We start from the raw sequence: 133,444 nt of genomic DNA, 5'->3' as shown, positions 1-133,444 counted from the left end.
TATGACATACACACGCGCTCAGTATGACATACACACACACTCAGTATGACATACACACACACTCATTATGACATACACACACACTCAGTATGACATACACACACACACAGTCATTATGACATACACACACTCAGTATGACATACACACACTCAGTATGACAGACACACACACACTCAGTATGACACACACACACTCAGTATGACAGACACACACACCCACAATGACACACACACACAGTCAGTATGACATACACACTCAGTATGACATACACACTCAGTATGACACACACACAAACACTCAGTATGACATACACACTCAGTATGACATACACACACACACAGTCAGTACGACATACACACACTCAGTATGACATACACACGCGCTCAGTATGACATACACACGCGCTCAGTATGACATACACACACGCTCAGTATGACATACACACACTCATTATGACAGACACACACACTCAGTATGACAGACACACACACTCAGTATGACATACACACTCAGTATGACATACACACTCAGTATGACATACACACACACAGTCAGTATGACATACACACTCAGTATGACATACACACTCAGTATGACACACACACAAACACTCAGTATGACATACACACTCAGTATGACATACACACACTCAGTATGACATACACACACTCAGTATGACAGACACACGCGCTCAGTATGACATACACACACACTCAGTATGACAGACACACACACTCAGTATGACATACACACGCGCTCAGTATGACATACACACACACTCAGTATGACATACACACACACTCATTATGACATACACACACACTCAGTATGACATACACACACACTCATTATGACATACACACACACTCAGTATGACAGACACACACACTCAGTATGACATACACACACTCAGTATGACAGACACACACACCCACAATGACACACACACACAGTCAGTATGACATACACACTCAGTATGACATACACACTCAGTATGACACACACACAAACACTCAGTATGACATACACACAAACACTCAGTATGACATACACACTCAGTATGACATACACACACACAGTCAGTACGACATACACACACTCAGTATGACATACACACGCGCTCAGTATGACATACACACGCGCTCAGTATGACATACACACACACTCAGTATGACATACACACACTCATTATGACAGACACACACACTCAGTATGACAGACACACACACTCAGTATGACATACACACTCAGTATGACATACACACCAGTATGACATACACACACACAGTCAGTATGACATACACACTCAGTATGACATACACACTCAGTATGACACACACACAAACACTCAGTATGACATACACACTCAGTATGACATACACACACACACACTCAGTATGACATACACACACTCAGTATGACATACACACGCGCTCAGTATGACATACACACACACTCAGTATGACAGACACACACACTCAGTATGACATACACACGCGCTCAGTATGACATACACACACACTCAGTATGACATACACACACACTCAGTATGACATACACACACACTCATTATGACATACACACAAACACTCAGTATGACATACACACACCACCTCATTATGACGATCACACACACTCAGTATGCACATTCACAACCACACTCCAGTATGACAGGACACACACACTCAGTATCGACATACACACACTCAGTATGGAACGACACACACACCCCACAATGACACACACACACAGTCAGTATGACATACACACTCAGTATGACATACACACTCAGTATGACACACACACAAACACTCATTATGACATACACACAAACACTCAGTATGACATACACACTCATTATGACATACACACACTCAGTATGACATACACACACTCAGTATGACAGACACACACACTCAGTATGACATACACACGCGCTCAGTATGACATACACACACACTCAGTTTGACAGACACACACACTCAGTATGACATACACACGCACTCAGTATGACATACACACACACTCAGTATGACAGACACACACACTCAGTATTACATACACACACGCTCAGTATGACATACACACGCGCTCAGTATGACATGCACACACACTCATTATGACATACACACACACTCAGTATGACATACACTCTCAGTATGACATTCACACTCAGTATGACATACACACACACTCAGTATGACACACTCAGTATGACATACACACACACTCAGTATGACATACACACATTCATTATGACAGACACACACACTCAGTATGACAGACACACACACTCAGTATGACATACACACTCAGTATGACATACACACTCAGTATGACATACACACTCAGTATGACATACACACACACACTCAGTATGACATACACACTCAGTATGACATACACACACACAGTCAGTATGACATACACACTCAGTATGACATACACACTCAGTATGACACACACACAAACACTCAGTATGACATACACACTCAGTATGACATACACACACTCAGTATGACATACACACACTCAGTATGACAGACACACGCGCTCAGTATGACATACACACACACTCAGTATGACAGACACACACACTCAGTATGACATACACACGCGCTCAGTATGACATACACACACACTCAGTATGACATACACACACACTCATTATGACATACACACACACTCAGTATGACATACACACACACTCATTATGACATACACACACACTCAGTATGACATACACACACACTCAGTATGACAGACACACACACTCAGTATGACATACACACACTCAGTATGACAGACACACACACCCACAATGACACACACACACAGTCAGTATGACATACACACTCAGTATGACATACACACTCAGTATGACACACACAAACACTCAGTATGACATACACACAAACACTCAGTATGACATACACACTCATTATGACATACACACACTCAGTATGACATACACACACTCAGTATGACAGACACACACACTCAGTATGACATACACACGCGCTCAGTATGACATACACACACACTCAGTTTGACAGACACACACACTCAGTATGACATACACACGCACTCAGTATGACATACACACACACTCAGTATGACAGACACACACACTCAGTATTACATACACACACGCTCAGTATGACATACACACGCGCTCAGTATGACATACACACACACTCAGTATGACATGCACACACACTCATTATGACATACACACACACTCAGTATGACATACACTCTCAGTATGACATTCACACTCAGTATGACATACACACACACTCAGTATGACACACTCAGTATGACATACACACACACACTGTGTGACATCCACTCACACACTCAGTATGACATACACTCAGTATGACACACACACACACACTCAGTATGACATACACACACACTCATTATGACATACACAATCAGTGTGACATACACACTCAGTATGACATACGCACACACACTCAGTATGACATACACACGCACACATACTCAGTATGACATACACACACACTCAGTATGACAGACACACACACTCAGTATGACAGACACACACACTCAGTATGACATACACACTCAGTATGACAGACACACACACTCAGTATGACATACACACTCAGTATGACATACACACTCAGTATGACATACACACTCAGTATGACATACACACACACAGTCAGTATGACATACACACTCAGTATGACATTCACACAAACACTCAGTATGACATACACACTCAGTATGACATACACACACACACTCAGTATGACATACACACTCAGTATGACATACACACTCAGTATGACATACACACACACAGTCAGTATGACATACACACAAACACTCAGTATGACATACACACACACCGACACAAACAGTAATTGAATATAGACTCAAAAACACGTCCTCATACATATCAGATTCTCATGAATATATATTATCTAGTATATCGTTCTTAAACACACACACAAACACACACACACAAACTAGACAAATCATTCTCATCTCTTTTGCTGGTTTTCCTTGAAGTCACAAACATAAACACACACACACACAGACAGACAGACAGACTCACACACACACACTCTCCCAAACACAGAAAATCGAAATCATAAATCGGCTTAACTCTCCCCGACACGTCTGTGAATTAAGCCCTTCCGTTACTCTCCGTTTCCCATTATAAAAGCATTGTCAGCCGCTGAATCGGTTACAGGTATCCTTAGCTCTGTCCTGTCTCTCCCTCAATCCATCTTCTTCACCTTTTTCTGTCTCCCAATATCCATCTAACTCCCCCACTCCTCTATCCCCCATCTCTCTCTCTCAGTTTATCCCTCTCCCTTATCTACCAATCTCTCTCTCTCCTGTCACCCGCTTTTCCATTACCCTCCTCCACCCTCCTCTCTCCAGCCCGCCTTCCCTTCTTTTTTGCTGAGATGAAACTCCGGGAGGGATTGGGCCTTGCATGCGTGCAGAGGGGGGAAGTGGAGAGATGGACGAGAGAGAGAAAGACAGGCAAGAGAGAGGCAGGAGAGAGAAAGATATATAGAGACAAATAGGAGAGAGAAAGAGAAAACAAAAGAGAAAGGGAAAACGAAAGGGAGAGAAAATGAAAGCGAGAGAAGAGAGAGAGAGTGATGGGAGAGAGCAAGACAGAGGAAGAGAGATAGGAGAGAGCGATAGGGGGAGAAAGAGAGCGGCCTGCCACACAGCAGCAGTGTTCTGAACGCCAGGGAGGAGACAGCCTCAGCGATTCTGACAGGCCATGTCTGCTCAGTTTGTTCTCCGATCGTCCCACACAGTCACCAGCAGGGTGTACACACACACACACACACACACACACACAGGAAGACAGACACAGTAGACAAATTAGCGAGGGAAAAGCGAGTAAAAGAGGAAAGAGTCGGTGCCAAGGAAAAGGCTTTGTTTCTGAATGCCTCACTCCAGAGGTTTGGCTGGTAGAGAGAAGCAACTCGCTTCGTGACAAGGCGATGAAAGAGCAGCCATGAATTCTTCACATTCCCTCTTGTTCCATCCGGAGCGGCTTTATGAAAAAGAACATGTTACCGCTACTGATCCGCCTGTTAGGACTACACGCGTCGCAATAGCATGAGGGGAAGAGATGTGTGCTGACTACAGACAATCAATGAATCAGCGGCGTACAGTACGTCGGCAACATCAACGGCGGGTATTGACTCTCTGATGCTCTGCTGCTCCGATGCTCAACAACCAACCCATTGATGTATAAAATGCTACTTTGTTCTTCGCCCACCGATTGGCACTATTGCCTTAACATGCTCTCTATTCCCCTCTCCCCCCTTTCCCCCTCTCCCCTCCCTCAGGGTGCAGTGATCACCCCAGCCATGGACCACACCATGTCCATGCAGCCTGCCAACATGATGGGCCCGCTCTCCCAGCAGATGAACCATCTGTCCCTGGGCACTACAGGAAGTGTGAGTACTGTACCACCCATGGACCCCTCCATACTGGATCTACTCGAGCTAAATCGTATCACTTTGAGAATGTACCGTTGTACACCCCATATATCCTATTCACGTCCAATTACATCACTCTGAGACGGCAGCTATCTTTAGTACCATGCCTCCTGTATCTAATATATAAACAGTAGATGCTTTCATCCAAAGCGTCTTACAGTCATGCGTACATAGATTTTCCGTATGGGTGGCCCCAACAGAAATCGAACCCACGACCCTTGGTGTTGTAAGAGTCACGCTCTACCGACCGAGTCACATAGGATCGTATCTACTAATATTCTCTGGAGAAATAGGAAAACGTCTCTTTAATTGCGGGTGAGCTTTCGATCAGTCGACCTTCCTCGGATCATTTCTCCACAAACAATAGTGGGAAAGATATTTGCATCTGACTGGCATTTTTTTGTTGTTGCATTTTTGTTGTTTCTCCAGTTTTGCCTTCTGCCTCCAGCACCTTCACCGATCAGTTCTGGGTGTGCGGTACATTATTTCTCTGAAAGTGTACGTCTCTACTCAAGGAAAATACTATCTTTCACGGACTGTATCAGGGGCATAGCTATATCTTTATATAGACTCAAAGCCACATACTGTAGTATCCCTGTCAACTCTGTACTGAACAGTATCAGCGTCAGATTTGGTTCACTGTAGTCAGTGTCCATGTCCTTATCTAATAGTACAGGATTCTATGGTCAATGCAGAGTCTACAGCAGCAATATCTATGTCTAAGGGTAGACATGGCACCGGTGAATGAAATTCGTTCGGCATTTATCTAAATGAAATGTGTGGATATATCTTTAAAAGTGTCTCCGTGTCCAACGTGGAAAATCTGTCACTTGTGTGTGAACAGCAAGATGTTTGAAAAGCGTATCTCCTTTATATCCTAAAGTTGAACAGATTTCCCATTGACTAGAACAACGAGCCTCACTGTGAACACCAGGCGATATTATGACTCCTCTAACCCACTAAATCACACATCAACCATATCACGCCAACCAGCTTCCTGCTTTCCCCCTTAAAAAGGAACCCCCCCCCTTGTGTCAGGAGATTTAGAGGTGTCATACACTATCCAGTCCACTTCCTGCTCTAACCCTATGTCTCCAGGGGCAGGAGGGGCCTTAGTTTGCTCCTTGAGTGTAACGTGTGATTGAAACAGTGCTGTATTGTACAGTTACCGCCGGCACCATGTGTTTCCAGGTGAGTTGTCAGCAACTGCGACACCATGTTGGCTCTGGGATGAAAGAATGACCCTAATCTCTCCCAGCTGTACTAACAGGCAGGATTGGAGCGGGTTAATCTACGTTGATGGGTTTTGATGTGTGATGAATAAAAATGAAAAGCTCCTTTCTACCCTACTACAGCCCTGAGGCACTGGACTGTATGTAGACTATTATGTGTTCTGCATATAGCATGCAATGCCCTGATAATCTATTGGAAAGAAGCCATGTGTCTTCTTATCATGTGTTCCAGAGACAGATGGGAAAGCCCCTTTATGGTTGCTTCATAGGAAAAACCTGTGGAAACAGGTCTATATGACTAGGTATATTTCTATGATTTAAAATGGAGTGTTTATATATGGTGAGCTGTTTTATGTCATGTCATTCATGCTGCTCTGGTCCTATGAAAGCCTCAGCGAGCACCTGTCTGTCCTCACAGTCAACAACCAAAATGGCCGCCACACCTCAGAATACTTTTGCCTGTTCTCAAAGTCCCTGTGGTTTACGTGGCTGTGGCTTTTTTTTCTCCCAAAGGAAATAACTAAGTGTTCCTATTCTTCCCCAGGAGTGGTGACCGTAGGTTTCCGAGAATACAGACGTGTTTTTACGGTAAAGAATGAGCATAGGAATGTCGGCACCCGCTAAACGGTGGTGAAAGTTCCTCGTTACGCAGAGCTGGTTTTGAAGGTCAACACAGTTCTACTCTGCTATCGAAATGTGGTGGTAACCTCAACTCACTTTGACAACGTTATTGTCTTGTTCTTGTTTTCAGTTGGCATTCCTAGATATTGTTTCAAATGCTTGATATTGCTACTTTTCATGTATATTATTCGGCCAATGGCCCTCACCCGTTTGTTAGATTCTGCCCTTCGTATTTAAACCTGACAGTGCCTTTAACACAGTGACACAGTTGGGACATGACAAGAGGTGACCTTCCTCCCCCTAAGCTATCATTCACATCCAGCTCTGGTCGTCATGGCGACAGTGGCTGATAGACAGGTTGCTGGTCAACTCAGTGGACTCAGTCCCCAGTAAGAGGGATTAGCGCGCCATGCTGTCCCTTTATCCTCCCTGGGAGCAGCGATGTCCGTCCGGGCGACGGGTTCTGAGGCTCACCCTCCCACAGGTTAACACTGGATCAGACTGGAGAACCAGACAGGCCGCTGCTAGAACCCAACCTCCACACAGCTGGGAGGTGCTTTTCTTATTTAGCACTGACTTTTCTAATATGACTGAGATGTGGCTCTGGGTAAATGGAAATAAGCATAGAAATGGATTCCCGGTCTAGTAATTCTATGTCTATGTTAATAACAGTGATGAACCAAGACTAGTCTGAGCCCTCATCCCTCATAGACGTTGCATGGATAGAGTGGGCATCCTGTTGTACAGTATGACTGTAATAGTAATGGTGTGGGTTTGTATATTTTTCACCTGGTCTCAAAGGGCCTTACATGGTGTGGTGGGAGTACTGTGTAAGGGCACAGCAAGACATTTCAATAGCATATGCCTTCTTTATTCTTCAATTAAACACCCATCTCTATATGGATGACCACAAGCGTCACTCTCTCTGCATACAAATGCTCATCTGTTGTATTAAAGCCCAGACTTATAAGTGAAGGGAAATAGAATGGTGAATGGAAAAAGCAGGCTGGTTCCACCAGGCTAGTAATGCCCTGCAGGGCTGATGAAAATCTGATGAATATCTCTAAAGTGGAACTCATCAGTATCCATTCTGATGCTGTGCCACCATTAATTGCCTACAGTGAGTTGCTGCCGGAACCCGGTATGTACTGTGGACAGACAGATAGAGAGGGAGTTGTCTTGCCTGCACCCCACTGGTGCTCTTGGCTGTGTGGATAGTACAGTGAGAGGGATGCTTACGAAGTCCACTCACGCCACCCTCGTTAAGAACACAGGCCGAGGCCGCCTCGCGCTCATCAAACACGCCATCTGCTCGAGGCTTGGTGTGTGTGTGTGTGTGTGTGCGCCTGTGTGTGTGTGTGTGCCTGTGTGCACGCTTGTGTGCACACATTCATGTTATCTAGTGTGTGTAGAATTCCACTATCTATACTACAATTAGAGGACCTTCATTTGGCCTAAACATGACCCCCGCAAGCGGTAATGCCAAAATGAACTGGCCAAAATGATCTTGCTCATTTAAGCCAATTATTCCACTAACTTTACACGCGCTGTCAGCTCTCCCTGTCAACTCCTGACATGCCAGGGCGCTGGGGACTGTAAAGTCAGGGTCATGTAAATGGGTTAACGGAAAGGTCAGAGAAGCTGAAGACGTTCCTTTATTAAGCCCCTTTTCAAGCTACAGAGAGATATAACATTTCAAAAGCCTGTCTCTGTTTGACACATCGGTTTTGATATGGCTAATTAAGTTCCGCTCCCCTCCATTTGCTTTCATGCCGTCTTCACAGGTGAGTTAGTAGAATAACTAATGGATTACGGGGAGGGACAAAAGGCCCTGAGGAATTGGTATGCAACGGGCGCCATTCACCAGAGCAGAGAAGGTCACACAGTGAATGTGATAGCCCTCTTCTAGCGGATTCTGGACTGAAAGAGAAAGACAGAGAGAATGAGGGAAAGAGTGAGAGGGAGGGAGAGAGAGGGGCGAACCAAGAGAGTCTTACAGAGTCAGGAAGTCAGACGTGCCACCTCACCCCATCCAAAGTGTGACAACTCCCCCACATCTCCCCGACCTTCCCCCTCCCTCCCCCTACCATCTCCCCCTCACCTTCCCCCTCCCTCCTCCTGCCATCTTCCCCTCCCTTCCCCTTCCATCTCCCCTTCACCTTCCCCATCCCTCCCCCTTCCTCCCCTTACCATCTCCCTCCCCCTACCGTCTTCCTCTCCCTCTGCACCCGTCCTCCCAGGGTGTCGGTGGCCCTCCGCAGCAGGGAGAGGAGAGGGGTAAGTTAATCACCCGTGTCCGTGGCCTTTAACTCCTCTCATTAGCGCTGCGCAGCGGAGCCGTACCCGATCCATTAGCGCCGCTGCCGGTAATGACACTCCACCGGCGCCGGGCCAAGAGAGGGGGACCACTGCCACGCTTTTCATCCCTGGGTGGGAGGCAAAGAAACGAGGGAAAGGAGGGAGAAAGAGAAAGGAATCGACCTTCCTTTTCCTGTTAAAAACAGGAAAAGAAACAGGAAGAGGCGAGGCAACCCGGCTGGGTTTTTATTATGAGGGATTTTCAGGCGTTATTGCTAAAAGCCTCTCTCTCACACAAACACACATGTACTGTACACTGTGTAGACATCCTACACACAAGCATGTGCTGATTTAAAAAGCATAGACTGTCAAATCAAACACACACACACACACACACACAAAGGCCTACTAGCCTCTTCATTTATTTTGCACGAGAAAGCCATGTGGCTGTCATCCAACCCGGCATGTAGCACGTCTGTAATATGGCCATCCTGCAGCTCTGTTAAAAGGCCTGGTATGGAATATAGGCCATGGGGTGCACACACATGCACATACACACACACACACACACTTGCACACATACACACTTGCGTACACACACACCAAAACACACGTGTAGCGCGCGCTCAGGGTGATCTGAGTGCTCTGTTTTGCTCTCCTCTGGTTTCTGCTCTCTCCCACTTAGGAGGGGGCATTTGCCTGCCTGTGAAGTCCAGGATCAGCAGGGTGCCTCTGCTTTCTCCTCTCTGTTCCTCTCTCACTAGCCTCCCATAGTCAGACAGTTCTGTTAAAAACACATATGTATGTCTCACAGCGCCCTCGTAAGGATGGAAAGGGAATTACAAGGACATATATATATATATATATATATATATATATATATATATATATATATATATATATATATATATATATATATATATATATATACACTGAGTACACCAAACATTAGGAATAGCTTCCTAATATTGAGTTGGACCCCCCCTTTGCCATCAGAACAGCCTCAATTCATGGACAAGGTGTCGAAAGCGTTCCACAGGGATGCTGGCCCATTTTGACTCCAATGGTTCCCACAGTTGTGTCAAGTTGGTTGGATGTTCTTTGGGTGGTGGACCATTCTTGATACACTCTGGAAACTGTTGAGTGTGGAAAACCCAGCAGCGTTGCAATTCTTGACACAAACCGGTGCGCCTGGCACCTACTTCCAGGCCGTATCACAACCGGCCGTGATTGGGAGTCACATAAGGCGGCGCAGAATTGGCTCAGCGACGTCTGGTTTAGAGTTTGCGCGGGGTAGGCCGTCATTGTAAATAAGAATTTGTTCTTAACCGACTTGCCTAGTTAAATAAAGGATAAATAAAATAAATAAATACCATACCCCATTCAAAGCCACTTAAATCTTTTGTCTTGCCCATTCACCCTCTGAGTGGCACACAATCCATTTCTCAATTGTCTCAAGGCTTCAAAATCCTTCTTTAACTTGTCTCCTCCCCTTCATCTACACTGATGTGGATTTAACAAGTGACATCAATAATGTACCACAGCGTTCACCTGGATTCACCTGGTCATTCTGCCATGGAAAGTGCAGGTGTTCTTAATGTTTTGTACACTAAGTGTATATAGCAGATTAGTAACTGGTGTATTTGACCTGCAGAGTGAATCCCATGTCAATTGAATATGTGGTGGGAACCCTTGGGAGGTTGTTTGATCCATAATGTTCAGTCACTTGGATCGCAACAGTTTGGCATGATTGTTAATAATGAGCTAGCATCGATTATTGTTTCTGCTTCCTGTGATCAAATGATTGTTGTTGAAGTTAGGAAAGGACAAGACATGACAGGTTGTTGATGTGCGTGTGTTCCAGTACATGACAGGTTGTTGATGTGTGTGTGTTCCAGTACATGACAGGTTGTTGATGTGTGTGTGTTCCAGTACATGACAGGTTGTTGATGTGTGTGTGTTCCAGTACATGACAGGTTGTTGATGTGTGTGTGTTCCAGTACATGACAGGTTGTTGATGTGTGTGTGTTCCAGTACATGACAGGTTGTTGATGTGTGTGTGTTCCAGTACATGACAGGTTGTTGATGTGTGTGTGTTCCAGTACATGACAGGTTGTTGATGTGTGTGTGTTCCAGTACATGACAGGTTGTTGATGTGTGTGTGTTCCAGTACATGACAGGTTGTTGATGTGTGTGTGTTCCAGTACATGACAGGTTGTTGATGTGTGTGTGTTCCAGTACATGACAGGTTGTTGATGTGTGTGTGTTCCAGTACATGACAGGTTGTTGATGTGTGTGTGTGTTCCAGTACATGACTGCTGCGGCTGCCGGGGCGCCTATGCAAGGGACCTACATTCCTCAGTACACTCCTGTGCCTCAGACAGCCGTCCCAGTTGAAGTAAGTGAGCCACAGTCTGTTTATATATCCTTGTGGGGACCAAACAATTGATTCCCATTCAAAATCCTGTTTTCCCTAACATTAAACCTAAACCCTAAGCCCAAAATGGCCTTTATCCTTGTGGGGACCGGCGAAATGTCCCCACTTGTCAGATTTGTCCTAGTTTTACTATCCTTGTGAAGACTGCTGGTACCCACAAGGATAATATAACCAACAAAAAAAACACAGACGCAGACACACACAGAGATACACGGATACACACACACACATACACACACACATACACACACACAGATACACACACAGATACACACACACAGATACACACACACATACACAGATGTACACATAGATTGCAGGCACATACTCACACTGGATGCACACACACATACACTCCTAAGGGCAGAAATGCATACACACTCTCACACACAGAGATAGACACGCACACGCAGCAAACACACACACTGACACTGCAACATCCGCTCGATTTAAAAACCGCCACGCCCACGTTGCCACGGCTACTGTTGAGTGTGCCGAGCGTGCAGTTCAGAGCGGGCGGGCACACTTTGAGAAATGATGAGTGTGTACGGCTGTCTGGAGGGCTGACGGCTCCGGCCCATTCAAATGGAGTATCAGTCGTGTATCAGATGGCAGGCGCTGAAGTGAGACACACTGCCGGCGGCGCTGTCCCTCTCCCGGATGGCCCGTGTGCTCAACACACACATTCCTCAGCCCCAGGCCTCTGGTTAGCGAGCGGCTGCCCAGCCGACAACGCCCTGACACCACCATCCATCTCCCCCCTGCTCCAGACAGGAGAAGATAATCAGGAGATAGCTGCCCTTCATAAAGTCACCGGCTGGAGAGAGAGAGAGAGAGAGAGAGAGAGAGAGAGAGAGAGAGACTCAGAGACACAGCGTTTGCCCAGGGGTTCTCTTGCTGCCTCTCGACCTATTCCATCCTCAATGCCACCATCATATATCTGTACTGTTGAGATGAGCTGTAGACAAGGAGTATCTCAGAGGGTGATGTATGAACAGGGTGTTGAGAGCGTCCTTGAAGTCTCGTTAACGTGATCGAGATGAGACCACGATGGCCGACGATCAGTAAGGTTAAAGTAAATACAGAGTTGAAACCCATATCCTTTCACATGTACCCTTGTGACTTTAAGAGAGTTGGGTTTTTTTTCTCTCAAGGTTACTGTAGTATTGCTCAAGAAATCGTTGATGAAGATCCATAGGTTTAGGTTTATTTAAACAGCTTTGGGGTCACTTAGAAATGTCCTTGTTTTTGAAACAAAAGCTATTTTTTTTGGTCCATTAAAATAACATCAAATTGATCAGAAATACAGTGTAGACATTGTTAATGTTGTAAATGACTATTGTAGCTGGAAACGGCAGATTTTTAATGGAATATCTACATAGGCGTACAGAGGCCCATTATCAGCAACCATCATTCCTGTGTTCCAATGGCACGTTGTGTTAGCTAATACAAGTTTATCATTTTAAAAGGCTAATTGATCATTAGAAAACCCTTTTGCAATTATGTTAGCACAGCTGAAAACTGTTGTTCTGATTAAAGAAGCAATAAAACTGGCCTTCTTTAGACTAGTTGAGTATCTGGAGCATCAGAATTTGTGGGTTCTATAACTTGATAAGGTAACACAATGTGCCATTGGAACACAGGAGTGATGGTTGCTGATAATGGGCCTCTGTACACCTATGTAGATATTCCATAAAAAATCTGCCATTTCCAGCTACAATAGTCATTTACAACATGAACAATGTCCACACTGTATTTCTGATCACTTTGATGTTTTTTTAAAGGACACAAAATGTGCTTTTCTTTCAAAAACAAGGACATTTCTCAGTGACCCCAAACTTTTGAACGGTAGTGTACACAAAATGCGATGTCATACAATATATTACAAAAAAGGTTACATTGAGTTACATGGAAGGTGTCACTTCCTGTTGTCTCACACCCACTTCTTGTCCCCATAGGGAGTGGTCACGGATGCTTCTCCTCAGTCAGTGGCCCCCTCATCGCAGGATGTGAGTGGTCAGCAGCAGCAGATCCAGGTGGATGGCTCCAGTGATCATGTTACTGCTTACTCATACCAGTCCAAGTGAGTACTGCTGACATTTTCTCACTGTACATATCAACAGCACATATTGCCCATAATGACTATGGAGTCTGGACTATTTGGTTACGATGACTAATACCTGTCATATATTATGCTGTCATTGTCTACTATTTTGCCATATTATAGCTAACTATTTGCTGCTTTGTTCTTTTACATTGAGTTTTTATAGCTGTTGACTAATTTAAAGGGATAGTTTCCCAAATTACAAATTATATATTAGTTTCCTTACTCTCTGAGCATTCTATGGACAGGGTACAATCCGTGCTTTGGTTTTGGTTTTGTTTACCTGGACACTGGTTCAAATGCTGTCATACTGTGTCCATAGGCTGTTTATTCTACAGGGTAATTAATTCAATATGTAATTTTGTAATTTGGGTGAATTGTCCCTTTATTCTCTCTCATTGTGGTTCTTCTCTTCCTCATTAGATAGTGACTGGCGCGGAGAATATTCCTGTGACAGCGTTGCCTTGAGACAGAGGGGTTGGCTGCACTGAGAATGCGGAGAGAAGAGAGATTGCTTCCAGATTGCCCAGGCACCAAAAAATAGACACTTTTTTCCATTTCATACCTGGAAGAGAGGAGGGGTGGGGGGGGGGGGGTGGGGGGGGTGGAGTCGCTGGGCACAGTGCAAAGTGGTGAAAATGTTTAGTCTGGGAACATGCCTGGTGGGCTGGGCTTGAGCTTGAGTTGTTTCTTCAAGAAATGTCTCAACTGGAAAAAAAGTACAAAAAATACAAAAACGAATTGAAATGTTGAATGCGTAGGTAGGTGATGAGGTTTATTTTGTAATTAGAAAAAGGGGAGTCAAAGTTTGAGATACACAGAGATTGTCTTCCTCAGATATTAAGCTACGATTTCTTTTCACTCTTTTTTTGATTTCTCGTGTAAAATTTTAGTTTTCTAGATATATTCAAAACAACTGTTTTTCTTTCTTGAATCTTCATGGCCTTAATTTTAAGGGTGTCAGAGGACTTTTTACAGAGAGTTAAGTCTGGCGTCTCGTTGAAAATAAAAAGCGAACTAAATCAGTCTCTTGGACCACTGTGATGGTACAAGATACTGCAGGAGTTGAGCTAGAGAGATAAAAAAAAGAAGATCTATCACATAAACTGTACAGATTTAATAGAGAAGAGTTTTTTTCTTTTCTTCATTAGAAGAAAACTTTGATAAATAATTATGTCAGAGGTAACTGAGTGTTAGAGAAAAAAACGAAATGTCTGCCGAGGAAAAGAGGGGGAAAAGATAAAGCTTTGAAGAGATTATTCAGAATTAGGAGAAAAAAAAGACACTGCATTGTAGAAAAGGCAGTCTGTTGCAAATGCTGAACTTGTTTTTTATTATCATAATTATATAATTTTATGGCAAGATTGCTGTTGATGACATTAGCGCTTTTTATCTGCAACATTTGACCTTTTTTATGAGCTTTAAGATGTTTTTAGCCCGCTTTGCTTGTCACACTGCAACAAACAAAAAAATATTAAGAAGAAAAAAAGTCGAAAACAAACAAAAAAACTGTGGAAAAAATGCTTGCAGTGATAAAACTTCGTAGATAGCCTACAGCAGGAGCTTACGGTTTAAACCAATCAGAGCAAAAGCAATAGAAGAAATTGTTGACAATTTCTGTAGTCTTTCCTAGTTGTGGATCAAATGCAGCCCAAGGATGGCCATTTTTATACCAAAGATGAAGAGACACTCTGATCCAGAGTTTTTTAGTTTTTCAGTTTGATTTTGTTGTTGATGTTGTTATTGTTGATGTTGCTGTTGTCATGGTTGTTTTTAATTTGACCTTGATGGCCGGACCAGTCCTTACTTTTCCTTCCGTTCCGTATTTGGATGTGTGATGCAACTAGTGGCAGTCCGACCTAATGTTCCTCTCCACCACTTCAATTGTCTTTCCGTCTCTCAACTGTCGTGTTCCACAACGCTTTCCCCAGCCATGCGGGCATTCCACTAGTCAACAATAGACAAAACACTATAGGAAAAATTGTGGAATGTTGCAGCCTGCTCCTACTTGGTCATTGATGCATCGCTTTTGGCTTTTTTTGGCTCACTGATTTCTGCCTCGACGCTGTCTCTTTATCTCATTGAATCAATGATAACTGAATGAAGCTGATACCTTTTTTATTCCCTCCCAGGGAGTCTCATCAATTTTTCCCTACATTTTTTCTCTTTCCGGTTATACAAACAACAAACACCAAAACTGTATGTGTTGACGTAAAACATGCCCTGCTCCCCTAGGCGCTATGTCCTTAGTAGTGCTGAGCAATTAACTGAAATGTAGGTGAATTTTTTGGTTTTTGAACAACTTATTGGTGAAATGATTTGAATTCCATTTTGTTCGTTTTTTTTTCCCTGTGAGCTCAATGCGCACAATTATCTCAGAGATAAATCGGATCTAGCCTGAACTGTGCAATGAAGTAGGGATTGGAATTTCCAACAGGCCAATATTCTACATCGTTAAGCGCATAAAATGTGGTAGTTAAGGCATAAAAGTATGCCTTATTTACTTTGAAGAACTACAAAATAGGGAAAAGGCATAAAAGTATGCCTTATTTACTTTGAAGAACTACAAAATAGGGATTTTGTCAGACAGCAGCTCTATAGAGATGAGATAACGACTTGGAATGAAACAATAAAGTCATCAAATAAAACAAATGTAATATACACAACTGAAATATTTTATTGTACTAAAGTAATGTGAATAAATGATGGTTTGATTTATTAGGATCCCCATTAGCCGACGCAAATGGCGACAGCTAGTCTTACTGAGGTCCGACACATAACGAAAAATACATTACAGACAAAACAAGACTTTCCAATTTACATGTCAGTACATACACACAAGTAGGTCACATTGGTTAATTAAGCAATAAGACACGAGGAGGTGTGGTATATGGCCAATATACCATGGCTAAGGGCTGTTCTTAATCACGATGCAATGTGGAGTGCCTGGATACAGCCCTTAGCTGTGGTACAGTGCATTCGGAAAGTATTCAGACCCCTATGACTTTTAGGAAATTTTGCTACTTTACAGCCTTATTCTAAAATGGATAAAATAAAATAAAATATCATAACTCTACACACAATACCCCATAATGACAAAGTGAAAACAGGTTTTTAGACATTTTTGTAAATGTATTACAAATAAAAAACAGCGATAGCTTATTTACACAAGTATTCAGACCTTTTGCTATGAGACTCGAAATTGAGCTCAGGTACATCCTGTTTCCATTGATCATCCTTGAGATGTTTCTACAACTTGATTGGAGTCACATGTGGTAAATTCAATTGATTGGACATGATTTGGAAAAGCACACACCTGTCCCACAGCTGACAGTGCATGTCAGAACAAAAACCAAGCCATGAGGTTGAAGGAATTGTCCGTTGAGTCCAGAGACAGGATTGTGTCGAGGCACAGATCTGGGCAAAGGTACCAAAACATTTCTGCAGCATTGAAGGTCCCCAAGAACACAGTGTCCTCCATCATTCTTCAATGGAAAAAAGACTCTTCCTAGAGCTGGACGCCAGGCCAAACTGAGCAATCGGGGGAGAAGGGCCTTGGTCAGGGAGGTGACCAAGAACCCGATGGTCACCCTGACAGAGTTCTAGAGTTCCTCTGCTGACATGGGAGAACCTTCCAGAAGGACAACCATCTCTGCAGCACTCCACCAATCAGGTCTTTATGGTAGTGGCCAGACGGAAGCCACTCCTCAGTAAAAGCACATGACAGCCCGCTTGGAGTTTGCCAAAAGGCACCTAAAGGACTCTCAGACCATGAGAAACAAGATTTTCTGGTCTGATTAAACCAAGATTGAACTCTTTGTCCTGAATGCCAAGCGTCACGTCTGGAGGAAACCTGGCACCATCCCTATCGTGAAGCATGGTGGTGGCAGCATCATGCTGTGGGGATGTTTTTCAGCAGCAGGGACTGGGAGACTAGTCAAGATAGAGGGAAAGATGAACGGAGCAAAGTACAGAGAGATCCTTGATGAAAACCTGCTCCAGAGCGCTCAGAACCTCTGACTGGGGCAAAGGTTCACCTTCCAACAGGACAATGACCCTAAGCAAATATATGTGCAGAGATGCTCTCCATTCAACCTGACAGAGCTTGAGAGGATCTGCAGAGAAGAATGGGAGAAACTCCCCAAATACAGGTGAGCCAAGCTTGTAGCGTCATACCCAAGAAGACTGAGGCTGTAATCAATGCCAAAGGTGCTTCAACAAAGTACTGAGTAAAGGGTCTGAATACTTATGTATATGTGATATTTCAGTTTGTTGTATTTTTATTAATTTGCTAACATTTCTAAAAACCTGTTTTTGCTTTGTCATTATGGGGTATTGTGTAAAGATTGATGAATAAGATACATAGATAGAATAAGGCTGTAATGTAACAAAATGTGGAAAAAGTCAAGGGGTCTGAATACTTTCCAAATGCACTGGATAGTGGCCATATACCAAAACCCCCCGAGGTGCCTTATTGCTGTTATAAACTGGTTACCAACATAATTAGAGCAGTAACAATAAATGTTTTGTCATACCCGTGATTTACGGTCAGATATACCACAGCTGTCAGCCAATCAGCATTCAGGGGTGGAATCACCCAGTTTATAATAAGTGATCAGCAGTAATGGGTAGTCATTACCATCATGGGTCTTTTATTCATTGTTTTATTCTGTCTTATTACAGCATTCAACCCACATAATTCAGAGTGCATTTAATGTTTAAAAAAAATATTGAAATTGTACACCGTGATTTTAGTTATTTTTTATAATCGAACCAAAACCAATCCGACCTCAAAAAGCACTAATCGCTCAGCACTATTAGGACAGGAACTAAATTCAAGACTAGCATTGACACGTTAGCCTCTGGTGTGCTTCTTTGTTTAACATCTGAACGTTGAACATATCGAACGTACATATGGAAGCATACAGTAGTGTTGTCGGCTTTAGCAAACGTTATCTCTCTTCAAGATCCATCTGATAATGAGCCCTATTAGATTCCATTTTTATGGGCTGGATAAACACTTCTGTACCCAGACCTAAGGGGTTCTGTTCCGGCCAGAATAGTACACTACAATACATTGACGGTAACCTTTCAACCAAGCCTAAAAAGCCTCTGTTGTCAGCCTTTTGTCCCCAATTAGCCTCTTTAGCCTGTAAACATCTCCGCCTCACCCCTTTCAGCCTCCCATCAATACCATATCCATTGCCATTAGAGATTTTTTCGATGACTTCATCTCCGGAAGATTGTCCCATAATAAATGGGCTGTGTCTGTGGGATGGCAGGCACGCTATTTCCATTAAAGTGCCCTGTTCTGGAGCACTGTGTCTCTATCCCCATTACGGTACCCCGTTGGAGTGGCTGAGTGTCTGGCTGTGTCTGCAATGGCATCCTATTCCATATATAGTGCACTACATTTGACCAGGTCACAAAGGGCTCTGGTCAAAAGTAGTGCACCATATAGGGAATAGGGTGCCATTCCTGACGCGGCCTCTGTGTCCCTGTATGCCTGCCCGCTGTGGTGTTAGAGCCCTAAAAAGCCTCCTGTTTTTCAGTGGTCTTTGTGCACTGCTGGTACCACTAATGTGACTAGGCTTCACTCTCTCTCTCCTCTCGCTCTCTCTCTCTCTCTGTGAGGTTTTCCCTCTTTATTGGACAGTGCAGGAGCTGAACCACAAACCAATTTTAGTCACATTCTCAATGAGTCTTGACGGGGCCCAATTTGTCTCCCCTTAGGGTGTTGGGATCCACTCCAGTGTCTCTCAAAGCCCCTTTCGAGAAAAGAAAGAGGGGTTTTTGTGTTATTTTTCGTTAACAATTGCACATATTGAGATCCAGCAGTTCATGTGACTCAAAGGCAGGCTGTGCATTGCATTCTGGGAAAGATGGCAGCGACATCATAGGTCAGCTATGACATCACACATAGCAATGTCTGTAACACTGTCATTGTTTATCGAGTGCCTTTAACGAAGCTTCCAAATGATTCCAATATCTACAGGATAGAAAAAAAGCACATGGGAAAAGCTATCTTATATAAGGGAACCGTTGATTTTTTTAACGGGTTGTGCTAATGAAGATACTAGAAATGTACAACCTACTCTAAGGTGCTGCAGTGGAAGCTGTCTTGGGCGTGTGCCTGCTTTGTGTCCATTGGTCTGTGATGCACTGGCCATTGTTGATCATTTGATCAACATGAATTTACTACAATTGCTCTTCCTATTTGGTTGTGCTTTTTAAAACAAAGTGAAAACAGGCACATAGCGAACTTCATAGTCTACACAGTGAGCTGGCATCACGGCCGCCATATTGTTTTTGTCAGAAACACAGGCAATAAAACCAGAGAAAATATAACCATTCAACATTTTGTCGTCCCATAAAACGTTCACCCCACATGTCTTCCATCCAATGACAGGTCAATGATCAAATGTTACTGTACCAATCTACCAACACCAGAGCTACTCAGCTGCTCACTGTCTCACACATCTCTCCCTGTCCTCTTTACACTCATCCTGTCACTTCCCCACATCTTTTGCTTTCCGTTTACAGAAAACTTTGATTACAAGATAATCGTAACTCTGGAGTGTAGGCTATACGCGCCAAATCACCCACTTTTTCAATTACAACAGACAAACAAAATCCGAAACGGCTCTACCTTTTCACACCACTGACAACAACCGTCCACATTTCTGCACATCGCTCTGGGTAATAGCATTGTTTTTGCCGTGTAATTGTTTTTTCCTGCCACGCGTGAGCAGGCTAGCTGCTACAGTACGAGGTGTCCAGATCTTAAGCTAGACCGTCGGTCGAGGTCGCTGTTTGCTCCTCAACCTCTATGGTGTTCAAACTGTAACTGCAGCTAGGTTCTCTGCATCATAAACCACTCTTACAGCTGCTACGATAAGGAGACAGAATAAAGAAGAAACCTTTGATTAACTGTAGGAACCTGACCGCATTCACCTTCGATTACAACGCTCAATGCTCCACAAATGTTGTTACCTTCTACGATTCAATAGTAAATTACATAAAAGGAAATAAGTTTACTAATAGAGCTTACAAGAATCGCACGGCCGAACCGTGTGCGCTCCAAATTGCTGCTTGAGATTCAAGAAAGACAAAACGTTGAAGTGAGTAGAGGTTTGCCTCGATTGGGTAAGAGAAATATCATTGTGAATCTTTCATCACCCATCAATGAGGTCATTACATAATTGAAATGGCATTATCATGGCTGACTCAACTTCTGTCTTTTTCTACACTTGTTGTAGCACAATGGCAAACTTGGCCTGGTAAAATGCCACTCCGTTTTAGCGGGCTACAGTTAAGGAATCTATTTTGGTGGAGGATAGCTCATATAGCTAGCTAGCCTATGTCTCAGCACAAACCACAGCCAGATAGGGTCATTAGCTCCTGTTGCCAGGCAGAAGTTGTCAAAGCGCAGAGTGTTGAGCACCTCCACCTCATGCAACACTGTGAAAGAGACTCAGTTCAGTCCGTCTGTCCATTCATTGCAGGTCTGTAACCAGCTGGACCTCACACTCGCACTGAGGGGAGAAAGTTACTAATTGGAAGCATGCTCTACCACAACCACAGACAGACGGACGGACGGACGGACAGAAAGACAGACAGACAGACAGAGAGTGTTTTAGTCTTCTCATTATCTGTTCATCAGAGTAAGGTTATCACTGAGAGACTAAACGTCTGTTCTCCATTGCTTACCATCATAAAGCCCCTGTGGCTTTGGTATCAGAACAGTAGTGTTCCGTTTCAGTCTACTGTATCTATCCAGGTTGGGTTACAGAGGTGCTTCAGTTCACTGCCTTTTTTTACACCGTCCACTTCTCCAATCCGTCCCATGCTGCGTCTGTCTCACTGCCTCCGTCCAGATATCAAGCCAGTCGGTAATATCTATCTACCATATTTCTAGTACTAGGAACATATTCACCACAATGGTGTTCCAAGTTGTTCAATGTCATACCCCATTGTCATAGGCTTCTTGTGAAATCCCCCATTGTGACTAGACAGTGGTTTAGAAAAGACAGGGTCTGTGTCCGAAATGGCACCCTATTCTTATATAGAGGATATTGTGTCCTATATTGGCACTCTATTCCCCCTACAGTGCACTACTGCACTGTGTGTTAAGACAAATAGTGTCTCAGAGTTAGGCCTCACTTCGACATAACGTCTCCCACAGTGAAGTGTGACAGGAGAGCTCCGGGCTCGATATAACTCAACACTCTTTCAGCTCTTACCACCACGTAATTCAGTGGGGAAATTGCTCAAACGCCCACACAAAAAAATGTGGCCCACGCTTTTTAATTGATGCTCCGGTTCACCTTTGACGGGAGCCATCGATTGGCCACACATCCCCAGGTGCTCAGCCAACCAGCTAACCTAACACACACCTTTCCCGGAATGAAATGGCTCCCAGAGACGTCAAACACTATTGAGTAACAATCATTAGAAATGGCCAACCAAATTTGCTAGAGAAACCTACAGAACTTGGATTAGGTGTCAGGAGTATTATTAAAAATGAACAATAAAAGGAATATTTATTAGGACAGTAGAGCGGTTCTTTGATGTTTTTGTTTAGTTCTGTTTTTTGTTGTTTTTTTTCTATTTGGGGGTGGGGGGTAAAGCGCAAAGGAGGACGTGGTCATGCCTCACTCACGCCACTCAGTGTGTGTGATCCTTGAGAAATATCTGTACATCTGTGGATGTTAAGATTAAACTTCAATTTTAATGAGTTGTTTTTTTCTCTCCGATGAAGCTTTCAATAAAAAAATGTGTAAAAAAATCACATGCCTTATTATTTTACACTGTCTCAATCGTAACTGCCAAACATGCTTTTTTATGCACTCTTTTCAGTGCTTTTGGTAGACACCATATTGGCAACTACTAATTATCAAAACACCACCACTCCCATACACCAGACTCCTAGCCTCTACACAGTATTCTGTACAGTGCATTCCGAAAGTATTCAGACCCCTTGACTTTTTCCACATTTTGTTACGTTACAGCCTTATCAATCCACACACAATACCCCATAATGACAAAGTGAAAACAGGTTTTTAGAGTTTTTTGCAAATGTATTACAAATAAAAAACTGAAAAAACATATTTGCACAAGTATTCAGACCCTTTCCTATGAGACTGAAAATTGAGCTCAGGTACATCCTGTTTCCATTGATCATCCTTGAGATGTTTCTACAACTTGATTGGAGTCTACATGTGGTAAATTAAATTGATTGGACATGATTTGGAAAGGCACACACCTGTCTATATAAGGTCCCACAGTGCATGTCAAAGCAAAAACTATGCCGTGAGGTATAAGGAATTGTCCGTAGAGCTCCCAGACAGGTTTGTGTCAAGGCATAGATCTGGGAAAGGGTACCAAAACAAATTCTGCAACATTGAAGGTCCCGAAGAACACAGTGGCCTCCATCATTCCTAAATGGAAGAAGTTAAGAACCACCAAGATTATTCCTAGAGCTGGACACCCTTCCTAGAAGGGCCTTGGTCAGGGAGGTGACCAAGACCCCAATGGTCACTCTGACAGAGCTACAGAGTTCCTCTGTGGAGATAGGAGAACATTCCAGAAGGAAAACCATCTCTGCAGCACTCCATCAATCAGGCCTGTATGGTAGACGGAAGCAACTCCTCAGTAAAAAGTTTGCCAAAAGGCACCTAATGGACTCTCAGACCATGAGAGACAAGATTCTCTGGGACTGGGAGACTAGTCTGGATCGAGGCAAAGATTAACGGAGCAAAGTACAGAATGATCCTTGATGAAAACCTGCTCCAGAGCGCTGAGGACCTCAGACTGGGTCGAAGGTTCACCTTCCAACAGGACAACGACCCTAAGCAAACAGCCAAGCCAATGCAGGAGTGGCTTCGGGACAAGTCTTTGAATGTCGTTGAGTGGCCCAGCCAGAGCCTGGACTTGAACCTGATCAAACATCTCTGGAGAGACCTGAAAATAGCTGTGCAGCGACGCTCCCCATCCAACCTGACAGAGCTTGAGAGGATCTGCAGAGAAGAATGGGAGATGCTCTCCAAATACAGGTGTGCCAAGCTTGTAGCGTCATATCCAAGAAGACTCAAGGCTGTAATCGCTGCCAAAGGTGCTTCAACAAAGTACTGAGTAAAGGGTCTGAATACTTATGTAAGTGTGATATTTCATTTTTTTGTTATACATTCGCAAACATTACTTAAAACCTGCTTTCACTTTGTCATTATGGGGTATTGTGCGTAGAAAACAATGTAATCCATTTTAGAATAAGGCTGTAACATAACTAAATGTGGAAAAATCAAGGGGTCTGAATACTTTCCGAATGCACTGTATATAATTGGGTGCAATGCGGTGGGGTCCAATTGAAATATGAAATACTTACCTGTAAATTACTCCCATCTAATCTGCCACCTGCCATTGAAGTGACCTCCAGCCAATACATCCTCCCGTTACAGGTCTCAGAAATGGAGTTAACACCCATTAATGGGATTCCCCATAAAAAAGAGCAGCTGCCTGATTGGGCGTAAAGTGGTCATAATCAAAGGCAGAGAAGCCGGCTTCAGGGAAAGGAATCAATGCGGGTCAATCAGGCTCTTCACTCTCATTTAGGCCAATCGATGGCTTTCCTTGTCAACTCCTAGGGACATTCACTGCCAATGATAGAAGAGCGTTGTAGCCAGGTTTCCTTTTTTTTATGGAGTTTTGAGCCAAGACGTCTAGAAGCTCAAGGCCCCTCAAGACAAAGGATGTCTTAATAGAGAATAATTGGCTGGTGTGTGTGTGTTAGAGAACAGTGAAAGAGAATGGGAGTGTGCCGCCCTCCTTTGGACCTGCATTCACATATGTTCTGATCTGCTTTGTTTATGTGTACACTCAATATGTAAGGCGAGAGACTAACTGTTGACTGTCCATCTTAATCTCTGTATTAGTCTGCATTTGTTAGATAATGGCTGTGTTTACACAGGCAGCCCATTTCTGATCTTGGCAAAAGATCAGATCTGATTGGTGATAAGACCAATAGTGGCAAAAAGATCAGAATTGGGCTGCCTGTTTAAACTCTGCTCTATAGTCCACTCTTATCTGGTGTAATGAAGGGACGTTCCTTCCAGCCAAGCACCACAAGGGTGCAGCAGACGAACACCGATGTTATCTCACTGAGGAGGATAGTCAGGGGAGGGACTCCCTGGACTCAAATGAAAGGACATCGCCACTGAGAGAGAATTATGCAACTTACTGGCATGGTAATCTTCTGAATATATAGAGGTAATATAGAGGTATGTGTAAATACATTCTGGTTGGATCAAGGGAGAGAGGATCTATCATACTGTGAAACTGTTAGATTATCTTGGACATGTTTTTTTGGATTGCCTTGTTATGTGACAAGCTTGCCATTGGTTTGTGAGGCAAGTCAAAAGCAACCCAACAAGCACTCCTGACTGATAGCTTTACCTATCAGCTATGTTTATATGACCATCATGAATATAGAAGTGGGTGTGCAGAACAGTGCTTTCTGCTGTACAACGTAGTAACTACTGCACTTTAAACTGGGCTTCTCAGCCCAAATAGTGAGCCACCGTCAATAGCCTTCCAGCCATTATTCTAGCAAGCTTGGCAACCTGTCTGTTCCTTGCCTATGGCCTTCTGTTCAATGGGGAATGGGCCTAGGTAGGGGGATGAGGGAGTCTTGCTTTGCTGTTTTGTGTTGAGGCTAGTTGAGCGCAATTGATTTACACATAGCTTGATGGAATAAGGGAAGCTGTACAATTGGGTTGGACCAGATGGGAATCGAATGACCCAGTCTTCCAGGTGCACATCAGTGGAAATCCAATCAAGAATCTGTGATACTCAGCACACAACTGATTAGCACATGGTGCTCCCAAATAAACTGACATTCCAGTAAGAAAGCCAATTAGGAGGGAATCTAATGCTGAGCTACAACCAAAACCAACAGACTTTAACTAAATGTGGAAAAAGTCGAGGGGTCTGAATACTTTCCGAATGCACTGTATATAATTGGGTGCAATGCGGTGGGGTCCAATTGAAATATGAAATACTTACCTGTAAATTACTCCCATCTAATCTGCCACCTGCCATTGAAGTGACCTCCAGCCAATACATCCTCCCGTTACAGGTCTCAGAAATGGAGTTAACACCCATTAATGGGATTCCCCATAAAAAAGAGCAGCTGCCTGATTGGGCGTAAAGTGGTCATAATCAAAGGCAGAGAAGCCGGCTTCAGGGAAAGGAATCAATGCGGGTCAATCAGGCTCTTCACTCTCATTTAGGCCAATCGATGGCTCTCCTTGTCAACTCCTAGGGACGTTCACTGCCAATGATAGAAGAGCGTTGTAGCCAGGTTTCCTTTTTTTTATGGAGTTTTGAGCCAAGACGTCTAGTAGCTCAAGGCCCCTCAAGACAAAGGAGACACAAGTTGATATGGGGTTTCGCGCTCATTATGTTAGCAGCTGTAACGGCCGTCGTCTGTGGAAGTAGGGGACCAAAGCGCAGCGTGGTGAGTGTTCATTTTCAATATTTAATTAATAGAAACACTTCAAACAAAACACGAGAATGAACGACAGCCTACAGTTCTGCTAGGTACAAAACTAAACAGAAAATAATCACCCACAAACCCCAAAGGAAAAACAGGCTGCCTATGTATGACTCCCAATCAGCAACAACGAACTACAGCTGTTCCTGATTGGGAGCCACACACGGCCAACCAAAGAAACAAACCAACATAGAAAAATAAACATAGAACGCCCACCCATGTAACATCCTGGCCTAACCAAAATAGAGAACAAAAACCCCTCTCTATGGCCAGGGCGTTGCAGTACCCCCCCCCCCCCCCAAAGGTGCGGACTCCGGCCGCAAAACCTGACTCTGAAGGGGAGGGTCTGGCTCTGGTGCGGGACGTGGACTCCGCTCCACCCTTGGCTTAGCCCACTTAGGTGGCGCCCCTAGCTGCGCCGGAGGACTGGCGGGCGACCCTGGCTGCGCCCAGATGGCGGGCGACCCTGGCTGCGCCCAGCCGGCGGGCGACGCTGGCTGCGCCCGGCCGGCGGGCGTCTCTGGCTGCGCCCGGCCGGCGGGCGTCTCTGGCTGCGCCCGGCTGGCGGGCGTCTCTGGCTGCGCCATGCTGGCGTGCGACTCTGGCGGCTCCGGACAGGTGGGCGGCTCTGGCGGCTCCGGACAGGCGGGCGGCTCTGGCGGCTCCGGACAGGCGGGCGGCTCTGGCGGCTCCGGATAGGCGGGCGGCTCTGGCGGCTCCGGACAGGCGGGCGGCTCTGGCGGCTCCGGACAGGCGGGCGGCTCTGGCGGCTCCGGACTGGCGGGCGGCTCTGGCGGCTCTGGCCCAGGATTCACCAGGCTGGGGAGACATGCAGGAGGCCTGGCTCTGGGCGCAGGCACAGAACTCACCAGGCTGGGGAGACCCACAGGAGGCCTGGTCCTGGGAGGAGGCACAGGATAGACCAGGCTGGAGAAACCCACTGGAGGCCTGGTCCTGGGAGGAGGCACAGGATAAACCAGGCTGGAGCGACCCACTGGAGGCCTGGTCCTGGGAGGAGGCACAGGATAGACCAGGCTGGAGAGACCCACTGGAGGTCTGGTCCGAGGAGGAGGCACAGGATAGACCAGGCTGGAGAGACCCACAGGAGGCCTGATGCATGGTGCTGGTAGTGGAAGTGCCAGTTCGGGGACACTCACCTCAGGGTTAGTGCGGGGAGCGGGAACAGGCTGAGTTGGACTGGTCTGACGCACTGGAGGCCTGGTGCGTGGGCCTGGTACTGTCTTTACCAGACGGCTAGCACGCACCTCAGGACAAGTATGAAGTACTAACTCAGGTGACATTATTTCTAGGACACGCTCTGCAGGGCGAATGCCGTGCCTAATACACCAACACAATAGCTCTCTCATATTCTCCTCCTCCAATTTACCCATCAACTCCTTAAGAGTCTCTGCTTCGCTCCCCTCCAATTTTACCACGGCTGGCTATGGTTCCATCCTCAACTCCATCGATCTGTCCATGTGCCCCCCCCAAAAAAATTATTGGGGCTGCCTCTCCGCCCACCCATGTAACACCCTGGCCTAACCAAAATAGAGAACAAAAACCCCTCTCTATGGCCAGGGTGTTACAGCAGCCATGTTTTGTGTCTAGGAGTGGGTGCAGTGTAGCCAACCAAGCTTGCATGCACAGCACTATGCTAATTTCAGTTCAATGGATTTTTCATTCTTTCGTATTATCCACACAGTGTAATAAAACCGAGACAGTATTGCGTAACTAACCTAGTCCAGACGCGCTGCTAGCTAACACGGAAAAGTTGAATAATTAGACAGTAGTGCTCGACTTGAGCCTTATCGAAGGCTTTAACTGATAAACAAGGTGTGAACGAACGCTGCATCTGAGACAGGAGGACAAATAACACGCTGTCATACCCACGTCGACAATGAAAATATGAGCCCCCTTTGACAGTGCCAAAAACAGACAGATGGCTCCGTTTCAATATTCCCATGAAGAATTGTGACCATTGTATCGCACGAATTGGGAGCATAGCCAGCCACATTGAAGTTCACAATGACATTAGTGGAACAATTGAATCTTGTGGGAGCCACGCCGAACACAGGCCTTTCTAGTCCCAAGGTGGTACTGTGTGCCAAGGGCCCTTAGCTGCTATCAACACAGATGACAATGGGTGATTATTGAGGATGTGAATTATAGCATTGCCAATGCCGTCTATGGCTTTTACATTAGTGTCCCCCTGTGGTGTTGTCCTTAGCAAAGACTAGTTGCCTCCGCTGGTGCAGAGATATGAGTCAGGAATTACTATAGTTCACCTTTACCTGAGGGGTTGATGGCAAGCGCTTGAATCTGCACAAGAAGAAGCTCAAACTGTTGATTCACCATTTTGCCAATTCAATATCAATTCATAGACTCCTGAACAAACCCATCGTCTTCCTCATGGAAGGCGTGCAGATCACTGGATAAGTTGATCACTTTGGATGTCTGAAGGGAGGTCTTAAAGTAAACCACAGTAGTGATGTGCTCGCCAGTCTACAGTTCTTATTTGCCAATGACCTCTACAGTATTCTTTCAAGTCATAGCCCTTATTAACCTTGTTAAGAGCACAGTTATCTGCTCCGTTACGCTCAGATGTTCTGGTCTCAGTTGTGGAGCTTTGGGCTTCCTCATCACTCCCAGTCCCAGAGCAGAGGAGTTCTGACTGCCAACATCAACTGGCTGGCTGGCTGGCTGGCTGGCTGGCTGGCTGGCAGGCTGGCTGGCTGGCTGGCTGGCTGGCTGGCTGGCAGGCAGGCAGGCAGGCAGGCAGGCAGGCAGGCAGGCAGGCATGCAGGCAGGCAGGCAGGCAGGCCAGTTCTCTGGCCAACTAGTCACCCGATGGACATCCAACAGCTCTTCTCACACTTGACTGACTCAACTTGAAGTGATTGTCAATCTTTTTGTACACTTAGGCTACAATATAACCTTGTTCCCAATTCATAGGTTCTACATGTAAGTCTGAAACCATGTTCGAAGTCTTTGTATTGTGTTAGAACCCGGGAAGATTAGCCTCGATGGACTCTAACATTTAAATCGAAACCTTGTATTTGTTGTGATTGTCCTATCATGTCGACTATACTACCAGTACGCTGACAGCATGAAATTGGAAAATTACCCACTGAAACCATCTAGCTAATTTGTTCTGTATGGCAGTTCTTCTCACCGCTTCCCACCACTGTAATTTAGCTGGCAGAATCACCAAGCCTCTCCGAGGATATTTACGCACCAGGATCCTTTAGTTGGCAGCAGGAACAAACACATCTATTTTTCTTTGTGGTATAACAACACTCAGATCCTCTTATCCACTCTCTTCCTGGCAGCATGTAAACCATCCTCATCCCACGCAAGCCCCCGTAATAAAGAGAGAAAAGGAGAAGAAAGGGTGGAGAAGAAGAGGGGGAGGACAGCATTTATGGCCAAACAAGCAGTTTACCCAGAGAGATAAAGCTTAGGAAAAGCCGAGAGAGAGAGATTTATGAATTCACCCTCCGTCTTTTTTGAAACATTAGGACTTCAGATGTAGACATGGCTACACAGATCATAGCGATATAACTAGATTAAACCCAGATCTGAGAACGGACAGAGGACCACACAGGCTGGAGGGGCCAACGTGTGGCCCCTTAAGATTTGTGGGATTGTTATTTGAGCGCGTGTAAGCGATGTGTGGCCATAACACACCGCTCCCTGAAGACTTCAGGTGAGGCTCTTCACCCCAAGCTGCCTTGATGTTTTCCTACTGTTTGAGCGAAGGGAGAGCAGAATAATTAACTTTGCACAACTTTGCACATATTGTATTAATATGTCTCAGAGGCATTTAAAACATTTTAAATTTAAAAAAATTCAATTGGGTATAGTCTGCAATCAGTCTTTTTCCGTTAAGTAAAAGATTGTTGATGCCATAGAAGAATGCTCTGAGAGACAACAAAACAAATCAACTCAGGAGATGTGCTGCATTGTTGAGGGTCACTTTTTATGACACTGTAGCTACAATACCTGCACTGTCTTCACCTCCTATTTCGTAGCTCCAATTTCTAAGTCGCAGGAATCATAGCCTCTTTTTTCCAGCTCATCTTCTCCCAGTTCTAGCCATGTGCCCTCATAAAGACTTGTGTTATGGGAACGTATTGTAAGAGAGCTGCATATACGGTAAATGTCATGCCCTCTCCAATAACAGCAACAATGGACGGTGGATGGGGACTGGGCATGTGGGGAAATGCCATGCAAAACAATACTGTGGAACCGCTCTGGCAGTGCCTTCGAAAGGTCTGCAGTGGCTGAGTGAGATCCCTGGCCCTTTCAATTAAGAGACCCCAGGGGGGAACTGACTCTGTGGGCCAGAGGGCAGTGGAGAATGACTTGCTTATTCTGGGTCAACGGTGGCCACTGCCGGAGAAGACTGAGATGTACACAAACACATATTATAGTCTGGACCATTTTGATGTTTTGCCTCCTTGAATTCAGTCAAGCAGCATTTTCCCCTCTTTTTACTTTCTCCCCAGTGTCACGGTACATTACACATGTTATGGCTACGGTAAGCTAACCCGTGGTTGAACTACAAAGGAATCCGGCAGACATAGGTGACTGGGGCCTGGGTCTGCCTGCTGGAGGTGGGCTGGAGGGGGGCCTGGGGCTTAAACGCTCCCACATGTGGAGGTAGTGCCAGGGAAACAGTGGCTCTGCGTGGCTACGGGCGACGACACAACACAGCAAAACAACCGTCAGAGGAGATAAGCCTGGAGATGCTGCAGCACATCACAGGACCCTCTCACAAACTGACCTGGGATCTGTAGTACACTACATTCACAGACTCACAATCCAGGCCTGTTTTTTATGCTTTCCACATTGTGAGGCTAAGGCTCTTATCCAGGGTTGACAAAGGGGCCCAGACCTACCACAGTGATGTGTGGGTTATGCTGTGTTGTATTGGTGAGGGCCTGGTGACACATTTTGCCTTAGGACAAGCTAAACATCAAACAATGATGTCACAGGTGGTGAAGGAGGAGCCATCTAAACCCAGCCTTGACGCATTCTCTCTGCTGCCCACCCCAGGGACAGAGACAGAGCTAGACACACCTCGTCAACACTATTTAAAACAGCTATGCGTGGCTATGACCTAATGAGCTGTGTTTGTCATTCCACAATAGTGAATGAAATGTACTGTATTTCATTAATACATGAAGTCTATGTCAGATTGAGCTAATTCTGCCTTGCATAAACTTTCCGTTGTGGCTCAAAGTAAAGAGCTAATGATGGGCTCCGAAGCTTTGCCTTAAACAAGCCAAGATCAACAGCACGTTATAGCAACGGCTTGCCCACTATCCATCAATGTTGGCTCCGGTAACTCACTTCCCTGGACTACTTTCCATTGGCTTCCTGGCCTGGCGTTTTAACACTCATTGCTTTTCCCCCTGTCTGTCTGTGTCTCCAGATACCAGAGGCCTGCGAATTGGGGCCCGGTTGCCATGGCGCCTCGTTCGACAACAAGTGCACACAGTGGTAAAGATTAAGACGTGCAGCAGGTGAGGGCCAACACGGCGGAGGCGAAGGGAGCTGCGGCAAACGACGTCGTCCTGCTTCGCCAGGACATTCCGCGCATCCACTCAATCCAGCCGTGGAGGAATGACTGGGAGAGGAGGCTGAATATACTGTAGATAGTGGTGATACTGCAGCTGTAACTGCACTGGTCAACTCATCAGGATAGGGATGGGAGTCGATGGATTGGGGTGTTCCTATTTCAAATCAAACTCTAATTTGTATTTGTGATATGTGTGTCCTTAGGCAGTGGTACTTTGGCCTAGAATAGGATATTTAGCGGTTTGGGGAAAGGACCCAAGTTATTTGTCATTTTAAATTTTTAACAGCTGTTGTAAATACTGGAATGGGATTCTCATATAAAGCTATAGACTACCATTTCTCTACAGTAAGTACAGGAACCCCATTGGTATGCACGTACAGCATTATCAATCTGTCAAAGCTCTTAACGTGAAGCTTTTATTAAGTTCCTATTCTAATAGGACATTCTTTGAAATAAGTGAAATATTTTTGCATTCTTAGCTCTGCGTGTGTAGGTTAGTCTTTAAGGTTTAGTTGTCCTTCCTCCCACCACAAAGTGTCATTGGACCAGTACAATACCATAATGTGGAAAGTCCACGTCCTGTAATGGTGTATCTTATTTTTGGGTTGACCATGCACTCACTTGCTGTTGGAGAGCTGCTGCATTCTTCCTGTGAATACAATGAAACAATCCACGAACACACAGCAACCAGGATCATTGTTCTAGAGTACCAGTACCAGATCAATGTGCAGGGGTGCGAGATATTTGACGTAGATATATACATAAAGGCAGGGTAAAGTGACTAGGCATCAGGAGAGATAATAATGAGAGCAAAATAAAGAACAGAGTAGCTCTGCTCTCTCTAAAGAGTACTGTTTCAATAGTTTCTTTCTGGTATCCAGTAGCAAAAATAGTGTGGACTTATCTATATGTTATTGTTAATCCATTATTTTTTTTACTAAATCATTACTCTATTCATTTACTTTAGGCCTACTTTCCTTTGCAACAATTTCACCCCTTATTTGCTTAAGACTTTCTTTGTACTCCATCCATCTTTCATAAGTCAAACAGCATTAGACTGCTTTCCTAAAATCTACTTTTGTTGAACCAAAATTGTACTTTTAGATGGGCTTGTAGCACAGACCACTGTTAATATATCTATTCAGCGTGTTTATTCTGGCTGGGCCATTGTGTATTCCACTAAAAAAAGCTATTTTTTAACACAGCAGTCCATTTTTATGTCCACCGCCCAAGAGAGGCCATGTCCTGAACATCACCACAGGAAATGGACAACAATGCATCTATTTCCAGGAGCTCTGGTATAGCCCTATGGTCCAGTCTCCTTAAAACCCATTTCCATTATGGCTCAATCTCCGGCTCTCCATCAGCCACAGTTGCAGCCCAGGCCTTTTGTTTTTAGTGCATCTGGTGGATCAGATGAATTTCCTCTCCTCCAGGGCAGCAGTGAGTGACCTCAGTGCAGGAGTATTGTTTGAGGTTGAACGGGGTGAACGTCTTATATCTGATAAGATGGATTCGAGTGTGAGTAAGTGTTGGCCCATCTAGGCTTATCATGCTGAGATGTTCCTACTGAACTGACTCGAGCCATGTGATTCGGCCACTGGGCACAACGAACAGTACTCCCTGTATATAGCTCTGTTTTTGTATATTTGTGTTACTATCTTTCTTTTTACTATTATTATTAGTTAACTAAGCCAGCATTTCAAGGTAAATTCTACATTTTATTTGAGGCCTACATCAGGCCGATGTCTGTTTTTATTCCAATAAAAGGGAAAAGGCAACACATCACTCACAATATTACCATTGCTCCTCCAGCAGCTGATAACATATGAGGCCCATTTGTTAGCATGTGATGAACAGTGTTTCTCCCTCCCATCGCTCATTCCTTATCCCTCATCTCTTGTCCTTCATCCATATAAGGGTGACTGCGATCACATTCAGGACTTGAAACTTGGGGACAGGTTTCTGACAGGTAAGTTTCTCTGTTTCAATCAAGCCTGGCTATGTCTGTTTGACAATCTATCTGTTTAATTTTACTGTAAATCCTACTCTTATACTTATTTCAAAAAATGGGAAATACTAGTCGTATGTGGTCCCAGTCAATTCTTCATGTTGTTTTGATGAAATCTGACTAAGGTGGGAAAACACACAGCAAACGGTTAATTTGTCCAAGCGTTCAACCAAATTATTATAGCTCACTTGAGACAAACCATAATTCAGATTTTGAACTTGAGCTATAACTAAAACAAAACTGGTGCTGCACCTTACAGTCTCCATGGCAATCGAGCTGAGCTGGACCGCGCTGCCTAAAGTCTGATTTCCTAATACATCTAAATCATCTCCCTGTCCAGGGAAAGAGGAAGGAGGTGGGAGTATTCTGTGTAAGGAAATACCTCACAGCGAGAAAGTTGGCAGGCCATCTGTTTGGATAAGGCCTTAGAAATCTCTAAAGAGCACTGACTCCTGAGGCATATTGAATTCCGCCTTCGTTAGAATTGATGATTAATGTAAAACGTATGACCTTGTCTAACTGAAAAACATTATTTCAGGAAGTCGTGTGGTTCGTGAGCGGAGGGCATATTAAAACATTTGGCCATGACATCTGTTGCTAACTCAGCAGGGTTTTCATCATTTGGAGCATTAAACGCTTTAGACCTTTACATGCTCTTTTCTACCAACATACCTTTTCAGGTTTCAATTATTGTATTAACAAATTCACCTTTTAATGTTTGATAGCGGTAATCAGTCTGGTGATTACGAGGCTAATTTATAGTCCCTCTCTTGCATAAGGTGAAATGAAAGAAAAGCTGTTCTGGTTTTCCCTTCGCGATCAAAGTAATGCACGGACTTCTGCTGAAAGAGTGTACACGTTTTGTGAAGGCGTGTTCACGTTCACGGTAAATTTGCCAAGCAGCGAGGGGAAATCACTGCTCCCCTTGAGGAAAACCCATTGATGTCACAGATATTAGCCTTTTTAACCACATCTGCTCTTGACATCTGCTCTTGACATTGTTTCCACTAAGTCAAGAGAAAATGTCAGATCTGCTGGCTGACCTTATAGGTAGTTTTACTGATATTGATCAAGACTTGTACACACTCACACCCAATAACATGTGGTCCATTCTTGTACAAACACACAGTGGTAAAAGCATGCTTCCACACACTCTGCAGATAGTGGCACACATATACACACGCATGCATGAACGAACGCACACAGACGCACACAAAAGGACCACAGGAACTCAAACGCACCCTGTATTCCTGCTCAAACAGATACGGTATGCTTATTTCCTGCTCACACAAACATACATTGTACTCCTACTCAATAGATACTGTACACACATTAAGCTTTCTTTTATTTTTCTCCCTCTGTGTGTGTCACACATGAATGCATGCATGCACACACACACACAAAAACACACACAGTGTGTAGTTTCTCTCCTTTGTTTGATATTGTTTACCACGTGGCCGTCCCTCAGCTCCTTGGTCTTATCAGCGGTGGGTTGCCGTGGTATTTCCTGCCCACACCAAGAGCAGAAGGTGGCACAGGAAGAGTGCTGCTTCCTGCCTTGGCTGGAACACCCAAAACATAGCACCACCATCCAGCCTCTTTTTGCTGTACCCAGCCTCTCTCTCACACCCTGGTGCATCCACACATCCACACTGACCACGCTCCACTGGAGGTAGAGGGACACATTTAGACGTCGCACACTGTTTTTTTTCTTCAGCTGTAGATCCAATGGTGGCTTCATGTGGGAAGGGATGAGAGACAGAGAGAGAGAGAGAGAGAGAGCGAGAGACAGAGAGAGAGAGAGACAGAGACAGAGACAAAGAGAGACTAAAGGGAACTTCAAGACAAGGAAGCTTCAAAGAACTACACCACACAACATGTAAAGTGTTGGTCCCAGTTTTCATGAGCTAAAAAAGATCCCAGAAATTTTCCAGAAGCCAAAAATCTTATTTCTCTCAAATTTTGTGTACAAATTTGTTTACATCCCTGTTAGTGAGAATTTCTCCTTTGCCAAGACAATCCATCCACCTGACAGGTGTGGCATATCAAGAAACTGATAAAACAGCATGATCATTACACAGGTGCACCTTGTGCCAGGGACAATAAAAGGCCACTCTACAATGCCACAGATGTCTCAAGTTTTGAGGAAAGTGTGCAATTGGCATGCAGACTGCAGGAATGTCCAACAGAGCTGTTGCCAGATAATTTAACATAGTTTTAGAGAATTTGGCAGTACGTCCAACTGGCTTCACAACCGCAGACCATGTGTAACCATGCCAGCCCAGGACCTCCACCTCCGGCTTCTTCACCTGCGGGATCGTTTGAGACCAGCCACCCGGACAGCAGATGAAATTGTGGGTTTGCACAACCACAGAATTTCTGCACCAACCGTCATGTGGGCAAACGGTTTGCTGATGTCAAGGTTGTGAACAGAGTCCCCCATGGTGGCGGTGGGGTTATGGTACGGGCAGGCATAAGCTACAAACAACAAACACAACTGAATTTTATCGATGGCAATTTGAATGCACAGAAATACATTGAAGAGGTCCTGAGGCCCAGTCATCCGCTACCATCACCTCATGTTTCAGCATGATAAGTTCTTCCATGGGCCTGCATACTCACCAGACGTCACCCGGTGAGCGTGTTCGAGATGTTCTGGATTGACGTGTACGACAACTTATTCCAGTTCCCGCCGTTATCCAGCAACTGTGCACAGCCATTGAAGAGAAGTGGGACAACATTCCACAGGCCACTAATCAACAGCCGATCAACGTTATGCGACGGACAGATGCATATATGTATTCTCAGTCACGTGAAATCCATAGATTAGGGCCAAATGAATTTATTTCAATACACTTACAGTATATGAACTGTAACTCAGTAATCTTAGAAATGGTTGCATGTTTATATTTTTATTCAGTAAACATAGAATGTACATTTTGGGCTGCACTTTTATCTTCGCTTTGATAAACCTCCTCCCAAGTCCCAACATAGCAGGGAGTAGACTCAATCTTAGAGTGTGAGAGGCTAATTTCTGTGTTCCTTTCAAAAACCACATGTGCAGCAGTGAAAAAGGAGGGGGCCATTTGAAGTTTTCTTTTCATAATTTGTGTCCCAACCTCACAAAAAGACTCCTTTGATCTTAAAGAAAATATCTCCTCAGTCTACAGTGATTTAATATACACTCAGGTTCGAAATGAATGACACCCTTGATCAAGATGAGCAAAAAATAGTATATAAAATAGAATATAAAATACATCATTCAAATACTGAGCTATGTTGTATGTTCAATATAATTGTATAATTTTATTCTAGAACAATTGCTCACAGAAATATATTTTGTTTAATAACAAGCAATGCTATTTTCTCAAGAAGATAGGGGTCAAAATTATTGACACCCCCAAAAAATATTATAAATAAAATCAAACAATTAAATCTGCATAATTTTTTATTTTTTATTTTATTAATCTCAGTTTAAGGAACTGTATTCTTTCCTATCATGACTTCCTGTTTCATTGGGGTATAAAAATGAGGTAACACACATCCATTCCATTCGTCATCCATCAACATAGGGAAGGGCCAAGAACTCACAAAAGAGTAGAGACAAATGTTTGTTAAACTTCATAAATCAGTAAATGGATATAAAAAAATGCTAAAAAACTGAATCGACCAATTAGCACTATTAGGGGAATACATTGTTTTTAAAGTTTAAAACCACTGAAACAGTGGTAAAATTGCCTGGCAGAGGACGCAAGTGTATCTTGTCCCCACACACAGTGAGGAAGATGGTCTTTTTTCAAATAAAATCAAACGTTGTTGGTCACATACACATATTTTGCAGAAGTTATTGCGGGTGTAGCGAAATGCTTGTGTTCCTACTGTAGCTCCAACAGTGCAGTAGTACCTAACAATTCACAACAATACACACATATCTAAAAGTAAAATAATAAATATTAGGATGAGCAATGTCAGAGTGGCATCGACCAAAATACAGTAGAATACAGTATATACATATGAAATGAGTAAAACAGTATGTAAACATTATCATGTCTATGTATATAGCTCCTTCATTTTGTTGACGTTGAGGGAGAGGTTATGTTCCTGACACCACTCTGTAGGCTCTCTTGTCATTGTTGGTAATCAGGCCTTCTACTGTTGTGTCGTCTGCAAACTTGATGATTGAGTTGGAGGCGTGCTTGGTCATGTAGTCATGGGTGAACAAGGAGTACAGGAGGGGGCTGAGCACGCAACCTTGTGGGACCCCTGTGTTGAGGATCAGCATAGTGGAGGTGTTGTTTCCTACCTTCACCACCAAGCAAAGAAGAATACAAGGGTCACAGTTGGAGAATTACAGGACATGGGGGTCGCATCTTGGGCTCACAAGGGGTTCTATTCAACCTGTATTTTTGAAGCGTTACAGATTGCAAGATAGACATTTAAAGGTAATTTCCGATAGAGTGACATATGCAGCGTTTACCGTGAATGCAGTCTCCACTAACGCATACATTTCAATCACAATGTAGCGCTGAACTTCCGTGATACGGATTGAATAGATCCGAAAGTCTCTAAATCTACAATCAAACAGGCTATATGGAATTGTTGCCAGAAAAAAATGCCTTTATTGAGAGCAAACAACGAACGTAAACTCCTGGAGTTTGGTAAACAGCATTGTCACTTGGATTGGAACTAGGTACTATAGTCCAATGAGACAAAAATGTAGCTCTGTGTGTTCGGCGTCGAAAGAAAAAAGCATACGCAGAAAATAACCTCATGCCTACTGTGAAATATGCTGGTGGATCTATGATATTATGGGGCTATTTTGCTTCCACTGGTCCTGGGGCCTTTATTAAGGTCAATGGCATCATCTACCAAGTATGGAGCATTTTAGCCAAAAACCTGTTTGCCTCTGCCAGGAGGCTGAAACTTAGCAGCAAGTTGATCTTCCAGCAAGGCAATGACATCAAAGTACACAAAGAAATTGCTAATTGACCACAAAATCAACATTTTGGAATGGCCATTTTAGTCTCTGTACTTGAACCCAATTGAAAACATGTGGTCTGAATTGAAGAGGTCTGTCCATAAGTGCAGAACGAAGGATATCAAGGATCTGGAAAGATTCTGCGCAGAGGAATGGTTGAAGATACTTCTCAATGTGTTTTCCAATCTCATACAACATTATAGAAAAAAGGCTCAGTGGTGTTATCCTCGCAAGGGGAGGGTGTACAAATTATTGAAATCAGTCAATAATTATGAGCCTTGTTTTAAAAACTAAAAACGTTTTTTATATATAATAAAGGAAAATATACTAGGAAATTATGATATAGCTCATTTTTAATCAAGGTTGTCAATCATTTTGGACCTGACTGTATGTCCCATTTTTATTCTGGCGAGGAGCCTTATTTGGTCAAAATCTCATTTCATCCATTGCGCCTTGAGTTCTTTCCCATGGGAATCGCACCAAGGAATCTTTGGTCTCATCAGAGGGAATCTGCGGATGTGTGTAAATACGCCAGTGGCTCTTGAGGGGACCATGGAGGCTTTCAGACGCAACTGATGTTGAGCGTTTATTAGAAGTGGGTTCTTTGGAAGGCTGTGATCACAGGGCTGGCCTGAATATATGTGGAACATGGCATCTTGGATGTCATGACAGATTTACTTTCAGAGCACACACCCACATACCCACCACATCATCACATCTTGCTCTTACAACATGTCCTCTGTGGAAATCGATAGGCATGAACCTTTTACTGCAGTGGGCTAAATCAGGGTCACACAGAGTGTTTCTTGGTAGTCTTAAACAAATCTACTTTGAAACAAAAGTATACACCTCACACTCATGGTTATGGACTTAACAAAAAGAAGACTATGTCAGATATAGAGTTGAAAATGAGTTTGCATTCCAATATTTCACTTTATATACATCACAGAAGACTGAAATATAACAAAACCGTTTGACATACAAACACCGGATTTTAGGCAGGTTTTTTAATAATGTTTATTGATTAGGAAATGAGGAAAAATATTAATGACACCCATGAGGCCAGAGGGCACTTTTGGTCATTGACTGCAGGAATTGTAGAATAATAGTGTCACGTTCTGACCAGTATGAGGGTTATTTTGTTAGTGTAGGCTGGTCAGGACGTGGCAGAGGGTATTTGGTTTATGTGGTTCGGGGTGTGTGTATTATGTAGAGGGTAGTTGATTTATGTATTCCGAGGTTTTTTGGTCACTGCTCTATGTTAGTCTATTTCTATGTTCTTTCGAGTTAGTCTGTTTCTATGTTTAGTTAATTGGGGTGTGGACTCTCAATTGAAGGCAGGTGTTGTCTAGTTGCCTTTGATTGAGAGTCCTATATATTAGGGTGTGTTTGTAAATTGTGGGAGGTTGTCACTTGAATTGCTGTCTTTAGCCGTCAAGTCTGTATTCGTCGTCCATCATTTTGTTTTGTTTGTATAAGTGGTTTCATTAAAGTTAATTATGAGCACTCAACCCGCTGCGCCTTGGTCCATTCCTGACGACCGCCGTTACAAATAGTGAAGAGAGCCAGTTTCATCATGGTGCTTGATGGTTTTTGCGACTGCACTTGAAGAAACTTTCAAAGTTCTTGACATTTTCCGTATTGACTGACCTTCATGTCTTAAAGTAATGATGGACTGTCATTTCTCTTTGCTTATTTGAGCTCTCCTTGCCATAATATGGACTTGGTCTTTTACCAAATAGGGCTATCTTTTGTATTGTCCCCTACTTTGTCACAACACAACTGATTGGCTCAAATGCATTAAGAAGGAAAGCTTTTCCACAAATTAACTTTTAAGAAGGCACACCTGTTATTTGAAATGCATTCCAGGTGACTACCTCATGAAGCTGGTTGAGAGAATGCCAAGAGTGTGCAAAGCTGTCATCAAGGCAAAGGGTGGCTATTTGAAGAATCTGAAATATAAAATATATTTTGATTTGTTTAACACTTTTTTGGTTACTACATTATTCCATACGTGTTATTTCATAGTTTTGATGTCTTCTCTATTATTCTACAATGTAGAAGTAGTTAAAATAAAGAAAAACCCTGGTTTTTAGGTGTTCTAAAACCTTTGACCGGTAGTGTAGTTCTTTAACTCATGGTAACGTTGGAATTTTCCTGTACATATAATTATATTGCCTGCACAAACCATGGAACTGTGCGATGACACAGCAAAGTATTGTGCCATGCTTCAAGTTCAAACTGTTGCGGCTTGGTCTGCACTCTGCTCCATATGATTGGAAATGCCTACATGTCTTTTTTTATTATCAACTGTTACTAATGGTTCTCAGCAACAACCACATGGCCGTGACGGCGTTTATAGAGGAAGCAAATGAAGGTAAACGAAACAATGTAATTAAATGGAATGATAATGTAGACTATACCAACTGAATGGAACTAACAGTGAGTTGACAGTTGAATATGTGTTGTTATTAGGCCTATTGACTGTTGATGCTGATAGTGACTAATATTTAACATGAAAGAAATAGGAAACAGAGAAAGTCGGGGTAGCCTATAATTAAAACATTTGAGAGTTCATCTCTGTGGCGGAATAATTAGTTGGGTAACATAGATAATTAAGATGTTTTATTTGCATAATATGCTTATGTGCGATACTTGTCATTAGAATGTATCCCTTTGGACTTTGGTGTTGGCAGTTGTATGTCTTCCCTCAGCTGGGGCTCAGTCCCTTGGGGCCCAGAGAGGGGAGAGGTCAGAATGGAACATTGTCTTCATATGTGAATGTGTCTTTACCTATTCTTAAACCATGTTAAGGGATGGCGTGATTAATGGGGAACCAATTACTTGTCTCCACAATGTCTGTGCGCAAGTCACTCCCTCTTTTTCTATTTTGTGGGGAGGTGTATGGCAGTGTCTGGAACCATGTATGTGTGTGTCCTCTTTTAGATCTTGCACTTATCCTGGGATAGTGTATGACCTAGAGGCTCACTCCCCTCAGTGAGCTTGTCCAGGAGTGGGGTCAAGAGGGGGTTTGCTTGAGATGGGAGTATCTAGAGTTGACAATTGATATATGCCATTGGATGAGTTGGTGTTTTTGTACTATGAAGTACCAGGAACAAGATTAGAACCTCTTCAAGGGTACCAAACTCAACGATAATTTATAGCGAATGCTATCTGGCTGTGGATACTCCTCTCTCAAGTAAAAGTCTTTCTTTGTGAACAGTTCCTAAATATCTGTGGTTTGTCATGTCAAAGGGGGGTGGATCTTTGCTATAAAAGATCTCAGTAGCCATTGTGTTGACACTCTCAACTGTTCATTAGAAATGGTGAATCGTTGAAAGTCAAGTGCTAATGCAAAGCTCTTATATTTAAAGATGTAGTTTAAGTATAACTCTGACTGGTGTGTGAAGTTTGTCTCTCCTCATTTGGTAATACAGAAATTAGTAACCACATTTGGCGACAGGGGTGGGATGTGAATCTTCACTTGGTGACCACTCCTGACGACCTAGGTAAATCGTGCACGAGGGATCCCTCAAACTTGGGATCTCAGGGAGACACTTCGGGAACGGAGCAGATGGACCAACCTTTGAGCTGAGAGGCAGCGAGCTGAGTGGATACCACATCTCAAACGTAGTTTTTTTTAAAGAAAGAGGTGAGAGAACCACACTTGAAGTCGAGTTTTTAGAAAAGCCTCTGTTATTTTGTGTTTGTGTGTGTGTGCGGGTGCAAAGAACCAGGCATTCTGGACCCTCCTACTGGAGCCTTGAAGGTTATGGTAGATAAATGGGGTAGGAACAGGTACTTCTATGGCATAGAGAGGGTGGTTTTCCTTTGACAGGGACACTAAGTGTGACGCTGTTAGACGAGACAAGACAGAGATTGGTAGAGAAGGAAGGTAAACTAGGGAAAAAGGATAAAATTGACTGGGTGAAATTCAGGAAATGGGAAAGGGAAGCTGACAAACGAAAGAAGAGACAGGACCCATTTCGGGGAAAAACCTGTCAAAATATGGTAGTTCAGACTGAAGAAGGAGAAAAGAAGGGGAAAGATGAAACAGTGAGAAGGAATAGGAAGGATGATGATGACAGAGGCTGTCCCCCTCCCTACTGTACTCCTCAAACTCTCTACCCAGTGTTGCCGGACCTCCCTCCTCCTCAGCCGTCTCCTGCTGATCCGCTGGATGCAAGACCACTACAACCTGCAGCCCCACCCCCTGTCTCTCCCAGCACTACAGTGATTGATCGTCTGGCACGGAGCCTGGCTGAAGTCCTGAAAGGGTCTGGAGTGACTCCGGCCAGTCCCACTGGAGGCGCGGTGGGGGGAGCACGCCAGAAGGGTAAAAAGATCAACAATCCTTTTCTCAAGGCTCCTCCACTCAGCTCCAGTGAGGAAAGTGAGGACGGAGGGGCACCCCAGCTGACTCCCCCGTTGAAGGACCGTCTACGGGCCAGGACGGAGAGGCGTGTCTCTATCCCCTCCCCATACAACCCAGCATCAGACGTGTATCGACAATACCCTCTGACGGCCTGTCCTAACCCTCAGCCTCAAACTGATGATGCTAATGCTGCTGCCGCGGCAGCATGAAACCCCATTGTGTATGTCCAGAGGATGTGGAGACATGATGAAATCAAAGACATTGTAGAAGACCTACCAGACCCAAGTAAGGACGCTGTGAAATATTCAGCAGAGATGAGGGTATTGGTGGGGCAGTACAAACCATCTGCTGCTGAGATAGCCCATATCTGTAAAAAGAAATTGGGACTCAGGTGGGCGGATGTACAGGGACAGTTTGATTGCAACTACCTGTGGGCAGGGAAGGGTGCGTATCAGGACCAGATAACGTTGCTGCTGGCCAGGATTGTGGAGATGTATCCAACTAAAACCGACTGGACTGTCATCAGAGAATGCACTATGAAGAAAGATGAGGGCCTGGAGGCTTTCAGAAAGAGACTTGAGACCTGTTTCAGGCTACACAGTGGTATCAGACCAAACAAACATGCATATGGGGACCTGCTGAAAGACGCCCTGGTGACGGGTCTGACACCGGGCCTGGAGAAAGCTGTGAGGACTACCTGCCTCAGCTGGGAGACTGAGCCATTAACCTGTTATGGATAGGGGGCAGTATTTTCACGGCCGGATAAAAAACATACCCGATTTAATCTGATTATTACTCCTGCCCAGAAACTAGAATATGCATATAATTATTAGCTTTGGATAGAAAACACTCCAAAGTTTCTAAAACTGTTTGAATGGTGTCTGTGAGTATAACAGAACTCATTTGGCAGGCCAAAACCTGAGAAGATTCTGTACAGGAAGTACCCTGTCTGACCATTTCTTGGCCTTCAGTATGTGGATGATTTGTTGTTGTGCTCCAGCTCAATGGAAGCTTGTGAAACTGATACTCAGGCTCTGTTGATATTTCTCGCTGAGAATGGCCACAAAGTTTCAAAGAAGAAGTTACAGTTGGTTTCACAGACAATGAAGTATCTGGGTCATGACATCTCTCCCAATGGCAGGCAGCTGGGTAAAGAGAGGATACAGGCTATTCTCTCCATCCCACAGCCGGTTACTAAACGACACATGACGTCATTGACCGGTATGGCAGGGTATTGTAGGGCGTGGTTACCTGACTATGCTGAGGTGGTGCAGCCACTCGCTGACCTTATTTATGGCCACAAAATGGCTATGAATGACAAAATGAAGTGGACACCAGAGGGACTGACTGCTCTGACCAGACTGAAACAACTCATGACTACTTCTCTCTGTTTGGGACTCCCTGACCATTCTAAACCTTTTAACCTCTTTGTTTGTGAGAAAAATGGTTTTATGTCATCTGTTTTAAAAACCTGTTAGGGTATAGGGGGCAGTATTTTCACGGCTGGATAAAAAAATGTACCCGATTTAATCTGGTTACTAATCCTACCCAGTAACTACAATATGCATATACTTATTATATATGGATAGAAAACACCCTAAAGTTTCAAAAACTGTTTGAATGGTGTCTGTGAGTATAACAGAACTCATTTGGCAGGCAAAACCCTGAGACAGATTCTGACAGGAAGTGGATACCTGATGTGTTGAATTGACTTTAAGCCTATACCATTGAAAAACAAAGGGAAGGAGGAATATTTTGGCACTTCCTATTGCTTCCACAAGATGTCCCCAGCCTTTACAAAGTGTTTTGAGTCTTCTACAGTGACATCTGACTGAAGAAGAGCGTTGGAACGGCGATGGCCCATTAGACACCTGGCGCGCGATTTGATGGTGGGTACTCTCATTCCGAAACGTTTTAAAAGAGAACCCAATGGTCCGCCTTGAATTTTATTCATGTTCTGGTTAAAAAAGGCCCTAATGATTTATGCGATACAACGTTTGAACGAACGAAAATATATTTTTTCCGTTCTTGAAGTGAAGTGAAGTCCGGCTGGCTTAGATCATGTGCTACAACACGGAGGTTTTTGGACATAAATGAGCTTTTTTGAACAAAACTACATTCGTTATGGACCTGGGATTCTTTGGAAGTGACATCTGATGAAGAGAATCAAAGGTAATGGATTATTTACATAGTATTTTCGATTTTAGATCTCTCCAACATGGCGGTTAGTCTGTATCGCAATGCGTATTTTTCTGGCGCAGTGCTCAGATTATTGCAAAGTGTGATTTCCCAGTAAGGTTAATTTTAAATCTGGCAAGTCCATTGCGTTCAAGAGATGTAAATCTATAATTCTTTGAATGACAATATAATATTTTACCAATGTTTTCTAATATTAATTAATTATTTTGTTGTCATGACTTGACTGCCGGTATTGGAGGGAAACGATTTCCTGAACATCAACGCCATAGTAAAACGCTGTTTTTAGATATAAATATGAACTTGATAGAACTAAAAATGCATGCATTGTCTAACATAATGTCCTAGGAGTGTCATCTGATGGAGATTGTAAAAGGTTAGTGCATAATTTTAGCTGATTTTATGGTTTTGGTGACGCCTGTCTTTGAATCGACAATACACTACACACAGCTATTGTCAATGTACTCTCCTAACATAACCTAACTTTATGCTTTCCCCGTAAAACCTTTTTGAAATCGGTAAACGTGGTTAGATTAAGAAGATGTTTATCTTTCAAAGGCTGTAAGTTAGTTGTATGTTTGAGAAATTTGAATTTTGACATTTATTTGGTTTCAAATTTGCCGCTCTTGAAATGCACCTGCTGTTGATAGGGTGCGCCACGGGTGGCACGCTAACGTCCCACATAGCCCCAAGAAGTTAACACAGGATCATGGAGGAAAGCAGCGCCCCGGTTGGGTATTATTCCAAACAGCTGGACAGTGTGGCCAGAGGTCTGGTTTGTTGTTTGAGAGCTGTGGCTGCTGCTACTGAAGCTGTGTTGGCTTGTGCAGACATTGTTGCCATGTGTGAACTCACTGTACACGTTCCTCATGCTGTACATGCTCTTATTTCACAGGCAAAGACGGCCCATCTAACACCAGCTCGACCGCTCCATTATCAGAATGTTCTTCTGACGATAGGTCATGTGACCCTGAAGAGGTGCACTGTGTTAAGTCCTGCTACTTTGTTGCCCACCGAGGACGATGGAGAGCCGCACGACTGTGCTGCCCTGGTGGAGCTTGTCTCTAAACCAAGGTCGGATTTAACTGATGTCCCTTTGCAAAATGCACATTTGGAACTGTTTGTAGATGGCTCTGCCCAGCTGGGCTAACAGTCTTACCACGTTCATGTTTCCCCTACTTAGCTAAGTTGTCACATGGTAGGGATCATGTGTCAAAGGGGGGAGTTGTTGATTTTGTAAATACATTTTGGTTTGCACCTGGGTCTTCTGTGTTTGCTGAACAATTTTGTGCAAAATGTGTGATTTGTATGACTAACAACATGGGAAGAGGGATTCCGATGCCAATGTTGGCTCATCCGACCCCTGAAGGACCATTTGAACACATAATGATGGATTTTATTGAACTCTCTCCTTGTCAAGGTTACAAATATTGTCTGGTTATAGTGGATGCCTACTCCAAGTGGGTAGAGACTTTCCCATGTTGACATTCCACTGCTATGGCAGTAGCCAAGAATCTCCTTAGGGAGATGGGGGTGGGGGTTACCATCTAAATTAACCAGCGACAATGGCTCCCACTTTGTGAACCTGGTGATACAGAACTTGTCTGAGAGTCTGCAGATGGACCTCAGGACCCATTGTAGCTATAGACCGCAATCAGGCGGTTTAGTTGAACGTGCTAATCAGACCCTAAAATCTAAAAAAAAACACTACACTTTTTTAACAATAGTAAATATTACAGTATTTCATTTGAGTATACCCTGCAGATTCCCATCCCCTATATCCCAGTTTGTACCACCCATTAGTGAGAAACCTACTTGCCAAGAATAGACCCTATTGTGTTCCATACAGGGTAGAGAAAAGGGCAGAAGCGCTGAACTATCCGTTCAGAGCCCAGTCCTACAGGTTTTGGCAAATGTTCTCTTTATTAATTCTCCAGTAGGTTTCCTCAGTAAATACTACAGTAATGTCCGCAAAAACACTACAGTAAACAGTACAGTATATTACAATCTGCAAAAACACCACAATAAATACTACAGTATACTACAATTTGCAAAGAACACTACAGTAAATACTATAGTATACTACAGACTGCAAAACCACAACAGTAAATAATACAGTATACTACAATATATATACTACAGTTAACTGTAAATACTATAGTAAATACATTTACATTACATTTTAGTCATTTAGCAGATGCTCTTATCCAGAGCGACTTACAGTAGTGAATGCATACATTTCATACATTATATATATATATATATATATATATATATATATTATTTTTTTCTTCTCCGTACTACAGTATTGTCAGCAAAAACACTAAAGTGAATACTATAGAATTTTTCATTGTGGGTAAAAAAGAGAGGGCTCTCTCCACCCCTCTGGCTGTGACAGTTCCAGATAATCTGGGTTTGGAGAGTGACATGACCACCCTCCACTCTCCTCTCCCCACAGACATCAAATAATGACAGGCTGGGCAGAAATAACAGGAACGGGTCTAACCAAACTTTACATATACACAGAGATAATCCTCTTGAAGAAATTAGGCCCTAACGGATTTCTTCTTTAATCCACATTTCTTGTAAACCACCCCACTGATTGTAGTTTGCTTGAGGATATAAGAAGAGGTGGATATGGGCCTTTGTGGGTGTCTGGGATATTGGAAGATGAATGATGATGTGGGTTCTTGTGAAACTTTCAAATTGTTGTTGACATTTTGAAACTACACTCTAAAAATTATGAGTTCAACAAGGGAAGAACCTTAAAGTTCTTGGCACTGAAAATCTTCCCAAAAGGTTCTTCCAAGAACCCATAGGAGGTGGGGTTCATTGAGGAACCTCCTCAGTTGGCGGGGGTTCTTGCAGGAACCTAAATGCCCAACTGGAATATTTGGATATTATTTTGAAAGGACGTAACTGAAAAATGTAAAGGTCTCAATTTAGGATAAGGTTTGTCCCTTGTATGATCTAAATAGATTTTGTTGTATGATGATACCATCTATCTTTTCATGTTTGTGCAAATCTTTCTAAAACAGAAAATGTACAAAATTCAATGGATATCAATCAACAAAGAGGTTAGAATATGTAGGCTATAAGAATATGTTGAAGGATAGCTGTATTGGGTGCAGATGACTGAACTGCTCACTTTTGTGTCTGTGTCTGCAGTCACACAGACGAGGAGGCGTACAAAGGTATGTAAATTGCTATTGGTATGTTTTGCAGATCACATATACCATTCTCCTCCCTTTACTCTTATCAACAGTTTTTTTCATTCACATTTACCACAAAAACCAAAGTATGAATACTTTTAATCATCTGTATAATGAAAATGTTTTGATTCACAGACTTCACCCTCCCTACACCTCTGATGAATATAACAGGAAACCTGTTCAATCACCATGCACCTCAAAATCATTCTGGCTATCGATACGGAGAACATCAACACATTAACATGCCAGAGGATATGCCCATTGGACTTGGGGCTCTGCTGGGAGTTCACCTCATATTTGGATTTTGTAATTCTGCTTTGCCTCTACATTTACATTTGACATTTTAGTCATTTAGCAGACGCTCTTATCCAGAGCGACTTACAGTAGTGAATGCATACATTTCATACATTTTTTCTCCATACTGGTCCCCCGTGGGAATCGAACCCACAACCCTGGCGTTGCAAACACCATGCTCTACCAACTGAGCCACACTGACAACTAAAATATGGTGTTATTGTTGTTATTGTTATGCAAATTATTATTATTCATTCATAATAATAGGGGAGAGGGCGAAGTAGAGGGGGTAGTTTAAAAATGAACCCCAAAAGGTTCTTCAAAGGGTTCTTCGAGGATCCATTAAAAGGGGTTCTTCAAAGAATTTATAGGGGTTCCCCCACAGTTTCAATGTGAGGGAACCCCTAAAGGATATTCCAGGAATCTTTTCTTTTTAGAGTGTAGAAACAAAATATTCAAATAAAATGCTTTCCTGAGAAGAAGGGAATATACATACTTCAGATTCTTTCATTTTTGTGTTCTGTTTTTTATTACTGCATTTATCAATGGCAACATGGCATTGTGATTTAGCCACAGTTTTCAAACATTGACCTGGGTTGCTCTTGGCGGTTTAACATCACCCTTGACCGCATTCATGGTGTTTGGATCACTAACCATAAAAACGGAGGCCAATATTTTTTGAGGAGTCATATTTCCAGCAACAGGATGCTGCCAGGCTCAGCGTTCTCTCCACTAATACATTTCCAGTCAAAAGCTTGTTTTTTTTTTGGACATCTCTCAATTTTCCCCTGAAGAACAACAGCCTAAAGAATGTTGTGATATGGTGGCAGCGTTGTGGAGTGGCTCTGATAAACGGGCCCTTCCTTCTGTATGATTAATGTTGAGACAAAGCATTTCATGACAGTAACAGAAGATAGTGAGTGTGTTGTTAGCATGTCCTCTATGGGACTTCACTTCCTCCATCCTTCCCATTCACAGCAAACCCATGGGGCAATACGTGAGAAGGTGCAGGTTACAATACATTTTATGTTTCAATGTCAGTGTGGCACAAAAAACGGTTCTCAGTGATGTATAATGCAGCCAGAATATTGTGCATCGTGTGTGTGATATCTTGATAGGTAATTTGAGCTTGGTATGGTCAAGTTTTCTTGCGGCTGCTACTTCATATCCAAAGAAGGCAGAGGAGAGAGAAAGGCTGGTTTCTGTCTAGATCACACTTGCATTATGGTTTGCTAATTAAAGGTGTGCTTGTCTTGTTAGTATCTTGGACCAGATGTGATCAAATCAAAATGTATTTGTCACATGCGCAATACAGTGAAATACTTACTTACAAGCCCTTAACCAACAATGCTTTAAGAAAACAATAAAAATAAGTGTTAAGTAAAAAATGGATAAGTAAAAAATGGAAAATAGAAAATAAACGTAACAAATAATTAAACAGCAGCAGTGTCACAAGCGTCGTTGTAGGTAGACCAAAATGTAGCGGGTATATTTATCATCTTATTTTATTGAAGGAAAAACAAAACACTTACACGAAACAAATGACGAAAACAGTCCCGAAAGGTGCACAGACCAAACAGGAATTAACCACCTACAAACACAAGAGAAAACTAACCCACTTAAATATGGCCTCCAATTAGAGGCAACGACAACCAGCTTCCTCTAATTGGAGGTCGTTCCAAAACCCCAACATAGAAATAGAAAAACTAGATAAACACATAGAAATAGAATAACATTGAACAAAACCCCAAAACCCCGAAACACACAAAACAAACACCCCCTGCCATGCCCTGACCAAACTACAATAACAAATAACCCCTTTTACTGGTCAGGATGTGACAGTATCCCCCCCCCCAACACAAAAACCCCACAAAAATAACCCCAAACTTAAAGGGAGGGTGGCCACCATCACTGACGGCTCCCGTGCCACACCCCCCCCCTCCCTAATCCTCCAACTATGGAGGTGGCTCAGGCTCCGGCCTTAGTCCCCATTCTAATCTGCCCACCCCCGCTGAAGGTTCAGGGCTGTAGACCACTGCTGAAGGCTCTGAGCTGAGGTGCGTCGCTGGAGACCTCGGGCTGAGGTGCGTCGCTGGAGACCTCGGGCTGAGGTGCGTCGCTGGAGACCTCGGGCTGAGGTGCGTCGCTGGAGACCTCGGGCTGAGGTGCGTCGCTGGAGACCTCGGGCTGAGGTGCGTCAGTGGAGACCTCGGGCTGAGGTGCGTCGCTGGAGACCTCGGGCTGAGGTGCGTCGCTGGAGACCTCGGGCTGAGGTGCGTCTCTGCAGGCTCCGGACTGTGGGCCGTCTCTGCAGGCTCCGGACTGTGGGCTGTCTCTGCAGGCTCCGGACTGTGGGCCGTCTCTGTCGGTTCCGGACTGTGGGCCGTCGCCGAAAGCACTGGACTGTAGGATGTCGCCGGAACCACTGGACGGGGAACTGTCGCCGGAAGTTCTGGACGGGGCACTGTCGCCGGAAGCTCTGGACGGGGCCCTGGCCGGAAGCTCTGGACGGGCCACTGTCGCCGGAAGCTCTGGACGGGGCACTGTCGCCGGAAGCTCTGGACGGGGAACTGTCCCCGGAAGCTCTGGACGGGGAACTGTCGCCGGAAGCTCTGGACGGGGCACTGTCGTCGGAAGTTCTGGACGGGGCACTGTCGTCGGAAGTTCTGGACGGGGCACTGTCGTCGGAAGTTCTGGACGGGGCACTGTCGCCGGAAGCTCTGGACGGGGACTGCGCACTGTAGGCCTGATGCGTGGGGCTGGCTTAGGAGGCACCCTTGGCCCAGCCAAACTACCCGTGTGCCCCCCCCCCCCAAAAAAAATGTGGGGGCTGCCTCTTCTCCTCCTGAAATGGAGGATATAATGCCTCATACCTCCTTCGCTCTGCCTTTACTGCCTCCAGCTCCTCCTTCGGGCGCTGGTACTCCCCAGCCTGGTGCCATGGTCCCTTTCCATCCATTATTTCCTCCCATGTCCACGACTATAAGTAGCTCCTCTGTTGCTCCTTCCTCCGCTGCTTGGTCCTATTTTGGTGGGTGGTTCTGTCACAAGCGCCGTTGTAGGTAGACCAAAATGCAGCGGGTATATTTATCATCTTATTTTATTGAAGGAAAAACAAAACACTTACACAAAACAAACGACGAAAACAGTCCCGTAAGGTGCACAGACCAAACAGGAAACAACCACCCACAAACACAAGAGAAAACTAACCCACTTAAATATGGCCTCCAATTAGAGGCAACGACAACCAGCTGGCTCTAATTGGAGGTCGTTCCAAAACCCCAACATAGAAATAGAAAAACTAGATAAACACATAGAAATAGAATAACATTGAACAAAACCCCAAAACCCCGAAACACACAAAACAAACACCCCCTGCCACGCCCTGACCAAACTACAATAACAAATAACCCCTTTTACTGGTCAGGACGTGACAGCAGTAAAATAACAAGCGAGACTATATACAGGGGATACCGGTACACAGTCAATTTGCGGGCACCGGTTAGTCAAGGTAATTGAGGTAATATGTATATGTAGGTAGAGTTAAAGTGACTATGCATAGATAATAACCAGAGAGTAGCAGCAGCATAAAAGAGGGGTCTGGGTAGCCCTTTGCTGTTCAGGGGTCTTATGGCTTGGGGGTAGAAGCTGTTAAGAAGCCTTTTGGACCTCAACTTGGCACTCCGGTACCGCTTGCCGTGCGGTAGCAGAGAGAACAGTCTATGACTAGGGTGGTTGGAGCATTTTACCATTTTTAGGGCCTTCCTCTAACACCGCCTGGTATAGAGGTCCTGGATGGCAGAAACTTTGGCCCCAGTGATGTACTGGGTCGTAAGCACTACCCTCTGTAGTGCCTTTCGGTCGGAGGCCAAGCAGTTGCCATACCAGGCAGTGATGCAAACAGTCAGGATGCTCTCGATGGTGCAGCTGTAGAACCTTTTGAGGATCTGAGGACCCATGCCAAATCTTTTCAGTCTCCTGAGGGGGAAAAGGCTTTGTCGTGCCCTCTTCACGAGTGGTGTGAAGAACATACGGTACAGCAATAGGGGATTGTATCATGAACCAATACCCTATCTCATTTCAGTCAACTGTTTGAATGGTTGTACTCTGCAGAGTTTTCTGTCACTGCAAGCAGTGTTCATTGGTGTGAAATATGTAACTTAGATAAAAAATATATATATATATATATATTTAACCAGGCACGTCAGTTAAGAACAAATTATTATTTATAATGACGGCTTACCCTGGCCAAACCCTAACCCGGACGACGCTGGGCCAATTGTGCGCCACACTATAGGACTACCAATCACAGCCTGGAATCGAACCAGGGTCAGTAGTGACACCTCTAGTACTGAGATGCAGTGCCTTAGACTGCTGCGGCACTTGGAAGCCGCCCAGTGGATGGTAGTGTTTTGGTGAATCACTTTTCCCTTGTGTTGCTACAGGAGTGTTATTACCATCTTATGGTTACACTGTTGCTGTGTGGGCAATATGAAGTCCTAAGGGAGTTAATGTAAGGGTGCAGTCCCTAAAGCAGATTTTAGACCTAAGAGGTCATGTGAGTGTTATTACCTTGTTACGTCCTCTTCTGGCATTCATAATAATTCTCTACTACAAACAGTGAGACAAAAGAGAGAGTTCAGGACATTTTCTAAACTTTTACTATCCCATGTTTGTAATGTACTTTTCTCCAGAGTTGTCATGCACTTTAAATATCTATTAACATGCAAAATGTGGGCGTCCATACTGTTGATTCATCTTGACGGTAGGAGGAGCAGCAATGCATGTTATACTAACTAATTTGAAACTTTCCAACAACTACATAACACCATACCAGTATGTAAGCTCCCCTACCAGCTCCCCTTGGCCTGAGAGGTTGGTTGTCTAAAGAGTTCCTTAATGTTCCTGTAATCTATATGGCATAATTCCAGTGAATGCCATGAAGGGGAGGGAACATACAGTGCCTTCAGAAAGTATTCATATCCCTTGACTTATTCCACATTTTGTTGTTACAGCCTGAATTCAAAATGGATTAAATATTTTTTTTCTCTCACCCATCTACACAAAATACTCCATAATGACAAAGTGAAAACATGTTTTTAGAAAATATAGCAAATTTACAGAAGGTGAAAGACAGAAATATCTCATTTACATAAGTATTCACACCCTTGAGTCAATACTGTGTAAGCAGCTTTGGCAGAGACTACAGCTGTGAGTCTTTCTGAGTAAGTTTCTAACGTGGCGACCATACCAGCTCCGTACGTGCGTGTTGAGTTTATCTATCCACACCAGATGCGATCAGGACAAGCAGGCTGAAATATAAATATAAAAACTAACTGAACCAACCCTTAGCTCCACAATGAAATAGGGTGCAGGCCAGGCAGCCAGCTTAGTGGAGTCTACCACTAGCACAGACAGTGTAGTCAGCTCAGCTATCCCCATTGAGACCGTGTCTGTGCCTCGACCTAGGTTGGGCAAAACTAAACATGGCGGTGTTCGCCTTAGCAATCTCACTAGAATAAAGACCTCCTCCATTCCTGCCATTATTGAAAGAGATCGTGATACCTCACATCTCAAAATAGGGCTACTTAATGTTAGATCCCTCACTTCCAAGGCAGTTATAGTCAGTGAACTAATCGCTGATCATAATCTTGATGTGATTGGCCTGACTGAAACATGGCTTAAGCCTAATGAATTTACTGTGTTAAATGAGGCCTCACCTCCTGGTTACACTAGTGACCATATCCCCCGCGCATCCCGCAAAGGCGGAGGTGTTGCTAACATTTACGATAGCAAATTTCAATTTCTAAAAGAAATTAAAAACATTTTTGTCCTTTGAGCTTCTAGTCATGAAATCTATGCAGCCTACTCAATCACTTTTTATAGCTACTGTTTACAGGTCTACTGGGCCATATACAGCGTTCCTCACTGAGTTCCCTGAATTCCTATCGGACCTTGTAGTCATAGCAGATAATATTCACATTTTTGGTGACTTTAATATTCACATGGAAAAGTTCACAGACCCACTCCAAAAGGTTTTGGAGCCATCATCAACTCAGTGGGTTTTGTCCAACATGTCTCCGGACCTACCCACTGCCACAGTCACACTCTGGACCTAGTTTTGTCCCATGGAATAAATGTTGTGGATCTTAATGTTTTTCCTCATAATCCTGGACTATCGGACCACCATTTTATTACGTTTGCAATCGCAACAAATAATCTGCTCAGACCCCAACCAAGGAGCATCAAAACTCATGCTATAAATTCTCAGATAACCCAAAGATTCCTTGATGCCCTTCCAGACTCCCTCTGCCTACCCAAGGACGTCAGAGGACAAAAATCATTTAACCACCTAACTGAGGAACTCAATTTAACCTTGCTTAATACCCTAGATGCAGTTGCACCCTTAAAAACTAAAAACATTTGTCATAAGAAACTAGCTCCCTGGTATACAGAAAATACCTGAGCTCTGAAGCAAGTTTCCAGAAAATTGGAACGGAAATGGCGCCACACCAAACTGGAAGTCTTCTGACTAGCTTGGAAAGACAGTACCGTGCAGTATCGAAGAGCCCACACAGCTGCTCGATCAGCCTATTTTTACAACTTAATTGAGGAAAATAAGAACAATCCATCATTTCTTTTTGATACCGTCGCAAAGCTAACTAAAAAGCAGCATTCCCCAAGAGAGGATGGCTTTCACCTCAGCAGTAATAAATTCATGAACTTCTTTGAGGAAAAGATCATGATCATTAGAAAGCAAATTATGGACTCCTCTTTAAATCTGCGTATTCCTCCAAAGCTCAGTTGTCCTGAGTCTGCACAACTCTGCCAGGACCTAGGATCAAGGGAGACACTCAAGTGTTTTAGTACTATATCTCTTGACACAATGATGAAAATAATCATGGCCTCTAAACCTTCAAGCTGCATACTGGACCCTATTCCAACTAAACTACTGAAAGAGCTGCTTCCTATGCTTGGCCCTCCTATGTTGAACATAATAAATGGCTCTCTATCCACCGGATGTGTACCAAACTCCCTAAAAGTGGCAGTAATAAAGCCTCTCCTGAAAAAGCCAAACCTTTACCCAGAAAATATAAAAAACTATCGGCCTATATCGAATCTCCAATTCCTCTCAAAAAAAATTGAAAAAGCTGTTGTGCAGCAACTCACTGCCTTCCTGAAGACAAACAATGTATACGAAATGCTTCAGTCTGGTTTTAGACCCCATCATAGCACTGAGACTGCACATGTGAAGGTGGTAAATTACCTTTTAATGGTGTCAGACCGAGGCTCTGCATCTGTCCTCGTGCTCCTAGACCTTTGTGCTGCTTTTGATACCATTGATCACCACATTCTTTTGGAGAGATTGGAAACCCAGATAGGTCTACACGGACAAGTTCTAGCCTGGTTTAGATCGTATCTGTCGGAAAGATATCAGTTTGTCTCTGTGAATGGTTTGTCCTCTGACATATCAACTGTAAATGTCGGTGTTCCTCAAGGTTTCGTTTTAGGACCACTATTGTTTTCACTATATATTTTACCTCTTGGGGATGTCATTCGAAAACAAAGTTAACTTTCACTGCTATGCGGATGACACACAGCCGTACATTTCAATGAAACATGGTGAAGCCCCAAAACTGCCCTCTCTGAAAGCCTGTGTTTCAGACATAAGGAAGTGGATGGCTGCAAACGTTCTACTTTTAAACTCGGACAAAACGGTCCCAAGAAACAAAGAGATCTTCTGTTGAATCAAACAATTAATCTTGATGGTTGTACAGTCGTCTCAAATAAACTGTGAAGGACCTCGGCGTTACTCTCTTTTGACGAACATATCAAGATTGTTTCAAGGACAGCTTTTTTTCCATCTACGTAACATTGCAAAAATCAGACATTTTCTGTCCATAATTGATGCAGAAAAATTAATCCATGCTTTTGTTACTTCTAGGTTAGACTACTGTAATGCTCTACTTTCCAGCTACCCGGATAAAGCACTAAATAAACTTCAGTTCGTGCTAAATACGGCTGCTAGAATCCTAACTAGAACTCCCAAATTTGATCATATTACTCCAGTGCTTGCCTCCCTACACTGGCTTCCTGTTAAGGCAAGAGCTGATTTCAAGGTTTTACTGCTAACCTACAAAGCATTACATGGGCTTGCTCCTACCTATCTTTCCGATTTGGTCCTGCCATACATACCTACACGTACGCTACGGTCACAAGACGCAGACCTCCTAATTGTCCCTAGAATTTCTAAGCAAACAGCTGGAGGCAGGGCTTTCTCCTGTAGAGCTCCATTTTTATGGAATGGTCTTCCTACCCATGTGAGAGATGCAGACTCGGTCTCAACCTTTAAGTCTTTATTGAAGACTCATCTCTTCAGTAGGTCCTATGATTGAGTGTAGTCTGGCCCACGAGTGTGAAGGTGAACGGAAAGGCACTGGAGCAACGAACCACCCTTGCTGTCTCTGCCTGGCCGGTTCCCCTCTCTCCACTGGGATTCTCTGCCTCTAACCCTATTACAGGGGCTGAGTCACTCGCTTACTGGTGCTCTTCCATGCCGTCCCTAGGAGGGGTGCGTCACTTGAATGGGTTGAGTCACTGACGTGGTCTTCCTGTCTGGGTTGGCGCCCCCTCTTGGGTTGTGCCGTGGGGGAGATCTTTGTGGGCCTTGTCTCAGGATGGTAAGTTGCTGGTTGAAGATATCCCTCTAGTGGTGTGGGGGCTGTGCTTTGGCAAAGTGGGTGGGGTTATATCCTGCCTGTTTGGCCCTGTCCTGGGGTATCATCGGATGGGGCCACAGTGTCTCCTGACCCCTCCTGTCTCAACCTCCAGTATTTATGCTGCAGTAGTTTATGTGTCGGGGGCTAGGGTCAGTCTGTTATATCTGGAGTATTTCTCCTGTCTTATCCGGTGTCCTGTGTGAATTTAAGTATGCTCTCTCTAATTCTCTCTTTTTTCTTTCTCTCTCTCTCTCTCTCGGAGGACCTGAGCCCTAGGACCATGCCTCAGGACTACCTGGCATGATGATTCCTTGTTGTCCCCAGTCCACCTGGCCATGCTGCTGCTCCAGTTTCAACTGTTCTGACTGCGGCTATGGAACCCTGACCTGTTCACTACTAGCTACTATTATTTGACCATGCTGATCATTTATGAACATTTGAACATCTTGGCCATGTTCTGTTATAATCTCCACCCGGCACAGCCAGAAGAGGACTGGCCACCCCTCATAGCCTGGTTCCTCTCTAGGTTTCTTCCTAGGTTTTGGCCTTTCTAGGGAGTTTTTCCTAGACACCGTGCTTCTACACCTGCATTGCTTGTGTTTGGGGTTTTAGGCTGGGTTTATGTATCAGCTGATGTAAGAAGGGCTATATAAATAATTTTGATTTGATTTGATTTGATATTAATTTGGGGATAGGTCGAAACACATATGAAACATTCATGGACATTTAGCTAGCTAGCTTGCTGTTGCTAGCTAATTTGTTCTTGGATATAAACATTGGGTTGTTATTTTACCTTAAATGTACAAGTTCCTTTTTTTGCTGGCTCTTTGTAGAATATCAACCCATTTTACGTCAGACAAAATTGTGTGTTCTCTACTCCACCAATTAATCCACAGATAAAAGGGGAAACCTAGTTAGTTTCTAGTAATCTCTCCTAGTTCAGTCTTCTTCTTCTTCTTCTTCTTCTGTGGATTTTATATGGTGGTTGGCAACCAACTTTAAGGTGCATTACTGCAACCAACTGGACTGGAGTGTGGACCTCATTCATCTTTCAAACACCCACATCTTTCAATCACTTTAACTGGATCCTGGACTTCCTTATGGGCCGCCCCCAGGTGGTAAGGGTAGGTAACAACACATCCACCACGCTGATCCTCAACGCAGGGGCCCCTCAGGGGTGCGTGCTCAGTCCCCTCCTGTACTCCCTGTTCACTCATGACTGCACGGCCAGGGACGACTCCAACACCATCATTAAGTTTGCCGATGACACAACAGTGGTAGGCCTGATCACCGACAACAACGAGACAGCGTATAGGGAGGAGGTCAGAGACCTGGCAGTGTGGTGCCAGGACAACAACCTCTCCCTCAATGTGATCAAGACAAAGGAGATGATTGTGGACTACATGAAAAAGAGGACCGAGCACACCTCCATTCTCATCGACGGGGCTTTAGTGGAGCAGGTTGAGAGCTTCAAGTTCCTTGGTGTCCACATCACCAACAAACTAATATGGTCCAAGCACACCAAGACAGTCATGAAGAGGACACGACAAAACCTATTCCCGCTCAGGAGACTGAAAAGATTTGGCATGAGTCCTCAGATCCTCAAAAGGTTTTACAGCTGCACCATCGAGAGCATCCTGACTGTTTGCATCATAGTCAAATGGCTACCCAGACTATTTGCATTGCCCCCCCCCCCCCCCCCCCCCCCCCTATTTTACATCGCTGCTACTCTCTGTTGTTATCGTCTATGCATAGTCACTTTATTAACTCTACCTACATGTACGTATTACCTCAATTACCTCGACTAACCCGTACCTCCGCACATTGACTCTGTACCGGTACCCCCCTGTATATAGTCTCGCTATTGTTATTTTACTGCTGCTCTTTAATTACTTGTTACTTTTTATTTCTTATTCTTATTCGTATTTTTTATTTATATTTTTTTAACTGCATTGACGGTTATGGGCTCGTAAGTAAGCATTTCACTGTAAGGTCTACACCTGTTGTATTCGGCGCATGTGACTAATACAATTTTATTTTATTTGACATGGGTATATGCTCCTAAAAACCAATGAGAAGATGGGATTGGCAGAACTTGCACCCTGTCAAGCGTCTAAAATAGAACCATATTCAATTTAAGTGTCTGGCTACGGAGACGCTTATTGATGAACGCGAGCAGTTTGGATAAATTGATTGAATTACATGTACAGCGCCTTAGGAAAGTATTCAGACCCCTTGACTTTTTTCACATTTTGTTACGTTACAGCCTTATTCTAAAATGGAAGAAATCTTATTTTTTTGCAATCTACACATAATACCCCATAATGACAAAGTGAATACAGGGTTTTAAAGATTTTTGCAAATGTATTAAAACTATAAAACAGAAATACCTTATTTACATAAAACCTAATCAAATCAAATTTTATTGGTTACATACACATGGTTAGCAGATGTTATTGCGAGTGTTGCAAAATGCTTGTGCTTCTAGTTCTGACAGTGCAGCAATATCAATCATGTAAACTAACAATTCCACAACAACTACCTAATACACACAAATCTAAGTAAAGGAATGGAATAAGAATATATACATATAAATATATGGATGAGCAATGACTGAGCGGCAGAGGCAAGATGCAATAGACTGTTTAAAATACATTATATATATATATGAGATGAGTGATGCAAGATATGTAAACATTATTAAAGTGGCATTATTAAAGTGACTAGTGATCCATTTATTAAAGTGGTCAATAATTTCAAGTCTGTATGTAGGCAGCAGCCTCACTGTGTTAGTGATGGCTGTTTAATAGTCTGATGGTCTTGAGATAGAAGCTGTTTTTCAGTCTTTTTGTCCCAGCTTTGATGCACCTGTACTGACCTCGCCTTCTGGATGGTAGCGGGGTAAACAGGCAGTGGCTCGAGTGGTTGGTGTCCTTGATAATCTTTTTGCCCTTCCTGTGACAACGGGTGCTCTAGGTGTCCTGGAGGGCAGGTAGTTTGCCCCCGGTGATACGTTGTGCAGACCGCACCACCCTCTGGAGAGCCTTGCGGTTGTGGGCGGTGCAGTTGCCGTACCAGGCGGTGATACAGCCTGACAGGATGCTCTCAATTGTGCATCTGTAAAAGTTTCAGGTGTTTTAGGTGACAAGCCACATTTTTTCAGCCTCCTGAGGTTGAAGAGGCTCTGTTGCACCTTCTTCACCACACTGTCTGTGTGGGTGGACCATTTCAGTTTGTCTGTGATGTGTACGCCGAGGAACTTAAAACTTTCCACCTTCTCCACTGCTGTCCCGTCGATGTGGATATTGGGGGACTCCATCTGCTGTTTCCTGAAATTCACAATCATCCCTTTTGTTTTGTTGACGTTGAGTGAGAGGTTGTTTTTCTGACACCACACTCCGAGCACCCTCACCTCCTCCCTGTAGGCCGTCTCGTCGTTGTTGGTAATCAAGACTTGCCGAAAGGAGGACGGGGAAGGGCCTTGTACGCATCGCGAAAGTTAGAGTAGCAGTGATCCAGTGTTTTACCTGCGCGAGTGCTACAGTCAATATGCTGAAAGAATTTAGTTAGCCTGTTCTAAAATTTGCTTTGTTAAAATCTCCAGCTACAATGAACGCAGCCTCAGGATATATGGTTTCCATTTAAAGTCCAGTGAAGTTCCTTGAGGGCTGTCGTGGTATCGGCTTGAGGGGGGATATACACGGTTGTGACAATAACCGAGGAGAATTCCCTTGGGAGATAGTATGGTCGGCATTTGATTGTAAGGAATTCTAGGTCAGGTGTACAAAAGGACTTGAGTTCCTGTATGTTGTTACAATTACACCATGAGTCGTTAATCATGAAATATACACCCCCACCCTTCTTCTTCCTGGAGAGATGTTTATTCCTGTCGGTGCGACGCACAAAGAATCCAGGTGGCTGTACCGACTCCGACAGCATATCCCCGAGAGAGCCATGTTTCCGTGAAACAGAGTATGTTACAATCCCTGATGTCTCTCTGGAAAGCAACCCTTGCCCTAATTTTATATACCTTGTTATCTAGAGACTGGACATTAGCGAGTAATATACTCGGAAGCTGTGGGTGGTGTGCGCGCCGCTGAAGTCTGACAAGAAGACCGCTCCGTCTGCCTCTTCTCCGGCGGTGTTGTTCTGGGTCAGCCTCTGAAATCAGTTCAAATCCCCTGGGTGGTTCGGAAAAAGGATCAGCTTCAGGAACGTTGTATTCCTGGTCGTAGTGATGGTAAGTTGACGTCGCTCTGATATCATAGTTCTTCCCGGCTGTATGTAATAACACTTAAGATTTTCTGTGCTAACAATATGAGAAAAAACACATAAAAAACAAAATACTGGAAAGTTTCCTAAGGACTAGAAGCGAGGCAGCCCTCTCTGTTGGTGCCATTACATTCATATTCAGACCCTTTGCTATGGGACTCAAAATTGAGCTCAGGTGGATCCTGTTTCCATTGATCAACCAAGAGATGTTTCTACAACTTGATTGGAGTCCACCTGTGGTAAATTCAATTAATTGGAAATTATTTGGAAAGGCACACATCTGTCTATATAAGGTTGCACAGATGACAGTGCATGTCAGAGCAAACACCAAGCCATGAGGTCGAATGAATTGTCCGTAGAGCTCTGAGACAGGATTGCGTTGAGGCAAGTTTACCAAAAAATGTCTGCAGCATTGAAATTCCTCAAGAACACAGTGGCCTCCATAATTCTTAAATGGAAGAAGTATGGAGCCACCAAGTCTCTTGCTAGAGCTGGCCTCCCGGCCAAACTTAGCAATCAGGTTGAGAAGGGCCTTGGTCAGGAAGGTGACCAAGAACCCGATGGTCTCTTTGACAGAGCTCTAGAGTTCCTCTGTGGAGATGGGAGAACCTACCAGAAGGACAACCATCTCTGCAGCACTCCACCAATCAGGACTTTTTGGTAGAGTGGCCAGATGGATGCCAATTCTCAGTAAAAGGCATATGACGGCCCTCTTGGAGTTTGCCAAAAGGCACCTAAAGGACTCTCAGACCATGAGAAACAAGATTCTCTGGTCTGATTAAACCAAGATTGAACTCTTTGTCCTGAATGCCAAGCGTCACGTCTGGAGGAAACCTGGCACCATCCCTATCGTGAAGCATAGTGGTGGCAGCATCATGTTGTGGGGATGTTTTTCAGCGGCATGGACTGAGAGACTGGTCAGGATCAAGGCAAAGATCAACGGAGCAAAGTACAGAGAGATCATTGATGAAAACCTGCTCCTGAGCGCTCAGGACCTCAGACCGGGGCGAAGGATCACCTTCCAACAGGACAACAAACCCTAAGCACACAGGCAAGACAATGCAGGAGTGGCTTCGGGACAAGTCTCTGAATGTCCTTGAGTGGCCCAGCCAGAGCCCGCTCCCCATCCAACATGACAGAGCTTGAGAGGATATGCAGAGAAATACAGGCGTACCAAGCCTGCAGCATCATACCCAAACCCAAAACCCCCTTCTGTAATCGAAGCCAAAGGTGCTTCAACAAAGTACTGAGTAAAGGGTCTGAATTCTGATGTAAATGTGACCTTTCAGTTTTGTGTTTTTAACACATTTTCAAACATTTCTAAAAACCTGTTTTTGCTTCGTCATTATGGGGTGTTGTGTGAAGATTGATGAGGGGAAAAAGCAATTTAATCAATTTTAGAATAAGGCTGTAAAGTAACAAAATGTAGAAAAAGTAAAGTGTTCTGAATACACTGTATATGTACAGTGGGGGAAATAGTATTTGATCCCCTGCTGATTTTGTACGTTTGCCCACTGACAAAGAAATGATCAGTCTATCATTTTAATGGTAGGTTTATTTGAACAGTGAGAGACAGAATAACAACAACAATATCCAGAAAAACGCATGTCAAAAATGTTATAAATTGATTTGCATTTTAATGAGGGAAATAAGTATTTGACCCCCTCTCAATCAGAAAGATTTCTGGCTCCCAGGTGTCTTTTATACAGGTAACGAGCTGAGATTATGAGCACACTCTTAAAGGGAGTGCTCCTAATCTCAGTTTGTTACCTGTATAAAAGACACCTGTCCACAGAAGCAATCAATCAATCAGATTCCAAACTCTCCACCATGGCCAAGACCAAAGAGCTCTCCAAGGATGTCAGGGACAAGATTGTAGACCTACACAAGGCTGAAATGGGCTACAAGACCATCGCCAAGCAGCTTGGTGAGAAGGTGACAACATTTGGTGTGATTATTCGCAAATGGAAGAAACACAAAAGAACTGTCAATATCCCTCGGCCTGAACATCTGAATGATTCAGAGGAAGAGGAGTGGGACAAAATCCCTCCTGAGATGTGTGCAAACCTGATGGCCAACTACAAGGAACATCTGACCTCTGTGATTGCCAACAAGGGCATGTCAAAAATGTTATAAAATGATTTGCATTTTAATAAGGGAAATAAGTATTTGACCCCTCTGCAAAACATGACTTAGTACTTGGTGGCAACACCCTTGTTGTCAATCACAGAGGTCAGATGTTTCTTGTAGTTGGCCATCAAGTTTGCACACATCTCAGAAGGGATTTTGTCCCACTCCTCTTTGCAGATCTTCTCCAAGTCATTAAGGTTTCGAGGCTGACGTTTGGCAACTCGAACCTTCAGCTCCCTCCACAGATGTTCTATGGGATTAAGATCCGGAGACTGGCTAGGCCACTCCAGGACCTTAATGTGCTTCTTCTTGAGCCACTCCTTTGTTGCCTTGGCCGTGTGTTTTGGTTCATTGTCATGCTGGAATACCCGTCCACAACCCATTTTCAATGCCCTGGCTGAGGAAAGGTGGTTCTCAGCCAATATTTGACGGTACATGGCCCCGTCCATCGTCCCTTTGATGCGGTGAAGTTGTCCTGTCCCCTTAGCAGAAAAACACCCCCAAAGCATAAAGTTTCCACCTCCATGTTTGACGGTGGAGATGGTGTTCTTGGGGTCATAGGCAGCATTCCTCCTCCTCCAAACACGGCGAGTTGAGTTGATGCCAAAGAGCTCCATTTTGGTCTCATCTGACCACAACACTTTCACCCAGTTGTCCTCTGAATCATTCAGATGTTCATTGGCAAACTTCAGACGGGCATGTATATGTATTCTTGAGCAGGGGGACTTTGCGGGCGCTGCAGAATTTCAGTCCTTCACGGCGTAGTGTGTTACCAATTGTTTTCTTGGTGACTATGGTCCTAGCTGCCTTGAGATAATTGACAAGATCCTCCCGTGTAGTTCTGGGCTGATTCCTCACCGTTCTCATGATCATTGCAACCCCACGAGGTGAGATCTTGCATGGAGCCCCAGGCCGAGGGATATTGACAGTTCTTTTGTGTTTCTTCCATTTGCGAATAATCACACCAAATGTTGTCACCTTCTCACCAAGCTGCTTGGCGATGGTTTTATAGCCCATTTCAGCCTTGTGTAGGTCTACAATCTTGTCCCTGACATCTTTGGAGAGCTCTTTGGTCTTGGCCATGGTGGAGAGTTTGGAATCTGATTGATTGATTGCTTCTGTGGACAGGTGTCTTTTATACAGGTAACAAACTGAGATTAGGAGCACTCCCTTTAAGAGTGTGCTCCTAATCTCAGCTCGTTACCTGTATAAAAGACACCTGGTAGCCAGAAATCTTTCTGATTGAGAGGGGGTCAAATACTTATTTCCCTCATTAAAATGCAAATCAATTTATAACATTTTTGACATGCGTTTTTCTGTTATTTTTTTCTGATATTTTTGTTGTTATTCTGTCTCTCACTGTTCAAATAAACCTACCATTAAAATTATATACTGATCCTTTCTTTATCAGTGGGCAAACGTACAAAATCAGCAGGGGACCAAATACTTTTTTCCCCCACTGTACATGTATTTTGCAACGCTCACACACTGAACACGGCTGATATGGTAAGCATGTAAGATCTTTCCAGACCTGGATTGTGGATCATTTGCACATTATTCTTTTCAAAATTCTCCAAGCACTGTCAAATTGGTTGTTGACCATTGCTAGACAACAATTTTCAGGTATTGTCATAGATTTTCAAGTAGATTTAAGTCAAAATTGTAACTCGGCCACTCAGGAACATTCAATGTCTTCTTGGTAAACAACTCCAGTGTAGATGTGGCCTTGTATTATAGGTTATTGTCCTGCTGAAAGGGGAATTCATCTCCTAGTTTCCGGTGGAAAGCAGATTGAACCCGGTTTTCCTCTATGATTTTGCCTGTGCTTAGCTCCATTATGTTTATTTTAATCCTGAAAAACTCCCCAGTCCTTAATGATTACAAGCATACCCATAACATGATGCAGCCACCACTATGCTTGGAAATATGCAGAGTGGTACTCAGTTGGTCTTGATTTGCCCCAAACATAACACTTTGTATTCAGGACAAAAAGTGAATTGCTTTGCCAAATTTTTGCAGATTCACTTTAATGCCTTGTTGCAAACAGGATGCATGTTTTGGAATATTTGCAGTCTGTACAGGCTTCCTTCTATTCTCTCAGTCAATTAGGTTAGTATTGTGGAGTAACTACAATGTTGTTGGTCCATCCTCAGTTTTCTCCTATCAAAGCCATTAAACTCTCAAATCAAATCAAATTTTATTGGTCGCATGCCCGTGATTACTTACTTACTGACTTTATTGTCCCCATGGGTACATTTTGTTGCAGTTGTCATGTACATGTTTAAATTGGCGTTTAAATACAAAACAACATTGACAATACAACTTTCATAACAGTTACATACCAATAAAAAAATAATTAAAGACTAGCCGGCTGGCCTTACTGAGTCGATAGGAATATTAGCCCAAGCTTTATAGGAGGGATATCACACCTGGCACAAACGATTGTCTAGTTCTGTTTTATCTGCTGAGGGGTGCCCTATACCTGCGCCCAGAGGGGAGTAGTTCAAAGTCCGGGTACAGGGGGTGGCTTGGGTCTAAAATTATTTTGTGAGCCTTGCGGAGGGCCCTGACCTTAAAGATCTCATCCAGGCCTGTCTGTTTGATTCCAAGTACCTTGCTTGCTGTGGTGATAATCCTTCTCAGCATATTTCTCTGGCTGACAGTAGAAATGCCAAACCAATAAACAATACAAAAAGTTAAAATACTCTCAGTGAAAGATTTGTAAAACAGAGTCAGTATAGTACAGTCTACATTAAAAGATCCCAGCTTTTTGAGAAAGTACAGTCTCTGTTGGCTCTTTTTGTAGATCAGGTCTGTACATTTACTCCACTGAAGCTTATTGTCCAAGAGGACACCCAGGTATTTGTATTCCTCGACAATCTCTATATTCTGACCTCTGATAGATGTTGCAGAGGTAGGTGTTGTACACTTCCTGAAGTCTATGCACATATCTTTGGTCTTGTTGGTATTGAGGACCGAGTGTGATTCCTCACACCACTCTACAAAGTAATCTAGGACCGGGCAATGATGTTCCTCGTCATCATGCAACAGGCTGATCAAGGCAGTGTCATCAGCGAACTTAATGAGGTGTCTGTCAGGATGGGAACTAGTACAACTATTAGTGTACTAGATGTACAGGAGTAGGGACAAAACACATCCCTGAGGAGAGCCTGTGTTGGTATTGCATATGTCTGACACGTGGGGACCTATTTTGACTTGCTGTGAGCATTGGCTCAGGAAGTCCAACAGCCACAAAACCAGCCCCCCATCTAAGGAGAAGTCCCGAATGAGTCTCTGTGCCAGAATGTAGGGCTGTGTAGGGCTGTGTTGAAGGCAGAAGAAAAGTCAACAAACAGAACCCTAACATGGGATTTGGCACCCTCTGTCTATAGTTAAGGAGGGTAAGGAGGGTAAGAATGGCATCATCAACTCCTCTGCTAGGCTGATAGGCAAACTGAAATGGGTCGAGAAGCTTCTGGCTGACGCTGAGAATATGACTTTTCACAAGTTTCTCAAGGCATTTCATTACTAAGGATGTCAAGGCAACAGGGCGGTAGTCATTCAGCCCAGAGGGATTAGATGCTTTAGGAATTGGTATACTTATTGAGTTTTTCCACAATACTGGCATGTGTTGCTGGTCAATTGAGGATTGGAAAATGTCTGTAAAAACACCAGCCAATTGTTCAGCACAGTGCTTTAGCACATGTCCTCTTACTTTGTCTGGGCATGGACTTTTATATGTGTTACATCCCCTGAACAACTTTAAAACATCAGACTGTTTAACCCCAACTCTCTCAAACATTTGTAATGATGCTTCCATTTGTTTTCCGTCCGACACAAACTTGTCTGATTCAAATCTTGAGAAGAAACCATTCAGTTCATTAGCCATGTTCTGGCCCTCATATCTCCAAGGTCAGCACTGGTTCTTCCCCTGCCTAAATCCACTAGCCATGGATTTAATCCCTTGCCAGGCCACCCTTGCGTTTCCTGAGGAGAGGGTCCTCTCCACCCTTTGCTTGCATGCCTCCTTGTCCACCAGTATCTGTCTTTTGATCTCAAGTTGTACATCTCTTAAAGCCTGTCTATCACCCTCAGCATAAACTGCCTTCTTCCTATCAAGTAGTGATTTTAGATGTTTTGATACCCAAGGCTTATTGCTAGGGAAGATTTTACAGGTTTTAGTAGGCACAACTGACTCAACACAGAAGTTTGCATAGTCTGAAACAACATCTGTGAGTTCATCAAGATCAGAGCTGCTGTCCTCAAATACCTCCCACATAGTACAGTCAAAACACCCCTGGAGACAAGTGATACTGTTGTCATTCCAGATCTGATCAGATCAGATCCGATCAGAATAGCAAATGTTATTGCGGGTGTAGCGAAATGCTTGTGCTTCTAGCTCCGACAGTGCAGTAATATCTAACAAGAAATATCTCGCAAATTACACAACATGTACCCAATACACACAAATCTCAGTAGGAATGAATTAAGACTATATACATATGGACGAGCGATGTCAGAGCTGAACGGATGTAACGGTCGTCGTAGGAAGTGGACCAAGGCGCAGCGGGTTGAGGGCTCATTTTTAACATTAATTGAACACTTAAACAAAAACAAGAAACCGAACAGATGACAAACAGTAATGCATGCTAAAACACAGCAATGCAAAATCAACCTCCCACAATTCCCAAAACAAACACACCCCTATATATATGACCTTCAATCAGAGGCAACGTGAAACAGCTACCCTAGATCTAACATAGTAATACACAACATAGAACCTAACCAAAAACCCCGGACTAATCTAAAAAAACACCCCTCTACAAAACACATATACCAACAAACCCCGAACCACATAAAACAAACACCCCCTGCCACGTCCTGACCAAACTATAATAACAAATAACCCCTTTACTGGTCAGGACGTGACAACGGACTAGGTAGAATAGTATAGAAAACAGTATATACATGAGATGAGTAATGCCAGATATGTAAACATTAAGTGACTAAGAAAACCGTAGAATAGTATAGAATACAGTATATACATATGAGATGGGTAATGCAAGATATGTAAACATTATTAAGTGTATAACTCTTTTAAAGTCACCATTGGCCATTGGCCTCATGCGCGATTTCCTTCCTCTCCAGCAACTGAGTTAGGAAGGACGCCTGAGAGGTGTTAAAGAGGCTGACATTTTAGAATGCCTTTAAACGTTGTGGTTGTTTGCAGTGGTGGAAAAAGTACCCAATTGTGTCAAGGCTCAGAAGAAGACAGTTTCGAAGTAACAAAAGTTTATTACAAAAACAGGGGGCAGGCAAACTACAGGTTAAGGGCAGGCAGAGGTCAGTAATCCAGAGCAGAGTCCGAAAGGTACAGAACGGCAGGCAGGGTCAGGGCAGGCAGATGCCAGTAATCCAGGGTGTTGTGACAAGGTACAGAACGGCAGGCAAGCTCAGGGTCAGGGCAGGCAGACTGGTCAAAACTGTAAAAACTAGAAAACAGGAACTAGAGAAAGACAGGAGCACGGGGAAAAAGCTGGTAGGCTTGACGAAACAAAACGAACTGAAAACAGACAAACAGAGAACACAGGTATAAATACGCTGGGGATAATGGGGAAGATGGGCAACACCTGGAGCGGGGTGGAGATAAGCACAAAGACCAGGGTGTGACACAAACGCATTAAGACGGAAATAAATTCTACACATTAACTTTTAAGAAGGCACACCTGTTAATTGAAATGCATTCCAGGTGACTACCTCATGAAGCTGGTTGAGAGAATGCCAAGAGTGTGCAAAGCTGTCATCAAGGCAAAGGGTGGCTATTTTAAGAATCTCAAACACTTTTTTGGTTACTACATGATTCCATATGTGTTACTTCATAGTTTTGATATCTTCATTATTATTCTAAAATGTAGAAAATAGTCAAAATAAAGAATAACCCTTGAATGAGCAGGTGTTCTAAAACTTTAGACAGGTAGTGTAAGTCCATGTTAAATAAAGTCTGAATAGGGCCTACGGGGAATATTTACTTTTAACGCTCTTTGTTTATACAGATTAGAAACAGGAGGACACATAGAAGGAGTTAATGTTGGTCAGGCGGAAGCGGGAATTGAACCCCAGGTTCAACCATTTTACCCACTTAACAACACAGCCACATACTACGTGAAGAACTTGGGCCCGCATGTCAGAAGACAAATGTTTAGATTACTGGGAAAATGTGAACTTCTGAGGCATGGAGGTGGATAGAGGGCATTTGTGGCAGGGGTGCCCTCTAGGAAATGCTATGGTCAAGTATAAAAACAGGCAAGTACATTTTTTTAATTTTATTTTTTTAATTTAATTACATTTTTTACCTTTATTTAACTAGGCAGGTCAGTTAAGAACAAATTCTTATTTTCAATGACAGCCTAGCGGTTAACTGCCTTGTTCCGGGGCTGAACGACAGATTTTAGTTTGAGGGTGCCTCCCAATGATTTATATATACACTAGATGACTGATAGGGGGCGCTGTGTTGAAGCCACCGTGCCTCTGTATTGGCACACCCTCACCGTTGAAAAAAAATATTTTGGAAGCTGTTGAAATACATTTGTTAATGTCTACAGACACCTTAATTCATATTTTTTAATTATATTTGTTAGTTAAACATTAAAATAAAACAGAGAAAAATATTTTAAAACATTGCTTACAAAGTATCATTTTTTTAGATGACTAGTGTTACTGTCCCCACTACAACAAACAACTACTTAAATACATGTAATTTTGTCCTTGAAACATTTCATTGAAACACTTTAGAATTCCATTCATTCCTATGGAGGACTGCTCCTAATGGGGAGTGCCAATATGGCCGAACGGTGGCTTCAATGGCCAATGCATAGTATCGGCAATCCAGGGTTTATATACAGTACATCATTGGCGCCTGCCCTGTTTTTGGGTCCTTCACAAACTCGTACAGGTGAGAGCCTGGTTTTAACACAGATTATGGATATACTGACATGTCTCTCCGCCCTAACAATGGGAGTCGTTGTCTACAAAGCCACACGGCGGGCTGTCTAGCTCCCACCTATCCTTTCTTTGGATTGGTGGATACATCTCATTATTGTAATCCTTTTTTGAATATTCAAGGGGGGTTGTTGACATCAACGGCCTGTATTCAATGGAGAGAGATGCTATGTTCCTAGCCTCACCATGAATATGCATAGCCATCTCGAGAAAACTCTGATATAAAAAAAACTCTAAATTGCCGGTATGTCACGTGTCCTACTTATATCAGTACACTCGTAGCAACTTGAGCATTACGAAACTTCTATTAGATAAAATAAAACTCACGTAGCAAACAAGCCATACATTTTTTTGTTGACCAAATTTGACACTCTCTCATTGACCTCCATACCAAAACTCCATGCTTAGTGAGTGAAATGCCACTTGCTGGAAGGAGCCAGATTCCTCGGCAAGTTAGGCCTAGCTCAAATCAAATCAAATCAAATCAAATCAAATTTATTTATATAGCCCTTCGTATATCAGCTGAAATCTCAAAGTGCTGTACAGAAACCCAGCCTAAAACCCCAAACAGCAAGCAAAGCATGTGAAAGAAGCACGGTGGCTAGGAAAAACTCCCTAGGAAAAACTCCCTAGAAAGGCCAAAAACCTAGGAAGAAACCTAGAGAGGAACCAGGCTATGAGGGGTGGCCAGTCCTCTTCTGGCTGTGCCGGGTGGATATTATAACAGAACATGGTCAAGTTGTTAAAATGTTCATAAATGACCAGCATGGTCAAATAATAATCATAGTAGTTGTCGAGGGTAATACAAGCACGTCCGGTGAACAGGTCAGGGTTCCGTAGCCGCAGGCAGAACAGTTGAAACTGGAGCAGCAGCATGGCCAGGTGGACTGGGGACAGCAAGGAGTCATCATGCCAGGTAGTCCCGAGGCATGGTCCTAGGGCTCAGGTCCTCCGAGAGAAAGAATGAGAGAAAGAGAGAATTAGAGAGAGCATATTTAAATTCACACAGGACACCGGATAAGACAAAAGAATACTCCAGATGTAACAGACTGACCCTAGCCCCCCGACACATAAACTACTGCAGCATAAATACAGCATAAATACTAGCTGTTCCTCTTCCTCTCTGGTTTTAATGTATAGGGTGAAAGCACACCAAATGCTCAGACAAAACTCTCCAAAACAATCCAACAAATGATGCTTCATTGAAAACATGAGTGCAACATATAATCACATTGAAGAAGGAAACAGAAAAGGAATTAACTTAATAAGAATGTTGGTTTTGTGTAGCATTTCGGCCGCTAATGCAACAAGTCAAACAGCCATTTTGATTCATTGATCAGTTTTCTTGATGCTACACGTATTTAGTTGTTAATTGACAGTGCGTGCACCTTTCATGCACTTGTTTTTTAGGCAAATTAAGGCCTGCTTTTTAGTTAATACTGCTTGCTTGTTGGCCTACTAGCTGTTTGAGCTTTTTATTTGATGTATGACCCAAATGCTATGTGCTAGCTACACTAAATAGCCACAGCAAATTTAGCCTTCTCTCTAGCTTTGGCCAACCACAACACATTTTATTGCATACCATTTTTGACATATTGTGGTAACACTTTACTTGACACCCAGCGTCATAACACGTTATGACATGGTCATAACCACGTCATAATATGTCATAGCAGCTGACATAACTTGTCATAACCTGTTATAATACGGTCATAACACTGTCATGACATATATATTTAGACCTGTTGTGACATATATAGCGTTATTTTATGGCTGGTTATGACACCTATATAATAGTGTAAAACCCCACAAAATCTACCATGGTAGTTATTTTATGTCTGGTTATGACACTTACATAAGAGTGTCAAAACCCACAAAACCTACCACACAAGGCAAATTCCATTACACCATAACCTACGTATCAACAGTATGTTTATGTTGTATATTTTTTGGTGAAATTGACCATATTAAATTATCATTGTAATTGTGCACATGATGATGTCAGACATGCAGCTACCCCAATGCTCTACTGCTGATGACTGGGATGAATGCAGGAGCAGATTTCAGGAGCCAGACAAGACACCCTCTTTTTGACTGATGATTGATATAATGGCATGTACGTGATAGGCCTATCTGGCTTATAAGATTATGATGGTCATAATGCTTCTTGACAGTGTCATAAAGTGTATTTTCTTACTCCAAGTAAAGTGACACAGGATGGTCATAATGCTTCTTGACAGTGTCTTGAAGTTTATTTTCTTAAACTAAGTAAAGTGACACAGGATGGTCATAATGCTTCATGACAGTGTCATAAAGTGTTTAACGTTATTTAAAATATGATTAAAAAAAACATGACTGTAAAGAATTCATCTTTTGGGAGCTGGAGTGAATAGTCGTGCTGTACTTCGCTCCGCAGGTAATATTACATTTCATTACATTACATTACATTACAACGGAACGATTTGAATAGTGTAATCTTAGCTAGCTACATAGTTGTCTTTGCTGTCTTCGTATCAAAGATAAAGGTGTAGTTTAGAGAAACTATCGAGGTTAGCTAGCCAGCTATATTCGTTCGCAGCGACGCCGTTTTCCAAACAAAGTCAACACCACAGCCACTGCGAGCTAGCCAACTTTACCAACTAGCAGTACTGTAGAAACTAAATACATTACAACGGAACGATTTGATTAGTGTAATGTTAGCTAGGTGTAGTACAGAGAAACTATTGAGGTTAGCTAGCCAGCTACATTTTCAAACAAAGTCAACAACGCAGCCACTGCTAGCTAGCCAACTTTACCAGCTAGCAGTACTGTATCTGTCACGTTCTGACCAGTAAAGGGGTTATTTGTTATTGTAGTTTGGTCAGGACGTGGCAGGGGGTGTTTGTTTTATGTGGTTCGGGGTTTGTTGGGCTATGTGTTATGTAGAGGGGTGTTTGTTTAGAGTGTTCCGGGGTTTTGGGGTTATGTTCTAGGTTAGTGTATTTCTATGTTAGATCTAGGTTGTTTAGTTCTATGTTTAGTTAATTGGGATTGGCCTTCAATTTGAGACTCACAATGTCTGTGAGCCTCCAATGTCTGTGAGCCTCTGATTGAAGGTCCTATGTATAGGGGTGTGTTTGTAATGGGAATTGTGGGTAGTTGTCTCCTTGTTTAGTGTCTGAGCACATGACAGGACTGTTAGTGTCGTTCGTTGTGTTTGTATTCGTGTTTTGTTTGTTTTTTCCTTCTTTTTTACCAATTAAAGAAGATGAGTATACACATTCCCGCTGCACCTTGGTCCAATCATTACGACACCCGTTACAGTATCATTTTAGTCAATAAGATTTTTGCAACGTAAGCTTAACTTTCTGAACATTCGAGATGTGTAGTCCACTTGTGTAGCTAGCAGGACTGACTTTATGTCAGCTAGCCAACATTTAATTACTTCTGCGTTATGAAAGGAACTAGACACGGACACGAATGATCCATTGGTAGTTTGTTGTAACCAAGTGTTGGTGCTAACCGTGTGTTATTGGATGCTAGCATGCTAGTTAGCTACGGCATCATAGGATATGGTGCACTGGGTGGGTTTCACGGAAGAATACTGTACCAAGTTATCTAGCTGAATAAACTAAGTTTGAGCCTATTCCTGGAAACATTGAACCACTGTAGTTTACATCACTTATAATTTCTAAAGTGGAAGTTGGAAGAGTTATATTTGAGTATTTTAGTGAAAGGTTAGTGAGGGAGGCCCTGCTCTCTCGCTTCCCCATTTGTTTAGTTAATTTTCATTCCAATCTCCTTTGCATTAGTGTAGGATCTTCTGTAGCCTGTCAACTATGTGTCTGTCTATCCCTGTTCTCTCCTCTCTGCACAGGCCATACAAACGCTTCACACTGCGTGTCTGCTGCCACTCTAACCTGGTGGTCCCAGCGCGCACAACCCACGTGGAGTTCCATGTCTCCGGCAGCCTCTGGAACTGCCGGTCTGCGGCCAACAAGGCAGAATTCTTCTCAGCCTATGCTATGTCGTGGACGAATCAGAATTAGTTGGGTAACATAGATAATTAAGATGTTTTATTAGTATAATATGCTTATTTGAGGTACTTGTCATTAGAAAGTGTCCATTGGACTCTGGTGTCTTTTCAGTTGCACGTCTACCTTAGCTGGGGCTCAGACACTTGGGGCCAAGAGAGGGGAGAGGTCAGACTATTTCTTAAACCATGTGAAGGGATGGCGTGATTAATAGGGAACCAATGACTTGTCTCCACAATGTCTGTGAGCAAGTCACTCCCTCCTTTTCTTTATTGTGGGGAGGATTATGGCAGTAAATGGACCCTTGTATCTCCTCTCTTAGATCTCACACTTATCCTGTGATAATATATGGCCTAGAGGCTCACTCCCCCCAGTGAGCCTGTCCAGGAGTGGGGTCAAGAGGGGGTTTGCTTGAGATGGGAGTATCTAGAGTTGACAATTGATATATGCCATTGGATGAAATAGTTCTGTTCAACACCGTACCAGGGAGGGACGGTTCTAAGGAGACCAGATACTGGGCCATACCATTAATCCTGTTGACATAGCAATTACTGTCTGATGTGTTTTATTGATATCTGTCATACAAAACTTAACCTTTGTGAACTGTTACTAAGTATCTGTGGTTTGTCAATGTACGTTGAAGGGGGTGTATCGTTGCTATAAAAGATCCCTGTAGCCATTCTGTAATCACCTTATTCAATGATTCATTCGAGAGAGTGCATTATTGGGGGTCAAGAACTTTTGCAAAAGTATCTTAAGTATTAAAGATGTAGTTTAACTCGGACTGGTGTGTTTGTAACTCCTCATTTGGTAATGCGGAAATTAGCCACCACAGCTACCCTCCAGTCCCTCGACTTCTTGGCGCTGACGGAAACATGGATTACCACAGAAAACACTGCTACTCCTACTGCTCTCTCCTCGTCTGACCACGTGTTCTCGCATACCCCGAGAGCATCTGGTCAGCGGGGTGGTGGCACTGGAATCCTCATCTCTCCCAAGTGGACATTCTCTCTTTCTCCCCTGACCCATCTGTCTATCTCCTGCTTTGAATTCCATGCTGTCACAGTCACTAGCCCATTCAAGCTTAACACATTTATAATTTATCTCACTCCAGGTTCCCTTGGAGAGTTCATCAATGAGCTTGACGCCTTGATAAGTTCCTTTCCTGAGGATGGCTCACCCCTCACAGTTCTGGGTGACTTTAACCTCCCTACGTCTACCTTTGACTCATTTCTCTCTGCCTCCTTCTTTCCACTCCTTTCCTCTTTTGACCTCACCCTCTCACCGTCCCCCCCTACTCTCAAGGCAGGCAATACGCTTGACCTCATCTTTACTAGATGCTGTTCTTCTACTAATCTCACTGCAACTCCCCTCCAAGTCTCCGACCACTATCTTGTATCCTTTCCCTCTCGCTCTCCTCCAACACTACTCACTCTGCCCCTACTCAGATGGTATTGCGCCGTCGCAACCTTCGCTCTCTCTCTCCCGCTACTCTCTCCTCTTCCATCCTATCATCTCTTCCCTCTGCTCAATCCTTCTCCAACCAATCTCCTGATTCTGCCTCCTCAACCCTCCTCTCCTCCCTTTCTGCATCCTTTGACTCTCTATGTCCCCTATCCTCCCGGCCGGCTCGGTCCTCCCCTCCTGCTCCGTGGCTTGACGACTCATTGCGAGCTCACAGAACAGGGCTCCGGGCAGCCGAGCGGAAATGGAGGAAAACTAGCCTCCCTGCGGACCTGGCATCTTTTCACTCCCTCCTCTCTACATTTTCTTCCTCTGTTTCTGCTGCTAAAGCCACTTTCTACCACTCTAAATTCCAAGCATCTGCCTCTAACCCTAGGAAGCTCTTTGCCACCTTCTCCTCCCTCCTGAATCCACCTCCCCCTCCCCCCTCCTCCCTCTCTGCGGATGACTTCGTCAACCATTTTGAAAAGAAGGTCGACGACATCCGATCCTCATTTGTTAAGTCAAACGACACCGCTGGTCCTGCTCACATTGCCCTACCCGATGCTTTGACCTCTTTCTCCCCTCTCTCTCCAGATGAAATCTTGCGACTTGTGACGGCTGGCCGCCCAACAACCTGCCTGCTTGACCCTATCCCCTCCTCTCTTCTCCAGACCATTTCCGGAGACCTTCTCCCTTACCTCACCTCGCTCATCAACTCATTCTTGACCGCTGGCTACGTCCCTTCCGTCTTCAAGAGAGCGAGAGTTGCACCCCTTCTCAAAACACCTACACTCGATCCCTCCAATGTCAACAACTACAGACCAGTATCCCTTCTTTCGTTTCTCTCCAAAACTCTTGAGCGTGTCGTCCTTGGCCAGCTCTCTTGCTATCTCTCTCAGAATGACCTTCTTGTTCCAAATCAGTCAGGTTTCAAGACTGGTCATTCAACTGAGACTGCTCTTCTCTGTGTCACGGAGGCTCTCCGCACTGCTAAAGCTAACTCTCTCTCCTCTGCTCTCATCCTTCTTGACCTATCTGCTGCCTTTGATACTGTGAACCATCAGATCCTCCTCTCCACCCTCTCCGAGTTGGGCATCTCCGGCGCGGCTCACTCTTGGATTGCGTCCTACCTGACAGGTCGCTCCTACCAGGTGGCGTGGCGAGAATCTGTCTCCGCACCACATGCTCTCACCACTGGTGTCCCCCAGCGTCCATTCTAGGCCCTCTCCTATTCTCGCTATACACCAAGTCACTTGGCTCTGTCATATCCTCACATGGTCTCTCCTATCATTGCTACGCAGACGACACACAATTAATCTTCTCCTTTCCCCCTTCTGATAACCAGGTGGCGAATCGCATCTCTGTATGTCTGGCAGACATATCAGTGTGGATGACGGATCACCACCTCAAGCTGAACCTCGGCAAGACGGAGATGCTCTTCCTCCCGGGGAAGGACCGCCCATTCCATGATCTTGCCATCACGGTTGACAACTCCATTGTGTCCTCCTCCCAGAGTGCTAAGAGCCTTGGCGTGACCCTAGACAACACCATGTCATTCTCCGCTAACATCAAGGCGGTGACCCGATCCTGTAGGTTCATGCTCTACAACATTCGCAGAGTACGACCCTGCCTTACACAGGAAGCGGCGCAGATCCTAATCCAGGCACTTGTCATCTCCTGTCTGGATTACTGCAACTCGCTGTTGGCTGGGCTCCCTGCCTGTGCCATTAAACCCCTACAACTCATCCAGAACGCCGCAGCTCGTCTGGTGTTCAAGTTCTCTCACGTCACCCCGCTCCTCCGCACACTCCACTGGCTTCCAGTTGAAGCTCGCATCTGCTACAAGACCATGGTGCTTGCCTACGGAGCTGTGAGGGGAACGGCACCTCCGTACCTTCAGGCTCTGATCAATCCCTACACCCAAACAAGGGCACTGCGTTCATCCACCTCTGGCCTGCTGGCCCCCCTACCTCTGCGGAAGCACAGTTCCCGCTCAGCCCAGTCAAAACTGTTCGCTGCTCTGGCACCCCAATGGTGGAACAAGCTCCCTCACGACGCCAGGACAGCGGAGTCAATCACCACCTTCCGGAGACACCTGAAACCCCACCTCTTTAAGGAATACCTGGGATAGGATAAAGTAATCCTTCTAACCTACCCCCTTACAAAAAAATATAAATAAATAAAAATATATAGATGTACTATTCTAAAGTGGTTGTTCCACTGGATATCATAAGGTGAATGCACCAATTTGGAAGTCGCTCTGGATAAGAGCGTCTGCTAAATTACGTAAATGTAAAAATTACAACAAGAAACAAACTTTTAAACAAAAGGAAACTTTTTGACAGTGAAAAAACGAATATGTAGGTTTCATTACCAGCCACAAAATAACGCAATATATGTCACAACAGGTGTAAATATATGGGTCAAGGTATTATATTATGACAGGTTATGACAAGTTATGTCAGCTGTTATGACATATTATGACATGGTTATGACTATATTTGCATAGCTTAATCACATATGCATTTAGCTTTTTATTGATATGTTTAATGGTTGTATATTCATATTGCAATTTATTCATATTGTAGGATTTGATAAGCTAATTATGTATTCATGTAATATCATTATTATTATTATTTACTATTTCTCTGTCGCCCTGCAGAAAAAAAAACATATATGCAAACAATGTTACCCACTGGCTGGCCAGTCCTTAACCAAAGCCAATCAAGACAAGAATCACAGACTAATGTCAACTCAACTGTCAATCATATCAACTGTACTGTGATTCCATCTGAACAACTTAGCATGCCATGTACCATCATCTGAATATAAAGACTCAGGTCAGATGCATTCGCATGATGGATGACTGGTGGATTGCGTTGAGCCGTGGAGTGAAATTTTGTTCAAGTTTTGTATGTCCTACTGCTAACATTGGCAGTCATTGCCTGTATTGTTTTTCCATGAATGTGAAATATAATGCCATATTTCCATTAATTTGGAAGACTACTAATATAATAAATACCTTACAGATCTTCGAACTGTCTTACTTTATAAATATAGAAAATGTGAAAGACCTGTTAATGTTTTGTTGTCATTTGATCAGTTGCATAGAAAAGAGAAAGCATTTCAAGCTTCAAAACATGTCTTGAAAAAGTAATTTTGTACTCAATAATTATTATCCTGGACAAACTTATTACAGTTTTTCCCAATTGTTAAAACACATTTGCTGAAACTACATCTCAGGTACTCAAAACTCTAAACACAAAACAGTTAGCTAATTTCCCCAAACCCCGAAGACATCTTGCAAAATGAAACACAATAATCAAAATCATGTTCTCCCTGCTCAAAATGAATCTCTGCATATTAATGAGACACACACATCAAATGAGTCTAACTTAGTGACAACCGAGATCCCACTACTGTGACATATTCAAAAGTCTACTGTCAGAACCTTTTTCAGTGTAAAGACTAAGATTTTGTTGTTATTCTGTATATTGTTTGTGTGTCCTCAAACAAGAAAGGAACACAAATTCAAAAATATATGTTTTATATTTCAACATGACTCAATACATGTAAAACAGGATACTGTAAGCACACATACAGTAAAAAATGCAAACATACAAAAAATATATTTTGCATACGCAAAGGAAGAAAAATCGTCTTATTTGTTCTACTGTACCGTATCATAGATCAAGTGTACGGACTAAATAAAAAAACTGTCAAATCTGAATAATAAGTCAAGAAACAAATACTCCATTGAGAAAACAAAATCAGTCATGTCTGTTGTTTTGGTCCGGCCACAGATCACAGGCGATATTCTCCTTGGCCAGACAGTGGGGGAAATATCTTCTGGCATGACGGATCCACCCCTGACAGGACTCTGCGGAATGTCACCACAGGCCTCCTCCATTGCCTGGAGAAAGGCCATACGTTCATGGGGTTTGTGATCATACACCTTCCACCGCCATGCTGAAAACAACTCATCAATGGGGTTGAGAAATGGGGAATATGGTGGGAGATAGAGAATTGTGAAACTGGGATGGTCATGGAAGCAGTTGCGGACCTGAGCAGCCCGATAGAAACTCACGTTTTCCCAAATTAGAACATGCATTTGCTGCTCAGGATCACCTGGCCCACTCTGCTCTGGCTGAAAAAGATTGTCATGTAAGGTGTTCAGGAAATTAAGGAGATGGGCAGTGTTGTATGGTCCAAGGGTGGCATGACGGTGGAGCACCCTATTGTGGCTCATAGCTGCGCATATAGTGACATTTCCCCACGCTGGCCAGGTACTTCAATAATGGCACGTTAACCAATGATTTTCCTTCATCTTCGCTAAATTGAATCAAGCCTCATCTATAAATATGATTTCCTGGGGCATGGGACTTGCATCCAACTCCATGATTCTCTAAAATGACAATAAATACTGTAATTGCTGTATAGTAAAGTTCAGTGGCAACATCAATGAGTCTCTGTTCAAGAGTGTAATACTAGTACATTACATATATTCGTACCATTTATCCTTCACTCTTTGGGAATTCCTTTCAAATTGGACTCGAGTTGGTGTTTCTTAAGGATGCGGGCTATGGTTAATAAGCTCACTCTGATGTTATGGAAGATGGCAGGGTTTTCAATAATCTGTTGTTGGATTTCTTGCAGCCTTATGGCATTATTTTCAACTACCATTTGGACAATGGCTGCCTCCTGTTTGTCTGTAAATAGAGGAGTTCTACAAAAACAAAATAGCATACAGTTGTCGTGACATGACTATCATTAATGTGATGAAGGCTATTTTATCAAATCAATTAACTATGTTTAATTGTTACGCAATTAAATTAATCGTGTAACAATTAACTCATTAGTAACTTAGGGCAGCATGGAAAAAAGTTTGTTTAATGAGTTACCACTTCCCGAGTTAACTCAACAATAAATCAACTAAACTCAGAATTAGTATTATAAATCTTCCCTTACCTTTGCTGATCTTTGTCAGAATACACTCCCAGGACTCCCACTTCCACAAGAAATGTTCTTTTTGTTCGAAATACTCCATATTTATGTCCAAATACCTCCTTTTGATCACGCGTTCAGATCACTAATCCAAAGGCATAATGCGCGCGTGTAAAACCAGAGACAAAAAGTCAAATAGTTCCATTACCGTTTGTAGAAACATGTCAAACGATGTTTACAATCAATCCTTAGGGTCTTTTTAACATAAAACGTCGATAATATTCCAACTGGACAATAGCGTATTCATTACAGAGGAAAAAGAAGGAGCGGTGCGCCAAGGTGCCGCGCAGTAAACAACTCGCTGCTCCCAGGCAGTCCACTGATTGTCTGAGCTCTTATTCTCTGCCCAGTAACAGTGGACGCATGAAACAAGTTTCTAAAGGCTGTTGACAGCCAATGGAAGCCTTAGGAAGTGCAAAATGACCACACAGACACTGTAGTTTCGATAGGGATTAGATAGAAAAACTACAAGTCACTTCCTGGTTGGATTTTGTCTCAGGTTTTTGCCTGCCATATGAGTTCTGTTATACTCACAGACATCATTCAAACAGTTTTAGAAACAGAGTGTTTTCTATCCAAATCTACTAATAATATGCATATCCTACCTTCTGGGCCCGAGAAGCAGGCAGTTTAATTTGGGCACGTATTCATCTGAATTTCTGAATACTGCCCCTTATCCCAAAAAAGTTAAAGTCATAAGACTGACCCACTTCCCCCACTTCCTCTCTGGTGGGAGAGGGGGGTGCTCTTTTTGATTTTCACCCAGGAGGGAAAGTCATGACACAGTACAGTAATACAGTATGCAAGATAAACATGTTACAAAGTAGTATATCTCCCAATTTCATACGTACAGTAATACATGAAACATTTACTTTATTTCTCTGTACAGTATGTATTGGAATCTATTGTTTTTACAGTGCTTTACATTGTTCTACTCTCAAGTTGTAAAAGTAGTAGAGAGGTCCAATGTCTGCAGTATATACCTTTTCTCATTTTGGAACATCCGGCTGATGGACTCTAGGGTGAAGCGGCTCAGTTTGGGCTGCACTCTCTGCTCAGCCTCTCTCAAGGTCAGACCATGGTTGACCACATGGTCCCCCACAGTCACCCGAATTCACTCTCCTTATTCTTGATCTTCCTCCACCTCTACCTCTACCTCTACCTCTACATCCACCTCCACATGTGCCCCGACCTCTGCCTCTACCTCCACCTCCACCTGTACCCCCACCTCACCTCCATCTCTACCCCCACCTCCACCTCCACCTGTACCCCCACCTCTACCTCCACCTTCACCTCTACCTCCACCTCCACCTGTGTCTTGACCTCTTCCTCCACCTCTACCTCCACCTGTACCGCCACCTCAAACTTCACCTGTATCCCCACCTCACCTCCATCTCTACCCCCAACTCCACCTCCACCTCTACCTCCACCTGTGCCCTGACCTCTACCTCCACCTCCACCTCCACCTCCACCTGCGCCCTGACCTCTACCTCGACCTCTACCTCCACCTCCACTTCCACCTGTACCTCCACCTCCACCTGTACCTCCACCTCCACCTCTACCTCCACCTCCACCTGTACCCCCACCTCCACCACTACCTCCACCTCTACCTCTACCTCCACCTGTGCCCCGACCTCTACCTCCACCTCTACCTCCACCTCCACCTGTACTGCCACCTCCACCTGTACCCCCACCTCACTTCCATCTCTACCCCCACTCCACCTCCACCTGTGCCCCGACCTCCACCTTGACCTCTACCTCCACCTCCACCTCTACCTCCACCTGTACCCCCACTCCACATCTACCTCTCGCTCTGCCAAGTTTGCTTCCATTGTTCTCGAAACACAGGAGTACTCACCTTTGTCATTTTTATCCATACCAAGGTCTGATTGCAAAGTGAACATTTACGCAATTATTCTTTGCCCATGTGAAGAGTGAAAGTGATCAATAAGTAATTGAGCTTAGCTTTTTGAACTGTGTTGCTTTTCATTTTCGCACAATATATTTTTGTTGTGAATGTTGTGCCAAAGGTAGAGAATTGTGTGTTGTGTTTTGCCAAATGTTTGTTACAGAATTGCAAACTGAGAGTAAAGCAAAACATGTGCCGGTAGTATTGCAGATTTGGTGTATGGTCCTGCTAAATGAGTTACAGGCTTGTGTCATTGTGCCTCATTGTGCCTCATTGTGCCTTAGTGAGTAAACAATTGGGGAAAATAGTAATTAGAATGACCAATTTAGAATTACCTTTTGGAATTAACAATGAGGAGTTAATTAGTATTTACAGTATTTGGAATCTCCAAAAGAAGGGTTCTAATTCTGCACTAGACAAGACTCGAAACACCATCATCGGGTTTGGGAGCTTTGGAGAGTGTAAACAACACCAAAAGAGAAGGGTTCTAATTCTGCACTCGACAAGACTCGAAACACCATCATCGTGTTTGGGAGCTTTAGAGAGTGTAAACAACACCAAAAGAGAAGGGTTCTAATTCTGCACTATACAGGACTCATAACACCATAAGTGTTTCCAAGACATCATCAGTATGCATCGTGTGATTTTAAACAAATATGAGTAGGCATTGCCTACTAATTGCTTCCAAATTGTCTATTAATTGGTTGATGATGTCATTGGAAACACTTATCTTCCTCTACATTTTTCACTACAAAACATAGAAACATGCCATTTTCACATATGTGACTCACCACCTGGATTCGGTCTTATGTAGCAAAATTTGAAATTATGTTTTTTACATTGGATAAAAGTAGAGACTCAGAGCTACAAAATGGTATATCATATATAGCATTTGAGGAACAATGGGAAAGTAATTCTGCTTCGAAATTTGATAAACTCGTAAACGCACTTTTGAGAAAATGGAATTTGAATGTTTTGGTATTGTCACGTCCTGACCAGTAAAGGGGTCATTTTGTTATTGTAGTTGGTCAGGACGTGGCAGGGGTGTGTTTGTTTTGTGTGTTTCGGGGTTTTTGGTTTATGTTCTATGTTTTCTATTTCTATGTGGGTTTTTTAGTTTGTCTATTTCTATGTTCATTTTGGGAACGACCTCCAATTAGAAGTAGCTGCTTGTCAACAATTTTTTGGGGGGCACACGGGTAGTATGGCTAAGTCAGGTTGTAGACCTGAGCCAACTCCTCGTGCTTATTATGGGGAGCAACGGATCATGAAGGCACCGAGCTATGCGGAAATACGCACGGCAGCCATCATGCCTCAGCACAGCCCGGTTCGCACTGTGCCAGCACTCAGCCCATGCCGGGCTACGGTAACAATCCAGCCAGAATGGGTTGTGCAGGTTGTGCACTCTAGACCTCCAATGCATAGTCAAGGCCCTGTGTATCCAGTTCCTGCTCCTCGCACTAGCCCTGTGGTGCGAGTCACCAGTCTGGGGCCTCCAAAGCCAGCCCTACGCATCAGACCTCTAGTGCGCCTGCCCAGTCCAGTACGTCCTGTTCCTGCTCCTCGCACTAGCCTTGAGGTGCGAGTCACCAGTCTGGCGCCTCCAAAGCCAGCCCCACGCACCAGGCCTTTAGTGCGCTTGCCCAGTCCAGTACGTCCTGTTCCTGCTCCTTGCACTAGCCTTGAGGTGTGTGTCACCAGTCTGGCGCCTCCAAAGCCAGTCCCACGCACCAGGCCTTTAGTGCGCTTGCCCAGTCCAGTACGTCCTGTTCCTGCTCCTCGCACTAGCCCTGTGGTGCGCGTCCCTAGTCTGGCACCTCCAAAGTCAGCCCCACGCACCAGGCCTTTAGTGCGCAGTCCCCGTCTAGAGCTTCCGGCGACAGTGCCCCGTCTAGAGCTTCCGGCGACAGTTCCCCGTCCAGTGCTTCCGGTGACGTCCCACAGTCCGGAACTGACAGAGACATCCCGCAGTCCGGAACCGACAGAGACGTCCCGCAGTCCGGAACCGTCAGAGACGTCCCGCAGTCCGGAACCTGCAGAGACGTCCCGCAGTCCGGAACCTGCAGAGACGTCCCGCAGTCCGGAACCTGCAGGGACGTCCCGCAGTCCGGAACCTGCAGAGACGTCCCGCAGTCCGGAACCTGCAGAGACGTCCCGCAGTCAGGAACCTGCAGAGACGTCCCGCAGTCCGGAACCTGCAGGGACGTCCCGCAGTCCGGAACCTGCAGAGACGTCCCGCAGTCCGGAACCTGCAGAGACGTCTCGCAGTCCGGAACCTGCAGAGACGTCCCGCAGTCCGGAACCTGCAGAGACGTCCCGCAGTCCGGAACCTGCAGAGACGTCCCGCAGTCCGGAACCTGCAGAGACGTCTCGCAGTCCGGAACCTGCAGAGACGTCCCGCAGTCCGGAACCTGCAGAGACGTCCCGCAGTCCGGAACCTGCAGAGACGTCCCGCAGTCCGGAACCTGCAGGGACGTCCCGCAGTCCGGAACCTGCAGAGACGTCCCGCAGTCCGGAACCTGCAGAGACGTCCCGCAGTCCGGAACCTGCAGAGACGTCCCGCAGTCCGGAACCTGCAGAGACGTCCCGCAGTCCGGAACCTGCAGAGACGTCCCGCAGTCAGGAACCTGCAGAGACGTCCCGCAGTCAGGAACCTGCAGAGACGTCCCGCAGTCCGGAACCTGCAGAGACGTCCCGCAGTCCGGAACCTGCAGAGACGTCCCGCAGTCCGGCACAGACAGAGTCGCCAGCCAGTCCGGCGCAGCCAGAGACGCCCCTCAGCCCGAAGTCTCCAGAGACGCCCCTCAGCCCGAGGTCTCCAGCGACGCGCTACAGCCCTAAGCCTTCAGCGGGGGTGGACAGGTTAGAGTGGGGATTAAGCCCAGAGCCAGAGCCACCTCTGTGGGGGGAGGTTTTGGAAGGGGGGGGTGTAGCACAGGAACCGTCGGTTACGGTGGCCACCCTCCCTTCCCTCACTTTAGTTTGGGTTTATTGTTTTGGTAAATTTTTGTTTCAGGTGCATTTGGGGTCTGCACCTTTGGGGGGGGGGGTAATGTCACGTCCTGACCAGTAAAGGGGTCCTTTTGTTATTGTAGTTGGTCAGGACGTGGCAGGGGTGTGTTTGTTTTGTGTGTTTCGGGGTTTTTGGTTTATGTTCTATGTTTTCTATTTCTATGTGGGTTTTCTAGTTTGTCTATTTCTATGTTAGTTTTGGGAACGACCTCCAATTAGAAGCAGCTGCTTGTCGTTGCTTCTAATTGGAGGCCATATTTAAGTGGGTTTATTTTCTCTTGTGTTTGTGGGTGGTTGTTTCTTTGTATAGCTGTGTAGCCTTACAGGACTGTCGTTCGTTTTCTTGTTTAGTTTAGTGTTCACATTTATAAAAATAAAAGTATAAGTATGGACATTTACCACTCTGCGTATTGGTCCGATATTTCTTACTCCTCAGAAGACAAAGCTTATGACAGGTATCTAGTGAAGAGCTCCTCTTTGTCTATACCCATTCAGCATCGTTCACACCCTCTTAAGCTTTAGCCCCACTCATCTTGTTTCGCTCTCGGAGCGTTCAGAACGAACACTTGATGGTCTGGCTGATGATTTGTTTACCTCTGGATAACATGAAAACAGCCTAACCAGTTCTGCTGCCAATAATTTCATTTTGCTTTTTTGCAGACATTTACTGACACCGGCCATATTCAATGGGTGTTGTACACACGTCACGTAACGTTAGCTAATGAGCCAGCCAGCTAACCTTAGCAGATTAAACAACAATGAACACAGTGCCAACAATGCCACAGTGCTGGAACTAACCAACTAGGTTCAATGTTAGCTAGCTAACATTAGGCTCTAACTAGATAAGCAAATGGCTCTGGGATACGAATAATAACGTCAGCTAGGGAGCCAGCCAACTAACGTTAGCTAGGTAGCTAACAGTACACTTTAGCTTAAGACATGTAGCTAGCTAGCTAGGTAAACAATGAACCTAGCTAGGTAAGTGTAAGATCACACATGTCATGTAACGTTAGCTAATGAGCCAGCCAGCTAACCTTAGCCAGTTAAACAACAATGAACACAGTGGAAAATGATGTCGTTACTACCCTGCATGAATATGCTGGGAGCTAACCAACCAGGTTCAATGTTAGCTAGTTTACATTAGGCTCTAACTAGAAAAGCAAATGGCTCTGGGACATGTCAGCTAGGAAGCCAGCCAGCTAACATTAGCTAGCTGGCTACACATATGAAACCACTTTCTGTCAAAATTAGAAACGTACAATATTTGAAAATGTAGCTAGCTAACGCTAGACTATCTTACCTGTATACATCATGCATGATGGATGCGTCTCCCTGTCATGAATGGTTTGCCACGCTTGCCCTTAGTTTGAAGATGTAATCGTGAGACAGATGTTTTCTCAATTTCTTTTGCTATCATACTCTAATTCCACTGATTTCAAAACTTGATCCTCAAGAAAGTGGAGAGCAACACTTATGCAGCTCCACTACACAATACATTAAAAAAATCCGCGTTCCACAGGATTACCAACACAGACTGACCAGCTCAAAAAGACAGAAGAACTTTCAAACGTCTCTTCTGTGAAGTCGTGACTTGCGACATACGCCTAGTTTCCTGAATCGGGTCACATATGTTGGCGTTGGGGTGATGTTGGAGATGAAGAATGTGGTCAACATTTTGAAATGTCCCTTTAAATCTGTCCCAATACCCTCACACCCATGTGTTTCAAAGCTCCAGCAAAGTTAAGGTTCTGTCTCCTTTAAGGTGGTGGCAGCTCAGTTGCCACTAGTTTTAGTGTTTCGAAGCATTTCATTTTAACAGTGTAGTTTGTCTAAGGGGCAAACCTCCAGGGGGTTAGTCATTCTCACTCAGATATCATATTAACATTGCCTAAGTCATTACAAAATGTATAGAAAAGTAGAAAACTTGCTTTAAAACTACAACATTTTCTCTACGCCTGATTTAATTGCAGGAAATTAACATTAAAACGTACATTTTTCTTTCCACCATCAAGAAGTGGCCACTAAAACGTTTTGCGAATCTTGCTTTGGGCACCCAAAAGGCTAGAGCCGGCCCTGTGCAAGCGAGTACTGCGTGCATGTGTACTGTATTATTGTTGTTGTTTTTTTATTGTGGTCCCGTGTGGCTCTGTTGGTAGAGCACGGTGTTTGCAACGCCAGGGTTGTGGGTTTGATTCCCACAGGGGGCCAGTACAGAAAAAAAAAATCTATGAAATGTATTCCTTTCGCTACTTTAAGTCTCTCTGGACAAGAGCGTTTGCTAAATGACTAAAATGTAAAATAATGTGTATGTGTGTGTAAAGCTGTGGAGTGTTTGTCACATTTTTAACACGGTACACACACAAGCACACATATGTGCGCACGTATAACGCATGTGCACACACGCACACAGACAAAAACACACATTCACCATAAAACGTAAAGGTTTGCACACTATAAATAAATCATATTTTATACAGGAAATCTCCTCAACGGGATAAACACAGAAAAATAACTATTATGAGTATATTATGTGACTTTTATTGCATTGCAATGAAAGGCAGCAATACCTTATTGTGTAGAGAGGTAGAGACGACATCTGTAGAGAGTTCACAAGGTCAGGTCTGAAGCCTGACATCATGGCTTGAGTATGCTGGCGAAGCCCAGCAATAAACCATTAATTTATGGGTGTTAACAGTGGACTTAACCCCTGAGCGCCACCCATCAAACCAACACAGAGGAACATCAAGGAGCACTCACCCAGGCCACTCACCACCTCTACTGCCCCCCCCCCCCCCATGAATAATAGCTTTACTCAGGAAGAGAGATATGCAGGAGGGGGTCAATGTATCAGGGGTCCATGTGAAAAAGTGCTAGTAAAGCAAGTAAAGAAGTTATGTAATGTTGTCATACATTTGCTGACATCAATCATTTGATCAATCATTTGTGTGTTATGGTAAATGGCACAGTGAAGTGTGTAAAATCTTCAAGAATGTTGCAGAATTGTAAGTAAAGAGGTGTTAAGTTCATATGTTTTGTTGTTGTTGTAACTTCTTTTGAAATCATTGCCATCTATTTTGGAGCGTGTCATTTCAAGTTTTGCCTTGCTATAAGTTTTGTGGCCATAATAACATGTTTCAAGACCAGTGAGCCCCATGCCCAGAAGTTCAGAAGTAGCCTAGAGAAGAAGAAAAAAATAGTCCTGCCCTTTCTGAAGATTTCCTGTTTCATGAAAAGTGCATACATACTGTCTGACTCATATACGGCAAGTTCTGCCTGTACTATTTACTTTTCTAACCGGAGGCTGTTTGAGAGACGCATGAGAGCAACAGGCAGACCGAAGAAAACCCGAAGAACGTCTCGAATTAAAGTCTGGATATTTACTATTATCAAGGCTTCAGTAAATGAAGAGGAGTTTATAGTCCGTTTCTAAATGGAGCAACTTCGTTTTTCCGCTTTCTGGTGGGGAACGATAATGTTTGGTAGTATTCTGTTAGAACAGAAAAGTGAGTTATATGTTTATTTATAGTAACCTATGAATGTTGGTGGTTTGTTAGTGTTGTCGAGGTAATCAAGTAATTATTGAAACATTTATGAGGTTTTTTGTAACGAACATTGACACATGTTTCTGGTTCCCCAAATTACAACTTCTAAATTGTCATTCAGGTTTTTGTAGCATGTTGTCAAACATAATCCAGCCATAAAACTATACATTTTGGTGGAAGGCAAGATGTTTAGCTCATTTGAGCTACATCTCACAAATATATTGGCTGGTGTTATTGCGAATTTGTATGCATAGCAGTATTTAATGTACGCAAATGATGCAGTCAGTGTTGTTCAATATCAGGAATTCAGGAACAGTGGTACATTTACACCCAAATCCTCATTTTATACTAAAGCGGGGATGGAATGTATGAGCATAATGTCTATGTTCAGTAATTCAAATAAGCACTAGTATTTCCAAGAGGAACTCACATCAGAAAAGCATTTGAGTGTGTAGCATGACGTTTCTGTAAAGAGGAAGTAGCTACAGGATATGTTGTCTTTTGAAGTGTTAGGAGTAATTATATCATCAGAAAAAGTCCTCTCAAAGTGTATGTCATTTCCGCCCAAGGAGGCTAGTTAAATAAAGGTAAAAAAAATATATATATATAATAATAAAAATGGTGACATGTAATCAGACATAGGAAATAAAACAGGTAAATAGGGTTCTGAGGCGTCTCGTTCAGTGGTCAGTAATGGCAAGGCAAAAATAGTCTCAACGGCTTTGCTGCACAATTTTTTACACAAGTTATAATAAGCGTTACTGTAAAAAACAAAATCAACCAATGAAATATTGTAGCTCCCATAACACTCAATAATTACTGAACCAATCCAAATCGATTCCAATCGTTGTCTGGTTGATGTTCTATGGTGTGATCACCGCTATGCTTTTACAGATGTTCCACTACAATAGTAAAGTTACCCTCACCCCGGAGTATAAATGTACAGCAATGGTCACTTATCATTTGGCACACTCTTATGCAGACATTCTGTCTCAAACACATACATAGTTCTAAACATAATAAAACATGCTCAAGTCAATTGTACTGTATCATCCAGAAAGCCATATGTATTGATGAGCTTTAACGTTACAATTCTGATAACATGGTAAAACAAAACCCCTGCCATCAATGACAGTCTTCAATGCTTCACATTGAATCTTTCACTCAAACACACACACACACACACCAACACAACACAATATAATGTAATTATATATAGACAGTTCGTACAATTTATTACCAATATTGTCACAAATCCCACCGAAGGTGGCTCCCCTGCCTGCTCGGGCGGCGCTCGGCGGTTGTCGTCACCGGCCTACTAGCCGCCGCTGATCCCTTTTTCCTTTTCGTTTGGTATGTCTTATTGTTTGCACCTGTTCCTCATTTGGGTCTTTTGATTTTGGTTATTTAAGCCTGGTTAGCCCGCCCAGGTTTGTGCGGGATTATTTAGCGTCAGGTTGTGTTTTGTATTTGGATGTGCTGGCGATCTATGACTGTTATATTTTATGCATGCTGTGCACCTGTTCTGGGCACTTTGCATTTTTTCCACGCCGGTTGTGTTGGCGTCGATCGTGTTGTGTTTTATTTAATAAACACAACGTTCCTTACCTCTGCTCTCTGCGCCTGACTCCTACCACCACTCCTAGCAACTACTGACAAATATTAACTTTTCTCATTACAGCCCCCGTTTATCCCTGTCTTACACTGTCGTGAGTGGCATGTTAACGGCAGATCGGTATCTCAATGCATTCTTACTATATATACTATACATTTTGCAGTGTGCAGACCTCCACAATCAACCTGATACCCCAAATAAACAACTACGTGCATGGTTGTTGGGCACTCCTCCTCCTGGCGTGTCTTCATCTTTTTCTTCAGATACTGTTTCAGTTCGTCCTTCTAATGGCACATGTTCAAAGTGGATGGCCCTTGATAATGTCTCTCACCTGAGCCGCCACTGTCCTTTACAGTCCATTATGTCTTGTCCATTTTCCTACCAGTACACCAGCAGCATGAAAGAAGTTTTGACGGGATCTCTCTCCATGCTCACTCAACGTGGACTCATGTTGCACTCGGTAGGAGTGGTGCAGGACCATACTGAACGCAATTGTCAGATTTCTAAAACAAATGTCAAAGAGAATAAGAATGCACTGTTTAAACCATTTCCCCAAAAATTTGCCCTATCATCTTGGCGATCTCACTACAAAGTTACAAGGCCAATCCTTAGGCAGACATCCTGACCCTACAGCACACCCAATCTGATGAGATTTGTTATGGAAGCAAGACAACAACAAACAAACAAAACAACAACATCAATACACTTCTTCATATTAAACTCGAGGTAGGAAAAACGTTTCTTCCTTTTATAGCCAGACATGTGAAGAAAGACATTAGCATATTTACCAAGGGCCCCAGGGGACCGGTAATTAAAAACAAAAACACTGCCTGTTAAATAAAAAATAAACGAATTAGAATAACAAATCAAATTATAAGTACAACTCTTCATAACTCCATAAAGAAATAATTGTATCCCATAAGGTAATGGTAAAATAGACTAGAGACAGGTGTCCCTCATTCAGGGACAGTGCTCTCTCTCTCTCTCCTTCTCGTGGTCGGAATCACACATAGGACTATTGCTAAAATATACATTTCTTCCTAATTATTAGTGTTTACTTAACCCATTTAAATCTCACCCAATGTGATCAGGCCTCACCAGGAAGCCAGAACAGAGGTTATAGGTCAGTCAGCCTTATTAAGTATTTTCTTTCTTTTTTCTTTCCCTGTTCTTAAAAAACAATTTAAAACATTTCAAATACTTCCATCATTCCGCTTACCTGGTTTACAACCAAATGAAAAAAGACCCCACACAATAAATCAAACACGGTATTAACACCACTAACAAATATTCATAAACGGTGTATGTGTGTGTGTGTGTGTGTGTGTGTGTGTGTGTGTGTGTGTGTGTGTGTGTGTGTGTGTGTGTGTGTGTTGTGTGTGTGTGTTGTGTGTGTGTGTGTGTGTGTGTGTGTGTGTGTGTGTGTGTGTGTGTGTGTGTGTGTGTGTGTTAACAAACCAATAGCCAGGCCTTACTTATTTGGGAGCTCCCTCTTCGGCCAGATCTGATACCTTTATATTTTTATAAAAATTTAGAATTTCAATAACTGCACTCCCAAGGCAACAACCTCGGGAAACATTTAAAAGGGAGAAGAAATAAACATTTCCTTAGTTTTCACTTTGCTAAATCTTAATCAGTACCAAACAATTCAAATTAGAAATTCTTACTTTCCAATTAACTTGCCATTTCCTTTGTTACCTTCAATCAATCAATCAATCAATCAATCAAATGTATTTAATAAGCCCTTCTTACATTAGCTGATTTCACAAAGTGCTGTACAGAAACCAAGCCTAAAACCCCAAATAGTGTAGAAGCACGGTGGCTAGGAAAAACTTCCTAGAAAGGCCAGAACCTAGGAAGAAAACTAGAGAGGAACCAGGCTATGGGGGGGGGGGGGGGTGGCCAGACCTCTTCTGGCTGTGCCGGGTGGAGATTACAACAGAACATGGCCAAGATGCTCAAATGTTCATAGATTACCAGCAGGGTGAGATATTAATAGTCACAGTGGTTGTAGAATGCAACAGGTCAGCACCTCAGGAGTAAATGTCAGTTGGCTTTTCATAGCCGATCATTCAGAGTATCTCTACCGCACCTGCTGTCTCCAGAGAGTTGAAAACAGCAGGTCTGGGACAAGGTAGCACGTCCGGTGAACAGGTCAGGGCAGGCAGAACAGTTGAAACTGGAGCAGCAGCACAACGAGGTGGACTGGGGACAACAAGGAGTCATCAGGCCAGGTAGTCCTGAGGCATGATCCTAGGGCTCAGGTCCTCCGGGATTTGTTTTGGTTCTAGTCAAGATTCTAGCAGCCATGTTTAGCACAAACTGAAGTTTATTTAGTGCTAGCCAACATACGCTTCTGTTACTGTTTAGTGTCTATCTGTCACTTTATCCATACCTATATGTACATATTTACCTCAATTACCTCGTGTCCCTGCACATTACCTCGGTACTGGTATCCTGTGTATATAGCCAAATTATCGTTACCCATTGTGTATTTATTCCTTGTGTTATTATTTTACTATTTATTTTAAAACTTTTCTACTATTTCTCTTTTTTTCAGGCCAGGTAGTCCTGAGTAGAGGTCGACCGATTATGATTTTTCAATGCCGGTACCAATACCGATTATTGGAGGGCCAAAAACCCGATACCGATTAGTCGGCCGATTTTTATATATATATTTTTAATAATGACAATTACAACAATACTGAATGAACAATGAACATTTTTATTTTAACTTAATGTAATACATAAATAAAATCTATTTAGTCTCAAATAAATAAATCATGAAACATGTTCAATTTGGTTTAAATAATGCAAAAACACAGTTCTGGAGAAGAAAGTACAAGTACAAAATGTGTCATGTAAAAAAGCTAACGTTTAAGTTCCTTGCTCAGAACATGAGAACATATGAAAGCTGGTGGTTCAATATTCCCAGTTCTTCAATATTCCCAGTTAAGAAGTTTTAGGTTGTAGTTATTATAGGAATTATGACGCGACGACTATTTCTCCCTATACCATTTGTATTTCATATACAGTTGAAGTCAGAAGTTTACATACTTAGGTTGGAGTCATTAAAACTCATTTTTCAACCACTTAACAAACTATAGTTTTGGCAAGTCGGTTAGGACATCTACTTTGTGCATGACACAAGTCGTTTTTCCAACAATTGTTTACAGACAGATTATTTCACTTATAATTCACTGTATCACAATTCCAGTGGGTCAGAAGTTTACATACATTAAGTTGACTGTGCCTTTAAACAGCTTGGAACATTCCAGAAGATGATGTCATCGCTTTAGAAGCTTCTGATAGCCTAATTGACATCATTTGAGTCAATTGGAGGTGTACCTGTGGATGTATTTCAAGGCCTACCTTCAAACTCAGTGCCTCTTTGCTTGACATCATCGGAAAATCAAAATAAATCAGCCAAGACCTCAGAAAAAGAATTGCCCTCCACAAGTCTGGTTCATCCTTGGGAGCAATTTCCAAACACCTGAAGGTACCACATTCATCTGTACAAAAAATAGTACGCAAGTATAAACACCATGGAACCACGCAGCCGTCATTCCGCTCAGGAAGGACATGGGTTCTGTCTCCTAGAGATGAACGTACTTTGGTGCGAAAAGTGCAATATATCCCAGAAGGACATTGTGAAGATGCTGGAGGAGACAGGTACAAACGTATCTATACCCACAGTAAAATGAGTCCTATATCGACATAACCTGAAAGGTCGCTTAGAAAGAAAGCAGCCATTTCTCCGCCATAAAAAAAGCCAGGCTACGGTTTGCAACTTCACGTGGGGACAAAGACTTTTTGGAGAAATGTCCTCTGGTTCCACATAACAAAAATAGAACTGTTTGGCCATAATGACCATGATTATGTTTTTAGGAAAAAAGCGGAGGCTTGCAAGCCGAAGAACCCCATCCCAACCGTGAAGCATTGGGGTGGCAGCATCATGTTGTGGGTGTGCTTTGCTGCAGGAGGGACTGGTGCACTTCCCAAAATAGATGGCATCATGAGGAAGAAAAATTATTTGGATATATTGAAGCAACATCTCAAGACATCAGTCAGGAAGTCAAAGTTCGGTCGCAAGTGGGTCTTCTAAATGGACAATGACCCCAAGCATACTTCCAAAGTTGTGGCAAAATGGCTTAAGTACAATAACATCAAGGTATTGGAGTGGCCATCACAAAGCCCTGACCTCAATCCCATAGAAAATTTGTGGGCAGAACTGAAAAAGCGTGTGCGAGCAAGGAGGCCAACAAACCTGATTCAGTTACACCAGCTCTGTCAGGAGGAATAGGCCAAAATTCACCCAACATATTGTGGAAAGCTTGTGGAAGGCTACCCGAAACGTTTGACCCAAGTTAAAAAATGTAAAGGCAATGCTACCAGATACTAATTGAGTTTATGTAAACTTCTGACCCACTGGGATTGTGATGAATGAATAAAAGCTGAAATAAATTATTCTCTCTACTATTATTCTGACATTTCACATTCTGCTAGGATTTTGCTAGGATTAAATGACAGGAATTGTGAAAAACTGAGTTTAAATGTATTTGGCTAGGGTGTATGTAAACTTCCGACTTCAACTGTACCTTTGAATATTGGATGTTCTTATAGGCACTTTAGAATTGCCATTCTAATCTCAGGATTTGATAGGCTTGAAGTCATAAACAGCGCTGTGCTTCAAGCATTTCTAAGAGCTGCTGGCAAAACGCAGTAACGTGCTGTTTGAATGAATGTTTACGAGCCTGCTGCTCCGTACCACCGCTCAGTCAGACTGCTCTATCAAATATCAAATCATAGACTTAATTATAATATAATAAACACAGAAATACGAGCCTTTGGTCATTAATATGGTCAAATCCGGAAACCATCATTTCGAAAACAAAACGTTTATTCTTACAGTGAAATACAGAGCCGTTCCGTAATTTATCGAACGGGTGGCAACCCTAAGTCTAAATATTGCTGTTACATTGCACAACCTTCAATGTTATGTCATAATTATATAAAATTATGGTAATTAGTTCACAGTTTGCAATGACCCAGGTGGCCCAAACTGTTGCATATACCCTGACTCTGCTTGCACTGAACGCAAGAGAAGTGACACAATTTCCCTAGTTAATATTGCCTGCAAACATTAATTTATTTTAACTAAATATGCAGGTTTAAAAAAAATATACTTCTGTGTATTAATTTTAAGAAAGGCATTGACGTTTATGGTTAGGTACATTTTTCGCGAATGCACTTTTGTTAAATCATCACCTGTTTGGTGAAGTTGAAGTAGGCTGTGATTCGATGATAAATTAACAGGCACCGCATTGATTATATGGAACGCAGGACAAGCTAGTTAACCTAGCAATATCATCAACCATGTGTAGTTAACTAGTGATTATGTGAAGATTGGTTGTTTATAATAAGATAATTTTAATGCTAGCTAGCATCTTACCTTGGCTCCTTGCAGCCACAAGGTCCTTTTGATGCTGCACTCGCATAACAGGTGGTCAGCCTGCCACGCAATTTCCTCGTGGATTGCATTGTAATCGGCCATAATCGGCGTCAAAAAAGGAAGATTACCGATTGTTATACACAGCGGTTGCATCCAGGGGTAGTCTATATATAATTCTTAAAATAATTGTTATATATTTTGTCAACGTTTATGATGAGTATTTTTGTAAATTGATGTGCACATTCAGCGGGCGTTTTGGTGGGAATACATTTTCTGAACATCACGCGCCAATGTAAAATGCTGTTGTTGGATATAAATATGAACTTTATCGAACAAAACATACATGTATTGTGTAACATAATGTCCTACGAGTGTCATCTGATGAAGATCGTCAAAGGTTAGTGCTTCATTTAGCTGTGTTTTGGGTTTTATTGACACATGTCCTTGCTTGGAAAATGGCTGTGTGATTATTGTTGTCTATGTACTCTCCTAACATAATCTAATGGACGGTAGCGTCCCACCTAGCCCATAGAAGTTAAACAGTAAAACACGGGATATCAGGACTAATTATGTAATTTTCCACGACAATACATGGTACCGAAGGGAACATTCCTTTTGTCTGTTTAACATATTCTTTTCAAAGTAAAATTGTCAAGTCTCACAATAATGATACATTCCTTCACGTAGTCTGGACTGAGATGTGAGGTTAATGTTTCACTGTATTCACTGATGTTCAACAGGCCATACTCCTCCAGTGTAGGAAAGGTTCATATTAATATGTAATATATTAGTTGGGAACGTTCGCCTTTCTGATGTTTGCAGCCTTTTGTTTGTCTGTGTAATTGGAGGGAAATGTCAGCTTCTTAAGTCGAGAAAAGTTATCATCTTCTCTGGGTCAATACAGTTTAGGCCCATTTAAGAAAGGAAATAATGACCGTGGTTCAATCCAAAACATTTAAAGGTAATTTCCATTTGAGCTAACATCTGCAGCGTTTACCTCGAATGCGATCTCCGGGAACACGGTAACATTGCCTTTAAAAGCTGTATTCGAGTGCGATCAAATTGAATCTCGGTCAAAGATTTTATCTTATGTTTTAGACCCTCAACGTTTCCTGTACTAATTTGTAATAGTGAAGTAAAGAGCTGCAGTGAAGAGTGAACATATTTGATGACACATGAGTAACCTAAATGGACAAACTATTGACTGCTTTAAGTAACGATATCTCTTTATAAACGATCAATGTAATGTCTTTCCCCCTATCTCTTTGTGTGTCCACCTCAGTGGCCTCATCAATGACTATGCTGAAGCTGAAGCGTCTGTGTAAGTTCTGTGACGTTGAGTCTACCAGCTGTACGGGCACAGGGAGCTGTATGACCGACTGTAGCATCACATCCATCTGCCCCCATCCAGAGGACGGGTGTGTCAGCATTTGGTGAGTGACTACAGCACCCCTCAACATCTCTCACTGGGAGTTGGAATGACCTTTAAACTTGACCTTAGGAGAGCATGCTGGGTAGTGGGTACAATGATACACTATGACCATGGTAGTGTGTGACAGAGCAGAAATGAATAATCTTGCTTGGTGATTTGTCATTTAAATTCGACATTTGAAGAAGGTTTAGCTAAGTAGCTAAACCCAAAAGTGCCCCACCCACTAATCCCACTAAAGAAAGTGGAGAACTAGATTTGGCCTCCTGTTCGAAGCTGAAGGCAATGCCACATTATCTCATTACATTTATAGCATTCAGAGCTGAAGTCAGCTGAACTCCTAATGCCATGTTCACAGCAACACCTCTTAAAAGGGTTTCACTACATAAGCTCCACACCACCCAGCAGGAGACCTAAGTATCCCATTTGTAGGTCCATTTGTGCACCTTCAGATTTATTCACTGCACGTGTACGGTGGTATTTTGTAACTGGGTGATACATTCTGTACAACCTAACCTGACCTCTGTATCAAATCATTACCATAGTTTCCCTTTTATTACTGTATTTATCACTAGCTTAAATGTTCTCTCTATTTAATAAAAATGAATTGAAGTGGAACTAACTACTCCTGTTGTCTTGTTTCCAGGAGGAAGAAAGACGACAATGTCACCATAGACACGATATGCCACAACCCAGCCCATAAGCTGCATGGTCTGGTGTTGGAGGACTATAACAACAGCAAGTGTGAGATGAGGGAGAGGAACGACATGGGCTCCCAGGTCTTCATCTGCTCCTGGTCCAAGGATGAGTGCAACGACCACCTTTTCTTCCCCCCCTGTGAGTCCCTATGTAGTGCTATATCACCTGCTATGTAGTGCAATGTCACCTGTTATGTCATCCTCAAGGTTGCCTTTTGTAGGCATTATGATTGGTCATGCGAGTGCAACAACCGTGTCTTCTTCACCTTCATGGGGCGGCAGGTAGCCTAGTGGTTAAAGTGTTGGACCAGTAACCGAAAGGTTTCTAGATCGTATCCCCAAGCTGACAAGGTAAAAATCTGCTTTACAGCGAAAGCAAAACATTAGATTATGTTAGCAGAGTACATAGACCAAAATAACCACAGCCATTTTCCAAGCAAGCATATATGTCAATAAAACCCAAAACACAGCTAAATGAAGCACTAACCTTTGATGATCTTCATCAGATGACACTCCTAGGACATTATGTTATACAATACATGTATGTTTTGTTCAATCAAGTTCATATTTATATCCAAAAACAGATTTTTACATTGGCGCATGATGTTCAGAAAATGTATTCCCACCAAAAACTTCCGGTGAATTTACAAAAATACTCATCATAAACGTTGACAAAATACATAACAATTATTTTAAGAATTATAGATACAGAACTCCGTTATAAAATCAGATTTTAAAATAGCTTTTCGGCGAAAGCACATTTTTCAATATTCTGAGTACATAGCTCGCCATCATCTTCGTCAGAATGCACTCCCAGGACTGCTACTTCCACAAGAAATGTTGTTTTTGTTTGAAATAATCCATAGTTATGTCCAAATACCTCCGTTTTGTTCGTGCGTTCAGGTCACTATCCAAAGGGTAACGCGCGAGCGCAATTCGAGACGCAAAAAGTCAAAATGTTCCATTACCGTACTTAGAAGCATGTCAAACGCTGTTTAAAATCAATTTTTATGGTATTTTTAACGTAAAATTGCGATAATATTCCAACCGGACAATAGTGTATTCATTCAAGGAGGAAAAGAAAAAACAGCATGCTCGCGGGAACGCTCATATCCAATCTCTTTGTCCTCAGGCAGACCACTCAGTAACTGAGCTCCTATACTCTGCCCAGAGACAGGAGAAGGCTCAATCCACTTTCTGAAGGCTTTAGACAGCCAATGGAAGCCTTAGAAAGTGCAACGTAACAGCACAGATTCAGTAGTTTCGAAAGGGACTAGAAAGAAGAACTACATTTCTCAGATCCTTCACTTCCTGGTTGAATTTTTCTCAGGTTTTTTCCTGCCATATGAGTTCTGTTATACTCACAGACAGCATTCAAACAGTTTTAGAAACTTCAGAGTGTTTTCTATCCAAATCTACTAATGCATATTCTCGTTTCTGGGCAAGAGTAGTAAATCGGGTATGTTTTTTCATCCGGCCGTGAAAATACTGCCCCCTATCCATATCAGGTTAACCCCGGTGTCCTGGCTAAATTCCCAATCTGGCCCTCATACCATCATGGCCACCTAACCATCCTCAGCTTACAATTGGCTCATTCATCTCCCTCCTCTCCCCTGAAACTATTCCCCAGGTTGTTGCTGTAAATGAGAATCTGTTCTCAGTAAAATAACGGTAAAATAAATAAATAAAACAAGGCAGTTAACCCACTGTTCCTAGGCTGTCATTGTAAATAAGAATTTGTTATTAACTGACTTGCCTAGTTAAAAAAATAAAACCCTATGTGATGCTGTCATGACTGATTGTGTTTTATAGGCTAGCTGTTACAATTGATCATATAGTTTACTAACACTTTTGAAGTAACTCACACATGTTCTTCTACCATATGTTGTAATAAACGCTTATGCAATTCCTTATTAGGTTGTCATGTAAGGTGTCACACATGAATGCTAACATTTGCTTACTGTTGTACACCCTCCAAATATATATATATATATATATTTTGTACCTTTATTTAACTAGGCAAGTCAGTTAAAAACAAATTCTTATTTTCAATGACGGCCTAGGAACAGTGGGTTAACTGCCTTGTTCAGTGGCAGAACGACAGATTTTTAGCTTGTCAGCTCGGAGATTCGATCTTGCAATCTTTGGGTACAAGATTGCAAACAGGTTATACATCGTAGAGGCATTTTAGCTGTAGTGTTTCGTTATAATCTTGGTCCTAGAATCAAATCTATTTTCTTAGTTCAAGTAAAGTAACACAGGATGGTCAAAATGCTTCTTGACGGTGTCATAAAGTGTATTTTCTTAGTCCAAGTAAAGTAACACAGGATGGTCAAAATGCTTCTTGACGGTGTCATAAAGTGTATTTTCTTAGTCTAAGTAAAGTGACAAAGGATGGTCATAATGCTTCATGACAGTGTCATAAAGTGTATTTTCTACAAGTTATTTAAAATATGATTAAAAAAACATGACTGGCAGTGAAAAAACTAATTTCAATAAATGTCATAACCAGCCATATAATAACACAATATATGTCACAACAGGTGTAAATATATGGGTCATGACAGTGTAATGACCATATATGACAGGTTATGACAAGTTATGTCATCTGTTATGACATATTATAGCCTGGTTCTGACCATGTCATAACGTGTTATGACACTGGGTGTCAAGTAAAGTGTTACCCATATTGTTATCTGTTGCTATATTTGCATAGCTTAATCACATATGCATTTTGCTTTCTACCGATGTTTAATAATTGTATATTCATATTGCAATTTATTCATATTATAGGATTTGATAACCTAATTATGCTTTCATGTAATATCATGATTATTATTATTTACTATTTATCTGTCTCCCTGCAGAAAAAAAACATATATACAAACCATGTTACCCACCGGCTGGCCAGTCCTTAACCAAAGCCAATCAAGACAAGAATCACAGACTAATGTCAACTCAACTGTCAATCATATCAACTGTACTGTGATTCCATCTGAACAACTTAGCATGGCATGTACCATCATCTGAATATAAAGACTAAGGTCAGATGCATTCGCATGATGGATGACTGGTGGATTGCGTTGAGCCGTGAAGTGAAATTTTGTTCAAGTTTGCTAACATTGGCAGTCATTGTATTGTTTTTCCATTCATGTGAAATATAATGCCATATTTTCATTCATTTGGAAGACTACTAATATAATAAATACCTTACAGATCTTTGAACTGTCTTACTTTGTAGATATTGAAAATGTGAAAGACCTGTTAATGTTTTGTTGTCATTTGATCAGTTGCAAAGAAAAGAGAAAGCATTTCAAGCTTCAAAACATGTCTTGAAAAAGTAATTTTGTATTCAATAATTATTATCCTGGACAAATTTATGAAATAGTATTTTCACAAAACGATATTTTCTCTTGTTCTTTGTTTGAGCATTATACTGAGCATTGGACCTATTGGAATTACCAATGAGGAGTTAATTAGTAATTACAGTATTTGGAAACTCCAGAAGAAGGGTTCTAATTCTGCACTAGACAAGACTCGAAACACCATCATCGTGTTTGGGAGCTTTAGAGAGTGTAAACAACACCAAAAGAGAAGGGATCTAATTCTGCACTATACAGGACTCAAAACACCATAATAGTGTTTTCAACATTTTCTGGGTTAGTGCTCCAAGTCTCTGGCAAGGTGATGCACAACTCTTGATTAAGTGGCGTTACAACATACCATGTCATGTTTCAGTACACCTTAAAGAGAAATTGTAAAAAATGTCAATGTCATATTCATCATCTCCAGCACCACCCAAACATCAACATATGTGAAAATTGTGTTTGTATGTTTTGTAGTAAAAAAGATAGAGGAAGATATGTGTTTCCAAGACATCATCAGTATGCATCGTGTGATTTTAACCAAATATGAGTAGGCATTGCCTACTAATTGCCTCCTAATTGTCTATTAATTGGTTGATGATGTCATTGGAAACACTTAACTTCCTCTATCTGTTTTACTACAAAACATACAAAAACACCATTTTCACATATGTTGATGTTGGGGTGGTGCTGGAGATGATGAATGAGGTGAACATTTTGAAATGTCCCTTTAAATCTGTCCCAATACCCTCACACCCACGTGTTTCAAAACTCCAGCAAAGTTAAGGTTCTCTCTCCTTTAAGTTGGTGGCAACTCAGTTGCCACTAGTTTTAGTGTTTCAAAGCACTTCATTTTAACAGTGTAGTTTGTCTAAGGGGCAAACCTCCAGAGGGTTAGTCATTCTCACTCCGATATCATATTAACATTGCCAAAGTCGTTACAACATGTATCGATTTGCAGAAAATTTGCTTTAAAACTGGAAACATTTCTCTCCACCCAATGGCATAAAGGGTTAATTGCAGGAAATGTGCTGTAAAACTGCACATTTCTTCTCTATGCCCATTGCAAAATGAGAATAATTGCAGTAAATGTGTTATGAAATTGCAAACTTTTCTCTCCGTCCATGGCAAAATGTGGAGATTTGCAGGAAATTAACATTAAAAATGTAATTTTTCTCTCCCCGTCAAGAGGTGGCCACTGAAATGTTTTGGAAATCTAGCTTAGGGCACCCAAAAGGCTAGAGCTGGCCCTGTGCTGTGCTGCGTGCATGTGTAGTGTATGTGTAAGTGTGTGTCTGTGTGTGTGTGTGTGTGTTTGTCAGATTTTTAACACAGTATACACGCTCATACACATGCACACATATGCATGCACGTGTAACGACGCGGCTTACGCACCTGCCCATAGGTGCGCCATATCCAGCCCTCAGAGAGTTGTAGATACTCGCGCAGTTTACCCGCGCTTCATTGGTCTATTTTGTTTGACGGCCCTCCGATCTATATTTGTTAGTTGACTCTCCGACCAGCAACCGTTTTTTTTACGTTGCACAATTGGCCCAGCATCGTCCGGGTTTGGCCGGGGTAGGCCGTCATTGTAAATAAGAATTTGTTCTTAACTGACTTGCCTAGTTAAATAAAGTTTTAATTAAAAATTTAAATAAATAAAAATTCACGCATGTTCACACACACAAACGCACACAGACAAAAACACACACTCACCACAAAACGTAAAGGTTTGCACACAATGAACAAATCATATTTTATACAGAAAATCTCATCAATGGGAAAATAACTATTATGAATGTATTATGTGGTTAGAGCGTTGGGCTAGTAACTGAAAGGTCGCAAGTTCGAATCCCCAAGCTGACAAGGTACAAATCTGTCGTTCTGCCCCTGAGCAAGGCAGTTAACCCACTGTTCCTAGGCCGTCATTGAAAATAAGAATTTGTTCTTAACTGACTTGCCAAGTTAAATAAAGGTAAAATAAAATGAAAATAAAATGTGAGTTTTATTGCATTGCAATGAAAGGCAGCAATACCTTATTGTGTAGAGAGGTAGAGACGACATCTGTAGAGAGTTCACAAGGTCAGGTCTGAAGCCTGACATCATGGCTTGAGTATTCCAAGCGAAAACATATGCTGGTGAAGCCCAGCAATAAACCATTAATTTATGGGTGTTAACAGTGGACTTAACCCCTGAGCGCCACCCATCAAACCAACACAGAGGAACATCAAGGAGCACTCACCCAGGCCACTCACCACCTCTACTGCCCCCCCTCTGATGAATAATAGCTTTCCTCAGGAAGAGAGATATGCAGGAGGGGGACAATGTATCAGGGGTCCATGTGGAAAAGTGCTAGTAAAGCAAGTAAAGAAGTTATGTAATGTTGTCATACATTTGCTGACATCAATCATTTGATCAATCATTTGTGTGTTATGGTAAATGGCACAGTGAAGTGTGTAAAAACGTCAAGAATGTTGCAGAATTGTAAGTAGAGAGGTGTTAAGTTCATATGTTTTGTTTGGATGTATACTTATCCTAACTTCTTTTGAAATCATTGCCATCTATTTTGGAGCGTGTCATTTCAAGTTTTGCCTTGCTATAAGTTTTGTGGCCATAATAACATGTTTCAAGACCAGTGAGCCCCATGCCCAGAAGTTCAGAAGTAGCCTAGAGAAGAAGAAAAAAATAGTCCTGCCCTTTCTGAAGATTTCCTGTTTCATGAAAAGTGCATACATACTGTCTGACTCATATACGGCAAGTTCTGCCTGTACTATTTACTTTTCTAACCGGAGGCTGTTTGAGAGACGCATGAGAGCAACAGGCAGACCGAAGAAAACCCGAAGAACGTCTCGAATTAAAGTCTGGATATTTACTATTATCAAGGCTTCAGTAAATGAAGAGGAGTTTATAGTCCGTTTCTAAATGGAGCAACTTCGTTTTTCCGCTTTCTGGTGGGGAACGATAATGTTTGGAAGTATTCTGTTAGAACAGAAAAGTGAGTTATACGTTTATTTATAGTAACCTATGAATGTTGGTGGTTGGTTAGCGTTATCGAGGTAATCATGTAATTATTGAAACATTTATGAGGTTATTGTAACGAACGTTGACACACGTTTCTTCAAAATTGTCATTCAGCTTTTTGTAGCAGGTGGTCAAACATAATCCATACATAAAACTATACATTTTGGTGGAAGGCAAAATGTTCAGCTCATTTAAGCTAAAACTCGCAAATATATTGGCTGGTGTTACTGCAATTTGTATGCATAGTAGTATTTAATGTACACAAACTACGCAGTCAGTGTTGTTCAATATCGGGAATTCAAGAACAGTGGTACATTTATACCCAAATCCTTATTTTTTACTAAAGCGGGGGTGGAATGTATGAGCATAATATATATGTTCAATAATTTAAGTGAGCACTAGTATTTTCCAAGAGGAACTCGCATCAGAAAAGCATTTGAGAGTGTAGCATGATGTTTTTGTAAAGAGGAAGTAGGTACAGTATATGTTGTGTATTGAAGTGGTTGCTTAACACAGTGGGAGGACGTTTAGCTACACCACCTGTTGCAGTAGAAAACATGCATGGTCGTCCTACCAATGGGACTTTTCATTCTGATGTGCGTTGTTGACACTGGATGTTGGAATTATATTTGGTCTATCATTTGCAAGGTAGACATATCAGAAATTGTAATCTATTTGCCTGTCTCCAACTCCAAACATGTCCCAATGGTACCAAACAGCTTTGACTTCTTATAATCCTCTCTCCCCCACATCTGCAATTATATTTTGCCCTGGGTGACAATTACCAGCATTCATCCACACCATAGCCCGCCTCCTTGGGCTTAAATAACATACACTTTGAGAGGAGTTTTTCTAATGATATAATTACTCCTAACTCTACCACCTCTCTCTCTACTACCAGCGTTCAGCCCAAGTTCATTCTTAGCTGTTCTAACTCTATAACACAGTACAAACCACTTCAGGCCAAATTCAAAATTGTACTCCTCTGCAGAACTTAATGTAATGCCTTTATTTGTTTGCTTAAGATGTAGCAAGTCAGACATGTACACTACACCCTAGAAATAGCAATAACAGAATATAGCCTAGTATCCCTCTGCAATATCCTGACACCATGTTTACTTCACTGTCTGTACTGCCTTATGAATGCTGCCAGCTGCAGTGGATGTGGCTTCTCGAGATCTGCTCCAGTTACCCTGGTTTTCAGACTTGCAGGTTGTATGATCTGCTCCAGTTACCCTGGTTTTCAGACTTGTAGGTTGTATGATCTGCTCCAGTTACCCTGGTTTTCAGACTTGTAGGTTGTATGATCTGCTCCAGTTACCCTGGTTTTCAGACTTGTAGGTTGTATGATCTGCTCCAGTTACCCTGGTTTTCAGACTTGTAGGTTGTATGATCTGCTCCAGTTACCCTGGTTTTCAGACTTGCAGGTTGTATGATCTGCTCCAGTTACTCTGGTTTTCAGACTTGCAGGTTGTATGATCTGCTCCAGTTGCCCTGGTTTTCAGACTTGCAGGTTGTATGATCTGCTCCAGTTGCTCTGGTTTTCAGACTTGCAGGTTGTATGATCTGCTCCAGTTACTCTGGTTTTCAGACTTGCAGGTTGTATGATCTGCTCCAGTTGCCCTGGTTTTCAGACTTGCAGGTTGTATGATCTGCTCCAGTTGCCCTGGTTTTCAGACTTGCAGGTTGTATGATCTGCTCCAGTTACTCTGGTTTTCAGACTTGCAGGTTGTATGATCTGCTCCAGTTGCCCTGGTTTTCAGACTTGCAGGTTGTATGATCTGCTCCAGTTGCTCTGGTTTTCAGACTTGCAGGTTGTATGATCTGCTCCAGTTGCTCTGGTTTTCAGACTGCAGGTTGTATGATCTGCTCCAGTTACCCTGGTTTTCAGACTTGTAGGTTGTATGATCTGCTCCAGTTGCTCTGGTTTTAGACTTGTAGGTTGTATGATCTGCTCCAGTTACCCTGGTTTTTAGACTTGTAGGTTGTATGATCTGCTCCAGTTGCTCTGGTTTTCAGACTGCAGGTTGTATGATCTGCTCCAGTTACCCTGGGTTTCAGACTTGTAGGTTGTATGATCTGCTCCAGTTGCTCTGGTTTTTAGACTTGCAGGTTGTATGATCTGCTCCAGTTGCTCTGGTTTTTAGACTTGCAGGTTGTATGATCTGCTCCAGTTACCCAGGTTTTCAGACTGCAGGTTGTATGATCTGCTCCAGTTGCTCTGGTTTTTAGACTTGCAGGTTGTATGATCTGCTCCAGTTACCCTGGTTTTTAGACTTGCAGGTTGTATGATCTGCTCCAGTTACTCTGGTTTTCAGACTTGCAGGTTGTATGATCTGCTCCAGTTACTCTGGTTTTCAGACTTGCAGGTTGTATTTCTATTGCTTTAAGCCGCAGCTCTACTCCACCCTGCAGATTGGGAACAGCTACAGTAGGCGTTTTGTCCTGGTACAGGAGTACAACATTCTCTCCTAAGTCAGTAGCCTTGATATTCTCTGGCATAGAGTAATACAGTATACTACTGCACTGTGAGGAAGTTGGAGGGAGAGAACCGTATTTGCTCTCTCTCCTCTTCCGACTTTAGAGAGAGAAGGTTGATTATTTTGACATGGTTGGTCACGTGACCTGACAAAGTGGCTCTATCAGGTTCGCCCCCTGCCAGCTGGTCAAATACAGCGGAGACCCAGGCTGCTTCCCAAATGGTGCCCTATTCTCTATATAGTAAACTACTTCTGACCATTGCCTGATCAAAATTAGTGCTTTATATAGGGAATAGGCTGTCATTTTGGACACAGACCCAATCCTCACCCATTTCACTTGGCTGAACTTAGCTCTCGGCGACTGAAATTCTTCAAGAGGAAATCCTCGAGCTGCACATACAGACAGGCCTAGTTGACGGTCAATAATCCACTTTCACTATTGGTTGTGTCACGAGGACGCTGCTGATGCAAGGAAAAGGTTGAACTTTCTCTTCCTATTTGTGCAGTCTATCATACTTAAACTTGTGGTTATGTGCTAGTGATGTCATTCAGTGTGTAAGATCTCTCCCTCCATGTCTTTTAACTTCATTTCACCTCATCTCTGTTTTAACAATTAGGAGCATCTGATTTTGGTCAGTTTGTTTTTGTTCATGCTAAAGACACTCCATAAAAGTCTGGAAGGAGAGCAAATGGAAAAAAAGGGAGTGATCTGGCAGTTGGGTGCAAAATCTCTCTTTCTCTCGCTCTTGCGTTTTCATTCTCTCTTGCTCTCACTTTCCAACCTCTCAGTGAGAAAGTCCTGAAGATTGTTGGATCCTTCCTACCTCACCAAAGTGGACTGTTTTGGGGCTATAGTTGATTTTATGTTCAAAATGTGCTGTCCACATGTTATTGCGACAATTAAGTAACTACAGAAAAACATTTATGTAAGGTAATCAACCGTTCACTGGCGCCCTCCAAAGCATAACTCTCTGAATTATGATTAGCTTTTGTAACAGGTGGACAAACATAACCCAGCAATAGTAAATTACACATTTTTGCTGGAAGGGACTGTGTTCCTCTCACCAACGATACACTATGGCTATTCACTAAAGAGACAGTAGGTGTGTCCAAAATGGCTCCCTGTATACCCTTTATAGTGCACTACTTTTGACCAGAACCCTATGGGCCATGGTCAAAAGTAGTGTACTATCTAGTTAATAGGTGTCACAGCGGCAGCGTGTTGAGTGCTCATCTTCTTTTTTAAGTGAGAACACTTAAACAAAATAAACAAACGACAAACAACAGTTCCGTAAGGTACAACGACTATACGAAAAACAACCACCCACAAAACCCAAAGGAAAACAGGCTGCCTAAGTATGGCTTCCAATCAGAGACAATGAAAGACACCTGCCTCTGATTGGAAATCATACTCAGCCAAACCTGGAAAACGAAACATAGAAAATGAAAACATTCCCCTGGAAACAAACAAACCCCAAACCACACAAAACAACCCCCCTGCCACGCCCTGACCATTCTACTATGGCAAATGACCCTTTTCACTGGTCAGGACGTGACAATAGGATGCCATTTCACATGCAGGCAGTGTGTAAATTTGGACCAGGTCTTCATATGATAACATGACCCCTGTGGGGTTGGGACTGAATAATCCTTGCACACATAGATAAAGTCAAGAGAGATTTTTTAATTTAACTAGACAAGTCAGTTAAGAACAAATTCTTATTTACAATGACAGCCTACCCCAGCCAAACCGGACCAATTTTGCACTGTCCTACGGGACTCCCGATCACGGCCGGATGTGATACAGCCTGGAATCGAACCAGGGACTATAATGAAAACATATAAAGCAGCATTGTTTAAGGTGGCTAGTGATACAGGCTAGTTGAGGTAATCTGTACATGTTGGTGGGGGCGAAGTAACTATGCATAGATAACAAACAGTGAGTAGCAGCAGTTTACAAAAGGGGGGGGGGGTCTATGACTTGGGTGACTGGAGTCTCTGACAATTTTATGGGCTTTCCTCTGACACCAGGTCCTGGATGGCAGAAAGCTTGGCCCCAGTGATGTACTGGCCGTTCGCACTACCCTCTGTAGCGTCTTACGGTCAGATGCCGAGCAGTTGCCTTACCAGGCGGTGATGCAACCGGTCAGGATGCTCACGATGGTGCAGCTGTAGAAGCATTTGAGGATCTGGGGACCCATGCCAAATATTTTCAGTCTCCTGAGAGGAAAAGGTTTTGTTGTGCCCTCTTCACGACTGTCTTGGTATGTTTGGACCATGATAGTTCGTTGGTGATGTGGACACCAAGGAACTTGAAACTCTTGACCCGCTCCACTACAGCCCCGTTGATGTTAATGGGGGCCTGTTCGGCCCGCCTTTTCCTGTAGTCCACGATCAGCTCCTTTGTCTTGCTTTCATTGAGGGAGAGGTTGTTGTCATGGCACCACGTTGTTGGTGATCAGGCCTACAACTGTTGTGTCGTCAGCCAACTTAACTCAACTCAAGCCACTTTAATAATGGGAAAATTGATGTAATCAATTTATCACTTGCCACTTTATATTATTTATATAAGATAATGTTTACATAACCTACATTATTCATCTCATATGTATATACTGTACGCTATACCATCTACTGCATCTTGCCATCTTGATGTAATTAGATGTATCACTAGCCACTTTAAACAATGCCACTTTATATAATGTTTTCATAACCTACATTACTCATCTCATATGTATATACTGTACTCTATACCATCTACTGCATCTTGCCATCCTGATGTAATGTATCACTAGCCACCATAAACAATGCTGCTTTATATGTTTTCATACCCTACAATACTCATCTCAAATGTATATACTGTACTCCATACCATCTATTACATCTTTCCTATGCCGTTCAACCATCACTCATTTATATATTTTTATGTACATATTCGTATTCATTCCTTTACACTTGTATGTACAAGGTAGTTGATGTGGAATTGGTAGATTACTTGTTAGATATTACTGCATGGTCGGAACTAGAAGCACAAGCATTTCGCTACACTTGCATTAACACCTGCTAACCATGTGTATGTGACCAATACATTTGATTTGATTTGATAAACCTCTTGCGCTGAGATGCAGTGCCTTAGACCGCTGCGCCACTCGGGAGCCCTAAAGATAAAGATAGAGATGTCCTCTCCCCATCTCGCAGCCAAAAGATCCCTGTTCCCACATACTTCACTATGGTGATTGCTGTGAAAACAGAATTCCCTCATACTCATTGCGATTGGAAGAGTTAAATTCCAGTTGTTGCCATGTGTCTGAGATTTGTATTCTCTTACATCAGCCAAACAGTAGCATGCGGTCTAATGGTTATCAGGAGCAGCACACGCAGTGCAAGGACAGGTAGATAACCAATATAATTTATTTGGATGTAAAACATGAGCACGCACACACACACGCAAATGAAATCAAACTTTATTTGTCACATGCGCCGAATACAACAAGCCTTCCCTGTAGCTCAGTTCGTAGAGCATGGTGTTTGCAACGCCAGGGTTGTGGGTTCGATTCCCATGGGGGGCCAGCACAGAAAAATATTTATGAAATGTATGCATTCACTACTGTAAGTCGCTCTGGATAAGAGCGTCTGCTAAATGACTAAAATGTAAAATGTAAAAAAATGTGTAGACTTTACTGTGAAATGCTTCTCTTACAAGCCCTTAACCAACAGGGCAGTTCAAGAAGAGTTTAGTCTACCAAGTAGACTAAAATAAAAAGTCATAATAAAAACGAACACAATAAGAATAACAATAATGAGGCTATATACAGGGGGCACCAGGTAGACTGTCTCATCGTTGTAGGTGATCAGGCCTACCACTGTTGTGTCGTCAGCAAACTTAATGATAGTGTTGGAGTCGTGTTAGGCCACGCAGTCGTGGGTGAACAGGGAATTACAGGAGGGGACTAAGTACACACCTCTGAGGGGCCCCAGTGTTAAGGATCAGCGTGGCAGATGTGTTGTTGCCTACTCTTACCACCTGGCGGCGGCTACCAACTTCATGGCTACCGACGGGTTACATTCGCTTCCTTGGGCACAGGGACTATGGTGGTCTGCTTGAAACATGTAGGTATTACAGGCTCGGTCAGGGAGAGGTTGAAAATGTCAGTGAAGACACTTGCCAGTTGTTCCGCGCATGCTTTGAGTACATGTTCTAGTAATCCGTCTGGCCCAGCGGCTTTGTGAATGTTGACCTGTTTAAAGGTTTTGTTCACATCGGCTACCGAGAGCGTTATCACACAGTCATCCAGAACAGCTGGTGCTCTCGTGCATGCTTCAGTGTTGCTTGCCTCGAAGCGTGCATAAAAGGCATTTAGCTCGTCTGGTAGGCTCGCGTCGCTGGGCAGCTCACGTCTGGGTTTCCCTTTGTAGTCCGTAATACTTTTCAAGCCCTGCCACAACCCACGAGCGTAAGAGCCGGTGTAGAAGGATTCAATCTTAATCCTGTATTGACGCTTTGCTTGTTTGATGGTTCGTCTGAGGGCATAGCGGGATTTCTTATAAACGTCCGGTTTAGTGTCCCGCTCCTTGAAAGCAGCAGCTCTAGCCTTTAACTCGATGCGGATGTTGCCTATAATCCATGGCTTCTGGTTGGGATATGTACGTACAGTCACTGTGGGGACGACGTCGTCGATGCACTTATTGATGAAGCCGATGACTGAAGAGGTGTACTCCTCAATGCCATTGGATGAATCCCTGAACATATTCCAGTCTGTGCTAGCAAAACAGTCCTGTAGTGTAGCATCCGCGTTATCTGACCACTTCCGTATTGAGCAAGTCACTGGTACTTCCTGCTTTAGTTTTTGCTTGTAAACAGGAATCAGGAGGACAGAATTATGGTCAGATTTGTCAAATGGAGGGCAGGGGAGAGCTTTGTATGCATCTCTGTGTGTGGAGTAAAGGTGGTCTAGGATAAGTTTTCCTCTGGTTGCACATGTGACATGCTGGTAAAAATGTGGTAAAACTGATTTAAGTTTGCCTGCATTAAAGTAATCTGCCACTAGGAGCGCGCTTTCCTAGACTAGACTTTAAACACACACATGCGCGCACACACATTTATACACTCTATTATTTATCTCTTTCGCTGTTTCTCTCTCACTCACATACACACACGACATTCTCCTGCTTTTTGATATTCACAAAGTGAATTGGCAAGACAGCAACTAATCAAATTTGCAAATTAGAGACTACTCGACTGAAAGATATACTGACGTTCAATGTTCCCTTTGCTTGTTTTTTTTGTCTGTCTAGCGTTTGTCTCAGTAGAGATGACTATCAAACACACACAGGCACTCATCACACCACTGAGTCTGAGTGTGAAGTCAAGTCTGAACACGACCATAGTAAATAGATGGCACTGCAGAAATGTACTGATTGTTCACACAGTAGAATTTGCGCTCGAGGGAAAGAGTTTACATATGGTTGAAAAATGAATGTACATGTTACACTGTAATGAATGAATTGGAGAAGACACAAATGTATCACTTGCTTTGAAAACTGTCTTTTGGAATAATTATACTTAGAGACATAGTACCGGAGGGAACATTCCTTTTATCTGTTTCACATATTCTTTTCAAAGTGACATTGTCAAGTCTCTCACTAAGGATAAATTCCTTCACGTAGTCTGGACTGAGATGTGAGGTTAAAGTTTCACAGTACTCACTGATGTTCAATAGGCCATACTCTTCCAGTGTAGGAAAGGTTCATATTAATATGTAGTATATAAGATGAGAAAGTTCGCCTTTCTGATGTTTGCAGCCTTCTGTTTGTCTGTGTAATTGGAGGGAAAAGTCAGTTTCCTAAGTCGAGCAAAGTTATCATCTTCTCTGGGTCAATACAGTTTAGGCCCATATACGAAACAATGGCCGAGGTTCAATCCAAAACATTTAAAGGTAATTTCCATTTGAGCTAACATCTGCAGCGTTTACCTCGAATGTGATCTCCGCGAACACGGTAACATTGCCTTTTAAAAGCTGTATTCGAGTGCGATCAAATTGAATCCCGGTCAAAGATTTTATCTTATGTTTTAGACCATCAAAGTGGCCTGTTCTAATTTGAAATAGGGAAGTAAAGAGCTGCAGTGAAGAGTGAGAGTGAACATATTTGATGACACATGAGTAACCTAAATGGACAAACTATTGACTGCTTTAAGTAACGATATCTCTTTATAAACGATCAATCTAATGTCTTTCCCCTATCTCTTTGTGTTTCCACCTCAGTGGCCTCATCAATGACTATGCTGAAGCTGAAGCGTCTGTGTAAGTTCTGTGACGTTGAGTCTACCAGCTGTACGGGCACAGGGAGCTGTATGACCGACTGTAGCATCACATCCATCTGCCCCCATCCAGAGGACGTGTGCGTCAGCATTTGGTGAGTGACTACAGCACCCCTCAACATCTCTCATTGGGAGTTGGAATGACCTTTAAACTTGACCTTAGGAGAGCATGCTGGGTAGTGGGTACAGTGACACACTATGAGCATGTTAATGTGTGACAGAGCATAAATTAATAATCTTTCTTTGTCATTTAAAATGACATTTGCTGTGAACAAGGTTTATTTAACTAGCTAAACCCAAAAGTGCCCCACCAACAAACCCCACCAAATATCGTTGTGAAATTTGCCTTGTGAATGTAAAAAAAGGGGAGAACTAAATTTGGCCTCCTGTTCACAGCAACACCTCTTAAAAAGGGTTTCACTACATACGCTCCACACCACCCAGCAGGAGACCTGAGTATCCCATTTGTAGGTCCATTTGTGCACCTTCAGGATTATTCACTGCACGTGCATGGTGGTATTTTGTAACTGGGGATACATTCTGTACAACCTAAACTGATCTCTGTATCAAATCATTACCATAATGCTTAGACTGTGTTTTGTACATTTTTAAAAGTTATTTTCCCTTTTATTACTGTATCTTTCACTAGCTTAAATTTTCTCTCTGTTTAATAGAGATGAATTGGAGTGGAACTAACTGCTCCTGTTGTCTTGTTTCCAGGAGGAAGAAAGACGACAATGTCACCATAGACACGATATGCCACAACCCAGCCCATAAGCTGCATGGTCTGGTGCTGGAGGACTATAACAACAGCAAGTGTGAGATGAGGGAGAGGAACGGCATGGGCTCCCAGTTCTTCATCTGCTCCTGCTCCGAGGATGAGTGCAACGACCACCTCTTCTTCACCCCCTGTGAGTCCCTATGTAGGGTTATGTCACCTGTTATGTAGTGCTATGTCACCTGTTATGTCATGCCTTTTGTTGGCATTATGATTGGTCAAACGAGTGCAACAAACGTGTCTTCTTCACCTTCTGTAAGTCCCTATGTGATGCTGGTATGTCATGGCTGATTGGGTTTTGTAGGCTAGCTATTACAATTGATCATATATCAACACTTTTGATGTAACTCACACATGTTCTTCTACCATATGTTGTAATGAACGCTTATGCAATTCTTTATTAGGTTGTCATGTAAGGTGTCACACATGAATGCTGACATGTGTACTATTGTACACCCTCCAAATACAAGATTGCAAACAGGTTTCGCATCGCCGAGGCCTTTTGGCTGTAGTCTTTCGTTACAATTTTGGAATCAAATGTATTTTGACTACAGCATCCAAGCAGTAATAACACAGAGATACATTTTCCAGACTTTACTTTCCGGAGCCCAAAGTTAAAAGCATCCGCACACCGGGAACATCGATGTCATGGAAAAACATTTCCCCTCACCGTGGAAGACGGATAGCTCCGCTGCACACGGTCTAACTTCATGTTCACCACATAACATAACGACAACACTGACATGACAACACGTAACAGAAGTGAACGGTGAAAAACAGCTCGTGCATGTATTAATACAATCGATATTCTCAACCCTGGCCCTAAGTGGGGTTAGTAACTAGGAAGCTTTCTTTTGTGGGCCGTATCTACTGAGAGATGGCAGAGGCACAGGGACAGGTTTGTTGTGACGGATCGCCTCTCTCTCGCTCTTCGAAAAAGAAAACAAACTCCGCTGAGGCCACGTTGGAAGATTTCAGACATGTGGTTTCCTGTCTGAAAAAAAGGAGCGAGCGAGTGAGGGCTTGACGGGTACTTGCTGTTCTGTATGGACAGAAACATTCATAGACATACAAACACACACACACACGCGCACGCACCCACACAATCCTCCACTGCCAAACATGTTTCTAATATCTCTGCCTGTATTTATAGAACCCCAGCAGCACTTGTCACAGTCTGCCTGTTCAGACAACCTGTTAATGACTCATTTACGACCCTTTAAATCCTAACTGATCTGGGATCTGGAATTTCGCGTGACATGTTGTGTTTTATTATGTTTTTACGAGACTTCTGCCATCCCCAGAAATAGGGTCATAAACATAGCATATACATAAACGTTCACCAGATTACTCTGTCTAGCAGACACCGACATCACTCCTTAAAAGAATTAGAATCAGACATAGACTAGGTCTATAAAGGGAACACAATATGTGGTTGACTTGGGCATGGTTCAGCCTATTTGTGTGTTTAACAGACCAGCAAGCTAACTTCAGCTTCGTAGCTTCCAGATGCTTACTGACATTCCTCATGGAAATGTCAGGTTCCTCTGCTTTGCTGGAAAGGAGCAGGCTACATTGCGCGTAGCAAGATGCTCTGAGACGATATAGCTACTTGGCTACTTCCTATTGATTTCTTAGTGCTGAAGGAGTTGGAGTGTAATGTACGGCATGATGTTCAAGTGCAACTGAAATGTCAAACGTCAAAGTATAGGCTACTGCACACGTCATGTATCCCACATAGCCCTTTGTGGTCATTGTTTTTTATGCAGTGGGCTCTTAAGTTCAATAAACAAACAGACTATTCTTTGATCTTCACCTTCGCGGCCAGTCCAGCTACTCATAGTGAGTGAAAAGGTCATTGTGAAAATATGCTCAAGTTTTAGAGTAGAGTATGATGGCTGAAGAGTTCTAATATTGTAGAGGTGGATAATTGTAAAAGTATTGTAGAATATACCTAACAGGGGGTGGGCCTACTGTATGTTACAGAATAGGTATAGTCTACAATATTTATACTGAATAGGCAATGTATTGTATAACTAATCTATAACATCTATCTTGTTGTCTCTTTTTCTCTCGTCTTTCCTCTCCACCATAGACTCCCTGGACTCCCAGGTGGTGTCGGTGATCCTGGTCAGCCTGGTTCCTCTGCTGGTTCTGGCCGTGATGGTCATCACATCCTTCTATTGGTACCGCATCTACCACCAGCGCCGCGCCGGTGTCAAGCGCAAGAAGACGCCGCTCGACTTCAGTGATGCCCACGCCATCATGATGGACGACGACGGCTCGGACAGCAGCTCCACGCACGCCAACAACCTCAACCACAACACAGAGCTCCTTCCCATCGAGCTGGACGCCCAGGTGGGCAAGGGCCGCTTCGCCGAGGTCTACAAGGCCAAGCTGAAGCAGGGCGCCACGGGGGCCGGCGAGCACTTCGAGACCGTTGCCGTCAAAATTTTCGCAGACGAGGAATATGCCTCGTGGAAGAACGAGAAGGACATCTTCTCGGATGCCGACCTGCGCCACGAGAATGTCCTGCACTTCCTGACCGCAGAGGACCACAAGGTGGAGAAACAGTATTGGTTGATCACGGCCTACCACCCCCGGGGCAACCTCCAGGAGTACCTGACGCGCCACGTCATCAGCTGGGACGACCTGTGGGTGCTGGGCGGGTCGCTGGCAAGGGGCGTGGCCCACCTACACAGTGACCACACGTTGTGCGGACGCTACAAGGTGCCCATCGTCCACCGGGACATCAAGAGCTCCAACATCCTGGTGAAGGGGGACCTGACCTGCGTCCTGTGTGACTTCGGACTGGGTCTGCGTCTGGACAACTCGCTGTCCGTGGACGAGCTGGCCAACAGTGGACAGGTACAGATTCTTCCCTCCTGTCTCTCCTTTCTACTCACGGTGCATCCAAAATGGTACCATATTGCCTATGATTAGTGCACTATATAGGGAATAGGGTGCCATTTCAGACTGGCTTACTTACTCATGCGGGCTCCTCTTCTGGACAACAGGTTAGTAATATCCATAGAGGAAGTGCTGCTAGGCCTTTTATTTTATTACAGTAACTAGGCAAACAGGGCTGATGGACTTCTAATAGAACCGTTAGACTGTTGTACAGCAGTAGGACAGGGTCATTGTGACTGTTATGAAACTTAGTCATCGTGAGCTTCTTTAGAGGGTGTCCCTTTGGTGTCTAATGCACCCATTGTCTCTTCGTAATGTCTTATAATACAGTGGGGGGAAGAAACAGGGAAGACATGTATCAGATCAGGCTGTCAGTTAAAATTGCAGTTGAATTGTAGTGGTACATGGTACTGTACAGTACTACCTCTGGAAGCAAGCATGCATATTCTACTGTAAATAGCATTAGAATAGAGTCGAATGTAACATAACAGAATACAATAGAACAGAACAAAACAGAGTAGAATAGAAAATAATAGAATAGAACAGAACAGTTTTGATAATGATCCACTGAGTAGGCTAACATCTTGTCCTTGTTGGTCTTACCCTACAGGTGGGCACTGCCAGGTACATGGCCCCTGAGGTGCTGGAGTCCAGAATCAACCTGGAAAACATTGAGTCGTTCAAGCAGACAGACGTTTACTCCATGGCCCTGGTACTGTGGGAGATCACCTCCAGGTGCAACGCCATTGGAGGTAAAGTAACACCACATGACGTCTGACCAAACACGTGACTGAGCTGCTTTAGACTGTAGCCAATTGATTTTAATTTGTGACCTTGTGTAAGTGATATAGTGTAGGTGTACTTCTCCGTAAAAGGTGCCCGCAATTGTAGTCACACATTCCTGAAATTCCTTCAGGACCTTGACAAAATGTTTGTAAAAAATACAGGTGTTCACTGTTAAATAATCACAGGATTGTTTATCTGAAATTATTCATGACTAGGGCTGTTACGGTGACCGTATTACCGCCACACCGGCAGTCACAAGTCAGGACGGCAGTCTATTCCACATGACCGTTTTGTCATGGTAACTAGGCTTCTCCAAGCTCTGATGCAGCTGATGGTCATTAGAAGCCTACCAAACTTGCTAACTGCCCGTTACTCAGCACTCTATTGTCCCTCTAGTCACTCTGACATCAATGCAAATGTAATCGAAAATCGAATCAAACACTGCATGAGAGCCCATGAGCTCATGTTGCGCAACATTTCTATAGGCTATGCCATTGCGTGATAAAATAGAGAGATGGCCTCCATTAAAATGAGGAGGATCCCATCAACTTTCAATAGGCTAGGCCTACTATATTTCTTTCCCAACTTTCCTAATATTAAGCACATTGCTTCTCTTTACAACAGGAGTGGTTCTACCTGGCTGGCATGAAAATAAACCATGGGAATAGTGTCCTCCATTCGCTATTAAATATACTGTAGGTGCATGATAGAGAAGTGTATGATAATGGTCCATTCTAAATCAATTTCACTCATATATATTATTTAGTAAATGTAAAGACAAGATTAAATCAAGAATAGTCTGATGGGTCACAATATTAGCCTGTCACTTGTGAATGATATATTATCACTTGTGAATGATGTCCAGCTTAAGGCAAGAAACTTTTTTTGCGACTTTTTCAAGTCAAAATCAGCAGAAGTCATATACAGAAACCCAGCCTAAAAACCCAAACAGTAAGCAATGCAGATGTAGAAGTTTTTCTGCTGGCTAGGAAAAACTCTCTAGAAAGGCAGGAACCTAGGAAGAAAGCTCTAGGTTCTGAGGGGTGGCCAGTCCTCTACATGGCCATTAATTCCAGATTGTTCTTCAAAATGTTAAAACGTTGATAGATTACCAGCAGGGTTAAATAATAATCATAGTGGTTGTAGAGGGTGCAACAGGTCAGCACCTCAGGAGTAAATGTCAGTTGGCTTTTCATAGCCGAGCATTCAGAGATCAAGACAGCAGGTGCGGTAGAGAGAGAGCCGAAAACAACAGGTCCGGGACAAGGTAGCACATCCTGTGAACAGGTCAGGGTTCCGTAGCCGCATTATGAACAGTTGAAACTTGAGCAGCAGCACGGCCAGGTAGACCGGGGACAGCCAGGAGCCATGATCCTAAGGCTCGGGTCCTCTGGGAGGGAGGGAGAGAGAGAGAATTATAGGGAGCATACTTAAGGTCACACAGGAAACCAGATAAGACAGGAGAATTACACTAGATATAACAGACTGACCCTAGCCCCCCAGCACATAGACTATTGCAGCATAGATACTGGAGGCTGAGACGGGGGGGGGGGGGGGTCGGGGGACACTGTGGCCCCGTCCAACGATACCCCCGGACAGGGCCAACCAGGCAGGATATAACCCCACCCACTTTGCCAAATCATAGTTCCCACACCACTCGAGGGATATCAACAGACCACCAACTTACTACCCTGAGACAAGGATGAGTATAGCCCACTAAGAGCTCCCCCACGGCACGAGCCTGAGGGGGTGCAATACCGGACATGAAGATCACGTCAGTGACTCAACCCACTCAAGTGACACACCCCTTCTAGGGACGGCATGGAAGAGCACTAGTAAGCCAGTGACTCAGCCCCCGTAATAAGGTCAGAGGCAGAGAATCTCAGTGGAGAGAGGGGAGCCGGCCAGGCAGAGAACGCAAGGGTGGTTTCCGTTCACCTTCGTACCCCTGGGCCAGACTACACTAGGACCTACTGAAGAGATGAGTCTTCAGTAAAGACTTCTGTGTCTCTCACATGGACAGGCCGACCATTCCATAAAAATGGAGCTCTATAGGAGAAAGCCCTGCCTCCAGCTGTTTGCTTAGAAATTCTAGGGAAAATGAAGAGGCCTGTGTCTTGTGATCGTAGCATACGTGTAGGTATGTACGGCAGGAACAAATCGGAGAGATACAGTTAAAGTTGGAAGTTTACATACACTTAGGTTGGAGTCATTAAAAATCATTTCTCAACCACACCACAAATTTCTTGTTAACAAACTATAGTTTTGGCAAGTCAGTTAGGACATCTACTTTGTGCATGACACAAGTCATTTTTCCAACAATTGTTTACAGACAGATTATTTCACTTAGAATTCACTGTATCACAATTCCAGTGGGTCAGAAGTTTACATACACTAAGTTGACTGTGCCTTTAAACAGCTTGGAAAATTCCAGAAAATTATGTCAAGGCTTTAGAAGCTTCTGATAGGCTAATTGACATCATTTGAGTCAATTGGAGGTGTACCTGTGGATATATTTCAAGGCCTACCTTCAAACTCAGTGCCTCTTTGCTTGACATCATGGGACAATCAAAAGAAATCAGCCAAGACCTCCACAAGTCTGGTTCATCCTTGGGAGCAATTTCCAAATGCCTGAAGGTACCACGTTCATCTATACAAACAATAGTACGCAAGTATAAACACCATGAGACCACGCAGCCATAATACCGCTCAGGAAGGAGACGCGTTCTGTCTCCTAGAGATGAACGTACTTTGGGGCGAAAAGTGAAAATCAATCCCAGAACAACAGCAAAGGACCTTGTGAAGATGCTGGAGGAAACAGGCACTAAAGTATCTATATCCACAGTAAAACGAGTCCTATATCGACATGATCTGAAAGGCCACTCAGCAAGGAAGAAGCCACTGCTCCAAAACCGCCATAAAAAAAGCCAGACTACGGTTTGCAACTGCACATGGGGACAAAGATCGTACTTTTTGTAGAAATTTCCTCTGGTCTAATGAAACAAAAATAGAACTGTTTGGCCATAATGACCATTGCTATGTTTGGAGGAAAAAAGCGGACGCTTGCAAGCCAAAGAACACCATCCCAACCGTGAAGCACGGGGGTGGGAGCATCATGTTGTGGGGGTGCTTTGCTGCAGGAGGGACTGGTATACTTCACAAAATAGATGGCATCATGAGGGAGGAAAATGATGTGGATATATTGAAGCAACATCTCAAGACATCAGTCAGGAAGTTAAAGCTTCGTCGCAAGTGGGTGTTCCAAATGGACAATGACCCCAAGCATACTTCCAAAGTTGTGGCAAAATGCCTTAAGGACAACAAAGTCAAGGTATAGGAGTGGCCATCACAAAGCCCTGACCTCAATCCCATAGAAAATTTGTGGACAGAACTGAAAAAGCATGTATTGTTTGACCACTCTGTGGTCTATTTTGTCTTGCCGGAGTTCCTGTTTGACCATTGAGTCAGAACGTTGATCGATCAAATGTTAGTGTTGGTGCTCGCCTGCTTCCGGCGTGGCCATTTCCTGTTTTCTCTTTGGTCCCTAGTGGTCCCTTTAATACCGTCAGAGCGGTAGCGCTGCCCCAAAGCCTGTTAGACCCTCTCACTTTTTCCTCCATTGGCAGGGGGTGAAGAATATGTGTGCCCTGTGGGTACACCTCTGAAATGAAAATAGTTAATTTCCTGTTTTGCATGGAATGAGCAATGCACACACACAGACATATTGAAAGTACTATATTCAGTTCCATGGAAGGGCAATATTGGTCTTGTTTACATGAGGATGTGCTGTAGCCTAGCTGGAGTAGAAAGCATATTTGTGGTGATGATGAGTTTTAAGGGAATCTAGGCCCATGATTGGCAAAAGTGTGTAGTGGCTTATGGTTACATTGGTCCTACAGAGCAAGGCATTCCACTGAGTAGGACAACTCAGAAACCGCATGAATGGTTAGATTTTTATGTTCAGTCATTCATTTGTTCACTCACTCGCTCGTTCATTCACTAACTCATTCATTCATTCACCTATCTCGCCAAACATTCAGATATCCGGTCGTTATTGTTTCCAATAACTTCTCTCGAGTTTCAGCTTCAAGGCAGTAGACATTCTTTACAGACCCAGTTCGGTCACTATGTCCTCAGGCCTCCATTATCTAGGGCACAGAGTCTCCCTCTCCCTTCCTCTCTCTCAGCAGTCTCTTGTGCTGAGGCATATACCCTACAGTAATAAATAACCCCCCCACCGCATTATTACATTACATACATCCACCATGCATTTAGCTAGTCTCCCACCTTGATACAGAAAGCTGCCTTATTTTGTGTAATAGCGTTACTGTGCCGCACTGACCGCTTGTTTGGATATTCCCTTGGGGGTAAAATGTTTGCGGAGTTAGAATGACTATCTTATCAAATCTTCTATCTACGTCAGCGAAAGTGGCACTCGCATAACCACAGCATATGCATTTTTTGTACCACTTGTCATCCTTTCAATAAAAGCTTCCCATGCTATCATCCCAGCTCGGTGAGTCAATCTTGATGGCATAAAACTCTGCTCACCTGAGAACACACACACACACACACACACACACACACACACACACACACACACACACACACACACACACACACACACACACACACACACACACACACACACCTGATGGCATGAAACTCCTCTCAACTGAGAAAACACACACACTTCCCTCTTCCCCACACACAGTCAGACTGACATATCTCAGTGCATCATTGTAATGAGTTGTGAGGTGAAGCCGCGTTGGCTTCCCTGTCTGTCTGCCTCAGCCGCCACCGCCAGACAGATGTCAGAACAGTTCCTGTCGTCTCACTGCCGAGCCTGGCAGACTGCCACACAACACAGGCAGTCAGTCGGCCACTTTGTCACAGTTTCGGGGCCTTTTGTATAATCTGGGATCTGTCACGCTGTCTGTCACGCGGTACGAACGTGCCTGTCTGTCAACAGGGCCAGTCGCGACCTCAGGGAAGGCAGCAGCAGCCAACACAATGCACTCTTTATCCTCTAAAGTAAAAGTAAGGACAAGTAAAAAGAAAAACTCTGAAAGAAAGTAATAAAGACAGCATCCCGGGGCCGTCTCTTTTCCCGAAATGTCTCTCCCATATAATTTGCAGGGCTGGAATTAGGAGCGGGAAAGACGGGAGGGTGTTCCCAGGCGGGGTTAGGGAGGAATGGGAGAACGGTGGTGTTGACCATCCCACTGTAGGAGAAATGCCTTCACTCCCCTGAGGGAGAAGACAGGGTTAGAGTAGAGTGGAGGAGGGCGGCTGCTATCCAGATGTCATGGCCTCACCTCAAGCCTGAATGGGCCCCATGCTGTCTGTCTGTCTGGCTAGCTGTCTGGCAAACTGTCTGTCTGTCTTTTCGGTCTGTCCTTACCCTTACAGAAAAACCACATGATTTCACATGAAATTTAACCTGTGAACTCGTGTAAAAACGTGTTTTTGGAACACTTTTCACGTGTAGTTTTATGTTGTCACGTCTTACTTTAAATGTCGTCACGTTATCACCTTAACTTCACATACACGTAAGAGCACATGTGATCACATGAAAACATGTTTTTGCAACACTTCACGTGTTTTCCATAAGGGTATGTCTTTCTGTCTGTCTGGCTTGCTGGCTGGTTTTCTGTCTGTCTGTCACCCAGGGCTTTAACAACCTTTGAGGAACATAAAACAAGTGTCAGAGCCATCGCCACACGCTTTCATCTTAATCAAAACCATCGGAGGAGAGGAGTATAATAGAATAGATTATCGTTCTCCAAGAGGGAGGCAGTGAGTGTCAAGCTGGATTGTCAAACTGTGACTCTTTGGGACTACAGCATTGGGACTACAGCATCTCAAACAGATTCCTGCTGCTGTGTTGGCTTCAGATTTGGAAGCAGACTTTTGTTAGCTCTATGAGGATCTGTTTTCTTGAATTATTTAAGATGACTAAAGCCCTAATATCTACCAGATAGTGCACTAGAAATTAACCATAACAAAGTACTGTATGATGAATACCACATTCCTATGTGCCTGAGGGGTACTGTATGTCTGTGGGTTTACATTGGTCATTCTCTCTTCCCCTTTTCTTTATCTTATTTCAACTTTGATGTGAACTGGCATGTTCTGGTTCAGATACACTCAGGTGGTTCAGATATACTCCGGTGGTTCAGATATACAGTGGCTTGTGAAAGTATTCACCCCCTTGGCATTTCTCCTATTTTGTTGCCTTACAACCTGGAATTAAAATTGATTTTTTTTGGGGGGGGGGGGGTTGTATCATTTTGATTTACACAGCATGCCTACGACTTTGAAAAAGCAAAATATTTTTAATTGTGAAACTAACAAGAAATTAGACAAAAAAATAGAAAACTTGAGCGTGCATAACTATTCACCCCCCCCCCCCCCAAAAAAAACAAGTCAATACTTTGTAGAGCCACCTTTTGCAGCAATTACAGCTGCAAGTCTCTTGAGGTATTTCTCTATAAGCTTGGCTCATCTAGCCACTGGGATTTTTGCCCATTCATCAAGGCAAAACCTCTCCAGCTCCTTAAATTTGGATGGGTTCTGCTGGTGTACAGCAATCCAGTCATACCACAGATTCTCAATTGGATTGAGGTCTGGGCTTTGACCTAGGCCATTTCAAGACATTTAAATATTTCCCCTTAAACCACTCGAGTGTTACTTTAGCAGTATGCTTAGGGTCATTGTCCTGCTGGAAGGTGAACCTCCATCCCAGTCTCAAATCTCTTGAAGACTGAAACAGGTTTCCCTCAAGAATTTCCCTATATTTAGCGCCATCCTTCATTCCTTCAATTCTGACAAGTTTCCCAGTCCCTGCCAATGAAAAACATCTCCACAGCATGATGCTGCCACCACCATGCTTCACTGTGGGGATGGTGTTCTCAGAGTGATGAGAGGTGTTGGGTTTGCGCCAGACATAGCATTTTCCTTGATGGCCAAAAAGCTCAATTTTAATCTCATCTGACCAGAGTACCTTCTTCCATATGTTTGGGGAGTCTCCCACATGCCTTTTGGCGAACACCAAATGTGTTTGGTTATTTTTTTCTTAAGCAATGTATTTTTTTCTGGCCACTCTTCCATAAAGCCCAGCTCTGTGGAGTGTACAGCTTAAAGTGGTCCTATGGACAAATACTCCAATCTCCACTGTTGAGCTTTGCAGCTCCTTCAGGGTTATCTTTGGTGTCTTTCTTGCCTCTCTGATTAACGCGCCCCTTGCCTAGTCTGTGAGTTTTGGTGGACAGCCCTCTCTTGGCAGGTTTGTTGTGGTGCCATATTCTTTACATTTTTTAATCATGGATTTAATGGTGTTATTGGGATGTTCAAAGTTTCAGATATTTTTTTATAACCGAACCCTGATCTGTACTTCTCCACAACTTTGTCCCTGACCTGTTTGGAGAGCTCCTTGGTCTTCATGGTGCCGCTTGCTTGGTGGCGCCTGTTGCACGCACCACTTTTCCGTATTTCTTTTTTATAATTCTTTGAAACAAGTCATTTTTTTCATTTCACTTCACCAATTTGGACTATTTTTGTATGTCCATTACATGACATCCAAATAAAAATATATTTAAATGACAGGTTCTAATGCAACAAAATAGGAAAAACGCCAAGGGGGATGAATACTTTTGCAAGGCATTGTAATAAGGTGGTTCAGATATACTCAGGTGGTTCAGATATACTCAGGTTGTTCAGATATACTCAGGTTGTTCAGATATACTCTGGTGGTTCACATATACTCAGGTGGTTTAGATATACTCAGGTTGTTCAGATATACTCAGGTTGTTCAGATATACTCGGGTTGTTCACATATACTCAGGGGGTTCACATATACTCAGGTGGTTCAGATATACTCAGGTTGTTCAGATATACTCAGGTGGTTCACATATACTCAGGTGGTTCACATATACTCAGGTGGTTCACATATACTCAGGTGGTTCAAATATACTCAGGTGGTTCACATATACTCTGGTGGTTCAAATATACTCTGGGGGTTCAAATATACTCAGGTGGTTCACATATACTCAGGTGGTTCACATATACTCAGGTGGTTCACATATAGTCAGGTTGTTCAAATATACTCTGGTGGTTCAAATATACCCTGGTGGTTCAAATATACTCTGGTGGTTCAAATATACTCAGGTGGTTCAAATATACTCAGCTGGTTCACATATACTCAGCTGGTTCACATATACTCAGGTGGTTCACATATACTCTGGTGGTTCAAATATACTCAGGTGGTTCAAATATACTCTGGTGGTTCAAATATACTCATGTGGTTCACATATACTCAGGTGGTTCACATATACTCTGGTGGTTCAAATATACTCTTGTGGTTCAAATATACTCAGGTGGTTCAAATATACTCAGGGGGTTCACATATACTCAGGGGGTTCACATATACTCTGGTGGTTCAAATATACTCTGGTGGTTCAAATATACTCAGGTGGTTCACATATACTCAGGTTGTTCAGATATACTCTGGTGGTTCAGATATACTCTGGTGGTTCAGATATACTCAGGTGGTTCACATATACTCAGGTGGTTCAGATATACTCTGGTGGTTCAGATATACTCTGGTGGTTCAAATATACTCTGGTGGTTCAAATATACTCAGGTGGTTCACATATACTCAGGTGGTTCAGATATACTCTGGTGGTTCAGATATACTCTGGTGGTTCAAATATACTCAGGTGGTTCACATATACTCTGGTGGTTCAGATATACTCTGGTGGTTCAGATATACTCTGGTGGTTCAAATATACTCAGGTGGGTCAGATATACTCAGGTGGTTCAGATATACTCAGGTGGTGGCATGCTTGCTCAACCACAGGGTACAGTTTGAACAGGAGTCTCTAGAATGAGCCATAGTAACAAACATATAGACTGGGGCCGCACAGTAACTTAAACAGATCAGGCTCTGAACCAGGAAACCAGACTGAGACCTGATGGTTAATAGCATGAGGGAGAGAGAGGCAGTGTGGCGATGAGATCCAATAAAGACATAACAGTCTGGCCATAAGTCTAAACCTATGGAAACATGTCTGAGCTGCCATAAATGTACTGTATTAACATTACAAACCAGCAAGAGGAAGTCAGTGGGAAACACCAGAGCGGGAATGTTGAGCCATTTTCTTGATTCACTTGTTGAGACTATTTCAGACTTTTCTCATGTCCTATGACAACTCGCAGTGAGTGATACAGACAATATGTCAGTTGTCATCAAAGGTGTTATTAACAGTTCTAATACAGGTACGTGAGTCAATAGGAAAGTGATATGCTTTAACCCTTTAGACCCCGATAGAATTCTAGAATGCTGCTGTAGTTTACTGAGAGTTTTCGAGATAAAACTCATTTTCTCACACATTTCAAACTAACAGACATGGCTCAAAAACAAAGAACACATGACAATTACAAGTTAACGTACTTTTAAAGAGCACAACCTCTTCTTTTATATGACACCACATTCATGTCAATAGGGAGAATTTGAGAATTAGAGGGAGCATACTTAAGGTCACACAAGACACCAGATAAGAAAGGAGAATTTCACCAGATAAGACAGGAGAATTTCACCAGATATAACAGACTGACCCTAGCCCCGCAACACATAGACTATTGCAGCATCGATACTGGAGGCTGAGACAGGGGGGGGCCCTGTCCGACGGGACCAACCAGGCGGGATATAACCCCGCCCAGTTTGCCAAAGCAGCCCCCACAACACTAGAGGGAGATCACCAGACCACCAACTTAGTATAGCCCACGAAGATCTCCTCCACCGCACGAGCCCAAGGGAGCGCAAATCCGGACAAGAAGATCGCGTCAGTGACTCAACCCACTGAAACCGAGTATAGAGGGGAAAAAACCTGGCACGACGTGTCGCACCCCTTCTAGGGACGGCATGGAAGAGCACTAGTAAGCCAGTGACTCAGCCACTGTAATAGGGTCAGAGGCAGAGAATCCCAGTGGAGAGAGGGGAACCGGCCAGGCAGAGACAGCAAGGGCGTTTTGTCACTCCAGTGCCTTGCCGTTCACCTTCACACCCCTGGGCCAGATTACACTCAATCATAGGACCTACTGAAGAGATGCGTCTTCAGTAAAGACTTAAAGGTCGAGACCGAGTCTGCGTCTCTCACATGGATCGGCAGATCATTCCATAAAAATGTAGCTCTATAGGAGAAAGCCCTGCCTCCAGCTGTTTGTTTAGAAATTTTAGGGCCTGCGTCTTGTGACCGTAGCGTACGTGTAGGTATGTAGGGGCAGGACCAAATCGGAGAGATAGGTAAGAGCAAGTCCATGCAATGCTTTGTAGATTAGCAGTAAAACCTTGAAATCAGCCCTAGACTTAACAGGAAGCTAGTGTAGATTCTAGCAGCCTTATTTAACCGTATTTAGCACTAACTGAAGTGTATTTAGTGCTTTATCCGGATAGTAGGAAAATAGAGCATTGTGATAGTCTAATCTAGATATGACAAAAGCATTGGACTACTGCAATGCTCTACTCTCCGGCTACCCAGATAAAGCGTGTGGACTTAGCGAATCATATGGCATATTTTGGGAACTACTGTTTTAGAATTAAGACAATAAACAAAATTGCACAATTGTTTTAGGAATTGGCTCCCACTTGTGCTCTCGTTACAGTACCCAGACCCTCTAACGTTATTCTTTTACTCGCTTGAATAATGACAGATGGGCGGGTGGATGGGTGTATTTTTCTTAAACACTGAAACGAGGGAAATCTTCTTGTCAAAACAGGATGCTCATGCCTGTGGAGTCAGCTGTTGGCCCAAGCCGTGACCTAGCGTCCAATTCCTGTCTGTGTGCATCTGGACTTCCTGTGAGGCCCCTCTTCTGGGCAGGGACCGCCCGTTTCTCAACTGTCAGACAGAATTCACTCAGGATTGAACAGTATTACAGAACTGTACAGGGAAACAGCTCATCAGCTTTAAAGGGCCAATGCAGCAATTTTTATCTCAATATCAAATCATTTCTGGTTAACAATTAAGTACCTCACTGTGATTGTTTTCAATTAAAATGGTCAAAAAGAAACAAAAGTAGCTGGCCAAAGCTCTATCCGACCAAAACAGGCAGACATTTCAGGAGGTCTTTCCAAACAGCTCTTACACTAAAAGGGCATTATCATAATTTTTACAATTTCACAGTATTATTCCAACCTCATAGTGTGGAAATATATATAAAACACAGGGAAATCACGTTTTTGACTGCACTGGGCCTTTCAGTTTCTTAACAGGTCAACTCATCATTGGTTTGATTGATTGTGGGATTGTGTTAAGAGATGGGAAAGGTTTTCATTATGATCCATATACTATTTCCATGTCTTCATTCTATTCACGATGGCATTACTAAACTAATGCAAAAGTGAAACAATAGTTACAGTACAGGTATTCATTGTGGAAATATTTCTTAATACCACAGTGCCTTTGCCCCGGAATAACAGTGTTGTTTTCAGTTGGCTCTGTCCCACGCCGGTTCCATGTCACTGTACAGGAATGTTTTTGCAATATGGCGCTATTGAGGATAATTGACTTACTCGCATACCATTTTTTTATCGTCGGAAATCTCCTGGAAAATGACTTTTAGTTCCATTTCAGTGCTCGGGTTCTCACACAGTTTCCGTCAGGCTACTTTAATTACCCCCTTTGGACTTTCTGAATCAAATGTTTTTATACAAGAGCTCCACTCTTCATTGTACACTTGAGTTTGATTTGTTGCTCTACCCAAAGGACAGATCAGATCTATCGAAAGATAAATAGTTCTCTGCATCATCCCAAGCCATCTCTTTAATATTCTGCCTGAGTAAACTTTATTCCGGCATAGGGCTTGACGAGTATCTTGGATGCAGCGTTATAAGATAGCTGACACTGAGCCAACACTGAGTTGGTGAGTTGTTTCAAGCACATTCTCACCGAGACCAAACGCAATAATATTGACTGTTTTTCTCCGGCAGGTTTTCCCTGGCCCCTCATCCTATAAACCTATAACATATGTATCTTTTGGACGTCTGTGTCTCTGTTTCTGTTTGCGTATACAAACTTTATTGTCTACTTTCATGGAAAATCATATAGTGAGGGTAGAGCTACATTTGAATATATAACAAAACAATACATGGCTCTGTGTGTGTATGTTTCCGAACCTACTTCTAGTAACCCGTATCATATGTATATTTTGACATCTGTATCTCTCTGGCTCCTGTCTTAAATGTACAGCTCTGTGTGTGTTTGTGTACAGAGGTGAAGGACTACGAGCCGCCCTTCGGTAAGGTGAGGGAGCACCCGTGTGTGGAGAGTATGAAGGACAGCGTTCTCAGAGACAGAGGGAGGCCAGAGATCCCCAACAGCTGGATCAACCACCCAGTAAGTAACAAGGCCTGCTTTCATTATGCACTCACTGATGCATCCTTACACACACATAGGACTAAATACACACACACACAAACACACACGCACATACTGCAGGTGCATAATGCACACATGCGCAGAATAATTATTGCATAATTTACTTGCGCATTCTTATTTTTTTTAACAATAACGAGGATTAGGTTGAAGTTGCCCCAATCACGGATTCAGGTTCAGCAATTTTTTTCATAGTATAATCTGATCTTAGATCTGGGATTAGGGCCAACTTCTCTCTCTCTACCTACTCCAGTATCTGTCTACTACTGCTGACTGTGTGTCTCTGTGCTCCACTGCGCCTCCCTCAGGGCATCCAGGTGGTGTGCGGCACCATAGACGAGTGCTGGGACCACGACCCTGAGGCCAGGCTGACTGCTCAGTGTGTGGCCGAACGCTTCAACGACATGGAGCACCCAGACAAGCTGTCTGTACGCAGCAATTCCGAGGAGAAGATCCCCCAGGACGTCTCTGCGACGGAGATTGAAGAGATTGAGAAGTAGGAAGTATGCCTCAGAAACTACTAATGCCCCCTGCTGGGGAGGCTGATAACTACAAGCAACCAAGCAGCTGAGAGAGATTCAAGTGGAGAGTCTGTGTATGTGCTCTGTGTATTTGTCCTGCTTGTGACTCCAAGGAGCAAACATTGGATGTGGTGTGTCATGGATGTAAAAGGTAACAAAACGGAACAAACCAATCAGAAAGGAAGTGATCGTGTTTTTAAAGATTTACAGCAGTTGCTCCAAAGACGGATCAAAGCCATGACTGGACTGGGGAAAATATACAGCCTTCGTAACTAAATACTGTTTGCACTTTATTAATAGCTATGCATACCAAATTGTGTATATTCCGTTACTGTATATTCATGATGACAATACAGTGCAGTTATAGGAAAGAGGGTTACCAATGTGGAAAAGTAAGAGAGCAGTCAATACTGGTAACACTAATAACATTTTAGCCAGTTTTCGACTGGGTGTTTTTGACATTTTTAAAGGTGGCATTGGATGACAAAAGGCTGGAGGATGGCGCAATATATAAAACCAAGGTGAAAGTTTCATTTCTGGAAATGATAAAAAGGACCGAGCTATGAAATAGAAAATGATTCCGGGCCAATAAGCCCAGGGGAATACTGATATCATATACCAAGGACTATGAACTGTAAACGAAAGACTGAATTCAGCCCTAGATGAGAAAAGGGGGAATATAGATATTTTACTCAGAGGAACCCGGAGCTATAAAAGAAAGTGTATTTAATCAACGGAGAATGATAAAGGGAATACAGATATCATAACAAAAGGACTGAACTGGAAGTACTGCACGTGGAGTTTCAGCCCAGCAGTAACTGATACAAGACATTTAAATATAACGACATGGAAGGGAACTTGACCCTTTCTCAATTAAAGATCTCTAAACCCTGTCTATGTATAATATTAAAAGCCTTAATTAAAGATTTTCAGTATCCTACTCTTTTAAAGATGGCGTCTTTTCATTTTCTTGGCGTAGGATTAGATGTTTCTCTTTTTCTTGCCGTCTGTTATTCACCTCGACCTAACTTTAGGTCTGCGGTTTGATTGAATAACCTCAGGTAGAGCATGTCCATTCTCTTTTAGCAAAAGGGATACAGTGTCTTCAGCTTGATCTCTAACCACGGCGTTGAAGGCTCACAGTGTGTGGACTACTCCAATGTGTGTACTACTGCCGGACAGG

The 133,444-nt window shown here is 43.2% G+C and overlaps 3 protein-coding genes across 8 annotated transcripts in view; all 3 read left to right on the top strand.

Moving 5' to 3' along the window:
• LOC115176039 (RNA-binding motif, single-stranded-interacting protein 3) overlaps positions 1 to 14,744 on the top strand; it is a 229,070-nt gene extending 214,326 nt beyond the window's left edge. The window contains exons 11-14 of one of the 2 annotated variants that reach the window (XM_029735776.1): positions 5,359 to 5,469; positions 11,971 to 12,060; positions 14,058 to 14,182; positions 14,627 to 14,744. In XM_029735776.1, the coding sequence (XP_029591636.1) occupies positions 5,359 to 5,469; positions 11,971 to 12,060; positions 14,058 to 14,182; positions 14,627 to 14,630 (330 nt within the window). In that variant the 3' untranslated portion in view covers positions 14,631 to 14,744. The remainder of the gene's footprint in view (positions 1 to 5,358; positions 5,470 to 11,970; positions 12,061 to 14,057; positions 14,183 to 14,626) is intronic. The other variant, XM_029735777.1, reaches the window with a different exon arrangement.
• Positions 14,745 to 89,973: 75,229 nt separating this feature from the next.
• Positions 89,974 to 102,869, top strand: LOC115176038 (TGF-beta receptor type-2-like). 3 transcript variants are annotated; one of them, XM_029735775.1, is made up of 4 exons: positions 89,974 to 90,367; positions 98,800 to 98,950; positions 99,593 to 99,783; positions 102,512 to 102,869. In XM_029735775.1, coding segments are annotated over exons 2-4 (333 nt in total). In that variant the 5' UTR covers positions 89,974 to 90,367; positions 98,800 to 98,810; the 3' UTR covers positions 102,514 to 102,869. The 3 variants fall into 3 exon arrangements, with proteins under 3 accessions (XP_029591635.1, XP_029591633.1, XP_029591634.1); XM_029735773.1 differs by having other exon boundaries at positions 89,975 to 90,411; XM_029735774.1 differs by lacking the exon at positions 89,974 to 90,367 and adding an exon at positions 98,327 to 98,478.
• A 2,706-nt stretch (positions 102,870 to 105,575) lies between these two features.
• LOC115176037 (TGF-beta receptor type-2) lies at positions 105,576 to 133,211 on the top strand. Of its 3 annotated transcripts, none has more exons than XM_029735771.1 (7): positions 105,576 to 105,960; positions 114,774 to 114,924; positions 115,550 to 115,740; positions 117,703 to 118,475; positions 119,128 to 119,269; positions 131,577 to 131,701; positions 132,049 to 133,211. In XM_029735771.1, exons 2-7 carry the CDS (start codon positions 114,785 to 114,787, stop codon positions 132,238 to 132,240), a joined length of 1,563 nt encoding a protein of 520 aa, XP_029591631.1. In that variant the 5' UTR covers positions 105,576 to 105,960; positions 114,774 to 114,784; the 3' UTR covers positions 132,241 to 133,211. The 3 variants fall into 3 exon arrangements, with proteins under 3 accessions (XP_029591631.1, XP_029591629.1, XP_029591630.1); XM_029735769.1 differs by having other exon boundaries at positions 105,576 to 106,004; XM_029735770.1 differs by lacking the exon at positions 105,576 to 105,960 and adding an exon at positions 114,430 to 114,446.
• The last annotated feature ends 233 nt before the right edge of the window (positions 133,212 to 133,444 follow it).

This window comes from Salmo trutta, chromosome 36, assembly GCF_901001165.1.
Source record: "Salmo trutta chromosome 36, fSalTru1.1, whole genome shotgun sequence".
Taxonomy (NCBI): Eukaryota; Metazoa; Chordata; class Actinopteri; order Salmoniformes; family Salmonidae; genus Salmo; species Salmo trutta.
This window is presented reverse-complemented; position numbering and strand designations above follow the sequence as displayed.

What these genes read in the sequence shown, in the direction of transcription:
- LOC115176037 (XM_029735769.1), top strand. Translation starts at nt 105,932, where the DNA reads ATGGAGCAACTTCGTTTTTCCGCTTTCTGGTGGGGAACGATAATGTTT. An exon ending in CAGGTGCAACGCCATTGGAG is followed by an intron (nt 119,270 to 131,576) that starts GTAAAGTAACAC and finishes GTTTGTGTACAG; the next exon opens with AGGTGAAGGACTACGAGCCG. An exon ending in ACAGCTGGATCAACCACCCA is followed by an intron (nt 131,702 to 132,048) that starts GTAAGTAACAAG and finishes CGCCTCCCTCAG; the next exon opens with GGCATCCAGGTGGTGTGCGG.
- LOC115176038 (XM_029735773.1), top strand. Translation starts at nt 90,339, where the DNA reads ATGGAGCAACTTCGTTTTTCCGCTTTCTGGTGGGGAACGATAATGTTT. An exon ending in TATTCTGTTAGAACAGAAAA is followed by an intron (nt 90,412 to 98,799) that starts GTGAGTTATATG and finishes TGTCCACCTCAG; the next exon opens with TGGCCTCATCAATGACTATG. An exon ending in GACGGGTGTGTCAGCATTTG is followed by an intron (nt 98,951 to 99,592) that starts GTGAGTGACTAC and finishes TCTTGTTTCCAG; the next exon opens with GAGGAAGAAAGACGACAATG.